This window comes from Giraffa tippelskirchi, chromosome 2 (genome assembly GCF_054371585.1).
Source record: "Giraffa tippelskirchi isolate mGirTip1 chromosome 2, T2T-mGirTip1v1.2.pri, whole genome shotgun sequence".
NCBI lineage: Eukaryota > Metazoa > Chordata > Mammalia > Artiodactyla > Giraffidae > Giraffa > Giraffa tippelskirchi.
In genome coordinates this window covers 162,147,814-162,282,271 of record NC_137276.1, presented here as the reverse complement: position 1 = coordinate 162,282,271, position 134,458 = coordinate 162,147,814, and the positions used below count along the sequence as shown (strand labels likewise).

General features: G+C 45.4%; 3 long non-coding RNA genes across 3 annotated transcripts; 2 read left to right on the top strand and 1 right to left on the bottom strand.

Moving 5' to 3' along the window:
* Window positions 1-31,135: 31,135 nt before the first annotated feature.
* Window positions 31,136-105,268, bottom strand: LOC145525087 (uncharacterized). The gene is made up of 6 exons (XR_014068030.1): window positions 105,081-105,268; window positions 74,983-75,393; window positions 38,846-38,882; window positions 36,786-36,959; window positions 32,243-33,187; window positions 31,136-31,462 (listed from the first exon to the last, which is right to left on the bottom strand). It is a non-coding gene; the product is annotated as an uncharacterized LOC145525087 (long non-coding RNA).
* Window positions 51,657-65,101, top strand: LOC145525098 (uncharacterized). The gene is made up of 6 exons (XR_014068031.1): window positions 51,657-52,083; window positions 52,433-52,809; window positions 54,189-54,320; window positions 55,775-55,824; window positions 62,159-62,239; window positions 62,531-65,101. It is a non-coding gene; the product is annotated as an uncharacterized LOC145525098 (long non-coding RNA).
* Window positions 100,065-109,909, top strand: LOC145525076 (uncharacterized). The gene is made up of 3 exons (XR_014068029.1): window positions 100,065-102,279; window positions 107,881-108,071; window positions 109,767-109,909. It is a non-coding gene; the product is annotated as an uncharacterized LOC145525076 (long non-coding RNA).
* Window positions 109,910-134,458: the final 24,549 nt, after the last annotated feature.

The following is a 134,458-nucleotide window of genomic DNA, read 5'->3' as shown; positions in this document are numbered from 1 at the left end:
TTTTCACTGCCTTCTTGTTGTTGTTTAGTCTCTAAGTCGTGTCCAACTCTTTGGGACCCCATGGACTGCATTACGCCAGGCTTCCCTGTCTTTCACCATCTCCCTGAGTTTGCTCAAACTCGTGTCCATTGAGTCAATGATGCCATCCGACCATTTCATCCTCTGTCACCCCCTTCAATTAGAAGCCCTGCCCAGAGTAGTCGCTCCTGCCAGTGAAGTCCCAGTGAGTCCAGCCAGAGATGGGGGCCCTAAGAATATCTGCCTGTTGGGTGTCAAAAAAAGCTTTGCATTTTCTAGCTAAACATGAGATGGGGGAAAAACAGCACAAGCAGGCTTGGGGATGTCACTGTGACCTTGTCTGGGGCCCATTCTACTGCCAAGATGAGTCACCTGAAGGGCAGAGTCTCGATCACTTGTGAGCTGGATGTTACATTACTCGACATATCTTGAATTCTGTAGGAGGTGTGAAGAGCTGTCACTCTCCATTCTACTTGAGTCTGGATCTGTAGAAGCATCAGGTTTCCCAGGTGGCTTAGTAGTAAAGAACCCACCTGCCAAAGTAAGAGACTCAAGAGATGTGGGTTTGATCCCTGGGTTGGGTCGAGAAGATCCCCTGGAGAAGGAAATGGCAACACATTCCATATTCTTGCTTGGGAAATCCCATGGACAAAGGAGCCTGATGGGCTACAGTCCATGGGGTCGCAAAGAGTAGGACACAACTGAGTAACCGAACACACACTCACACACACACACACACACACACACACACACACACACACACTGCAGAAGCATCAGTGGGTCCAGAAAGCTGAGTTTGGTTCTATGCACTTCTGCTTTCCAGCTTAAGAACTGAAAGGGGGTCCATGTACTGAAGAAAGGATCTAGGACTTGGGTTGGGAGACCTGTTTCTAGTCCCAGATCGGCCACCAAACTCCTTTATGTGACATTGGACAAGTCACTTCCTCCCTCTGACTACACTTTCCCATCCATAAAATGAGAGTTGGTCTAGTCCAGAAGCTCTAACTTTTGGGTTCCTAATCTACCAGAAGTTCTCTAATATAGCGTATGTCTGTAATTTTGAAAGGCTTTATGGAGATTTACTTTTCCCATAAAAGGGCTGATTTGACTAAAGAACCAAATTCCATTGCTTTTGAATAACATTGTATAGATTACATGTATTTTGATTCCTGTGATAATTAGAGACCCCTAACAGCAGTCCCAGGGACGGGGGAGCCTGGTGGGCTGCGGTCTATGGCGTCGCACAGAGTCAGACAAGACTGAGGTCACTTAGCAGCAGCAGCTACAGCAGTCACATATTTCTTTAATAAATATTAGGGAAATATATTTATGTTAACACAATATATTTTATTTAGTTTACTTAATATATAAAATCTTTCTATTTTTATTTTTATTTAAGTCTAACTGATTTATAACATTGTGCTAGTTTTAGGTGTATAACTTCAGATTCTTTCAAATATAGGTTGTGACAAGATATTGAATATAGTTCCCTGTTTTATACAGTAAATCTTTCTTATTTATCTGTGTATTTATTAATGCCATATTTTAAATTACTTTTTATAGGAGTATAGTTGCTTTACATTTTTCTGTTAGTTTCTATGTACAACAAAATGATTCAGCCATATACATACATATATCCCCTCCCTTTTGGCCTTTCTTCCCATTCAGGTCACCATTCCCTGTGCTATATAGTATGTTCTCATTAGTTATCTGTTTTATGCATAGTATCAATAGTGTATATGCGTCAATATTACCCCAGAAAAGAATGCCATAATCTTATTTTATCCCTCCTCCTCCTTTTCCCTTTTTGGCAACTACAAGTTTGTTTTTTTATGTCTGTAAGTCTGTTTCTATTTTGTAAATAAGTTGATTTGTATTATTTTTAGATTCCACACATAAGTAATATCATATAATATTTATCTTTCTCTACCTAACTTTCTTAAATATGATAATATCTAGGCCTATCCAGTGCTGGTGCAAATGGCAGTGCTTCATTTTTAATGGCTGAGTAATATTCCACTGAATATATATACCACATCTTCTTTACCCATTCCTCTGTCGATAGGCATTTAGATCGCTTCCATGTCTTGGTTACTGTAACTAGTGCCAACGTGAACATAGATGTGCATGTATCTTTGCAAATCAGAGTTTTCATCTTTTCCAGATATATGCCAAGGAGTGGGATTGCTAGACCATACTATAGTTCTATTTTTAGTTTTTTTTTAAAGAACCTTCATACTGTCTTCCTTAGTGACTGCACCAATTTAAATCCCCACTGACAGTGCAGGAGGGTTCCCTTTCCTCCACCCTCTCCAGTGTTTATTATTTACGGACATTTTGATAATGGCCATTCTGACAGGCGTGAGGTGATAACCTCACTATAGTTTACAAAGTTTTTCTAAATATGAAGCAAGGATGAAGAATACCTTTTGAAAATGTATTTGGTACCAAAGCACTCAGGCTGTGAAACCCAGAACCTCTCAGCTCTGAGATTCTAAGATGGGCTAAGGATCCCAGCTTCCTCCCACTTCCTCCTACTTCCTCCTCCTCAGTAAACAGTGCTATCTGCCTCAAGGATCAGGCTGCCCGGTCACTTCACTCACTTCAGAAAAAATCAGGGGCTCACCTGTGTGCTCAGAAAAGGGCATGCATGAGATTCTGATCCTTGTTTGCCCAGAGAATCTCTCAAAAAACACTGGAAATTCACTTTTATCATGATTGCCTTCATTTCCTATTCTACAAAATAATGTGCATTTCTATCTATCCTAGAGAAAACTTCTAACTAGTGGATACAGTATGAGGAGAAGAAGGTTGTTATTGTCCAGTTGCTAAGTCATGTCTGACTTTTTGTGACCCCATGGACTGCAGCACACCAGGTTTCCCTGTCCTTCATTATCTCCCGGAGTTTGCTCAAACTCATGTCCATTGAGTCTTTGATGCTATCCAGTCATCTTATCCTTTGTCAGAGAGGCAGGTAGTGAAACCAGAATTGCAATTACAATTGTAAATTTAATTCCAATAACAAAAGTGGACCCACTAGGTGCACATGTGTGCACACACACACATATGCACATAAACACACACATACAATCATAATCTCCTACATGTATCCCTGACCCCCCTAACCCTCTCTTTATGTCCTTTCTCTCTGGTTTGAGTAAAAGTGGCCATCAAGGGGTATCAGGAGAAGAATCAGCTGGATTTAGAGCCTGAGACCTGGGAAAGTCTTTGAGCATCATCTCACCCACCACACCTTCTTCCAGGTGACACCAGAGAGAGCCTGGCTTCAGTGTGGGTACAGATGCTCTGATTTCTAGTTACTCAAGTGGGGACATCTAGGAGATGTAGAGGACTTGGAAGGGGGAGAAGGATGCTCTGAGACATTCTACCCAAATTCTCACTCACAGAGCTAGAAATGACCCTTTGAGCCAGGATGAGAACCCAGGGATGAACGAGACAGATAAATTTAGGCCATTAAAATCAGAAATTCATCTCTTGGTGTGACATTTATAGGAGCTGTGCATAAAAAGTAGCTCAGCTACCATTGTCATCATAGCCATCATCACCATTACACTGAGAGAGAAGCATCTACTCAGTGCCCTGTAATGTTCAAAACCAGTCTTCACATCCATTATCTTTCTTAAGCTCATAATCACCCTGTGAAGTGGGCACAGTGGGGATTATTTCCTGCTCCTTCTCCCTTTTAAGGGTGAGAAAACTGCAACTCCCAGAGGAGGAGTGACTTGTTCAGGGCTTCCCAACCGGTAGTAGCAGAGACAGGGCTAGAACCCGGGCCTCCTGACTCCAGTCCAGAGTTCATCCCCTACAAGCTGCTACCTTCCCAAAAGCATCTTGGGAAATGGTGGGAGCTGGGAGGGAGCCCTCTGGGGTGGGCCAGGCCCTAGTTCATGCTGAGGACAGAGAAACAGAGTCCCTGGGCCCTGAGGGAGTCCTGCAAACCTCCTGGCTCCTTTGGGGTCGCTGGGGGCCCTCATTGCTCCAAGGGAAGCAAGTGATTTTCTGGTTGGCTTACTTTTTTGATTGCAGTTGAGTCAAATTTTCAAATTGAGTTTGTCAGAAAAATTGATGCAGATTAAAAATGAGCCTTCTGCTCTCCATGGCTGGTTGGAATTGAGAGGCCCGGGGGAAGTGGTGAGGAGGGGTCCCTGCCAGTGAGATCCAGCCCTCGTCCTCTGGCTCCCGAGGCTCTTGTTCTGTAATCCAAGGAGCATCCCTCACCACAAGCATCCTTTGCTTTCCTCAGCAAGTCCTCTCTGTGTATTTTGTCCTCTTGCTTCCTCTCTTGAGCTACTTCCTACCTCCTTTAAACCAGCCCGGCCTTGTCTCAGAAACGTCCTAAAAGCCCCTAGAAATCTAACTATGAGCACGGAGGCTCTAGCTCCAGAAAGCCAGGACTTCAGCTGACCTCTCAGACACCCCTCTCTGGTAGCCGCTCCCTGCTTCTCCAGCTGTCCACCCACAGCCTGGACAAGCTCCAACCCACAGAGGCCGAGGCCCACACCCCTCCTCCCCAGTAGGCCTGGTCCCCACCTCTCCACTTTGTACCCGGAAGCAGTTTCTTCCCATCACTGCACCTCCCACCCAGGAAAGGATTCTATCCCTTGGCTTTTAGCCAAGTCAGCTACATGCATCACATATCCTTGATTGCAAATGACCTCTTTTCTTTGCTCTTCAAAATTTTGAACAAGACTGCCCCAGCTTATCCATGTTGGCTTTTGAACGTGAATTATATGACCTACTTTTTTAACACTTTTTATCACTGATTTATTAATTTCTCAGGGTCTAGCACAGGGATTGGTCCAAATGTTCATGTTGATTGAGTTGAGGGGAATTACTCACTGAAGGATGGGGTCAGGCTTTCCAGGAGCTGCATTCTAAGCAGGGTTTTTTTTTACAACAGTGGGGCTGGGGGCAACTCCACCAGCAGAGGCCACCCAGGATACATGGAAAGAAAATCTCTCCATCAGTATCTTCAGAGATCTCTTGGGATATCAGTCATGACAGATACTTCATATTGGACTTTACGGGGTTCAGAAAAAAGGAGGAGGATGAAATGCCCCATGCCCCTCCACCCTTCCAAGTACAGGGGCCAGGGCTGCTGAACAACGGGAGGGATGGACCTGCTTCTGAGCCCCGCCTTAGTGGGAGGGGAGGCTCTTCCAGGCTGGTGGTCAGGCCAGAGCACCCTGGCTTCTCAGGAAGGAACTTAGGAGGGAGTAAACACGTAAGTCTTCCTTGATTCTCCTTCCCCATCTTCTCCTCAGACTCTCAGAGGCTGGGATTTGTACTTTTGACGTGTAGTGATTTGTTGGGATGAATCATGCTTACTTTAAGCCTTAAACAGGTAGCAAAACTGCCCTCCTCTTTCAGGTGACGTAAGGGTGTAGGATGAGGCCGAGGAAAGTTCTGGTGCTATGATGTTTTAGGAAGGAGAGAACATGCTCTCTTTTCTACACTAGCAATTCTTCCAGGTTGGTCTGATCTCAGCACGTGTTCTCACTCCGGCATGTCCCCAGGCTTAGAAACAAGCCAAACTGAGCTGTTGTCATCTGTTGGTTATTACCCTTTCAAAGTTACCACTGATTGGATTTAAGATGATGTCATGAAGACTCTTAGACCTTAATTTTTTTTTTTTTTTGCTTACTGTTTTCGTTAAAAAGATGATGAAACATCTTTATGTGGACATGTCTCTCTACGTGGTCTGTCCACATGAAATTCACTTTGAGGAAGGATTTTGTACCAATTTTAAAAAAGTGATAGAATGGAGTAGCAGTGAACATATGGAGTGAAATTAACGCTGTGATATATAATTTGGTTACAGGTTAGACTTCATTACTACAGGTTCAACCGTGGCTCAGCCTCTTTATCTCAAGAAGATTTTGAACTCCAAACATTAGCTTACTCATATGAAGCAATGAGTGATTCAGCACTATTATTAATAAAAAAAAAACAGGACCAAAAAAATATTGGGGCACTTGTTATATCAAATACATTTTGTAATGAGGTGGAGGAAGAAGAAAGGAAGGTGAGAAGGAGGGGAACAGAAGGAAGAAAGAAGGATTCTAGTGAATTCCTCACAATTCATTTGTAAAATATCTTGTCTATTAACATTTTCTAGTGTTCTCTGAAGGAATTATTATGGAAAATAAGATTAAGAAGTTCTTTACTACAATAAAGCCTCTTCAAGAGTCCTTCAGGAATTTCCCCACCATCCATTTCCCCTTTTTGCCATTGAGATGGTCTGTTACTTTGTTGAGATAGTCTATTAACTTTGTTGGCAATGTTCTCAAAGGGAAGTTTTCAGCTGAGTTACTGAGTCTCAGTCTCCTTGTTTTGAACTCATCTATATATAAAGAAGGGGTTTCCCTGGTGGCTCAAACAGTAAAGAATCTGCCTGTAATGCAGGAGACCCGGATTTGGTCCCTGGGTAGGGAAGATCCCCTGGAGAATGGAATGACAACCCACTCCAATATTCTTGCCTGGAGAATCCCATGGACAGAGCAGCCTGGCTGGCTTTACAGTCCATAGGGTCACAAAGAGTCAGACACTACTGAGCAACTAAACACAAACACGTATATTTACAGGAAAAAAAAAAACAAAAAACTGAATTGGGGGCTGACCTTGTGTTTTTCTGTCAAACCAGAAACCACACATTCTCTTCAAACCCTCGCAATCTCCATGTGTGGGCATGATTTGAGCAAGTGTGTTTATGCACAAATGCAACTCTTGCCAATGATTTCTGCACCACTGGAGAAACGTGAAAGTATTTATTCTTGCTGAGGAGCAGCCTGGGGTCAGGTCAGTATCAACATGGCTGCTCATTTCTAGTTCACCTTGAAGAGAATGTTCTTTCAAGAGCATTTAAAAGCAATAGATTTGCGGGGACAAGTGAAAACAGTGTAAGAGCTGAGGATGTTTAGTCTGAAGAAAGAAGACTTGGGAGGACCAGAGAGCTGTCCTCAAACCTCGGAAGGGCTGTTTTGGGGAAGAGGGAGATTTGCTCTGTGCAGTCCCCAGGGTGGAGTTGGGCTGAGAGGGTGGATGTGAATCTAAGGAAAATATCCCCCAGGCTCCGCTGTCCAAGGACAGGGTTGTCCTAGCACCTCAACAGTGGAGTTGTTCTACCAGCAGCCTCCCTGACCGGCATACCCCAAAAGGGACTGCAGCCTGGATAAGAGCCCTCCTCCAGCTCCACACTTCTGCAATTTACCAACATCTTGCCCAACTCTGTCTTCATAAATACAAGGAGAAGCCTCCTCAAGAGCCATATGGTGAGCCACGGGACATTGTGGCAGGACTACAAGAGGACATGGCAGGGCTACAGAGGACAGGAGACGGCTACAAGAGGACGGGAGAGTCAGCTGGGTTCTTGCATCCCAGGAAGGGAAGTTGGGAGTCAGATAGACAACAGCTTCCCTGGCTCAGAGTTCAGAGAATGGCTTCTTGGAAAGTTAACCCAAAATCCAGATGAGCCAAGTTGCGCTCCTGGCTATGCCTCCTTTTTTCCTATGCTACTCCATTTACCCAGCTTACCTCCTCTTCTTGGCCAGCCCTGGAGGTGGATGTGGGGCTGGGTGGGCTCACGTGAGGCAGAGATGAATCCATACCCACCCCTGTCCACCACGACCTGCAGTCTGGTCATGAGTAATGGAGTAGATTGCAAGTGCCAGAGCAAAAGCACAAAGGAGGCAGGGGAGTGCTTTCAGGACAGAGTGTTCTGATTGGTTGGGGATCAGACGTGCTTCATGGGGAGGTGGTGTTTGAAATGTGTGTTGAGTGATGGATAGGATTTTTGAATGGAGAAAAGGGGGGTCGATGCGAGTCTATTTAGTCTATTTACATTTTCTCTCCTGAGTCGGTAGGTAAGTAGGAATATAAGGTAGGTTTTAGTAGGTTTTGTTTCTTCCAGGTATCCAGATACCTACTTTTCGTTTTGCAAGATGTGTGTCTGAAACTGTCCCCTTTAAGTCCAGAACCAAACTCATCTGTCAGTGGACTCTGTGAACCAGGACCAGCAGAGGAGGTAATGGAGAGGAGGTGGGTGGGTAGGGCTTCAGGAGGGGTCCAGGGGCATTAGAGGAAGGAGACTGCAGGGGACTTGAATGTGACTTATTAACATGAATACTGACATCTCTGGCACAAGATTACTTGCAACAGGTACTGTGTTGGTAACAAGGTATCATAAGATGTAGAAAGACAACAGATTGTCTGCCCCTGGGAGCCCTCATGCTGATCACACACTATCTCCAACTTTTTTTTTAGTAGAAATTCCAGCTTCTTAACCTATTAACCACAGCTATTGGCTCTGCTATAGACTGAATGTTTGCAGCAGCTCCCCTACTCTGTGGCAAATTCATACGTTAAAACCTGTGACCATGATGACGTGAAGGGCCAGGTTCTTGGAAGAGTCTGGGCTATCCTGGCATGAACTAGATTCTTCCTTGTAGGCAGAAGAGGGTGACTGGTTTCAGCTGGTAATTCCAATTCTTACATCCTCAGAGGAGATGTTTGGTATGAGAGAGGCCTCTCTAGATTCAGACGGCGCTCAGAAAAGCCCAGGTCACAGGGGTTGGTACGCTTGGTGGCAAAGAGGAAGATGCTTACAGCCAGTGCCAGGGTGTCAGGTGGTGGTTGCTGCAGACACTGTGGTGTTAGAGCTATTCACAGGGATCTTCAGGTGGAAGAGTGTCCAACAAATACCACCCTGTCCACTGATGGCCTCCTGGGCTTATGAAAAGAGCCTCCACCCTGGGGAGTACCTGAGACAGTGGTGAGCGGCCAGGAAGTTTGTCAACAGGGAGGCCCAGGGACTGTTCTTTTTCATCCAAAATCAGTGGGAAGGATAGAATGAGGGCTGTCTGCTTTATTGGGAAGGCAAGGTGTTGGCTGGCCAGGAGGCAGGATGGTCTCATCATCTGGTAGGGGAAGGCAAAGTGAAAACGTAAATACATCCTGCATCTACTGAATGCTGCCTCTGAGTCAGGTCCTGGGCTGGGCGCCAAGGTGAGGAGAGGGGAGAAGAAACAACACGAGTCTTGGAAGGTCATGGTCCAGGGGCATCAAGAAGGTACAGACACATTTAGTCAAATTCCAGGAGCAGTTTGACCAGGGCCTTGGAGCTGTGCAAAGTTCCTGAAAGGGCATGAATTCACATCTAGGTTAGAGTGGAGGTGATTTATGGGACAGTGAGAGGTGGAGATGGCTTCTGAGATGGCCTTGTAGCACGTACAGGGATAGACATATTGATAAGGTGCTTGGTCTCTGGGGGGCATTTTATTCCCAGGGACATTATTGGGAAGGGTCAGAAGAGCTCCTGGGGAGGGGTCCTTGCCTCACTGTTGGCCTGTAGGCAGTGGTGCCACCTGGGAGCCACCTTCCAGCAAGGTGAATGCTGCTTCCCTTCTACCTCTCCTGGCACTCCAGCCAACAGCAGGAGACACGGTGCTCATCCTGGCACGTTCTGGCATTGAGGGAGGCCATGTCTCCTCTTGGAGGCATGGTTCCCCACTTAGACCCCAGGGGAGTTGGGATGGTCAAGGGCACCAGGCCAACAGGGCTGTCTCCATCCCTCCACCCTCTTGAGGGGAGAAGCCCTGCAACACTAAGCTCATGGATTCTGCCAGGAGGAAGGGTGCCCCATCCCTTAGATGTGTTCAGGTGTGCATGTGGCTGAGGTGTGTGGGTGAGCGTGTGTGTGTTAGGAAATTCACTGGAATGGCCCCCCTCACAGTTTAGAATTCCTTCAGACTAATACTTGCCCAGTCAATGCCCTCTCCTTCCCACACCTTCACCCCCAACCTAACCACACACCCCAGCTTGCCCCCAGTACACAGTGTGCTGGTGCCCAGGCTCTCAGGGAACTGGCCGGCCGCCAGGCTCATCTGGGCTTGCCCTGCGAACAGAACCACCGGCTGCCCTCCTTCATTAGTGAGCTCCTGCATGCCAAGGTGGAGCGTGAGTCTCGTGGAGGAATACTTAACGTGCAGTCCTAAAATGCAAATAGACTGAGACACTCCTATCCCCTCCCCCAAGCAAAACTCTGTCTCAGAAATTAACCGAAAGATCAATGTACTGCTGGTTGCAGGGGTTCACACATTTTCTCACTGGCCCATCCCAAGCCAGGACTGTTCTCTTAAAGGAATTTCTTCCTTGGATGAATGAGACAGTCTCTTTGTGACTTTGACCTCTGGTCCCAGATGTGTCTTCTGTCATGACTGAAGCCCTGCCCCCTCATTCAGTGTCCCAACTCCTGCTCTTCTGGGTTCTTCTTTGCTGTTTCCTAGAACCGGCTTCTTGGAGTCATGGGCTTCCTGGCCAGGTGCTCTCTGAAGGGTGTTTCTTGGCTGTGTTGCACTGTCTGTTTCTGCAACCTTTGAATTGTCTATGGGTGGAGGAGCCTGGTAGGCTGCAGACCCATGGGGTGGCTAGGAGTCGGACATGACTGAGCGACTTCACTTTCACTTTTCCCTTTCATGCACTGGAGAAGGAAATGGCAACCCACTCCAGTATTCTTGCCTGGAGAATCCCAAGGACGGCGGAGCCTGGTGGGCTGCCGTCTATGGGGTCGCACAGAGTCGGACACGACTGAAGCGACTTAGCAGCAGCAGACCTCCCCAGGTCAAGAGGACATCCAGTCTAGGCTGGGCACTGTAGGGTGGACAAAGAATGGGTCACACAAGGACCCAGTGTTCTAATGGCTCACTGTCCAAGAAAGAAGCTCTCATCCACCATTCCAGACAAATAATGCCTGAAAAGAGGCACAGAGAGAGCTCTAGAGATTTTAGGCAGGAATTCAGAGACACATCCAGCCTGGTAATGATTGTGCTCCTCGTCCTCCTGACAGTTATCATAGGCATCATGTCAGCCATTGTGTGTGTCAGCATTAAAGGAAAGGACGAGGCTTTTCTATTTGACACCTATTTTTTATTCTTTTTTAAAAGTAGGGTGGGGTGCAGGGAAATGGGGATGATAATTGGGAATGACATCTGGGAGAAGATGGCTTTGAATTGGGTTAAGAAAGATGTAGAGGTCAGGTAAAGATGGAGGTGATCCAGAGAACAGCAGCAGGAAGATGAAAAAGCAAGGGCAGGTACTTGAAATTGTGGAGACACCATTTTGGCAGATGTGTGCGGTACGGTGGGGGAATAAACGGAGTTGATACTCAAAGATATTAATAAGTGGGACCCTGTCTCAAGAGGCTCAAACTCTGTGTTAGAAATTTTAGACCTGGGAGCTACATATTCTGTATTTGTCTCTCCAGATCTAGTCTCCACTCCACTGTGGTAGACTAATTACAGAAACAATCATCAGTTATTCCCCTCCCTGGATCCATGCCCCCTCGCCATGTACCTTTCACTGTTTCCTGCTCTGATTCTGAGCTCAGCCAAGTGACTGGCTTGCCCAATGGGATGTCAGCAGTTGTGCACAGAGGCTTGAAAAGTGATTGCCCCTTGGAGTTTGTCCTCTCCTGCTGCTCTTGGACTCCTGCCACCATGAGGATGAGCAGGCAGGAAGACATGGGGCCCCGTGGAGGAGCACTGACCACAGAAGGACAGGTGAGCCCCAGAAGGGATCAGCAGAACTGCCCAGCTGACCACAGGCCAAACTGCCACCCAGTGGAATCATGAGCAGAGGGCTGCAGGTGGAATCTATTTCTCTGCTCCTTGAATCAGGAGGACTGTGTAACTCGTTTGGGCCAAAAGTACAGAGGCAAATGCAGCATGAGCAGAGGGCTGCAAAAGGCTTGCACTCCAGGGTTTCCCAATAGCTCATCTTTGACCCTTTGTCTCTTTGTACATGAGCTCAGGCTAGTAACCAGGAGGGTGAGAAGTCCAGGCTGACTAAGGATACCTGGATCTTTCTGACTGCCTCAGACAAGATCATGGTAAACTGGTTGGTCATGATCAAGTCACCAATTGAAAGCAGACACAATGAGTGAGTCTGGGTGAGATCAGCCAACCAGGCCAGATCAGACCAGAAGAACCACCTAGCTGAGCCCAGCTCAAACTGTAATTTACTATTCAACAGAATTGAGGGCTAAATTAGTGGTTATTACCTTAAGGCAATAACTGTCCCTGAACTGTCCCTCCTACTCTAGGCCAGGAGGCTGACATATCAGAGCTGTATCAGTAAGTCCCCAGGTTCCTTACCTTCCAGCAGCAAGAGGAGGTTGAGGTGGGGGTATTTATCCCCTAGGTTCTCACCTTGCTGGGCTATCTGGTTTGTCCGCAACCTCTATCCATGGCCCTGCCCTACAGCCACGGCTTGCTTTCAGGGTTCTGGCAATCGCTCCTTCCCAAGGCCTTCAGGCCAGGGTGGTAACTACTCCCTGATGCTGCCAACCCTGGGGCCCTTCAACCTTCCTTAGTCCTGCCCATACCTTCGTCTCTGCCCCATTACCCCATTTGAGGGTCCGCCTGTTTCCTGAAAGGACCCTGACAGACACACCTCTTCTGTGCACAAGTAGAATCTGCTGAATGTTTTGGTAAACAGACACTTCTAGTTTGGGAAGAGTGGGATGGAATTCTTGCTGTAAGTGTCCCACAAGTGTTGCTTTGGGCTTGGACATTTGGAAAGTCATGGTGGTGAAGGAGGCTGCCAAGAAGCAACTTTCCCAGACTGGCCCTTGGGAGCCATCTAGAGCACTGCTTTCTATAGGGAATAGTCATCACCCCCTTTCCTGCCAACTCCCCAAGTTAAAGAATGAAAAATGAGCCTTTCCAATGTCCCCTGGCACCTTTCCTCCTCTCAAGAGATTTTTTCTCGAGTATTTTCATCAAGCATTAGGCCACTTGTTAAGTAAATCTGAAAGTCAGTTTCCCAAGGACCTTGGTTAGTGGGAGCATGGCCTTGAGCCATCTTTTCCTAACGATCACCCATGCAGTCAAGACCCTCCAGTGAGATGCCACTCCTACCAGCTTTGGGCTCTGTGCAAGGCCTTAATAGTAATAATTGTTGTTGATGATAAATGGTAGAGCAAACAGAATCTACATCTGCCACCAGCATTGCCATGGCCTCCAATGGAGAAGCATTTGGACCTCTGTTGTCAGGTTCATATAGGAAGCTCTGTAATGTAAGTCAGAGCATGATGGCCATGGCATTAGTAGAGGTAATATTTGTTTCTCATCAAGAAGGGTGGAACTTGAAAGGATATTTATCCGCTCAGCAGTGAAAAATGTTTTATTTTAGGTACTCCAGGGAAAAACAAACCATAGCACAGGCTAGCTTGCAAGTCTTACCAACGTTTTTCTCTAGCAGGCCAGGCACAGGAGCTGAGCTGCCCCTTCCCCCTGGGGGTGCTGCCCCTCCTCTCTCAGGGGCACAGCAGTAATTGCTTGGAGACAGAAGGCTCCACACCTGAGGCTCTCATATCTGCAAGACACATAGTGGGAACTTTGGGAGACTGAGGTTTGATTCTTCCTGAAGAGACAATGATGACAGAATCCAGATAAGGAAGCAAGGGATTTGGTAACATTGGAGGGGATAGTGAGGGATTCATGCCTGCTCTCATTTCTTAGGCAGGACACTTCTTTACTGAGTGGGATTGTCCTATGTATCATAGAATGATTAGCATCCCTGACCCCTGCCCTCTAACTGCCAACAATACCTTTCCAGTCATCGTGACAATCAAAAATGCCCCCTCCCATTCCAACCATTCCTAGGGTGGGGTGAAGGGGCAACACAGCCTCTGGTTGAGAAATACCACAAGAGAGTTAGGGAAGAGAGGAGATCTTTGTGGGCAACTTCCAAAAGCCCAAGGCATATCCCCATGGGACACTCTTCTCAGTCACCAGAACTCTCCCTCTTCTCTTTGACTCTATGTGCATATGACATAGAAACAACACCTTCCCCTGAGACCAGAGAAGGCAGGGCATTGAGGTAGGTGAGGCAGGATTTGTAACAGCAGGTGAGTCTTCGGTCTTCTCTGATCAGTAGTGGCCATAACCATAATCATCCATGGTTATGCCTTCCTGGACTGTGAGGACCAGGAAGGTCGGTTGAAGGCCTGACTGGAGTGAAAATCAGGTCCATTTCCTCAAGTTCTCCTATCTCAGAAGATGTGTTCTGTGGGGCAGAGGCAAGGAACTGACGATTGGGTTAAGCATAATTAGCTCAGGCTTATCCCTGCTGTCCTCTACTAGGAATGAACTTTCCCCAGGTCTCTCATGGCTGGCTCCTCCTTTTAATTCAAGTCTTTTCTAAACTAGATCACCCCTCCTTACCCTAGCACTCACTATACCTCATCCTAATTACTTTCTTCAAAGCACTTGTCAGTATCTTATGTCAGATTATTTACTTGCTGATTGTATGAGCTTTTAAGAATGTAGGTTCTTTGGAGCAGTAACTTAGTCTCCTATAGCAGTAACTATATCTCCAGTGCCTGATACATAAATATTTGTTGGCTAAAATAAAAGATTGCTTAGATGTTGTGCTAAGTCATTTGCATTCATCTCATGTAAACCTCAAAGATTCTCTAAGGTCATTACTCTATCATTCCCATGATTTTCAGAAACCAAGTCTTGGTAAGGTTGAATAACCTGCTTGGAGAAAACTGATGGTCAGATCTTGCAAGCTGGGCTGTGTTGTGGTTAATTCTTCCCTGGAGGACCTGAAATTAAACACTTCTCACCACTAAGAGGATAATGTCCTTCCAAGCTCCACCCATCTAGATGAGAAGTACATAGTAACACTACTATACAGTCATATAGCTACTTATTAACTGGTGTAGTAAGGGTTTGATTGATTCCAGTGTCTACAGTCTTATAGGCACATAAATAGATACAAATTGCCATAGTTTAGGGGAGCAAATGCTAAGTACCCCAAGAGAGGTGTGGCTGCATGCAGGACCATGGGATTTTAGTGTCACAGGCCTTCCCAGTGAGTGGGAATGGATCAGAGGAGAAGGTTACACTAGCTGAGCCTGAAGGATGGGGAGTATTTAGATGTGTGGAAATGGAGGAGAGGAGGGAGATGTCAGCCTGGATGGAAGGGGCATATTCTGTTCCCCAGGGATTTGGTGGCTCTGGAGTGAAGGGAGATGTCAGCCTGGATGGAAGGGGCATATTCCATTCCCCAGGGATTTGGTGGCTCTGGAGTGAAGGTCCATACCAGGGATAGTGGGAGATGGCCCTGGGGCAGGAAGCTGGCAGCCGGTGCATGGAGGGCAGTGAACACCAGAGTGAGATTTCAGACCTCATCTTGGGCAGTGGGAGGGCCTTGAGGGACAGTGAAGGTGGGCAAGACACACCCACTCCCACCAAAGGCCAACAGCATTTTCTTTCAGCAGGAAATCTCCAAAGTGAGGCCCTGTGAGAAAGGGGCACTGCCAGAACTTGTGGGAGGGAGTCCCTGAAAGGAAGGCATGCCTGGGAGAGTCAGGGGCTGTTTCTTAGGCATCTGTGCCCCTGTTTCATACCATTTCCTTCGGAGTAGAGAGTAGCTTCAGGCAGGAGTTGGAGAGATTTTCTGGGCTGATTTGATCAAAATTACAAATTGAGATTAAGTCTGGTCCTGAACCATGCTTCCTGCACTGCAACAAGCTGACTTGCACCCACCACGGCCTCCCTCCCTTGTCTGCTTGGTGACCTGGTGACCACCTGCCACTCGAGGGCTCCTCATCCTGCAGCCTCCCCTCCCCACTCTGTGCTTCAGCCTGTGGGCAGATCCCTGAGAGCCCAGCACTGTTTGCCCGCCCTTCTCCCAGTGGCTCTGGCACTCCTGAGGGCATTTCTCTCTCTCTCTCTCTCACACACACACACACACACACATCCCACCCCCGCCTGTGCTCAACTCAGCATCTGGTCCTAAGAGGGTCTGGAGGTGTCAGTTGAATGAATGAAATTCTTCTCTCTGGAATGCCTTTAAAGTTGCTTTCTTTCTGTAACCAGGGACAGTGGCTGGAAAGGTTGGAATACGGCCTTGGTTTCCCTTGGTTTTATTCCTCCGAGTGCTGGCCAGACTCCCTTGTCATTTCTGGTGCCGGGGACTGCTCATATAAAATTCCCCCTGGGATATGATGTTTTCAGGGCTGATACACTCCCATCTTTCCTCTCCATCCTGACCTGATCCCCTGCCCCCTCCTCACCAGAACATTCCAGGACCATCAGGCACCAGTGAGCCAATGATGACTATTCTGATTACTCTCCCAGTAGTCATTTGGCCGAATATGAGACACATGGCAGTTCTTTTATTCCCTGAAGCCCAACTAAACAAGAAAGGTTTTCACCTTGGCACCTTCCTCCTCACGGGAGCTAAAGATCTCACAACATCACAGTGCCAGCCAGATTTCCTTGACCTTTTATCTCCCAGACATCTCACTGAGATGGGGGCTTTTGAATTATTCAACAAATATATTACAAGAGGAGGGAGTCAGCACTGAGGGGTCTTCACTAAACAGCCTTTTCAAATGATAAGTTCAATCTGGGGGCACTTAAGCCATCCACAGGCTTCCCCAGTGGCTCAGCGGTAAAGAATCTGCCTGCAATGCAGGAGACTCAGGTTTGATCCCTGTGTTGGGAAGATCCCCTGAAGGAGGGCATGGCAACCCATTCCAGTGTTATTGCCTGGTGAATCCCATGGAGAGAGGAGCCTGGGGGGCTACAATCCATAGGGTCGCAAAGAATTGGACACGACTGAATTGACTTAGCACACATGCACACAATCCAGAGAAGGCAATGGCAACCCGCGCCAGTCCATGGGGTCGCTAAGAGTCGGACATGACTGAGTGACTTCACTTTCACTTTTCCCTTTCATGCATTGGAGAAGGAAATGGCAACCCACTCCAGTGTTCTTGCCTGGAGAATCCCAGGGACGGGGCAGCCTGATGGGCTGCCGCCTATGGGGTTGCACAGAGTCGGACACGACTGAAGCGACTTAGCAGCAGCAGCAGCACACAATCCATCTACAAACTCTTGAATTTAAAGTCCATTATTTAGCATGTTCTTACAAGCACATAGGCACATTCAAATCCCATTGGCTGTCCCTCCACTGGCTGGGAATGAGGTGACATCACTGCTGGTGAGGCTGAGCCATTTGGCTGTGAGGGTTCCAGGTGTCCCCTTTGGGTCTTACTAAGGGTTCTATCCTGGGCTGGGTGCTGGGAAGATAGAGAGACTGAGGGAACCACACAACTCAGATGTGTCCTTGCTCCCTGAGGGCCCTAGCCACTGACCTCCACTCTGTCACAGACTTACTTGGGTCCTCCAGAATGAGATTTGGGGTTACCTGCCTCAGGTTCTTAACTAGAGCCCCTTTGGGGAGCCCAGGAGATGTGGACAAGACATATGTGTAGACATTCATCAACAATACTATCGTTTAAAACTATTCACTCCTCATAGAGCTCCCTCCCAGGACCTACTAGCCATGGAAAATCCTTTCCTACAGAACACCCCAGATAACTCATTCTGTCTTTGAAAACCCATCTCCTATAAAGAAGATGTGGTACATATATTCATTGGAATATTACTCAGCCATTAAAAGGAACAAATTTGACTCAATGGTAGTGAAGTAGGTGAACCTAGAGCCTGTGATACAGAGTGAAGTAAGTCAAAAAGAGAAAACAAATATCATATATTAACAAATATATATGGAATCTAGAAAGGTGGTACTGATGAACCTATTTGCAGAGAAGCAAAGAAGATGCAGACATAGAGAACGGACTTGTGGACATAGCAGAGGAAGGAGAGGGTGAGATGAACTGAGAAAACAGCACTGACATATATACACTACCATGTATATGCTAGTGGGAAGCTGCTATATAACACAGAGAGCCAAGCCTGGTGCTCTGTGATGACTCAGAGGGATGGGATGGGGGAGCTGTGGGAGGGAGGCTCAAGAGGGAAGGGATATATGTGTGTGTGTGTGTGTGTGTGTGTACGCGCGCGTGCACGCGTGTGTGTGTGTGTGTACGCGCGCGTGCACGCGTGTGTGTGTGTGTGTATAATTATAACTGATTCATGTAGTTGTACAGAAGTTGTACAACATAACATTGTAAAGCAATTTTCCTCCAATTAAATAATAAATAAATATTAAAAAAAGAAATCCTAGATTTGCTCCTGCTACAGAGAACAAGCAGAAATTTCCTAATATTCCCCAGGCCTTTCCACCCCCAGGCCTTTCCACCTCCAGGCCTTTGCTGCTCTTTTCTCTGCCAGTGTTGCTCTACCGGTAATTTATTAACATAGCAGTACTACCACAAACTTAGTGGCTTCACACATTTATTATCTCATCATTTCTGAGGTTCAGTGGGAGAAGGATCCACTTTCCAGCTTACTTAGATGGTTGTTGGTAGGATTCAGGTCCTAGTGGGTGGTTGGACCAAGAGCCTCAGTTTGTTATCGGCTGTCAGCCAAAGGCTTTCCCCATTCCTAGCTGGTTGCTGGCCAGAACCTGCCCTCAGTTCCTTGCCACACAGGCTTTCTCTAAAGGACTGCTTACTTCTCCCTAACCAGCAATCTTCTAGTAAGATGAGCAAGATGGTCTTACAATCTTATCATCAAGGAAATGACTTGTATCACCTTGACGTAGTCTGCTGGTGAGTAGCAAATCACAAGTTCCACCCACAATCGTGGCAAGGTGATTGCATGGGCATGAACATCAGGAGGAGGGCATCATGGGCCCACGTCAGCATCTGTCAGCCACACGTGCCCTTCTCTCAGACTCCCAGGCCTCTCTATGGATCTGAGCCTAAGGAGGATTTCATGAAAGCTTCCTTTAGCCATCCCAACCAGAACTCTAACTTTTATGAGCTCCCACCTGGCTTTGCTTAAATTGTTCTTTAGTATTTCATTCATTCATTCACTCATTCAGTCATTTAATAAATCCATTTGAGCATTGTTTACATGCCTGACCCTAGAGGTAGTATGGTATAATGGTAAAGGCTGTAAGTTCTCGAGTTAGAGACTCTTGGTCCAAATCCTGTGTCTGCTGCTTCCCGCTGGGCCTCAGTTTGCTCACTTGGAAATAATATTGTGTGTGTGTGTGTGTGTGTGTGTGTATGCACGCGCGTGCGCACTCGCTCAGTGGTGTCCGACGCTTTGTGACCTCATAGATTGTAGCCCGCCAGGCTCCTCTGCCGTGGAATTTCCTAGGCAATAATACTGGAGCAGGTTACCATTTCCTTCTCTAGAAGATCTTCCCAACCAAGGGATTGAACCTGAGTCTCTTTCATCTCCTGCTTTGGCAGGCATACTTTTTACACTGCACCACCTGGATTTTACTTGTAAATAATATTGACTGATGGTAAAGTTTTGAGTAAAGTTTAAATGAAATCACCATGTGAGAAGTTTAATATGTGTCTGGGCTCATAGTAAGAAACGAGAAATGATTAAATCTGGTGCTGTGGTGATTCCATAGGATATTGTTCTGCCTTACCAGACCCCACACAGCCTGACTTTGTCATGAGTGTTTCCGTGTTCGCCTTCCCTCCCAGCAGGCTGTCTGTGACTTCCCTGAGGACAGATCCCAGCCTTAGTGCTCTCGGTCAGCTCAGCGGCACTTAGCACAGGGTCTGGAACGTTCGAGGCTTCAGTGACTGGCTATGTGTGTAGATGGTCCCTAACCAACAACCATCGGCAGCATATCATTATCAACACAGCCAATCTGAGCCAGTCCTCACCTCCCCACAGTGCACCTGCAACTCCATTCTGCTGTCTTCCCCCTTTGTCACGTCTGCTGGGTTCAGATGCAAAATCATGAAACTGATGAGAAATTACAGTAGTTGGAGTGTTCAGCCTCCCTCCTCCCCTGCCTGCTGTTTGGCAAATGCAGGTGGCTGGCATGCCCTATAGATCCAGGTCTCAGCAGGAGAATGGGGAGCTGGGTCTGGGAGTGCGTGGGCTGACGGCGAAGGGCAGTGGCCAGGAGGCTAGAAGAGCCAAGCCTCTGAAACCATGCGGTGGACGTCAGCCTTTCATGTTTTGCTTGCCCAGAATCTAACATTTCCTTTCTCATTTTGGAAGCTTCATCATTCTGTGGGTCTGGGGGCAGGGAGTGGGGGCGACAGGTCTCTGTTTCACACAAAGATGTCAAAGGCCTGAGCGTGCCCTTTCCACAGTCTGGCCTTCAGGGCTGGACACTATGCAGACTTCAGCTTCTGGCTGCTGGTTTGGCTTAGTTGAGGATAACCCTGGTTATATCAGATTATCTCAGGAGTCCCACACAGATAAGAGCAACCCACCAAGCACATCTCTACCCTCATTTCAGCCTCTGAAATGTCTGTCCCTCCTGGGGCCGTGAAGGACCTGGTTCAGAGGAGAACCAAAGAGAGTGTGTCCTCTGCAGCCCGCATCTCCTCAGATCATACTTTATTTCTCAGTCGCCTCTTATTTATATGCTGGTTTTTTTTTTTTTTCTTTTTTTTTTTAGGTAAGTTGAGAGAGAGAGACTAAAACTGCAATTAGCTGCCTGCATTTACTGTCTGGGCCCACACCCAGCTCATCAGAACTGTGCTCACAGCATTCCCATGCCAAATGTGTCACCAGAGCCTAATTGCAGCCTCCGAGACAGAGAGTGGGAGAGGAAAACTGGGTCATAAGAAAGTCAGGGGAAAAAAGCAGTTTTCGAAAAAGAAGTGACTACTTATAAAAATTAGGATTCTCAAGCTGGAAAGAAGCCTGGAAACAGAATCAAAGAGTTGGGAGTCAGTTCAGGAGTTGTCTGCTCAGAAATCCCTGCTATGGCAGCCCCTGGACTTTGCCCACCCTATGACTCCCCCTTCTTCCTGGCTGATAGCACCCCAATTTTGTCCAGATACTGAGTGCCCGTGTATTTCATGAACACTTTCCAGGCACACTGATCAATTTAAGCTTATTAAGCTAATTCTTTTTGCCAAGGGCTGGAAGGAGGCACACAATGTGACCCCACCCTCACCAATAAGGTATAAAGGGAAGCCTGTGAGGGCTTCTGGGAATATTTTCTCCATTCCAAAAAGAAACTCAGTACTGACTCCTTCCTATATTGGGGTGTATTCATATGAGAAAGTGTTACACCCAACTGTGCTGCCATCTTGGACCTTGAAGAGAAACCCAAGAGAAGCCCAGAGATGCTGCCCCAGATGTCTGACTCCCTTGATATACTGTATCATCTACCCTATTATGTTAGATAACAGGACCTCTTACCAGGCTAGATAGCAAATTCTTTATTGTTCAAATGACCTTTAATCTGTGATTCTGTTAGTTGCAGGCTTAAGCCTCCTAACTGACAGGCTAGCCCATGCTCCCTTCACAGGCCTCTACTAGAACACTTCCAGGAATGGAGCCCTCACCACCTTCCTACCTCAAGCAGAGACTATTATTAAAATGTCTTCTCTGATACCAAATTGAAATCGGATCCTGGCAATTAACCCCATGATGGAGACTGATTTCTACCTTCTGGAATCAGAAGCAATAAGTCATCAACCTCTTTCCCAAGACTTCTCTGTAGGCCTTAGAGGGCAACTTCCACGTCTATCTGTGTCTTGGTTTTTGCAGTCTTTTCAGGTCACCAAGAGCCTCTACATCCAAGGCTGGAGTAAACTACTAAGTCCATCATCCTATAGATGAGAAAACCAAGACTGAGAGAGGGGACAGACCTTGCTCAAAGACACCCAGCAATCCAGAGGCAGAGCCTCTCAATAATGGTAGGCAGATGATGATAATACCATGGAAATAGTACAGGCAATGAATTATTGATCCTTTTTAACTGAGGAGAGATCAAGCAGCTTCATGAAGGGAGAGAACATTTGAGCCTGATCTTAAAGTGTAAGTAGTACTTTTTAAAAAAAGAGAAAATAAAGAGAGAGAAGAAGCCATAAGTAAATCTAAGAACGGCCTCTGCAGCAGTGTCAGCATTCCCTATCTGAAGTGATTTTCTGGCCTAGAACTGGGCACCCTGTGAGATAGCACATCCCTCCTAATTCTTAGAAAGTTGTTTCTTAAGCTGAACTGAGGCCTGCTTCTGTATCTCTCATCCTTTGGTCCTAATTCTGCCTTCCAGGCCCCTAGAGAATAGGACAACTGCCTCATCCCCACATTAAATCTTTGTTGTGGGGCAGGTCCTAGATTCCATTTCTCCAGGCTGAGTACCCCAATTCTTCTGGTCATTTTCCAAAGGACATTGCTTCACTGTTCTGGTCATTGACCTTGGGACAGGCCCCAACTTGTTAATGTCCCTTTAAGTTGGTTGCCCAGAACTGAGCAAGACCAGGATGGTCTTCCTAGTGAGAATGGAAACCATTAATACCCACACAGATGATGGTCTGTGTTATTCATTCTGCTATCTTCGTTGACACAGCTTTATGAGCCATTTTAGAAAACTCTCCATTAACTATTCTAGAAAATTCTTTCTCAGCAAGATAAAAGTTGCAAATAACTTTATTGTTCATTCCAAGAATTTCCTGAAAGACTTATCCACTCATTAATAGAAAGCATCAAATGATTGTTTACACCTTTTTGAACCCCTTGCCTCAAAATCCTTGCTTTGCTGTGACCACCAGTCCTAAATTATTATGTCATGAGCCTTACCCAATCCTAATTCAGCACTGCCTTGCCCTCCCACCCCCACCCAGTTCAAAGACTCACTCGACTTAAACCATATTTCAAAATCCCAGTAAGTATCTTGACCTTGTCCAGCTTCCTCCTGGACCCTCCTAAGACTCTGTTGAAACAGAACTCTTCCCTACTGCAGTAAGAACAACCTCAGTGTTTTCTTATTAGCACATTGCTTTTGGTGCTTCTACAGCAGCAAGTAATAGGAAAAGAAGGACCCTCGTCTTCCTGACAGAGGGAGGGTCATATGGGACCTCCTAGCTCATATGGGGCCATCACCTTTCAGTCGTCTGACCTCCCAAGTCCTCTCATCATGGACTGTGAGGAAGCTTCTCCCATGACTCCCAAAGGGCTTCCGGGGCCATCTCTTTCCAGGCTCTCCCGTCTCCTTGCAACTTGGGTGTTTTCTTTTCTTTCCCCCCCATGGAGCTTGAGAAAGGAGCCATTGAATTGCCTGACTTGCTCCACCAGTCACCCAAAACCCTACCTCCCCAATCTCTTTTCACTCAATTGGTTTCTCTCTTTCCTAATATACAGATAAAGGACTACAGAAATATCAGTAGACATGTAGACAGGAAAAGAGTGCTTTTCAGTCCCAGGGGCTTCTTTTACCATGTTCTCTTATTATTTTTTCACTCAGTTCTGAGCTTTAACAAGCCCAACCCCCAGAATGGTCACACTAAGTTTTTTTAACACAATGTTAATTTGCCTCTTTCTTCTTGAAGAAATTTCAGGTCACACTCTCTGCAGCAGTCCATGTTCCATTGGATTATCTGTGGAAAAATTACTTTTTTAAATGACTGTGTGTGGGAAATGGATTCCAAAGGCCCCTGCCTGATGTATGACCTTGAGCTGGGTGACCTTGGGCAAGTGCTTCCCCTTTGTCAAACTCGTTGCCTCCTCTGCCAAGGAGGGGACTGGGCTAGATGATCTCCAAGGGCCCTAGAGCCCCATGAAATCCTGCTGTTCTAATTCCATGCCTGAAGAAAAGGCATTTGAAGGAAAATATGTTTTTTGGTTTCAATTATAAAAACAAACATTCTCACAAAACAAAGCGTGTAAAACCTAAACTGTCAGTGTTCCTTCTCCCATTAATCCCCCCAAGAGAGTCTTTCAAAGGCTAGTATTTGTCAAGCACACTTAATGCATGCTTTTTGATGAAGTTGACCCCAGTAACTCCCAGTTTACTGGGATAACTAAGGACTGTTCTGAGAAGAATCTGTTCTTATAGTTTCTCTTTTCCCTGGAGGAAAATTGCGGAATTTTTGTGTTGTTTAAGAGGCTTTTCTGCTAGGGACCTCACCTATGTCTTTGTCAGAAAATAGGACACAGCCATTTGCAGCATGGATGGACCTAGAGATTATTATATTAAGTGCAGTAAGTCAGACAAAGACAGACAAATACCATAAGATATCATCTATATGTGGAATCTAAAAAATCATATAAATGAATTTATTTACAAAACGGAAATAGACTCACAGACATAAAATGCAAAAGTATGATTACCAGAGGGGATAGTGGAATAGTGGGGAGGGGAGGAGATAATAAAGAGTTTGAGATTAACATATACACACTACTATATATAAAAGAGATAAACAACAAGGATCTACTTATAGTACAACAGTCTATATCTAATGCCTTGTGACATCTATAATGGAAAAGAATCGGAAAAAGATCCTTTATATGCGTGTGTGTGTGTGTGTGTGTGTGTGTGTGTGTATGTAACTGAATCACTTTGCTGTACACTTGAAGCTAATACAACATTGTAAATTAACTATACTTCAATTTTTTAAGTGGTTATTGGCTAGAGGAATAAAATAGGACACAGAATCTTGGCTTAATCCAAGACTTGGATTTTCAGGGACCAAGACTCCAGGAGATGGGACTTCCCTGGTGGTCCAGTGACTGGGGCTTCAAGATCCCAACGCAGGGGGCCTGGGTTCCATCCATGGACAGTGAAGTAGATCCCACATGCCACAACTAAGATCAAAGATCTCTCATGCCACAATTAAGACCTGAAACAGCCAAATATAGTAAGAAAAAATATTTTTTAAAAAAGACTCCAGGTTGCTGACTATCCCTCAGCAACCATGGGTGGACAGCCAAGCCCAGAAACTAGGGCCTAGGATGGTCATATTGACCTCAGCCTTTTGATCTTCCCATAAAACAGGAAAACATCCATGACAGAATTTATTTCCTCGGGCTCCAAAATCACTGCACATGATGGTTGCAGCCATTAAATTAAAAGAAAACCTCTTTGGAAGAAAAGCTATGACCAACCTAGACAGTATATTAAAAAGCAGAGACATTATTTTGCCAACAAAAGTCCATCTAGTCAAAGTTATGATTTTTCCAGTAGTCATGTATGGATGTGAGAGTTGGACTATAAGGAAAGCTGAGCACCAAAGAATTGATGCTTTTGAACTGTGGTGTTGGAGAAGACTCTTGAGAGTCCCTTGAACTGCAAGGAGATCCAACCAGTCCACCCTAAAGGAAATCAGTCCTGAATATTCATTGGAAGGACTGATGCTGAAGCTGAAACTCCTATACTTTGGCCACCTGATGTGAAGAACTGACTCATTGGAAAAGACCCTGATGCTGGGAAAGATTGAAGCCAGGAGGAGAAGAGGACAGCAGAAGATGAGATGGTTGGATGGCATCACCGACTCAGTGGACATGAGTTTGAGCAAGCTCCAGGAGTTGGTGATGGACAGGGAAGCCTGGCGTACTGCAGTCCATGGGATCGCAAAGAGTCGGACACGACTGAACGGCTGAACTGAACTGATAAAACCGGAACATTACCTTCCTTGTGTGTTTCCAGATTTAAGCACTGGAGTTGGACTCTGCAGCAGAGAACTGAGATGATACAAAAGTGCTAGAGGCTAACATAGAGAAGCACTTTTGTTACCTTCCATCCATCTGGGAAGCAGCCCATCAGGGAGAGAAGGATTGGTGGCACTGACATCAGGAGCTCTCAGCCACGAGTTTATCTCCTTAGCTCACTCTGGTCTCAAAGAAGGTCAGATCTGAGAGAGAAGGAGTGACTACAACCCAGTGTGACCCCAGGAGGGGGATCTGGACAAGGCCATGCAGACATGGGTGTGAGGTGTGGCTCAGAGGTGAGGAAGGGCAGGTGCTGGGAGAGGTGTACAAGGAAGGGGGCAAACTGGACTCTTCGCAAGGCAGAGGGGGTGGGGAGGAGGGCTAAGCCACAAGACACTGTGGGAGCTTGAATAGTGAAACAGATTGAGAGTCACTTGGCTGAACTTGGCCCATGACAGAGAGCAAGCCACATCACACACCAGTCCTGGACCTCAGTCCCCTAGGGACCCAGGCAAGCTAGGGACATTGGCGAGCTCTTTGGGAGTTTCAGAAGCAGAGAGCAGAAAAGCACAGGACATTAAGATACTTGCCATAACACTGTTCATTCATTCATACATCCATTCCCTCAACAAATGTGTACTGAGCCTTTTCTATGTACCAGGCACATATAAGGAGACATCATGGTAAATAAGAGAGGGCTGTTCTTACGAGGGCTTCAGTTTAATGAAGAAGGCAGACGCTGAATTAATTTTGAGGTGAATGGTCAGGCAGAAGGGTCAGAGTAGAGGGGGTGGAGTTTGGGTGTGTACAAGTTTTGAGAGTGACCAGCATCGCAAGCCAGAGGGCAGAAGAAGCAGGTGCTTGCAAAGAACAAGACTATGTGGGGTGGAGTTGAGTCAAGTTGTTGGCATGATCCAGGGGTGACACGATGGTCCTGGGGTGGGGGCTGTGGCTTCTAGGAGAGTCTTGCAGGTACATTTAGCTGGGTCGGTACTGGACTTGACATGTGAGGAATGTATAAGGTGAGTCATGGATGACCCCAGGTTTATGGTGTGGGGGACTGAGTGAGGCTGGGGTAGGCGTGAGGAGCAGGGAAGATAACCTCACACAGTCTCTTCATCTCCAGATCACACAGTCACGTGACTTCTGATTCAGCAATGGAGATCTGAGGCTGTTTGGGATGAAAGCAGTTCTTCTTTACAGAGCTATAACACCAGGAAGAGGCTGGCAATCTCTTCGCTCTTCTTGAGGATCAATTCTTTCTCAATGTTTCCTTCTCAACAATGAGCTGAGACGACCCAAGTTAGGAATTGGAATTTGGGAGGGGAGACTCAGGAGCACATTCTTAAAAAGAAGATGATTGAAGTCGATGGAAAGTCAATGTCACCCCAGGAGTGACAGGGAGTGGGACAGTGCAAAGCATTTCCACATCCTGTGGACAAATCTATTCCCTCTATAATCTCACTTGGCAGTGGATATTCCATGTGTTTAGTTTCCTAGTCTGTCGAATGGAGGCAGGTGCCTCACAGGATTGCTGAGAGAAATAAATTAGACAAAGCATGCTAGAGCCCCACACACTGCCCTGAAGTGCAGCAGGTTCTTGGTAAATGTTAGCTTCTGTCCTACCCCCTCGGCCTCAACCAGCCCCTGAGGACTGGAGGATATTATGTACCACCCTAGCTTACCATGCAGAGTGAGGTAAGTATGTTGAAGTCCTGGATGACCTGCACAGTATTATAAAAACAGAGGTGTAATTACCATCAAGATCATGGTGACTCATGATAATAATTATACTGAAATGTGACCTGGAGGGTCAGTAGCCTTGTAAACAGGAGGGAGAGCTGGAGTCCCTTTGCAACAACTATGGATGGGAACAGTATGGCTGGGTAGGAGAGCTAGGGACATGGTCAGAAGGGCTTGAGATTGAATCTTGACTCTGGTCAAGATAAGGTCACACTTCTAGCTGTGTGACCTTATGAAACTGCTTGACCTCTCTGGGTCTTATCTCCTCACCCAAACGATATGGATAATGTCATCCAGCTCATAGGGTTGGCCCAGGTAAGCAAGCTAACATGTAGAGCTTCCCAGTATCCACCAGGAAGAAGAACACAATGTCAAGGCCAGGTAAAGGAGTAATTTAACTTCATGGTGCTTTTGGTTTCTCTTCTGTGAAATACAAATATTAATAGTACCTGCTTCCTAGGGTTTGATGACTAAATCATATGATGTGAGGAAAATACATACAATGCCTGACCTAGTCAATCTTAATTATTACCAAATTAAGTGTTCTAGACAGATGCCTCTGCCCCCACTCCAAGTCTTCTGGGACTTTATCTATGGGTCTTACCTCTAGGCAGAAGGCTTCTTTAGAGCAGAAGGGTCCTGGATTCCAGAGAGAGTTTTGCACCATCTCATGGTTCCTATAGGGAGCAGCCTGGAAGTCATTTGGGAAGGATGGTGGATTCGGAATCTTTTGATAACCTTAGCAGAATTTGTGATGCTTTTACAACTTTAAGACCTACCCTTCTCCTCTATGGAATAGAGATAGCTCCTGTATTAGTCAGGGTTTTCCAGAGAATCATAATTAATAGGATATATATACATATTTGGACTTCCCCGGTGGCTCAGCGGTAAAGAATCCGCCTGCCAAGCAGGAGACCCAGATTTGATCCCTGGGTCAGGAAGATCCAATGAAATGGCAACCCACTCCAGTATTCTTGCCTGGGAAATCCCATGGATTGGTGAGCCTAGTGGGCTACAGTCCATAGGGTCGCAAAGGGTCAGACACAACTTGGTGATTAAACTACCACCACCATATACATATTCATGTATTTATTTACTTTAAGGAATCCACCCCCTCTCCTGATTTTGGAGGCTTAGTAAATCTGCAGGTAGTTGCAGCTTGAGTCCAAAGGCATTCCACTGGTATAATTCCTATTGCTCAGAGGACGTCAGTCTTTGTTTTACTCAGGCCTTCAACTGATTGGATGAGGCCCACCCACATTATAGAGGGCCATGTGCTTTACTCAAAGTCCACCAATTTAAATATTCATTTCATCCAAAAACACCTTCACAGGAAACATCCAGAATACTGTCTGACTGAAGATCTGGGCACCATGGCCCAGCCAAGTTGACAGACACATAAAATTAACCACTGCAGCTCTTTTCTTCCACATTTTTCCTTTTGTAAATTTTCTGGGTTCAAACTAAGGCTTTAGGAGAAACAGGAACATCCTTAACTTCCCATGGGCCCAGAACAGACCCTAGGACCCTGTAAGGTTCACCCACTTCCCTTGAGATGACTTAGTATCAGCCCAGAGATCAGCATCAGCATCTGGCGATGGGGAAGTAAAGCAGAGACAGTGAGTAACTGACTCCAGGTCACAGCAGAGCCAGCCCTCTAGTCTATGGCTCCCTACCAGCTCCGTGTTCTCAGAGTGGGTGTTAACTCCACTCTCCTAACCCCCAAATGCCAAGGAGCGGAGCTCTTTTTTGTCTACAAAGGCTTCTGATTGCTCCCTGTCCTGTCTGAAAGATCAGCTGTTCCTGTAGGATATCTTCCAGTCTTTTCCTTCTAGAACACTCTTTCCTGCCCCTTCCCCCACCCCACCCCCAAATGTTTTGCCTTCTGCCGAGTTGGACTGGATTGAGATCAATGACATTAATTTGCACTTAGGAGAAGTTAGTGATTTTCCCTCTTTAGATATCAGGAGGCTTCCTGAAGCTTGTGGTCAGATAAGCTATTTTAAATCCTCTGCATAAAGTTCCTCAGGCAAATCACAGGATCTTGGAGTAGGAAGGAGTTTCTGGAAAAGTTAAATTTATCTGATTTCTTTATTTTGCAGATGAAAACACAAAAGACCCAGGGTAGGGAAGTAATATGCTACAGACACCAGGATGCACAGCTAAACAGAGGTCTTGTAGTATTCTATTCCTGTATCAGGATTTAGTCCCAGGAAGAAGGAGCCTGGTGCTGGCTGGGCAGAGATGTGGAGAGGAAGGGTCCAGTAGGAAGCTCTCCTATAGTCCAGGTGAGATGGGATAGGGGCTGGGCTCTGCAGTTGCATGGTGGTGGGGAGGATGAAGCCTAAATATTTCATCCAAAGAGAGTTCTGAAAGAGAACTGATGGGCTTAGTGACTGGTTGGATATGAGTCGGGAGAAACATGGGGTTCACGGTTCCTGTCTTGGTTGATAAATAGAGGCTACCACTCAGGTCTATGGAGCTTTTTAGAGGATGGGCCATGAGCTTTGGACAGGTTAGGGGAGGTATGTCCAGAGGACACTGCTTGGTAGGTAATGGAACGTGTGGGACTGAAGCTCAGAACATGGGATTGAGCATGAGATATAAGATCCACCAGCACGTTCTGGAAACTGAACCCATGAGAGGAGGATCTGACAAGAGAGCTCATGGCCTAGCGAAAGTAGAACCAAAGCAACTTCTGGGTCAGAGCTTGTTCCACAAAGCCATCCCAAAGGAGGACGACCAAGGTTCACTGACTCCTCCTTAAAGAGGACCTCCGTCCCGCGTTCTCAGTGATCTCTTCCTTTGACAAACATCCCACAGGTCTGTAGATAGAACACCACCCCTCCTTGCCCAAGAAGTAAATACCCCCACCATGTTCTCAGGGACAGCACGTCTGCTGCTGCTTTCTGTCTTGGTAAATAAGAGTTTCTTTGGAACGGGGAGAGCTTGGACAGGGAGGGTATGGGTGCAACTAACTTCTCAGTTTCCCCACCACCCAAGGTGCCTGAGGTCAAGAAAAGCATTTGCTGAGTTCTCTGATGTCTCGTGCTACCAGGCTGGTCCAGAGCCTCACAAAAGGGATAGAGCAGCCCCTGAGAGGTTAAGTGGCTTTCTCAGATGCTGCCCTGAGCGCAGCATTAAGAACCACTGTCAGTCATTTGTCACCTTGAGCTCTTTCCAGCTGCTTGGTAATTCATGTTAAATCCCCAAAGAGTATGTGTGCTGCTTCCTGGCAGGTTTCAAAAAATAGAAGTCAAGAGAAAATGAAAGCATTTCTGAGATCTCTTAGATCAGGTGGCTTAAACATTTTTTTTTCTTAAATTTAAAAATAACTCACTCTAGACTTAGCAGAAAATTCATTCAGAAGGGCTTTGGCACAGCAGCATGAGTTGACAACTCTTTTTCTGAATTATACATTATTTATTCAGTGTCACATATGAACCTGGCAGGTAACGAGCTAAACTACATTCCTGGTGTGCATGCACACACACACACACAGAACTCAGAAATAAGGGGGTGATTGTATTCTCATCGTGGGATGGCCCCTACAAAGAGAAGCACTAAGAATGTTGGTGGTGAGGATCTCTTCCTGCTCTAAACGGGGAAGGAAACTTGGTTGCATCTCTGTGTGTGAAGCACAGCGCTAGGAGCTGACCATGTGTGATGACATTTGTTCTCCATTACAACCCAGGAGGTGTATATCATTACTTCCCTTTTACAGATAAGTGAATGGGGACTTTGAAGGTAGTAGTAACCTACATAAAGCCTTGAACTCAAGTCTCCAATTCAAAAATCCAGAGCTCTAGAGAGTAGCATGGAAACGTACACACTACCATATGTAAAATAGATAGCCAATGGGAATACGCTCTATGACTTAGGGAACTCAAACTGGGGCTCGGTAACAACCTGGAGGGGTGGGAAACAGTGAGAGGGGGGTTCAAGAAGAGGGGACGTATATCTACCTGTGGCTAATTCATGTCGATGTATGGCAGAAATCAAACCAATAGTGTAAAGCACTTATTTTTCAATTAAAAATAAATTAAAAAACAAAATCCAGAGCTCTTTTCAATACTGCATTAGGAGAAATTGATGGTTTCTTGGTAGTTAGTCTCCAAGATGGCCCCAGTGAACAGTGGTTGGCCCATGCTGAATTCAGGCTGGCCCACGTAACCACACGAACGTGGCAGAAACGATGCTGCGTGACTTCTGAAGCTAGGTCATAAGAAGTCTTCCAGCTTCTTGATCTCTTAGAATGTTTGTTCTGGAAGAAGTCAGCTGCCATGTAAGAAGTCCGACTTCTCTGAGATTTCCACGCAGTGAGGAAGCCCAACCTAAAAACATGAGGAGGCTACATGAGGAGAGAGAGATTCTCAGCTAACTCCCAGCTGTTCAAGCCATCTCAGCTGAGGACAAAGCATGCAAGCAAAGAAGCTATTTTGAATGTTCTTAGTCAAGTCTTCAGATGACTTTAGTCCCTCAGCTGCCACCGGACTGCAACTGCATGAAGAATCTCAGATAAGATTAAACAGGTGAGACCAGGCAACATTTAGAATCATGAGAAATAATTCTTTTTGTTTTAAATGATTGTTTTTGAGTTGCACATTGATAACTGAAACAATTGGGCTTCAGGACTATTTCATCTATTATGGTCATTTTGACCAATTTTTATTAACCACTTACTATATGTCAGGCACTGCACTAAGCATTCTACATTTATTATTCCAACTGATTTTCACAAGAAGTCTATGAGACAGTGCTTATTATTATTCACTTGACCAGATTTACGTATAAGAAAGGTTCAGAGATGTTAAGTAATTAAACCCAAGGGCACACAGCTAGTGGGTAAAAAGGCCAAGATTCAAACTCTAACAATCCATCTGTAGATGTCATGCTGGCACATACTGCGCTGTTCTATGACTAGATGCAGGGTCTCCGGGGACCGACCCCTAACCGATGGGCTCAGATTTGGGGGATTTGCCTTGGAAAGTATCCCCTTGCCTAGGAAACTTGTTCTGGAAGGTTTGGAGCATCTGGGTTCATGCTGAGTCTTCCAGGGACAAGCAGCCAAGGTTTTCTGAATTCATTCACACAGAGAAACAAATGGTTCTGACCTTTTCTTTTTAAAATGTTTTTCAAGGGAAGTCAGTGCTGCCAGCAGGGTCTAGATTGATGGCTTTGGATGCTGAGAAGGAGAGCCTCCACCCTGAGTTGCTTCACTTGGTACCATGGGTCAGAACAGCCAGAGACACAGCAGGGCTTGGAAATGTCACGTCGATTACCTATTCAGAAGTCTCCTTTTCTCCCCAGCTTTATCGCTTTTCTCATCTGTGGGACCTTGAGGGCTGCCCTAGATTTCCTGTCCTCAGAGCAAAAGAGATGGGAAGAGCAGTACTCCAGCCGTATGCAAAGTGAGGTCAGAAATGAAGACAGGAAGTAGAGTAGGGGTGGAGGACCACGGCTCTGAGCCAAGGCGTGTGCATCAACACCACTGGTTCCCCTAGGCTGGGCCCCAGGAAGGCACCAGACCAGAGCCACTCAGGCCATGCTCCCCAGAGACACAGCCCTCCGTGGGTAGTTGGGAGACAGAACGCTGGGCCCCAGGGACTATGGCCCTCATGTGCAGTGGCGGCTCTTATTCCAGGCTGAAGTATTGAAAAGTGCTGATCTTCTGGGAGTGCCATTGGTTCTCTCTTTTCCCCTAGCCAGGCTTCTCCATGTTCCATGTCCCCAGCCTCCTCTCCACCCCACCTAGTGCTATCCTCAGAGCGCAGCCTGACACAGGCAGAGGGGTGAGGGATGTGGGTCCAGAATGGCACTGGGACACAATGAGAGGAACACGATCTCTTCTACGCTTGGTAAGACATGTTAGCCTGGTGGGGAAGTCCTCCACATTCCAGCCTCCTGAGAGCAAAGCATCCAGGCTGCCCTGCTGCCTCTCCATCCCCATCCAGGCTCTGCCCTTCTCGCCCAGAGCCCTCTGCTTGAGCAGCCTTCATCATGGTGGGGAAGTCTCTTCTCTTCACTCCCACTGTCATCACATTTCCCAAACATCAGTCCTGTAAGTACATGTTTATCATTTTTTCCATAGCCATATACCACTTGTACTTTTATTTACTTACTAGTTTTCTTTAAATTGGCTCTTCCATTATATTTAAATTAGTTGATTTTAAAACTAAAAATATATGATGGAAAACCATTATCACTTACTGTAAATGAAAGATGCCTGTACAAATGAATACAGAAAACCTCAAAAGAATGCCATTAAATTTGAGCTAAATATTGTTGTCTGCCAAGATCTAGGCTTGAGACTTGGCCTGTGTTTGTTCAAAGGAATGTTACTATCTGTGAAAAATGCATCAACGGAAATTTTCCTTAATGTAAATTTAAAAAATCAAAGAGAATGTAAAAGGGCAAAATCTTTGTTCTGTGACTTAGTGCTATTCAGTGTGGTGCATGGATCTCCCTAAAATCATTTCTCCTCCCACCCATAGCCTGTATTTTATGCTCTGATAGTTATTGTCCTGCTTAATCCTGCTGTGCCTTTAAAGACCAGCTCAAAGGCCTTTCTTACCACTCTTGCCTGTATCTTTCTCCTCTTTCTCTAAATATTTATAGTAACAGATATCATATGATAATGAACAGGTACAATTTATTATGACATTAATTGTAACCTGTCACCTAATTGTTCTGTTTTTACAGGGTGTCATCCTCCTAGAAGGCAATAACTGTGAACTCTTTTTTGGATGTGCATGTGTGTATATTTGTGTGAAGAGGGAGTGATGGCAATTTCACACAATATCTTTCATGTTGTTAAGCACGAAGAGGATGCTTGATTTATCCAGCTGAGTTAAATATAACTCCCTGTTACTACTAATTGTGATGCTCAAGTTGATTTTTTTACCATCATATCAAATAATATGCATAAAAAATAACAACTTTCCCAGCTCAGCATATTTATTTCACATGATGTACCAAATAACACAGTTCTGGCATAACAAAAACTTGTAAAATCACCTCTGAGTTGTCTGCAGCTGGAATTATATGTTAATAAGAGACAGCATCAGAGATTTATTAACTGACTAACTGTATCTTTTATCCTTTACCCTCTTCCTTATCCATTCAGCAAAAGTTGATAGAGCACCAACCACGTAACAAACACTAGGGGAATAAAAGTGAAGAATCAATTGTGTTTCTGATTCAGAGAAGCTAGTAATTTATAAAGAGAGATGACATGAAGACCAATCATTACAAGTCAACACAAGTGCAGTAATGCTGATATCCACCATGGGCTATGGGAACCAGGAGCAAGGTTGTGATTCTGACTAGGAGAGCTGGAAAAGGTAACACAAAAGGGATGACCTTTGAATTAAGATTTGAAAATGAGACAGACTTGTCAGAAAGAGAGCATTCCAGGCCACCAAGTGAGCAGAAGCAAGGGTCTGATGGCTTGCAATTGGGTGTTTCTGAAGTGGCTTGTGACTAGAGGTGGTGAGAGAATGAAGTGCCTGAATAAAGGGAGAAGAGATAGAAGTAGAATGAGAGGTAGGGGTCAAACTATAAAGGTCTTTACATGCCTGACAGTGAGGAGCTGTAGAAGGCCGTAAGTAGGAATGTATTGGGTTGGCCAAAAAGTTCATTTGAATTTTTCCACAGCATCTTACTGCTGCTGCTGCTGCTAAGTCGCTTCAGTCGTGTCCAACTCTGTGCGACCCCATAGACGGCAGCCCACCAGGCTCCGCCGTCCCTGGGATTCTCCAGACAAGAACACCGGAGTGGGTTGCCATTTCCTTCTCCAGTACACGAAAGGGAAAAGTGAAAGTGAAGTTGCTCAGTCATGTCCGCCTCTTAGCGACCCCATGGACTGTAGCCTACCAGGCTCCTCCGTCCATGGGATTTTCCAGGCAAGAGTACTGGAGTGGGCTGCCATTGCCTTCTCCAAAAGAGACATAAGCAGAGTGTTGTATGGAACTTCTAGGTAAGCTGCTGAAAGGGAGAAAAGTTAGCCATATGAGACTTCATTTTCCCTTCTGCATTTTGTCTTCTTTTTGTTTGCAACTTGGACATGAATAGTTGGAGTTCCAGCAATCCTTTTGGACTACAAAGTCACTTTGATGATGAAAACCCAAACTGAAAATGATGGAGTAGAAAGAGCCGCTGACCCTGTGGGTCACCTTGTCTTTTGGGTCAGAAATAAAGAAATTTTCATGTTATTAAAATTATTGCTACTTGAGGGCTTTGTAATTTTCAGCCAAACCTAATCTTAACAAATACAGGGAGTCAGGGTCTCTCTGACTTTAAGACCATGTCTGATGACTCCAGTATCTGGGTATGCTTTGGATCTGTTTATGCATGATTTTTTCTCTCAGTTTTCATCATTTGATCTTGCCTCCTGGTATCCCTGGAAATTTTTGATTGAAAACCAAACATTGTATAGGACAAGCATGGAGGGAGGAGATAGATTTGAGGGAAGTGGGCAATTTAGGAAAGTGGAGTGAACTGAAATCAGTCTCAGATTAGCTGTGGGCATGAGAGAGAGGAAGAATTCAAAGACGGCTTTCAGGTCATGGTCCTCAGACGTCTTGGGCAACATGGCCCTCAGATGTCTTGTCCTTAGATGATCTCAAGGAGTCAGCGAGAATTCCTGCTAGTGACTTTGGAGGTGGTCACATCAAGTGCGCTGTGTGAAATGCCCCATGCCAGTGACACCGGAGGTGTGCCTGTTATGTCTGGAGGTTAGCAGTAGGGCAGCAGTGCCTTCCCCAGGCTAGTTCAGTAGCATGATTTTAGTGTGAGTCTGGCTGCTTCCCTTCTTCTGCTCACCCTTCCCCTCCACCTTCTCCCTCCACCCCCCAGCTCCTCAGCCTCCTCTCCATCCTCCCTTCACCTCCCTCCCCTTCTTCTTTATTTCTTGCTTCTCAAGCCTTTGGGGCAATTCTGATACCGTTAGAATAAACTTATCTTCTATTTCTGGAGTCCATTTCTGTGCCTTGCAACTCAGAACTCCGATGGATAAAGATTTGTGCACTCATAATGTTCAATTCGTGTATGACAAAGGGTTTTCTCACCATGGATTAAATTTCTTAATATAACTTAAAAGCACACTTGCTCTGTTTTTCATATATTCTCAAAAATGATGGGGAAAGGCCAGAACATAGAGATGAAGGGTAGAACAGAATGACTATTTCAAGCAGTATTGTATAATAAATATCTATTGTTCAGTCGAAACTATGAAAATGGTTAATATTTCTCAGACATTATGTAGAGAAAGAAAGACAGCTTATAAGTTTTTAGTCTCTCCCCTTCATCGATCAAGTGAGATGCTACATTCTGGGGACACTGAGCCAATTTCAGGGATTTGGGATATATGACTTCCTCTTAGCATGCTGCCTGGCTGCTCAAACAGAGGCCAGCCCAGCACTGGCCCTTCCGCTGGGAAGCAGCAGGCTCTCTGCTGGGCCTGGGCAGAACTGGCCTGCCCTGAGTGCCAGTACTCTGCTCCTGCAGGCCCTGGAGGCTGCATGGGGAGTGGACCATTCAGTATCCCTGAGGTAGGTGGTCTAAAGCGGGACCTCAAGGGAAGATGCAGGTTGATTTGTGACAGTCTTGGCCTACCCATAGTGGTGCTATCAGCTAGGAATGCTGGGGGACACTCACCTGGGCCCAGGTCCTCCTTTCTGAACCAACATTGTGGCTGGACTGGCCCCTGTGGTTCTTATTATGATTGCAAGATGCCATTAAACATACACATCAGGAAACTTTGAAGCAGACAAGGGTTATTACTCACAGGTCCTGGAGGGTACATGGCATGCCCTGGGCCACACAGTGAGGCTGCAAGATAGGAGGGGATGGGGAAGGAAGAGAGAGAGACAGAGAAATAGAAAGAACATGCTTGTCCAGGATTCTTCTTCTACTGGGGCAGAGGTGGGGGTGGGGAGGAATCTAGAGGTTCACGAGGTCACTACTGGTGAATTTAAAACATAAGAGCAGGAATTAAAAGCACGGGGAGAAAAGGGCGGGGGAAAGTGGTCCAATGGTCACTTAACTAAATCAAACAAAGATTTTTTAAACAGAGGAACTCCAAGGGGGGCGACCTGGCTCTTTATCCATTGAGGATTACATCTTTGCAAGGGATGCCTTGGCAATCAAAGTGTAAGTCAGGCACTGGCCTTACAAAAGAGAAAACCATCTGTCAGGGTTCATGCCACACAGGGCATCACTAAGTTAGCGTGGCCCTAGAAGCCCAGCGGACCACAGGGGACCACACCTGGGCTCCTGCTGTTTGGAGATGAGCATGGGTCCAATCCTGCGACATTCTGCTGGCCACAACCAGGCACTGGGGCTCCACTTGGGGTCACTGAGGGTTAATAAGTTCAGAGATAAAATTTGCACTTTCCAAAACTGACTCCAACTGGAAATAGATTGAAGGGAAGGAACTGTATGTTACCAAATTAGTTAGAATCTGATGGCTAGTTTCCCCATGAAAGAGGATACAGATTCACACAGGAGGGTGTGGAAGGGGCGTGGGGGAGTGGGGAGAGCTGACAGACATTTCAGAGGCAGAAATGATGGAAGATCTAGGTTGACTATCAGATGTTCTTCCTTAAGGCAGGTCCCCAGGGAAAATCAGAGGATATGGAAGAAAACTAATGAGTTTTGTTTGGACATGGTGGTTTGAGGTGTCTGTGGGAACTTCAAGGCAGTGGGACAGATGGTGAGTCTGAGGACCAAGGGCAAGTTCTGGGGCAGAGATTTGGATTTCAGTCAAAGCTGGACCTGGTCAAAGCTGGCCTCTGGCAGATCACCTCTATCTCAGACTCTCTGGTGATGGCCTGGGTGTCTGCATATGAACCACCCCTGACCCCCTGAGGTTGGACTTACTTGCCACCTTTTGCTAGGACCTCCCCAGATGACCCAGAGTGCCCAGTGGGTGGCCATTTTTGTGGACTCTGTCCTCACAGTGCATCTTACCCTGCCTCTGAGGAAGTTGAGTTCTGCCAGGGGCAGGTCCAGCCAGCTCAGTCCTCACTGTCTAATGGGACTTCTACCTTCTCAGAGCTGACCGTGTGGACAGACTCACAGCCTTTGTGAGAATCACCCAGGAAGGCTACAAAAGCAGATGTAAGGGAGGCGCAATTGTCCAAGGAAGTGCAAATGTGCTGGAAGAATCTGGAGGAAAGTTACATCAACATAGACTGCGGCCATGTCCTATAACTTGGCTCTCATCAATGCTAATTCATGATTTACCCATCTCCCACTGCCAGTCTACAGAGTTTCTAAGCCTTCATGCTCTCCTGATTCTTCTTCATTCATACACCCCTTTCTCACCGGGATGAGAATCCCCCACATCTTCTTCCCAATCAGCTAGGACACAATCCTTCAGCCCATTCCACTGTCACCTCCTCTCTGAAGTCTTCTCCAAGCCAGGATCAGTCTCCCTACTCTGGGCTCCCATGATGCTCTGGGCAGCCTTGAATCTGGTACCACTTAGGACATCACCCAGAATGACATGTTTGCAGATTTGTCTCACCTGTCAAACTTTGAAGGCCCTTTTCATCTTTCTATGGTCTGGTACCTAGTCTAGGGCCTGGTAAATAGGAATCCAGTAACTATTTGTTAAATGTATGCATGAATAAAATAATTACATAAAAGGACTAGAAATAACCTCAGCTTGGTCAACAGCAGACCTGAGTCCAGTCTCTTGGTCCCTGAATTACCTTGGGTTGGTCACTATCTCCTCTTCAGCATCCTCATCTGTGAAATGAAGGAGATAGAACCAGGGGTTGTTAGGGGTTGTTAGTTCTGTAACCTATGAACCGACCTCACCCAACTGCTTGCAGTCTGCAAATAAGGGATCCCAAAGACACAAAGCTCTAATTAGAACTCAAAGGCCTGAAGACCTTAAAAGTCTTGCTAAGTCAAAACCCACTGGAGCCAGGAGAAGCTTCAGGGAAGAGGGGCTGGGAGCAGCAAAGTGGGGAGGGAGGCATTACAGGTGCAGGAAGCAAAGGTACAGAAAGGAAGCACATTCGGTGTGTACCAAGGAGCAGGCAGGGACTGGCTTTGTGGGAGCCAGGCAGTCCCCTCATCCTCCCATCATGCACAGGAATCATTGTCATGTTCTGTGTAGCCTCTCAGAAGGCAGAAGAGGGGGATCTATACGGATAAATGACCGAGTCCCCTCATCTGTCAGCTGAAGAAACAGAGGATAATGGTGCTGGCCCAGGGACCTGTGGAAGGTCTCCCGACCCTGAGTCTGGGACTTGCTCTGTCTCCCGGGCTCATCTGTGAGTCTTCAAAGGATTGACACACCTGTCTTCCACATCTCCCAGGTGCCTCAAGCAGGATTCTGTACCCAGAAGGTGCTTCATGAGTGCTCTGTGGGAACAAACAACCAGCCAAAGAACCCTGCAGGGTTCTGCTCAGTGTGCTGAGCAATAGCAACCATTGCAGGGGAGACTCGGGGAATTTTGCAGAGTTTAGAGGCCTGGCACGGCTTGTCCTGAACCTACAGGAGTAAATCTCTTGCCTCTGTGAAATGAATTAACTCTCTCCGGGCACCAAGTAGTGAGAGAAAGAAGTCATTCGCTAAATGGCCCCTTCCTGCTGCATGAGAGAACAAATGTGCTTCACGTGGGCATGGAAATCACTTCTCTCAGGAACATTTCTGAAGAGAGTCATTTCAGCAGGGCAGCTGGTGTCGTGACTGGAGCCAGCACTGTGATGCCACAGCCAGCCAACCCTCGAGAGAGGTAGCTCCCTTTTATTTTCATTAGAGGGACCTCAGGCCAAGGTGGAGAGAGACTATGCCAGTGACAATTAAATATTTTCTTTCCCCATTCAGCCATTCTCAAGACTGAGGCCCAGGGAATAGAGGGGCTACCAGGAGCCATTCCGGGGTAGAGATGAGACAAAAGGACCCCTGACCCGGGCAGGCTCTGCACTTAGCTGACCTCTCAGAGTCCTGGCCCATCCTCTCTTCAGGTCATTGTGTTAGTCACTGGACCCCACCCCCACCCACACATCTCCTTATTACCCCTTATTTTTTTCTTAACACTTTATTTTTGTTTGTTTGTTTGTTTATTGAAGTATAGTTGATTTACAATGTTGTGTTGGTTTCTGGTGTACAGCAAAGTGATTCAGTGTTTTTAATGTATACCTTTCAGATTCTTTTCTATTATAAGTTATTCCAATATATTGAATATAGTTCCCTTTTCTATACAGTAGGTTCTTGTTATTTATCAGTCTAATGCATAATAGTGTGTATCTGCTAATCCCTGGCTAATTTATCCCTCCCCACTTCTTTTACCCTTTGGTAACTGTTTGTTTTCTATGTCAGTGAGTCTATTTCTGCCTTGTAAATGAATTCATTTATATCATTTTTAATATGAAACACTTACCTGTAACACATATAAGTGAGAACAGATGATATTTGTCTTTATTGCCCCTTGCTTTTCATCATAGGTGCTTTTTCTGTGCCCACAGGGCCCAGGCGGTGAACCTGGGAGCGTAAGGAACCTTCCCTGTCCCTCCACAGGTGAAGCAAGTCTGCTCCTCTGTTTCTGAGCCATCAGAGTGCATCTTTTGTTGAAAATACTTAGAACTTATCATTCTTTGGGAATGAGAATTTTGAACAAGGAAACAAGAATATCAGACAGTAGAAAAGAGACTGGTGTGTGTCCTGAGTGGGACCCCTCTGTTCAGGCTGCCTGATTTTGTACATATAGTATTTATTTTACAATAACCCTGTTGAGGTGGACATTTAAAATATCAATTTAAAGATGAGGAATATGAGATTTAGAAATATTTTTTAAATTTCCCATGTTTATCATCTACCAGGTAAGACCTCACATTAAAAAATCCTAGAACCTCATAGCTGGAACTCTCCTTAAACTGAGTCCATCTGGTTTAATTCCTCCCCATCCTCTCATGTTTCCTTTGTGTTTCCATTTCAATCTTTTGGTCGGTTTTCTATCAGCAATAATTATGCTTTGCTCCAACCTCTTGGGCTACAAATCACCACTCTAGGGAAGCTGTGGAGAAGGAAATGGCAACCCACTCCAGTATTCTTACCTAGAGAATCCTGTGGATGGAGGAACCTGGTGGGCTCCTGTCCATAGGGTTGCACAGAGTCGGACACAACTGAAGCGACTTAGCATGCATGCATGCATTGGAGAAGGAAATGGCAACCCACTCCAGTATTCTTGCCTGGAGAATCCCAGGGACAGAGGAGCCTGGTGGGCTGCCATCTATGGGGTTGCACAGAGTCGGACACGACTGAAGAGACTTAGCAGCAGCAGCAGCAGGGAAGCTGAGTTCTGACACTCTCAAGACTCCTGTTTATTCTCCAGCAGGAGACTCTTCAGGGTCTATATGGGAGAGCATAGTTGCTCACATCACATTCTCTAATAAGAGACTTATCCATGATGCAGATGATATTTTTGTCTCCATTGGCCTTATTCCCTTGTCTTATTCTATATTGGTTCAGAGTATGGGTGAAGATGAACGGTATTATTTGAATACTCAACCTGAGCTGAGTCCATAGGATTCTCTCTCCTGGGATTTTGAGTCTTGAGACACATAGGGATCAAATTTGGTTGGAGTAGGGTTGTCCATAGGCTGCCCAGGAGAGAAAGATGGTGAACTTAGCTACCGAGGCACCAGGACCTACCATGGTTCCATCCTTCCAAGCCTGGGCACTCAGCTGTTTGTTTCTGAGAGGTACTACATTTGTTCCAGCCTTTTGGTTGGATCTTGAAGAAGAGACAAGATTTTTAGACAGTGATGGAAAGAAAGCAGGGCTGGGGTGGAGTTTCCAGGTAGAGAGGATGAGCAAAGGTAACCGGTAGAAAAGCTCAAGGAATGTTTAGAGGAGTCAAGTGTAATTGGCTGGAACATATTGCATATGTAAGTGAGTAGGAGATACATTAGGCTAGGGCCAGCTCTTGATGGACATTGAATGCACAATAGGGAATTCGGATTTTATAATACAGGAATTCAAAGACACTGAACAAAGTGAAGCACAGGGTGACATGCGCAAGGATAGACTGAAGCCAGATCAGATACTACAGAAAGGACCAGAATTACAGTCCTAGCTCTGCCACCTCATCAGCCTGTCTCCCCCACTCCAGTCCCACTCTCCTAAGGTAATCAATATTGACAGCCAATGTGTATTTTTCACACCTTTCCTTTTGCTTATGTAAACACAAACAATTATTGCACCCATCCCCCTCTTTAGAAAAGTTAACATGTTATCATATACATTACTCTATAACTTGCTTTGTTTACTTAAATTCTGCAAACATTTTCCAAGTGATTGCACACATGTCTAACTCAGTTTTGTTTTTAATGGTTGCATTTTAATCCATGTGTGGGTTTCCCATAATTAAGTCAACCAGTTAACTATGGATGGAGATTGAGATTGTTTCAAGCTTTTGCTAATACAAAGGATAGTGTAAATTTACTCTTATACACTTATTTTAACAACTTTTTAAAGAAAACATGCTCAAAAGTAGTACTCCTATGTTAAAAAGAAAGTCTGTTTAAAATTTCAGTAAGTATTTCCAGATTAATTTTTCCAAAATGTTGTAGCAGTTAATTCCCACTATTGTGTGCACTCATTTGATGGCAAAATTAAGAAGTTTGTGAAACCAAGTGTGGGCAAATTTGTGCATTAACTCTTATACTCTCCTCGTAGAAATAGAAATTGGTGTTATGTTTTAACAGGAGTTTAGCATTATCTTATAAAGTTGTGCATTCATATACCCTGTAACCCAAATGACTAGGTATATACAAAAGAAAAACACTTTCACACTTATTCCAAGAAATTCATACAACAATTATGACACAATAAGCAGAAACAACAAATATCCTTTGGCAGGATATTGAATATATAAATTGTGGCATTGCCATACAATTGGTAGTAAAAATGAATAAACTGTTACCACATGCTATAATATAGTGTATACGTATTATGTACTAAACAGACATGTGTAAAATACTGAGTGAAAAATTAAGGCCCAGAAGAATATTGTTTACCGTTGTAAGAAACAACTACACCTATAATAAAAATAAACAAAATTGTATATATAATAAAACTTTAAAAAATCAAGATAATAATAGACCGGTTGCCTTAGGTAGGGGGAGGAAGAGGGAGTGGATGGAGGAGAAACACATAGGCAGACATATATTGCTGTTGATGGTCTGATTCTTTGAAGTGGCTCGTCAGTGTTAACTATATCATAAATAGAGGGTAGTTAACTGACTAATTTAAAAAGAGGCCATTCATGAAAGTGTGTCAGGAACCAAGGCTATAATAAGAAAAAGAAGACAGAGAAAAATGAAACCAATATCAAGGAATAAGAGATGAGACTTCACTTGAGGGGACCAGGTTTTTCTGTGATGACAACGTGGGATTCTTGACTCCTGGGTTTGGATCAGGGCATTTGTGGGGGATATTGACATATTCAATACAGATTTCTCACAAGAAACCTGAGTTGCTTTGTAAAAACAAACTCCCTGGATTCCTTCTCCTTGTGTAGCAATGTCTTCAGGGTCTGTCATCCTGATGGTCTGGGAATGATTGGTTTCTTCCTATCTCATGTGTCTCACCCTTTGGAGAAAAATATTGCCTGGAAATTTTTGTCTTGCCTTGCAGTTGAGGTGATTCAGCAGTCACATGCTTTTTGTCTGTGATACAGCATGAGGCTGTCCAGAGCAGGGTGAACTGTCCCAGAGAAAAGCTCTGTTCTCTTGCTGTACAAAAGGCATTCTCATCTCCACATCCCCTATCTGCTGTCTCAGCCAGCTGGCAGCACCTCCAGGCCCAGGAAGGGCATAGATGAAAGGGTGGAGCAGACTGGAATGGGGAAGACTGCCATCTGGATGTGTTATTAGGAACCTCTCCCAGGTGGGGTCATCTTGGTCTCCTGAAGTGTTCCTGTGCGAAAATAATCCCCTTCCCTCCTAAATTGGAGTGATTGCCAACCAGCCAATAAGAAAGGGACTCAGTTGCTACTTGTTGGCCAGGTCTGGGCTAGATGGGTCAGGATGGGAGCACAAATTTTCCATCTGCCTCTGTATCCTGGGGCTTGGAATGGAGTTGTCTGGGGAACAACTATAATTGTGTAATGACAGATGAAACACTCGGTCTCTGCAGCAGGATGAGAAGATGGTGAGCTCTTATTGTTATTATTTTTGATTTACAAAAAGAGCAAGTCATAAAGCCCCAGGGCCACTTAGCTAATAGACACATAATTCACCAGGAGCTCTCAAAAGCCTCATGTTATGGCCATGATAGCCATTTTTCTGCTCTCCTCCTAGCCTTAGTCTGACTGAACAGATGGGGCCAAAACCAACACAATCAGGACTGCCCCCAAACAGTTCAGATGTTTGCACCTGGCATCAACCCCTCTTCAGACCTGTGTTGCACCACTGGGCCCTCAGAACTTCTTGCACCGGTGAATCTGAATTTGTCAATTCAAGATGATGAAACTCTGCTGCTAATCATCCCCCTGACCTATAGTCATGGCAGGGACTGCAAATACAGAGACCAGTCATGCCCACCCTGATTCTTCTCCCTGTCAATAAGTTAGACCCAGCTACATGGGTTACTTGGTCTCCATTGTTGTTTAGTCACTAAGTCGAGTACAACTCTTTGCAACCCCATGGACTGTAGCCCACCAGGCTCCTCTGTCCATAGGATTTCCCAGGGAAGAATACTGGAGTGGGCTGCCATTTCCTTCTCCAGGGGACCTTCCTGACCCAGGGATCAGACCCAGGTCTCCTGCTTCACAGTCAGATTCTTTATCACTAAGCCACAAGGGAAGCCTTACTCGAACTCTAAAGAATCCTTATATTTTGGCAAAATACTCCGTCCACAATGGCCAGATTCTCTTCCCAATTTACCATCTTGAAATTCTATTCCTTATTTAAGCACCAAGTCAACTGCTGCCTCCTGGCTGGCATTGTCTTCTTTCTTCTGGTTGGAATTAAATTCTTCTCCTTCTGCACTGGCCCTTCTCATGGCATCTAAACTGTAATCCAGGTGTGGTGGTCTCTGAAGTTTCACCTTTTCTGTTTGCTGACAAGTCCCTTGCAGGCCAGGAATGAGGTCCCGAGAGGTAAGACAGGCAGAGCATTAAGCAGAGTGTGAGTGCGGCAGGTGCTGACTAACAGGAGCTCCTGTTTCTCTGCACAGCACCTTGGAGCAGAGCAGACCTTCAGAGTTGGCTGAATGTGCATGGAACTGAGAGAAAGAACAAATGACAAACAAGCCAAAGTAACAAGAACTAGGATCAAAGTCTGGGGGACTTCTGAATTATTTGTTTTGAGTGGGAAAATACAGGGAATAAGTCCAATTTTGTGACAGTTTGGAGGGGGCCGTTTCAGATTGGGTTGCACCAAGTACAGGAAGTGAATCAGATGGTGCGGTTTGAGTTTCTCTGTTTTGAATATTTGAGATGGATTTTACCTGTTGTCCTCATCCAGCCTGTGCAGGATCTGAAAGACAGGTACTGTCACAAGGGCGGGAAATGGTGGCTGCATCCTTTATCAATACATACCCCACACGTGTGGGCTTCCTCTTTGCTTTATAAAGTGAGTGAGGGAGTCAGCATTTAGATTTGAAACATTTTGTTCTACCAAATTTTAATTATCATATTTGTAATGATAGGATATGGCCTCCAAATCTAGCAGAGCTATTAGAAGGTTTTACTGCAAGACAATCTGTTGCAATTATTTTTGTTTAGTTCTTCAAGTTGCCTCGATCTTATTGTTTATCTTCAGATGGAACAATGTAAGGGGAAATGAGTTTGAATCAGCTGGGGAAGATTAATAATAGTTGCTTCCAACCCCACTACCTCCCCCTGCATCAGCACCATTTAATGACCACCGACTCATTGGCACTGTCTCTATGCCATACACAAACCCTGCAAAAACAAGTAATGATTCCTTTGTTTTAAGATAAGGAAACTGAAGCCCCCAAAGTGTAAGTGATTTCAGCTCAAGGCTGAAGCTAGGATTCAAAATCAGACACATTAGCCTTTGACACTTGTGTTATTCCCAACACATCCCAGCCCAGACCTCCTCCTTTCATGAAGCCAGGCTGACTTTTGCCGAAGAGCACAGGCAGTGGGGAGCGGGCACCACTTGCATTAAATGCATCTGGACCATTTTGCTCCAGAGTTTATGAAGGGCTGTGGCTCCTCTTATTTGAAACTCTTCTGATCTTTCGATAGGAAGAGTTCCCTCTCCCCACCCCACCCCAAACTTCAGGACTAGAAGGCACATCAGGGCAACAAGGTCCCTTATGTTTTAGCCCTGGTTTCCTCCTGAGCTTAGGCATTGCTCTGAGATGTAGTGGAGAGCTCACACTGGCTGTGGACACAAAACTGTTTACCTTGAGCAAGTTAGTTAGTGTCTCTGAGCTTCAGTGTTCTTAAAATGAAAGACTAATAAAATTCCCTTGAAGGAAGGGATATAATGATAAAACAATTTGTTGAGTGGTAGTGCCTAGAATAATGCATGGAACATATAAGCACTCCCTAAATGAGGATATTAATTAACTGAGTAAATAAGCATAAGGATTGTCCCCTCCGAGGCTGGTATAAAAATTGAGAGATATGGTGAAAGCCAAAGGGCTCTGTCAGTGAAACGCCCCGAAGGCACATACGGGATGATTACAGTTGATCACATGAATGTGAATGCCAAGACCCTGAGCAAGAAGTAATTTGCTCAGGGTTCCTCTTGCAGTGAGGAGCGGATGTGTTACGCTTCCCCTGAACCACGCAGCCTACTCCTCAACGCCCTTGCAGGGGCAGGAGGAGCCCCACAGCCGGGAGGTGGGGAGGCTGTCCTGAGCCCAGTAGCTCCCAGGACAGAGGAGATGAGACAAAGAGAGCGCAACCTTTCACTCGAGTGGTAGACGCCCAGCACTTTCCTAACTTTAAAGGACTGAGAAAGCAAGAGGCCCGGGCTTATTTAAATAATCCACATCTTGTATCGGAGAGACAAAAAAAGTAGTTAAAACTCAGCTAACATTTGTCAGCCCCAGGAGCAGCCCTGGCGTTCACTCGGGCGACTAGGAAGGCGGTGTGTGCTGTGGGAGCGGTGACTGATGAGTGTAATATATTCCAGCAGCTCCTGGCTGAGCAGTTATCGCATTAGCTCCCACGGCTTGAAGCCGTGATGCATAGATTCAACCCACCGCACGACAGGTGGCGGAAGGGCCTGCTCAGACACCAGGGCGCCTCTCTGCAGACTCCTTTGAGGGCCGGGGGAACGGGGCCGGTGAGGCAGTGCTCAGGGTGGTGGGGGGAGGGCAGGGGATGTGGGCTGGACGGCCGCCACCCACGCTCACCCGGCGCACCTGGGCTGCAGGACCCCCAAGCAAACGGACTTTTCTGTAAAAACAGAGCATCCCTCCATGAAAAGAGTGCAGTGGTCATTGTGATAATGAAATAAGATTACAGGTATTTTTACTGTATTTTTCAGACAAATAATGCTCTTATTGTCTCTATAATTTAATCAATGAAAAGCATGGAAATGGATCATTTCTCTTAGTATATAATTTCCCAATAGATGAAGGAACCTCTGAACTCTGCAAAGGTGATATCGGTGGAGAAAAGTCAGCCTTTGGATGATTCAGAGGACTCTTGGCAATTGTGAACATGCCCACAATCTTCAGAGATACAAGTTTTTTTTTAATGTCATAAAATAAATGTTGAGCCAAAACCATTTATATATATAGCATTCCTTCACCTGATTGGCCCCATTTGTTCCATTTAAGATGCAGTGGGTGAGGCAATCAGGGGGTAAGTAATACCATAAATTTCTGAAAACTGCTCATTTTTGTTTAAAACATTTATTTTTTTTCATGCTTCTGGCTTCTTTTTCTTTGGAGTTTTGAAGTTACTAAAATCTGCTCATTTAGTATTGTCAAAACCTTCGGCTAAATCAGACAAAAGGAGCTTGGACTAGTGGAGAGAACATTTGATTAGAAACTCAGAGACTAAACTAGCTCTGTGATCTTGGGCAATTTCACTCTTTCAACAAATATTTAAAGCCCTCATTATATGCAGGGGATCCTGCCAGATGCTACAGAAGATGCCAAGATGTACAAAAACAGTCCCTGCCCCCAGGTGCATACAACCCCCTTCTGTGTCTCCCCTTCTTTATCTGAAAATGGAGACTCACAGGCTATGTCCAATTTTCCCCATCAGGTTGTGGTTAGGACCAGGCAGTGCCTGGTCCACAGAAGGCTGTCAGCACATCCAGCAATGACATTGAAAGTGACTTCGCTTCTCTCCTCTCCTTATGTATACAGTGTCTAGTCAACCAACGTGGCATCAAGATGTGACTGTTCACTTTCCATTTAAAAAAAACAAAACAAGACACTAATTATAACACTGTTTGCTTATCCAAGGATATGGACTTTAAGAACTAAGCTTTAAGCCTGAAAAAGTTGGCAACAGGGACAGAAAGGGGCAGACCGCTCCTCATTCTGCAGGTGCAGAGGCCTGCCTGCCAGCATTACTCTGCTTTCATGCCATTAAAAATATATAATGTCCAGAAAGTGAAGAAGAAATGCAGTCTCAAATTATCCTAAGGAAAATAAAAATCTAGGTCAGAGAAGGACCCCTGAGAAAAATCACTACTGCCTGCCGACCTCTTTTCATCATCTGGAAAGGAAGGGAGAGGTCAGAGGAGGCTGCTCAGTGACTGCAGTGGGTGGGCTGTGGCTCTCTGCATTTCCCCCTGATGCATCAGTGTGCAGGAACAGGTGACAGGTCCTCAGAGCCCCAGATCAAGGCACCGAGGGGTCTGAGCACAGCCAGAAAGCTGGGCCCACGCTCGGGGATCAGGGTGAAAATGGCTCTCACAGAAATGGTTTCTCAGCCAGCATTGATTGTCCACAGGGTGTGAGTGAGAATCTTAGCAGGCTCCTCCGAGAAAGAAGGGGAGTGCCCTGGATTCAGAAGCTTGGCTTGTTTGGCATCAGAGTAAAGGACAAAGCTCAGGAAATGGCTGCTTAGCCTATAAGTCACTGTTACTCTTTCATGTGCTGGGTCCTTCACGATCACTCTGTTTGACCTTTCCTGCTTAAACACCACAGGTCAGTTCAGGGGGATCCTGAGGGTCACCTAGGCACAGCCACCCAGGAGGGAAGCTTCGATCTGTCCTCACAAGAAAGAGAGCCCATGTGTTGGGGGTGGGGGGGAGGCGAGTGGTGGTCAGTGCTGCAAGAAGTCAGGAGAAGGAAGCTGTGTTCGCTGACACTTCTCTGCCTCTCCAGCCTCACAGACAGAGCCCTGAAGGCCTTGCACAGCCAGCAGAGGCTGAAGATCAAGCAATGGGTTGTTGGTCACGTGAGATAAGGCCAAAGGTGAGCTGGAGCATGTCCCCACCCGCCCCCCATTCAGATACAAACTGTTGCTTGGCTTACACTCAGGGTCACAGGAACGATGGCGTCAGAACCTATGTCTTCCTTCCAAGGTTCTTCCTTTACCAACGTGATGATGAATCCTGGGATGCAGCCTGCCTGGGCCAGCAGCACCTATGACCATGGGGACACGGGGCCAATTAGCACAGAAGTGCTAATTGCTCTAAGGTGACAAGGTGGGAGGGTCTACTTGTGCAGTGTCCTTCACAGTCAGAATAGTGGGAGGCACGGCTGTGGTATGAGTAGAATGACAATAAAATTTATCATCCAAATTGGTACACCTTTGAAAGGGAAAGGCACATTACTAATAATTATTCCAGGACAACAGGTGTAAACTGAGCCATTTGGGGCTGTAGTGGATGCTGTAGTATACCATCCAAATTCCTCCCACCTGGACCAAAACATTCATCTTCCCATTGCTGATAACTCCAACATTGCCTGCCCTCAGCTGGAAGAAGGTTATGCCATCTTCTCAAGGATAACACCTACTGAAGGCTGGATGATATAGGGACACGAAGACCTAGCCTCTTTGCCTCAATTTGGAACAAATCTGAATGGCCGCTCTAGCCCCAGAGCTCACTGTGGGATCGGCTGAGACCTTTGTTGTGACTCATTGCCCTTCAATGTCTCCTTCTGCCTAATCAGCTTCCTTCATCCCTCATGGTGTTCTTGGTGCAAGAACTCTCCATTAACCTACTCACAGCTCTTCATATCAGAGGGTATTTCCTGGGGAATCCAACCTAAAACAGTTGGTACCACAAGTTGCCTGAGGAAGTTGACTCTAAAATGAGAATGTGGGGCCAGATCCCGTGCCTGCTGGCTGACATGTGGACTTTGGGGAGCCCCTGGCATGCTCTGACAGTTCAGTTGCTAAGACTGTCACTGGTGGTGAAATGCGATAGAAGACTGGTGGAAGGGATGCGCTAGCAGGTATGGTCTCCCTGGTGTTTAAGGGGCTGAGGAAGTCAGCCCCTTAATTATGAGGACTGGGATCAAAGGGCTGTCCCAAAGAGCCATGCCTGCATTGGAGAAATACAAGGAAAGACTGAGAATGACTAATTGCCAATTTAAGGCAAAGTATGAGAGCTACAGGGCTTCTTGGCAGCATGTAAAGAATTTTCATCTCCTGCATCTACAGGGCAGAAACAGCTTAGGAACAGGCTCAGAGCTTAATCTTAAGGGCAGCTGAGCTCCAGAGAAGGTGGAATTCTTGACCTCAACAATGCTACAATGTCATAGTTGTCATGGTTAGGAAGGAATGAGACCTTTACACAGGACAGGGACATCTGGGCCGACATACCTGAGAATCATGAACTTGAACTTCCTGCACTTGCTGAACCGACCACTCCTCCCTACTTGAAGGCTACTACCCTCCTTTGCTTAAAAAATATAGGAACCTCTGCTTTGCAAGATGACAAGTCCCTGCTTCTCTTCTTTCTACCCCAGGATCTAGTCCCACTTCCCCTCCAGGTCACCAGACCAATAATGAGGGTTAATTCACAAGCACAAACACACAAACCCTGGGGGGAAGCGTGGGGCCTATTAAGAGGAGAATAGGACTATATAACAAATGAAGCACACAGCCTCACCAACATGTCCCAACAGAAGCCTAGAGAACCTGCCGTGGGACTGGATTCCAGATCAACAGGGACAGAACGTAAAGTTAGTGAAGGAAGAATTTATTGCAATGGGAGCACTCTGCAGTGACGCCAGACTTAACACCCTGGCAAGGACCCCAGGAAGTGGTGCTAATATGTTGTGTGCTTTGTCTTAAAGACTCAGAAAAAAAGTGAAGCGGAAATTTTAAAGCTACATGGAGGAAGGGTTGCAAGGGCTCAGCCATGCTAGAGAGGCCATACTATACGAGACCAGAAAGCCCACCAGTTGACTATTCTGTGAGAGGGTCTGCCAGACCCTCCACTTGCCAAGGTGATCGGAGTGGTGAAGGGCACCAACATCACTGAGAAGTTCAGTGGTCCTCTCAGGCCAGGGCTGATGGTAGGAGATGCTGGTATAGGAAGGGGCTCCCTGGTGGAAGCATGGGAACAATAGAATCCTGATGTAACAGAGACCAGCTGATGGCACTTCAGACCATCAGCAGCAAGGGAAGTGTAATTTTCTTAATGAGTGACAAAGATGGAGTGACAGTTAAGAGGCTTACCCCACAGAGCTAGGGAGCTATCATTAATTGAAAATGGCTGTTTTAAGGGGATTATATAAGCAGCAAACAAGGGCATTAATTGATCTGCACAATAACAAGAATTCCAAGATGAATGTTCAGGAGGCTGAGGGCAGCTGCCCCAGTGAAAAAAAAAAGCCATGATCCTAAGTTGGAGCCACATTAGACTGAATATGGACAATGTTTCATGGTTACAGGCCAGAATGCTACTGTGATCAACCTTGAAAATTCAGAAACAAGAGGACAGCTGATATGGGATGACTGATGGAAGGGATAAAAAGAGAGGGGATGTTGTAGTAACCTTACCAGCCACAGTAAGAAGAGAATGAATACAGGTTCAAACACTTTCGTTAAACTTAGCAGTAGAGGACTGTATCTAGTGCTGCGGGTATATTGCAGGGGACCAGTGGGGTGGCAGAGGAAGTCAGTGAGCAAATCTCCATCTGTCAAGGCAGTAAACAATGCTTAAAGTTAATGATTGAAGAATTACTCATGTAAGCAGTTCAGTGAGAGGCATGGAGGTAACTACTAGGAAACTAATTAAAAACAATATCCACCTTCCCCCACCTCAGGGGGTATATACAGTTGTCTTTGGATTGAGGAAATAAGCGGAGAGAGGTGGAAAAAAGGCTTTGCCTGTTGTTTTGCTTTTATAAGCTCATAGATACTCTTATTTTTCATCAGGTGCATGTATCATTGGGGAGCATTTTTAACTAATAGTGAAAAAGATAAAAAATGGACAATCCTCTTATTATCAAGCCATGAATGCTCAGTTCTGCAGCAACAACAAAAAAATGGGATGATCACATGGAATTTGTTACATTGTCTTCATACGAGTGAATTTGTTAATAAAGGCTGAAGAGAGAACTATGAAGCATTTAGCTTCAAATTCAAAGAGAAAGAGAAAGGGTGGTTTAGAGCTGAAGTATCAGTGCCAGCAGAATGACCGTGTGTCAGATAAGCACTGCTTCAAGTCCGTTCTTGGGATATGAAGATCAGGTAGCAGTTGTTGGGCTGGAATTGGCCCTACAGCGAATGGTCCGGTCCATAGTGGGTTCAAGGTGAATGCTTTGGGGTCCAGAGAGAACTCCCTTTATGTGATAGGGGCCTGGGAGCTGTTAAGGTTGTAAGATCTCTTTCCTCCATCTTCAGGGAGTACTTCAGTGATGGAACAGGAGCCACAAAGTCAGGTGGCCTCGGCTGGATGGGAATCCTTCTTTCTGCCCCTTGCAGGTTGTGTCACACAACGAGCCTCAGTTTCTCCATCTGTAAAACAAAGTTAACAAAACCTCCTCCCAGAGTAGCCCAGAGAATAGGAAGAACTGCACGATGCACAGCATCACACATACTAAGTGTGAGGAGTGGGTGGGAGGATGAAGAGGGCAGGCGTCTCCCATCATCCAGCTTCAAGAGGGCCCTGGAACGGAGAACACCACCAAATCTGCGAGGAAGAAAGGCTCTGAGCAGCTGGGAGAGGGCAGCAGCAGGACTGAAAGGGCAAAGTGAGAAAGAGGCCATCCAACGGTGTCTCTGAATCCAGACAGCATCCTGTCAATTACCTGGCTGGGATGCCTCACAACTTCCTATATTATCAAAGGGCACTGAATCATAGAGAATCACAGAGAATGGCTCTTTGTATTAATTTTATTTCCCAGGACAGCCCAGCTTGACTCTCCATCTGTTTTCAGCATGACCCTGATTTCTACTTAATTTCTCAGTTGGATGCTAGAGGCAGAGAGACGTTAAATGATTTGCCCACAAGACCTCAGTGTGGTTGCTTTTTACAGGGGTGATGTCTCGGTGGCTGCTTCAGGGCCTCCTCCACAGTAACCCTTCAGCGAGGTTCAGGAGAAACTGTGAGGCTTGGGGCCAGACCAACCTGGGTATTGTAGTCCCCTCTGAACAGAAAGCCCAGTTATTCATGCTCTCCAAGTCACAGTATCTCCAAGTCACTAGGGGTTAAGTGACACCTAGCCCTGAAAGACCTGAAAGGGACACTGAAAGGCCATAGCAAATGTGTAACTGTCCTCAGTAATGCCTGGAATACCAAAAAGGAACTCAACATGTGGTGTGTTATTTTTGTCATCACTATACAGACCCTTAAAATTGTCAGACTCTTTCAAATTCCTTATCTTTGTGGTTTCTTTATAGACTTGATTTCACAGACCAGTAAGATTTCCAAAAAGAAGGAATCAATATAGAGTTGACAACTTTTATTTCGCTGAGTAAGGTCATTAAAGGCAAACTACTAACCATTAGCACACTTTCATAAGAGAAGGGATATTTCAACACACACACACACACACAAACAGAAATAGCATAATATTAGAATGAAGGATAATATTTTAAAATTAGGAGTAAATTAATTAAGAATAAAGGATAGTCTTTTAAAGTTGGGAAAAAAACATTCCCTGTTATTATTTTTCTCATTTCTTCACAGGTTGGTAAAAACTTTGTCATAAACTGACTCCACACGTCTGCACTTGGGAACTGCAACCTCGGTTTCCTTTGAACTCAAAACAACAAATGAGGTAGATGAGGAAATGATTGCCCCATTGTTTCCATTTTACAGGTGAGCAAACTGACTCTAGGAGAGGGGAACTAACTTCTGATGCTTCTTGGAGCTCTAAGTATCTGTTCTATTATTACCGTCATTTTCATCATCATCAGAACCCATAATGGAGTGTTTCCTAAGTGCCAGACGCTGTCTTAAGCCCCTTATGAGCATCATCTCATCTCATCCTCATTGCAGCCTTGTGACTGGGGGTACTGTTATCCCCGCTTGGATAATGAGTACAGTGAGGTTAGAAAGGTGAAGTAGCCTGTCCAAGGTCACGCAGCTGGTACGTGGCAGAGCCAGGATTCAAGCCCAAGTTTAGACAACTCCAGAGTTGCTGGGTTTTACAGCTTATCTATTCCAAGGTCACCCCTAGGAAGAGGGAAATTTGGCTCTGGGTCCCAAGCTTTCTGACTCTTGGCCCACTGCTCTTCCCCATCATGAAAGTTCCAAGGAACCTGCAGAGAGCAGAAGTCTCTGCCTCTCCCTGCAGCTCCCATCTGTCCTGATAACACTGTCACTTGACGCCATTGCCTTTGATTACTGGGAACCTGGGACTGGGAATCAGAAGCCAAGTGAGGAATCCAGAGTAATCTTCCCTGACGTTGCCTGTCAGGTTTCGTTATCAGCAGTGAACCCAGGGCTCTCGCCTCTTCTTTCCAGGAAGCATTCAGCCAGGCAAGGCAAAGAAGCTGTTAGCTTACTACTACTCTTCACACATTGACTCTAGCAGATTTCAGGGGGTTAGAGGGGAGACAGATGGGGTGGAGCTCTCCAATGCTACTTGATGGAATCTGTTCTGTGACCCAGATGAGGGGTCAAAACTGCCTCCAGTTCTCTGGATGGATGGGCAGTTCCGGTTCAAGAGCTAAAGAATGACATACAGAGTGTGAGTTGTTCGTAATCATCTACTTAACCGAGAGTTAGTTAGGGGTAGCATCTCCCTGACAGCAGGCAGGGCAAGTCTCTTCCCTTCAACCTGCCCTAGATGCCCCCGTACAGGTCTACCAGCAGCCCCAGGGTGAGGGTCCACAACCCGAGGGGTGCCCAGAAGGAGCCCACAGGCCCCTTTTGTGACCATGCTCCAGGTACATGGGACCACAGAATTCCTGTTCACACAGCCTGGAGCCAATTCCGGGGCCTGAAATGGCCTTTACCCAACTTGAAGAGGTCAGAGTGTGGCTTAAACATGAAAAGAGGAGTGTCATTTTTTGGTTTTTTGTGTTTTTTTAACTTTTTATTTTGTACTGGGTTATAGCTGATTAACAATGTTGTGCTAGTTTCAGGTGCACAGAGAAGGGACATAAACATGTATCCATTCTCCCTCAAACTCCCCTCCCATCAAGCCTGCCACTTAACATTGAGCAGAGTTCCATGCGCTATACAGTGGTTATCCATCTTAAATATAACAGCGTGTACATGTTGATCCCACACTCCCTAACTGTCTCTTCCCCCTATCCTTCCCCCAGGCAATCATAAGATTGTTCTCTAAGTCTGTGAGTCTCCTTCTGTTTTGCAAGTAAGTTCATTCATATCATTTCTTTTTAGATTTCACATATAAGGGATATCATACAATGTTTCTTCTTCTCTGTGATTTACTTCATTCAGTATAATAATCTCTAGGTCCATCCATGTTCCTGCAAATGGCATTATTTCATTCTTTTTAATGACTGAGTAATGTTCCATTGTCTATATGTACCACTTCTTCTACTGTATGACCCTGAAATCCTATTCCTGGGCATATATCTGAAGAAAAACATGATCTGAAAGGATACAGGCACCCCAGTGTTCATTGTAACACTGTTTACAATAGCCAAGACATGGAAGCAACCCAAATCTCCAATGACAGAGGAATGGAAAAGAAGAAGGTCATTTTAAAGTCTGTCTGCAGGTTGAACATTGTGTTCCTTACCATCCCCACTCACCCAGCCCTGTTTCACCGCACAGTCAGGGGCTCACACCCTCCCACTCCCAGCCCTTCTGTACCAGTGCCAGCAGGAGAATGGATGTTTAAATACATTTAAATCTCTAAATAAATTTAACATAATGGATTTTGACCTTAGGGCCCCAAGGTTCAGTAGAGGATAGTAGGGGTGACACATGAGCTGAAAGCAAAAAGATTCAGTGAAATATATGCTATGACTTTCACCGGCCAACCATGTGCCATCCAGAAAGGAGCTAGATTCTGCCTCTCCAGAGAAGTTGAACAGATGCCAAGAACAGACCTCGAGAAACTGGCATCTGGAAGTCTGTCAATGAAGGGGCTCTGATCATCCATGTTATAGCGACATTCCCCTGGCAATAAACTAGTCTCACTGGTTATTCCCTCATTCATTATGGCCACTGATACTCCAAAATTGAGGTCCATTTTGTTATGTTGTTGTCTGGTTTTGATTGTTTTAACCGTAACCCCATGTTCAGCAGGGGCTGTTGTCTGGGAACATTCCATGTGCCTTGGTTTATGAAGAGGTCTCCAGGGTGGTTCTGTATTAACCTCTGCTAGGGCCATTGGGTTTCACTGGCTCTGATCTGGGGTGTTTTTGGGGGGGAGGGGGGTGGCGGGGTGGGGGGGTGGCCATGCCACTCGCCAGGTGGGATCCTAGTTCTTCAACCAGGGATAGAATGCTTTCTGCATTGAAAGCACGGAGTCTCAATCACTGGACCACCAGAGAAGTCTCGAGCTGTTTTTGATGTTAATTTCTTGGTCTTGGGTTTCTGCATGCCATGGACACAGGTGTATTATGGCCCAAGCTTGGTTTTCCAGTTTCTTTCACTTCACTTTCCCAGCAGAACTTCAGCTTCCTCACTCTTAACCCAGGAGGGTGAGTGCATTTTCTCCAGTCTGTTTCAGGGACAGAGGACTCTTCATTTACTTTATCCTCAATTCACATACCAGTAGAGTCCAGGAGAGATGCTTGTTCCTTTAAGATTTGACAGTAACAGGATTGACATTTAAGAGCTAGGATCATGTGCTGAAAAATTCTGAATTACACTGATTAGTTTTTTCAGAAAAAGAGTGGAAGAATAAAACCTAATATATAGATGTTACAGTAAATATAGTTTTAATTAAGCTAATTTTGTGATTTAAAAATTAATTATTTACTTTCTGATTACCATCTTTCTTCCTCCCTCTCCTTCTCTTCTTGCCCACTTTTCTTCCTCCCTTATTTTTCTTCCTTCTATTTTTCCTTCTCTTTTCTTCTTTCTCTGCCTTTTCTCTTCTTCAGGCTTAATAGCAAGATTTTCATTGATATCATCTTTCTCTCTGCTTTTCTAAAAACTTGAGAGCATATTTATAACCATATAGATCAGTTTCTCTAGTCATTTAATTTTTTCCTATTTCCTTCCTCCCTTCTTTTTATAATGCAGAACAACCCAAAAAACAAATGAACAGCAAGCCAAATAATCTATTTATTTATTTATTTTGAGATGGGAAAGAAAGCACCGACTATGACACCTCTCTGTGTCCTTCTTCACACACCTCATTAGCCAGGGTTGGGGAGGGAGCTTTTTCTCCTGGGTTTCCAGCACAGTACATACTTCGGCATTTTAAGGGCCTCAGGAGATGGAAATGCCCTGCATTTTCTTAAGGGTGAATTTCCCATAAAAGAATCAGTTTGGGAATGAAACATCTCTTCCCCTCAGTGCCTGTGTTTTGGACCACCTTAAGCTATCCTCCTCCATTTGGGATCAAAGCAAATTAAATTGCTGGGAACATAGCTACACCCCCAACTCCATGTGCTGCTTGAACAAGATTCCATTTTCTCCAACCACATGCCACCCACATCTAATTTTCTTTCTCTCCAGGAAACAATCCCTGCCTACCTCTTGGATTAGTGTGTCATGGTTTTTCCCCCAAGGATGAAGTAGACAGAGTCCTGATACTAGGAGGGAAGGGACAGAGAATTCCTGCCTTTTTGAAAGCCTTTTCTGAAAGCTTATGTGAAGACAGGATTTTCCTTGGAGAGCTGGGCTATTATGAAAACAAAGGTGGGAATTTCCCACCGAGCAGGTGTCAGCCTCCCTGGGACACATCCCTAGGTGCGTGGGAAGTGGATACTGCCACCTCCCAAGTCACACACGGAGCAGTACTATATTTAAACCAAAGATTATGGATATGAACTGCATGCCCAACTATCCCTCTTCTGGTTTTATCCTTGGGCGCGCTGACGCCCAAGAGGGAGACTGACTGCAGAGTCAGGCGGTGACTCAGCGCCACAACCTCTCCTGACACCTTGCTCCTGTTTAATTTGCATTACTCCCAGATTCCCGACCCCCAAGACCACCCAGAACATTATGTTGTTCCTCTGTATCTCACAGAATATGTGGAAACAAGATGCATTTTAATTTGCTTGGCTTGCATGTGCACCTGCATGTCTCCATTTCCTCCAAAAAGTCATTTTAGGAAGAGGTGGGAGGATGGATTACAAAATCAAACAAGCAATTATCAGGTATTACAGCTCCCCAGAGTTTGGTAATCCTGCGTTGACGTGTCCGGTGATGAAAGAGAAGAATGTAGGAAACCAAAAATGCTGTGGGTGGGGACTAGGGATGAAATCATGTTGCACTAAACATCATTTTGAGGAATGTATTTTTAAAAACTTGGTTTACATATAGATTAAATTAAGTGAAGTAGTTATTTATATTACCCGTCTGACCTAAGAATGTCTTTAAAAATTTGACATGGCCAGACATCCACTTACCAGCTAGTTACATAACCTCTGTTAGCCCCACATTCCTCATGAGTAAAATAAAGCTATTTATCTTTCTCATATGGTCAAAGTCAGGACATTGAGCTCTGACTCAGCCATGGTGAGGGTCCTGGTCACTTTGGGTGAGCTAAGGTCATCAGCCGGACAGAGGCAGGCTCCCTCATCATAGGAGGACAGCCAAGACTGTGCAGCTTTCTGAGGCTTGGGCAGTCTTGAGTTATTATTTCTGTCCAGGCAACACAAAGGAGCCCCACCGAGGAGATAGGAGGCTGGGTCAAGCTTCCACTCTCCCCCTGCAGGAATGATCACAAACGGCAGATTGACAAGGATCCCTGTGGGACACTCCTCACAAATTTTGCCTCTGCTTGAATTTCCCAGCACAAGGAACTCACCACCTCCCAAAGCAGCCCACACCATGATCCTTGCTTTCAGTGACTTGAAACATGCTACGTTCTCCCCTGCAGGGCTCTGAAGGAGTAAGCCAGCCCCTCGTCCACACATAGGATCCCCATTCAGATACTTGAAGGCAGTTCCCGTGCCTCCCCTTCATCTTCTCTGCTTCAGGATCTGTCTTTCTCCAGCTGCTTCTGATGAAACCTCATTTTAAACATGAACAAAATACGAGCTGGGTGTTCCCCCACCAGGCATGTGTTGGGAATCTGATGAAACTGCCATTATTAATAAGCGCCCATCTCGAGTGAGTGGTGGTGACATCATCTTCATGAAGAATGGGCCCCTGGTGACGCTCTGTCTACAGGTCCTGCGTCCCCAGGCAAGGGCCACAGCCATAGGATATAGTGAGTGTCAGGAGAGCCTGTGTTGTGATACATCATCCCCAGCACATCCCAGACAGGACGTCAAGTAGGAACTAGAAAGATCCTGTGTGTCTACCCCTTCCTTCCTTCTTTTCTTCCTCCTTCCTTCCCTCCCTCCACTGTAGTCACTCTGAACTCCCCCAACTCCATTCTGAGGCCTGGCCAGGCTCTCTGTCTTTATGTCCTCAGACAAGCCCTGGGCCTTCATCTTGTTTTCCTCTCCTCTTGATGACTGCCAAGCCACTGTGCCCCTGGGATTCTATTCTTCTTCTATCAGCCTAGCTCCTGTCCCCACCATTTTTATCTACCCATCTCCATGCAAACACACAGGCTCTGAGTCCTAAAGGACGTCATTGCTCAGCACATCAGGAAACCATTGATATGGAAAAAGTATAGTCAATAATTATGTACTATCTTCATATGGTGACAGGTCATAACTAGATTTAGTGCGGTGATCATTTTGAGGTCCTTTTATAGGCGATCAAGCCAGTCAATCTTAACTCTGAATACTTGTTGGAAGGACTCATGCTGAAACTGAAACTCCAGTATTTTGGTCATCTGATGTGAAGAGCTGACTCATTGGAAAAGTCCCTGATGCTGGGAAAGATTGAAGGCAGAAGGAGAAGAGGGCATCAAAGGATGAGATGGCTGGATGGCATCACCGATGCAATGGACATGAACTTGGGCAACTTCAGGAGATGGTGAAGGACAGGAAAACATGGTGTGCTGCAGTCCACGGGGCCACAAAGAGTCGGACATGACTGGGTGACTGATTAACTGTTGACAAGACTTAACAACAACATTTTGAAGTGTATAGAAATATCGAATCACTATGTTGTAAAAAAAGAAAAAGCAAGAAAAATGCCAGGAAGATCTCACAGTGCTAGGAACATCTGTTCCCAGAGGTCCTTCGGAGACAGAAACTGTTAACTGCATCAGGCTTCCATCCTCTTATTCCAAGGGGAGAATCCTCCCTGATAACTCAGACAGTCAGGGTTACAGGGAGGAAAATGGCCATCTGGGGGTCTGGGAACAAATGTTATTGCAGGGCGGCTGGCCGGTGACAGGGCTTGTATCTCTAGTCATGAAAAGAAGGGGCCAGGATGGAGTGGGGGACTCAAATGATCTCAGTAGCACCAATGCATCCTGAGCCAGTGGCCCTAACTCACTACGAAATTCAGCCTCACACTGACCTGGCTCAAGTTTACATATTTTACATGCCATTGTACAGTGTGTGTGCTGTGTGTGTGGCAGGTGGGAAGAGGGGAGAGGGTGGTGTGTGTGGGGGGGGTATATATATGTGTGGGGGTGGTTATCAAAGATGTGGCTTCTTCTCACTGTCCATTACAGACAAGAGGAACAGTATCTCTTTTCTCCACCAAAGTCCTCATGCAAGGTTAAAAAAAATCTGTTATCCCCCGATAGCATATCATCCGTGTGCTTACTATTTTTGCCTAGAGTTAAGAAGCTTTCTAGCTTAAAGAGAGCAGTTTGTACATTTGAAAAAAAAAAAAAAAAACCTTTGAATAATTTTTTTTAAATACACAGAATTTGGATTAAAAAAATTTTTTTTGCAATATGCCCTAACATTTGTTAGCTGAAACAAAAGTTAGTGTTGGAAGCTTGAAAAATATATTAGAGTGACTGCTTTGCCGGACGTTTTTTCACGACTCTTATAAACTAGGAAATAAAACTGCAAATTGAAGTCAAGTCACTGTTCCTCCCATATGCTACTTGAGCAAACTGGGAATGTGGATGAGCACTGGAAAAATGCCTCTTCCTGTTATCTTCCCAGAAGCCATTTACTGCTGAAACAAAGAGTGAGCGTCATGGAGCATAAATTCCATAATGTGATAGCAAACTTCCTTCCCTTTAACCATATGTCGGAAGCACTCACACTCCAGGTTTCAAAAATGACCTGCAATGTTTCCTAAACAACAACAGATGTACCCAGGAAATGTGAACAGGCCAGGCCCTGTGTCCACAGAAGGCTTCTTTCCAGGACCGGGGGAGTATGTCAGAGAGAGAAGCCAAGCAGAGTCCCATGGGGAGATCATGGAGAATACATGTGCCCAATGTGGGCCTATGTGCCTGCCCCACGGTGAGCAGGCACGATTAGGCATACATGTGTAACATATAGGTATAGGTAACGATGTCAGTGCTTTTTCTGTATTTATACATGTGTGCATGCATGCATTTATACAACAAAAGTGCATTAAGGACCTACCATATGTTATTACCAAACATTTTAGGCAAACTTTGAGTCCCTGCTTTCAAGCCATTCCCAGTTTACTACACAGTTGATAATTAACATTCTGGGGTCAAGGAGCGGTCTGAAGAGGCTGGGAGTCGTCTGCATCAAGGCAGCAGGAGACACAAAGAGGAACATGGGAGAGCGAGCCTGGAGGTGAGCCCGGGAGGAGGAGGGAAGCAGCAGCATCTGCCCCCCTGTCAATACACTTTGCGGGGCCAGTACAGGGAGGGGCTGGGCTCTATGGAGGCAGGTGACACCCCAGACAGGTGCATCCCTCCTCCTAGGGCTTATCCCTCCACTGGGCCCTCAGCTTCCTCCGGGACCCAACCTCTATTCACTCTCCCCTCTCATTCAGGGAGTTGTGAACTGTCCCCCTGGCCTCCTTACCCCTGGGACGGAAGACCTCACATCTTTTTGATTGTGCCTCTTCCTTCTGCTTCCCAGGTGGGCAATAGTGGTAAAGAATCTGCCTGCCAATGCAGGGGATGCAAGAGATGCAGGTAAGATCCCTGGTAGGAAAGATCCCCAGGAGTAGGAACTGGCAACCCACTCCAGTATTCTTGCCTGGAAAATTCCATGGACAGAGGAGCCTGGAGGGCTACAGTCACGGGGCTCAAAGAGTCAGACATGACTGAGCACATGATCTTTCCTTTCCTTTCTGCTTCCTTTCAGAGACACGTTTCTTAACTCAATCGCCCAACTCGGGCGGTCTCCATTCCCTGCCTCCACTCCCCCTGAGTCTGGTCCAGTCTGGCTCTGCACCTCGCTTTCCAAGTCTGCTCTGGCCCAGGTCAGCCCCTCCACACCCTCCAGCCCTCACACTGCCTGGCTTTCTGGAGCATCGGATGGCTCCTCCCGGGGCCTCCTTCCTAGTACTTGCCCTCCTTGGGCAGGTGAGACAATGCTCTCTCCTGAGGCCTCCTCCCTGGAGGCCAGGCTGACTCTGGGCTCTCTGTCCTTGTTGGCCCCCCGTGTACACCATACACCACCAGCCAGGCCATCTGCCATCCATCCAGGCCATCTCTGCTCCACCACCACACCTCCACAGCTGTGTTTCCCAAGCCTGGCTATTCATCACAAGGAGCACCGGGGACCTTTTAAAATACACTGATGCTAGGGCCCATTCTGAAGTGTCCCCCACTCCCTGAAAGGCACCAACCTGCCCCCAGTCACCCAAGCCTGACCCTTTTCTCCTGTCCCCACACATCCAATGGGTCACTAAGCCCTATGACTACTTTTTAGCCTACCTTGTAATTACTTTTAAGTGCTTCCAGAATTAGATCCTGCTTTCCACGTTTTCTGTCTCTACCTGCCTCTGCCCAGGCCCCTATCCTATCACAGCTGTTCCATTTCAACAACCTTCATCTGTCCTTCTCCTCAGACTCACTCCCCTCCAGTCCTCTACACACAGCCAGCACTGGGATGCTTCTGAAGCCCAAATGTGATTAGGCTTTCCTCTGCTGAGAACCTCTAGTGACTCCTGCTGCCCTCCTGGCAGCCCTTGTGCCTCCTCACTGACCCTGGTGCTGGTCTAGCCTCTCTGCCCTTGCCTCCTGCCCACACCCACCCTGACCTCCCTTCCCTTCCCATACACTCCCTGTTCCCCAGCGCTGCCTGCCTGGTCCAGGCTCTTCCTTCTGTCTAGATCACTCTCTATTTCCTACTCAGCCTTCAGATGCCCGCAGGAACGAGCTCCTTCCTGAAGCTTCTCATGACATCGCCCACCGCCCTGTGCCCACCATACACTGTGGACTGTGTCCTGTCACTATCACCTCCCCAAGGCAGGGATGACATTGCTTATCTCTGAGCCTAGCAAAGGGAGGTTCTGGCCTGAGTGCTCAGAAATGTTTACCAAACGAATGAATGAATGAATGCGTGAGTAAACGGTGAGCAGTCTGAATCAGGGGAGGTGGGTGTGGCCACTGTGGAGACAGAAGGACAGACGGGGATCCTCACCACTATGCACACCACGAGGGAGAGAGAAGGAAATGCTGAGTGCCTGTCCTGATCTCTGAGGTCATCCCACCTCCAGATACCCAAGGATTTGTTTTGCATGCCATAGCCTAACAGGGATGTTACAAGTGCACAAATTTTTATTCATTTTCCTAGTCCATAAAATGGGAATGATAGTACCCATTTAGCAGGAGTGCCATGAGGTAATGGATGATGACAAGGTAATGGATGTAAACATGCTTTGAAAATTATAAATGACTGTTCAAACATGAGGGATGAGCATCCGGTGTCCTCGTTTGGCAGAAGCCTGTGTGCCGGAGGTTCTGAGAATGCCCAGCATGGAAAGGTTGCACACAACTAATGTCACGGTGGCCCTGTCTGCCTAGCAGCTTCCCAGGAGAGGGGCAGTGTGGGCTTGCACGGCGAGCCATCCCATGGTCAGAGAGGAGGATGTAGGATTTTAAGTCCAGCTCCTTAACAGACCCCAGGGCCCACCTGGCTGTGATCTTGGTACCCTTTGCATGCATGTGAGGAGTTCTCTCTCCACCTGTGGTTAGCAGCCTGCAAGGCCTTAAAAATAGCGCTGGGAAGATATTTTTAGTACATCATCCTGAGGCGTGGCTGGAGCCATGGCCTCCTGTGACGCATGAAAATTGTTTTGGCTCTGTTTGCAAGTGATTCAGACAGCTGGTTTTGGACTTTGGGGGTGTAAAAATAAAAACAAGGTGGGGGAAGCTGGGTTCCAGCCACAGGGATTCCCCACCCCCACAACATCTGAATAATTACTCATGAGAAAGTTTAATCTGAGCCTTGGTTCTCTGGAGATTACACAAATCACAGTTCTGCCTAGAGGGTTTTGGCCTGGCTGGTAGGACAAAGGGCAGAATGAGTCCATTGTACAGATCAGAAGCTGAGGCTGTAAGAAGCTGCTTTACTTACCCAAAGTCTCCCTATCAATGTGTAGCAGGACCACATTCGGATCCATATCACACTGTGCGTCTTCGTATCTTGACCACCTTTCCGGATCCTTAAAGCTTACATCTCAATCCAAACACATAAAAATACAAACTAGAAATCACTTAACAAAGACTAACCTTCTTTTTGCATTCCCCTTATTATATTTCTAGGGGCTTCCTCGGTTGCTCAGACAGTAAGGAGCCTGCCTGCAATGCAGGAGACCCGAGTTTTATCCCTGGGTCAGAAAGATCCCCTGGAGAAGCGAATGGCAACCTACTCCAGTATTCTTGCCTGGAGAGGAGCCTGGCGGGCTATAGTCCGTGGGGTTGCAAAGAGTCAGACACAATTGAGCAACTAACACTTTCTATTATATTTCTATTTAATGGTAGAAAAAAGGGAAATAGTAGAGATGCAGAAGCAGCACCTCTAGCCTGTAATTTCTCAGGCAATTTCCCCAGCTCCTTCATCTTCTCACAAGAGCTCTTCATCACAAGAACTCTGGACTGTCATTGTGATTCTTACATGGTAACTAAACCGACTTGACAAAATGCTAGTCTTATTTTAGGGCCTTATCTTACCTAGATGCCACACATCTGAGCCACTCCAGTGACCAGAGGAACAGAGGAGAGACAGTCTTCTGTGCAAATTGCTATAATCCCCCAACACAAGCTGAAGACCCAGTTTCCTCACTCATTGTTTTCAGGGCACTGCAGGCAGCCTTTTCTACCCTGAGTTCACTTCCCTCACAAGGTCGTTTTTTTAGAGCCAAATGCAGTGTAAAAGCAATTCAATTTTTAAGTTGCAAAAATCTTTATGAAACACATAAATATTATTTCATTCATTATTCTGATTAGCCAGCCAGTGGTTTCTAACTTTTTCAAACAAAGGTCTGTTTTTTTAAAGTTAAAAAAAAGAAAAGATTCCCTGAATCCTGACTATTAAGCATCTAATACGCTTGGCCTTGAGCAAGGTGCTAGGAGTACAGCCACAAAACAGACTGGGATTCGCCTTTCCTGGAGCTGGCGTTCCTGTAACTGGGAGTCTTGTATACTTCTTGTAGAAGCCATTGAGTGAGGAAAGCATGAAACATCTGGCATGAATTTAGAGCTACCTTTCAAAGGAAATATTATTTTGCTGGCAGCTCTGTTGTACACTTGAAAAACTATGTATGCTTGGAAGACGTAGTACTTACTTAGTCACAAACAATGCTTAATTCATAAAGGGATTGTGGACCCCTTACAATAATTTTGAGCCTTCCACACATGGCCCTCTACTCCAGCACAGGATTCTGTGGCCCCAAGTCCTAAGCTCTGAAGGGTTCCACCAGCTTTCTAGATACTTTATGCCCATTCATGGAATCTCACACCTCTTCCAGTGCTTCTCAAGTCCTGATTGTGAGCCAAACATTCACTCCTAATCTCTGGTATTCAGCAAATAGTCCAGCTTTGCAGGCGAAAGACAGTGGAGCCTTCAGAGAGAAGCCTCAGAGTGCCAATTAGGAGGTAATGAAGGCCAGGGCCCTTCAGTCTCAGAGAGAAGCCAGCAAGAAGTGTTGACAATTGGGCTTCAAGGACTAAGTTCTGTTGTGACCAAAGCAGCCCTTGTTTCTAAGTTTGTCCTTAATGCTATTCATGGATTTTTAGGAGGGTCCTTCTGGACATGATGGACTTCTGACATCCCTGAGGGGCAGCACAGAGTTAAGTCAGAGTAATTCTTAAAGGAAACAGGTAGGAACCAGCACTGTGGGCCACGAAAGGTTGACAAGGATCTCTGAGATTTGGGTTCCAGGAGATTCCTTATATGGAGGAAAGCTGAAGTTCTGTGCTGAGAGAAGTGATTTGCCTGAGTTTGCAAGGTATTCAAGGCCCACGACTTCCTGCCTAGAATTTTTCTTACTGTGTCACCTTCTTTATCAAGATCATTCCTAACATCAAGAAGTAGGATTTATCTATCCCAGAGAATCTATTTATGAATAAGTTAATTGAACAAACACTTACTGAGTTCTTTCTATATGCTGGGTTCTTTCTATATGCTTTCTATCTCCATGGGCTGCCCATGGAGGATACAGTAATGAATAGGAAACAGTCCAGGCCTCAGGCTCTTACATTCTGGTAAGAGGAGCAGACAACTAAGCAGGCAGTTATCGTATACTATAGTAAACCTCTGGGAACAATAGCAGGGCCTTCTAGTCCAGTTGCTGGGAAAGAGGTAGTGGTGTTGGAAGGGATTGAGTGTTCTGCTCCGATACCTTTAGGTGGTATCTGAACAGGGTCTTCAAGATTAACTAGGAAATAAGGAGGGGAGGGTTGGGAGCTCCAGGCAGTAGGGCAGCATGTTCAAAGACCAGAAGCAAGCACAAGCGTAGGGTCTGAGTAGTTGGAGCATTAGTACAAAGGAACAAGTGTTAAGGAATAAGGATGTAACTAGATGTCAACAGGTGTCAAAATGGGAGGATTCTATGGACCAGGTTAAAGTGGCTTGGATTTAATCTAGAGGTCTAGGGAAGCCATAAGGGGAAAACAGTGATTCAGTCTGATCTGTGGTTTAAAAATGGTTCTGGGTGCTGTATGGAGAATGAATCAAAGGAGAACCAGAGGGGAGTCAAGAAGGCTGGTTGGGGAGACATACAGTATCCAGACAGCAGGTGACAGTGGTAGAGGGTGGAGAGAAGTAGATGTAACTAAGAAATATTTAGAAGGAAGAGTCAAAATGCCATGATGAGTTATTGAAAATCCATGTTCACAAGAGAAGCCCCATAATTCCTTGCGGGTGACATTTAAAACCCATCAATTAGTAAGACAGGTTTATAGGTTCTCTTAGAAGTCTAACACAGAAAAAAGGGCAAGCCATCTCATGGTGAGTTCTGGCCACAGACCTGGTCTCACTTCCTTGAGGCCTTGGGCCCTGGGGGCTCTGCTGCTCTGTGCTGTGCTTAATCACTCTGTGGTGTGTCTGACTCTTTGGGACCCCATGGACTGTAGCCCACCAGGCTCCTCTGTCCACGGAGATTCTCCAGGCAAGAATACTGGCATGGATTGCCATCCCCTCCTCCAGGGGATCTCCCCAACCTAGGGATCGAACTCAGGTCTCCTGCACTGCAGGCGGATTCTTTACCATCTGAGCCACCAGGGAAGCCTGGGGGCTCTGCATGCCTGAAAATCTACATGATTAATTTCAGTTCAGGTTTCTATTAGGTTAACCTCAGCTCTGTCAAGTTCTAATTTTAGTTCGGGTTTCAATTTCATGATTAATTCCCAACTCCCGGAGTCTACTCAAATTCACGTCCATTGAGTCGGTGATGCCATCCAACAATCTCATTCTCTGTCGTCCCCTTTTCTTCCTGCCTTCAATCTTTCCCAGCATCAGGGTCTTTTCAAATGAGTCAGTTCTTCACGTCAGATAGCCAAAGTATTGGAGTTTCAGCTTCAGCATCAGTCCTTCCAATGAATATTCAGGACTGATCTCCTTTAGGATGAACTGGTTGGATCTCCTTGCAGTCCAAGGGACTCTCAAGAGTCTTCTCCAACACCACAGTTCAAAAGCATCAATTCTTCAGGGCTCAGCTTCCTTTATAGTCCAATTCTCACATCCATACACGACTACTGGAAAAACTACAGCTTAGACTAGATGCACCTTTGTTGGCAAATAATGTCTCTGCTTTTTAATATGCTGTCTAGGTTGGTCATAACTTTTCCTCCAAGGAGCAAGCATCTTTTAATTTCATGGCTGCAGTCACCATCTGCAGTGATTTTGGAGCTCAAAAAACTAAAATCTGCCACTGTTTCCATTGTTTCGCTGTCTATTTGCCATGAAGCGTTGTTTCCCCATCTATTTGCCATAATTAATTTCACTCCCAGACTAATCGTCAGGAGGTCTTCTATGGAGATGACAAGTAATGAAATTGCAATGAGATGGGGGAGAACTCTCAGATATACATAGAGAGAATCATTGTTTTTCTTTGGTCACTAAGTCTTGTCCAACTCTTTTGTGACCCTATGGACTGTATATACATAATATATATATAACGTATCTATGCATATAAATTTTCCCTTAGGAATTTATATGTAAGACCCCTTTCAAAGGAAAACTCCTAAAATGAGTTGTAACAATTGTCGGTTTCCCATCCTGAAAAACTTCTGTAGCGGCCAAAGGACAAGCCTGAGGCTAAATCCACATTTCAACCCTTCATCAGAAGAGGGGTGGAGATGGAGGAGAAGGGACCTGGCAGGCAGTTCCAGTTAAGTCAGAAAAAACAAATAATGTAACAAGATATCTATAAATCAGGGCAGGGTATTTTTGAGAGAGGTGAACACATTGTAAACAGATGATAAGAACTTGACAGAGCTGAGGTTAAGGATCCCTAAGGGCACCCACCTGATAGGCTATTTAAGAAAGAAAGGGCTGTTCTTAGAAACAGGAAATTCCTGGGCAGCACAGCACTAGCAACCTACTCTGAGGGTGGAGACGGGAGGACACTAGGCCCCTGACATCTGTACTCCCACCATATTGACTGTCTGGCACACAGTCACACTAAATATGAATGAATGAATAAAGAATAATAACCTAATAGAGAAAATACTCCATATGTGCAGGTTTGATAAGGTCAAATACTGACTTTGACCTAATGACACTTGTGGAAAAAGGGTCCTTGGAGGGGCAGGTCTGAACTCTCTTGACAAGGCAGGACAGTCCCTCGGTGCTGAAGGGATTCATCTCTGAGCTAGTGAGATGTCTTCTAAGCTTCTGGAGGTCCAGGCTTCTGGACAAGCAACCCAAGAAGAGCTGAAGGAATCCTAAGCTTCCTGTATTTCTGGGTCTTAAAAGGAAGACTTCCTGAAATCTGGACCCCTTTGGGCATTCAGTGCTCCTAGCAGGACACCAAGGAAAGAGCAGTGCATGCCCCTCACTGGAGGGAGGTACATTGTATCTGACGGTGCCTGTAAGTGAGTGAGAGAAAGCAGGGGTGTGTGTGTGTGTGTGTGCATGCGCGCGCGCACACGCATGATTGAGACTGTGATTTATGAATGTATCAAAGGAAGAATTCTATGTTTATCTGAGTTTTGACTTAAATTTCCTCTCTTGGGATTATCTGTAGGAAAAGCTAGCCATCATTTACTGGTGTTCAGCAGTACCATTTCCCACCAACAAAAGAGATCCATCTGATTAGTCCTAGGTTTGAAGAGCAGATCTTTGTGCCTATTGGAAGTGTGGGAAGATATTAAAATGTATCCCAATGTCAGGTTTCTTGCAGAGGATGTCTAGCTTCTTTCTGGCATCTCAACTGAGTTGTAAGTAGAAAGGGGTGTGAGATGATGTTTATTAAATAAACAAGATGTTACTGTGATGGGAAATTAGTGCAGACACAAAGAGAATACTCAACAAATGAGTACAAATGGAGGGAGTTAGATTAGGGAAGCAGGGAGGGGGACCAAATATATTATTTAAAAGGCATACCACCTTGCTTAGGAGGGTACAGTGGAAAGGATTCAAGGACACCTCATTCATTCACGCATTCATTCATCCTTTCTTAAAAAACTTCATTTAATGGACTTAGTGTCTGCCATGTGTCAGGTCCTGGGCTGGGAGATGGTTGGACAGTAGTGGATAAAGCATGTATGGTCCTTGCCCTCATGGATCCTATAGTCTAGTGGAGAGGAGAGGCAAAAGACAAAGAAAAAACCATGTGCCCTGAAGAAAAAGGACTGTAGACATGAGAGAATAACAGGGAAGGCCCACTGTGGATTGGACATCCTCTTGGAGAAGGTGCCATTTAAGCTGATACCTAAAAGATAAGGATTCAGTCAGGCGAAACCCTTGGGGAAGGGCATTCTGGGCAGAAGGAACAGCTCTGCAATGGCCTAAGGCCAGGAAGGACTTGGCATTGAAGAAATTGAAAGGAGAAGACAGTGTGCCTAAGGCTGAAGGGAACAGAGACAAGAAATGAAGAGGGAGAGAGGGGAGGGCCCAGATTCCACAGGGCCTGGGAGACCCCAGGATGGAGCTCGGATTACATTCAGAGGGCAGTGGAAGTTAGGGTACAGGCATCATGGAGTTTAGGTTTTTGAACAGTCTGGCTGTTCTGTGAGAAATAGATTGGAAGAGGCAGGAGTGGAGGGAGTAAGAACAGAGTGACTATTGCAGTGGTCCAGAGAGGGGAAGATGGAGGCAGTGGAACAGGATGCAAGGAGACTATACAGGTATTTTGTTGATTGTTTAAATTTTATTTTTAAATTAAATTTAATATATTAAACTAGAGCTGGTTTACAATATTGTATTAATTTCAGGTATATGGCTTCATACTATTTTCCATTATAGGTTGTCACAAGATATTGAATACAGCTCCCTGTGCAATACAGTAAATCCTTTCTGTTTGTTTTATATATAGTAGTGTGTATCTATTAATCCCATAATCCTAATTTATCCCTCCCCATCCTCATTCCCCTGTGGTAACCATAAGTTTTTTTCCTATGTCTGTGAGTCTGTTTCTGTTTTGAAAATAAGTTGCCTTGTATTATTTTTAAAAATATTTTTGTATATATTGTATTGTTCAAATAGAAGTGACATCATATATTTATTTTTTTCTGCCTGACTTACTTTACTTAGTATGATAATCTCTAGGTCCATCCATGTTGCTGCAAATGACATTATTTCATTCTTTTTATGGCTGAGTAATATTCCATTATGTATATATGCCACATCTTCTTTATCCATTCATCTGTCTATGGATATTTAGGTTACTTCCTTGTCTTGGCTATTGTGAATAGTACTGCTATAAACATTGGAGTAGATGCATCTTTTCAAATTAGAGTTTTCATTGTTTCTGGATATATGCCAAGGAGCGGGATTGCTCTATTATATGTTAGCCCTATTTTTAGGCTTTTGAAAAATCTCCATACTGTTTTCCGTACTGGTTGCAATAATTTACATTCCCACCAACAGTATAGGAGGGTTCTTTTTTCTCCATACCCTCTCCAGCATTTATTATTTATAGGCTTTTTAATGATAGCTATTCTGACTGGTGTGAGGTGACACCTTATTGTAGTTTAGACGGGTATTTTGAAGATAGAATGGACAGGAATGGGGTTGATTATACAGGAGCATTAGGAAGAGGGCAAGATCAAAACTGATTCCTGTACTTCTTTGGGGCAACAGTTTCTTTATTTGTTTAAATCAGGAAGAAAATTGACATGACAAAAAACTGGGGTACAATGAGGAATAGGATGATTTCAACAAGTATTAATTGAGTAATGCTTACCCTGTACCAAACACTGCAGCAGATAAGAAAAAGTCTCCCAAGGCCTGAGTTTTTCCTATCCATTCCAGGTTGCTGAGATTACTGCACTGCTTTTCTGGTTATTGGGCTGATAAAGTAAATAAAGCTGAGCAGATGCTCATACCTCAGGAAAATAAGTCATGTCCTAAACAGATAATGGTTAAATTAAAAATATGATGGGTTTTTATTAAACTAGGATTTTCCTGCCTATCAGAAATCTTGGGGAAATGATTGCCACATGATGCATTTTAGACACTCAAGTAATGGAAGAAAATAAAATTAGCCAGGTGAAGAACATTAATTTCCACAATGGGAGTCTCAGGCAAACTCTGAAGAAAATATAACAGGAGAGGAAAGTAGAACAAAGATCTCAAAGACAAAAAGCGTTCCCAAGACTTGAATATGTAAGAGGAAGAGACCATCAGCAGGAGAACCTGAGCTAAGGAAAACCTCATCAGCTTAATCCAGAAAGAAAAGAGAAATCAGGTGACAAGCCGTTATAGTAGGCTAATAGAAAAGAGAATGAAAGTACAGCAGGCACACAGGCAGAAGGTGTCCAAGGTGACCATGAGTTCACAAGTGATCTTGCTGCCTTGCTCTGCCCCAAGGGAGGGAGCCCCTTATCACTACGGTCCCTAAAGAAGCTGAAGAACTCCTGTGCTGCCTGTACTGCCCACCTCAGCCTCATCCTTTCCTTCTGCCCTACAGAGCTAGCCCCCAGCCAGAGGGTGTGACTACAGGCAAACTACTCTCCTCTCAGGACTTCAATGTCTGCATTTGTGAGATGGATTGTCCAAGGCCCCTTCCAGCTCTTACATATGCTGATCCTGAGAATGAGGGGAAGGATTATGCAGAGGCCTATGTCTACATATGTGCCAGGCACTCTCCTAACTGCCTTTAATACACATTTAAATTCATTTATTTTTCATGACAGTGCTATGAGGTAAGGACTTGCTATGGTCTAACAGTTTGAGTTCCCCATGCCACACCTAGAATTCATATGCTGAAATCCTAACCTCCAAGGTAATGCTATTAGGAGCTAGGGCCTTTGGGAGGTGATTAGGCCAGGAGGGTGGAGCCCTCATGATTGGGATTCATGCCCTTATAAGACAGAGAGCTCTCCAGCCCCTCTACCATCTGAAGACACAGCAAGAAGACAGCTATCTATGCATCAGGAAGTGGGTTTTCACCAGACACTGACTCTGGCAGCACTGTGATCTTAGATTTCCCAGCCTCCAGAAAATGTGAGAAATAAACTTCTGCTGTTTACAAGCTACCAAGTTTATGGAATTTGGTTATAATGGCCCAAGCTAAGACAGTACAGTTATCACCCCATTATGAGGATAAGAAAAGGAGGCACAGAGAGGTAAATCAGGAGGGCAGGATTCCAACCCAGGCAGTCTGGCTTCTGAGCTCAGGTCATACATGTGGGCTCTCCCTGTGACATAGCAGCACAGTGCTGCCTAGAGAAGTCAGGCTTCTGGCCTAGAAGCCGCCAGAAGACCTCTTCACAAGTGCTTGAGAACCATGTTTGAATGCCAACACCTCAGTGTTTTTCCTTACAGTGGAAAAAAGGCAGGATAGTGCACGTGGTGCTGCTTGAACAGCTGTGGGGCATCACATTGTGAGATGGTATGAGCCTACAGACAAGCAATCGTAGGGTCACCCTGGAAATGTCACACCCATCCCACCGAAACTGTCAAAGTGAGCTGATCCAGCATGAAGCAGTGTCCACTCCCCATCCATTACAAGGCCTGCTTTCAGCCACTGGAGTCGTTTGTTTCCAAACACAGGAATTCTTAGAACTTTAGTTAAAGAAAGCAATGCCTCTCTGGAGGATCCCTACCACCCTGATGGATAAAAGAATGGTCCTGTTTGGCATGTCATTGGCCCCCAGTCCTAGAGCATCTCCCAGTATATCAATATGCTTTGCTGTGTTTGTAAGGAAACCATACCAGACTGGCCAAGGAAACTGAGAAAGGTATGGTGTGTGTGTTGCTAAGATACAATGCATCTCTTTTGGGATTGACCAGACCACCTGCACTTCCATGAGTACCACAATCTGAGGAACATCGCACAGGGGAAGGAGCACAGGCTCTTGGATAGAGAGCCTGGGACTGTGACCTTGGAGCCCTGAGTTCAATCTTGCCCTCCACTTACTAATGTGATCTAGACAAGTCAGGTATCTATCCTGGGACTCATCTGTAAAATGGAGGGAAAACTCTAGGGCTCACCTGTCTCATAGGGTTGTCATAGGAATCAGTTGAAATAATGTACAATGAAGAGTGTATTTGTCTACAGAGGAAGGTGGATGTCTATGAGAGGTCACAGCCCAGCCACTCGGAATCTTTACCAAACCAAGGTCACTTGCTGGTTCTAGAATAATAACTGAAAATTCTTGGACCCCTCCCAGCTGCTAAGGCTACCCATGAGGTCACCTGAATAACAGACTATGACTTAGAGTCTTTCTGCCAACCTCACTCAAAACATTATCAATAGACCTAAGGGACACTAAGAGATGTGCAAAGGGATATGGAGCCACTTTTATCGGGTTGCCTAATGGACTCACGTGTAGCTCTGCTGGAACCCTGAGTAATCTTTCCACTACTTCCAACTCAACTTATCTAGTTGACTTCTAACTTCATTTCTCCCCCTCAAAGTCTCTGAATCCATGAAGCTGATTCACTCCACTACTGTTGCCAATTCAATTTACCTCTGTAAATGCCGTTTCCCATCTGCAAAAACCAAATTGCTTTTCCTTCCTGCCAGCTGCAGGGTGCTGCTGTGCAGTTTAATTAGACAGTCGCTCTAAACCCAATGATCTCCTTGGAGGACGCCTGCCTCACTCAATCACTCAGTTGTAATGAGATTATTGCTGGAACTAGCAGCTTACACAGCCTTGGAATTCAAGCAAAGCACACCAGACTTGACACAAAAACTTCTTAAGGCTCAGGTGCCCCGGGGGCACCTGCTGTCCAGCCGATGTCAACTTTCCCACCAGCAGCCTCCCCTAAATGCGTCACTCACAGCTAGGCTTGCCAGCATCTCATGAAGTTCTCCCCCACAGAGTTCTCATGGGCTCTCTGCTGCTCTTCCTTAAAAGTCAAGTCTTTATGGACAGAGCCTGGAGAAGAAAAGAAGGAAGATTGCAATTCATGCCACTCCTGGTCTTGCCAGTCTTTAACCTATAGGAAAGGGGAATCGTTGAGAGTTGATGAGTTAGTATTGCAATTCTCGAAGTGTGTTCTAGGGGTCTCTGATGTTTCCAATACCCTTTGAGGGGTTCCATGAGGTCAAAACAATTTTCATCGCAGTACAAAGAAGTTATTTGCCTTTCCTTCCTGTGCTGACATTTGCAGAGATGGCACAAAAGCAACAGTGAGTAAAACTACTGCTCCTTTAGCACAATCATGATAGAAACACTATACCATGTGGAGAATCATTGTATCCTTCATATCATACACTCATGGTAAAATAAATAAATAAATGTTTTAAAAGTCAGTTTCACTTATGATGGTTCTTGATGAAACAGTAAAATTACTAACTTCATTAAATCTCAACCCCTGAGTAACATGTTGTTTTAACATTCTGCATATAAACACTTCTACCTTACACGGAAGAACAATGCTTATCTCAAGGAAAATCACTTAGTGACTGAATAGTGAGCTGTACTAGTTACTTCTTCAGAAAACATGTTTTAACTTGAAAGGAACAGCTGACAAACTATGGTTATTCCGACTTGAGTTTTGGTAGATATTTTCTCAAAAATGAATCTGGTGAGTCTGTTACTGCAAAGAAAATAACCAACAGTATTTGTTGCCAGTGACAAAATCTGAGCTTTCAAGTGAGAATTCGAATTTTGAAAACACTGTGTCTGTCTGCCACTGCAAGCTTGATGACTTCCCAATACATTATAACTTTTCTAATGATATTCTAATAGTTATATTAATGAATGTGGTTTTTAAACAGTGGATAATGAAATGTGTCAACATTTAGAAAATGTATGTAACTCAGTGAGCCAATATGTTTCAAATGACCAAAGCCTGGTGTTAGAAAAAGACACATCCAAAAAACAAAGGAATGGGATTTAATATAAGAGTGCAAAATGTTCATGATAATAGTTTCAGATTTCACATTGCAAGGACATTTAAGAAACTACCACTTCTTGAGTTTAAAAAAAGAATATCCATCATTATCTAAGAAGACCATGAAAATACTCCTCCTTTTTCAACTACATATATGCATAAGCCCAGATTTTCCTAATTTACCTCATAGCACAACATAGCACAAAACGACATAGCATAACAGACTCTAGCTTAAACTGCTAAGCCAAATATTAAAGCAACTTGCAAAACTATAACAATGTCATTATTCTCAGTTCAGTTCAGTTCAGTTCAGTCGCTCAGTCGTGTCCGACTCTTTGCGACCCCATGAATTGTAGCACACCAGGCCTCTCTGTCCATCACCAACTTCCGGAGTCTACCCAAACCCATGTCCATCGAGTCGGTGATGCCATCCAACCATCTCATCCTCTGTCGTCCCCTTCTCCTCCTGTCCCCAATCCTACCCAGCATTAGGGTCTTTTCCAATGAGTCAACTCTTCTCATGAGGTGGCCAAAGTATTTGAGTTTCAGTTTCAACATCAGTCCTTCCAGTAGACACCCAGGACTGATCTCCTTTAGGATGGACTGGTTGGATCTCCTTGCAGTCCAAGGGACTCTCAAAAGTCTTCTCCAACACCACAGTTCAAAAGCATCAATTCTGCAGCACTCAGCCTTCTTCACCGTCCAACTCTCACATCCATACATGACCACTGGAAAAAACATACATAGCCTTGACTAGACGGACTTTTGCTGGCAAAGTAATGTCTCTGCTTTTAAATATGCTATCTAGGTTGGCCATAACCTTCCTTCCAAGGAGTAAGCGTCTTTTGATTTCATGGCTGCAATAACCATCAGCAGTGATTTTGGAGCCCCCCAAAATAAAGTCTAACACTGTTTCCACTGTTTCCCCATCTATTTCCCATGAAGTGATGGGACCAGATGCCATGATCTTAGTTTTCTGAACGTTGAGCTTTAAGCCAACATTTTCACTCTCCTCTTTCACTTTCATCAAGAGGCTCTTTAGTTCTTCTTCACCTTCTGCCATAAGGGTGGTGTCATCTGCATAACTGAGGTTATTGGTATTTCTCCCGGCAATCTTGATTCCAGCTTGTGTTTCTTCCAGCCCAGCGTTTCTCATGATGTACTCTGCATATCAAGGTCACTGTATCTTATTTTGGTTTGGTGGCAGTGCTGAAGTCTATGGGACCATAGCTCTGAGGAGACCTGGCCCCCTCTGAAGGGAGTGGTCATTTCCAACACCAGTCATCTGAGAAAGAGATGAATGCCCTGACAAGAAGCAGAAATGGAGCACATACATAGGAGCAGAACCTTGCTCTGGCTACCTGAGTAGAGACTTGAAGAGTCAAGGGAAATGGGTACATTCTCTGCTTATGGCTAGGGCTGAGATAACGCCCATCATACGGACACAGAAGGGGAGCCAGGATGAGGCAGGATCTATAGGCTTCCTAGAGAAATTCCACCTTGAATACCAGGGTACCTTGTGTTATTTTATGCCCTGTGTTTACTTCCTTCTTGATATGGCTGAGTCTTAGGTGAAACCAATCTTGTCAAAGAGTCCAGTTTTGTCTCTGCTGGAGCAAAGTAAAGGAAGAAGCATGTGTTCATGCAGGGAGAATAACAAGTGACCTTACCCAGGTCACTGTGGTTGGAGCAATGGTTAGAAATTCTCAAGGGGAATCTTGTGAATCAGAGAAATGGCTTCTCTATCCAGTGACAGTTAGATTTTGTTTACAAAAGGCAGGATTTTCCGTACAGGAAGTGATAGACCTGAGATATATTTTGGAAGAAAGAAAGGAGCGAGTTGGAGGCAGCTGCTAAGTGACTCCCACAATTCTTCCACTTCTTCCAGTATGAAATGCCCATTATACATAACAGATGCAGATACCCCAGAAGGCAGAAGGCTGCAAAGTGTCAATTTGAGAATCATCCACCTATATAGTCAGTGGTTCCCAGACTTTGGAGTGATTCAGAATCACCTATAGTGAACGTGAAAGTGTTAGTTGCTCAGTCATGTCCGACTCTTTGTGGGCTCATGGACTGTAGCCCACCAGGTTCCTCTGTCCGTGGGATTCTCCAGGCAAGAATACTGGAGTGGGTAGCCATTCCCTCCTCCAGGGGATCTTTCCAACCCAGGGATTGAACCCAGGTCTCCTGCATTGCAGGCAGATTCTTTACCATCTGAGCCATCGGAGTCATTTATGGGGGATTTCAAAAAGGAAAATGCCCCAGAGTCATGTATGGGGGCTTTCAAAAAGGAAAATGCCTGGCCTCAGTTCAGTTCAGTCTCTCAGTCATGTCCGACTCTTTGTGACCCCATGGACTGCAGCACACCAGGCCTCCCTGTCCATCACCAACTCCCAGAGTTTACTCAAATTCATGTCCATTGAGTCGGTGATGCCATCCAACCATCTCATCCTCTGTCATCCCCTTCTCCTGCCTTCAATCTTTCCCAGCATCAGGGTCTTTTCAAATGAGTCAGTTCTTCACATCAGGTGGCCAAAGTATTGGAGTTTCAGCTTCAATATCAGTCCTTCCAATGAATATTCAGGACTGATTTCCTTTAGGATGGATTGATTGGATCTCCGCGCAGATGCCTGGCCTAGATGAACTCAATCAGAATCTCTAGGGGTGATTCTGACACTCACCATGGAAAGCTCATGAAAGTGAGGAGATATTGAGATCTCCAAGGAAGAAGAGAAAGAGTGCCTTTACAATGTACCCCAAACCCAAAAGAATCTTGCTACTGAGCACCAGAAGTCTGCACTTCCTGTCAATAAAAAATGTGCTTAATCATGCATGCATACATTGGAGAAGGAAATGGCAACCCACTCCAGCATGCTGCTAAGTCGCTTCAGTCGTGTCCGACTCTGTGCGACCCCAGAGACAGCAGCCCACCAGGCTCCTCTGTCCCTGGGATTCTCCAGGCAAGAACACTGGAGTGGGTTGCCGTTTCCCTCTCCAAGGCATGAAAGTGAAAAGTGAAAGTGAAGTCGCTCAGTCATGTCCGACTCCTAGCGACCCCATGGACTGCAGCCTACCAGGCTCCTCCATCCATGGGATTTTCCAAGCAAGAGGACTGGAGCAGCAGCCATAAACTTTAATGAGCTTTCGACTCCTGGTCCACTCCAGCAAGTGGAATATACATGAATCACTCATCTTTAGGCAGTACAAGAGTCCTATACTAACGCTTGAGTCTTAAATGCAGCCACTTAAGTTTCCTATATATCAGGTAAAATTAGGGCTCCTGGAAGATACACATGGGCCTGGCCCATGTGAACAGGAGAAAAGCTGGAGGGCAGCAGGGGCCAACCCTCAGCACTCCCTAGATGCAGCTGTGGGAAGTGGACACTTTCTCCTACAAGCAATCTGTTTTTCCTGCAGCCCTGGGCTGACTGAAATTAACATCCCTGAAACACGTCCAGGGAACAGACTGTTCTCTGGGAGGCTACAGTTGTCACTTGTGGCAAGAGAGGGGAAAAGGTGAGTAAACCTTTTACATTTTTTAAACAACCTTCTCTTGGTAACATACAAGGAGCTAGATATCCAGAGCAAGGTTTCAAACCTCTTTTAAATGTCACTATTTCATTTCTGCCCCCATCCTTTTTTTTTTTTTGCTTAGTCACTCAGTTGTGTCCCACTCTTTGCTACCCCATGGACTATAGCCCACCAGGCTCCTTTTGTCCATGGGGATTCTTGAGGAAAGAATGCTGGAGTGGGTTGCCATGCCCTCCTCCAGGGGATCTTCCTGACCCAGGGATCGAACCCAGGTCTCCCACATTGCAAGAGGATTCTTTACTGTCTGAGCCACTAGGAAAACCCACGAATACTGGAGAGGGAAGCCTATCCCTTCTCCAACAGATCTTCCCAACCCAGGAATCAAACCAAGTTATCCTGCATTGCAGGTGTATTCTTTACCAGCTGAGTTTCCCTCACAGAGCATGTGTTTTGAACAATAGTGCCTGCTTGAGTGCATTAATTAGTAATTCATCTGCCCGTATACTAATGAATGAAAAATAAACATGCAAATTTCTTGTCAGCCCGGTCTAATACAATAAGTGTTTACTGCAACGCATTCAACCCAATGTCACCATACTAAGTAGATCTGTTTCCACCAAAAGCAAAGAAAATGGATATTTTCATTAATTCCACAGCCTTATTACTTTGCCAACAAAAGTCCGTCTAGTCAAGGCTATGGTTTTTCCAGTGGTCATGTATGGTTGTGGGAGTTGGACGGTGAAGAAAGCTGAGCGCCGAAGAATTGATGCTTTTGAACTGTGGTGCTGGAGAAGACTCTTGAGAGTCCCTTGGACTGCAAGGAGATCCAATTAATCCATCCTAAAAGAGATCAATCCTGGGTGTTCATTGTAAGGTCTGATGTTGAAGCTGAAACTCCAATACTTTGGCCACCTCATGCGAAGGGTTGACTCATTGGAAAAGACCCTAATGCTGGGTAGGATTGGGGGCAGGAGGAGAAGGGGACGACAGAGGATGAGATGGTTGGATGGCATCACCGACTCGATGGACATGGGTTTGGGTGGACTCCGGAAGTTGGTGATGGACAGAGAGGCCTGGCGTGCTGCAATTCATGGGGTCGCAAAGAGTCGGACACGACTGAGCAACTGAACTGAACTCGATTGATTACAATTAAGAGTTTTTGGAAAGAGTTTAGGGATATTTGTAGTATCTTGGAGCGCTGGGGTTCCAGGTGACCCATAGCAGAAAGGACTTATATATATTTTGGGTCCCCCAAATTGAGCATTGTTAAGACATGAACGCCTTTCCATAGGGACTTGCAGAAATGCTTTGCGGGACTTCTCAATTGTACCTGAGAGAGGGGGGGAACACCTTAGTGACAGTAGTAGAGATGCCTCAGTTGAATTTCTGGACCAGAGATAAGATGGCAATGGTCCAAGGACATATTCTGGACCCTGTGTAGCTGTGTAGTTATATTTGGCTATAGCCAAGTCAGATTAACCTGTCAGCTGAGTGATCCACAAATATGGTCCATGCACTACATGCATCAGAATCACTTGGAGGAAATTGTTAAAGTGCTTATTCCTAGGCATCACCCCAGACTTGAAACAGACTCTCAGAGAAGGGCTCTGCAACTTGCATTTTAAACAAGTTTCCAGGTGATTCTGTTGCATCTTCCACTTGAGAGCCACTGGCAAGTACTCTGCACTGCCAGGCATCCAGGAGCAGGTTGGTTTGGAAGTGAAGATGGTCACGTCTCAGCAAACAGCTGAGTCAGCCCCAAAGCCCCTCTCTTGTATGATGCCCTGCCGTAGTGTTCACTGCATGCCCTTAGCCAGAGTCTTATTCTGCCCTCATAAGCTCAGGGAGGAAGCAGAGGGTAACAGAGCCAGGGTGGGTCTCAGACCTTCCATCACCTGACCTTCCTCCCTTTTAGGAATTCCTCCCCACAGCTTGCCCTCCTCCCCCACACGCCAGCCAAATGGACTGCGTGAAAAGGTTTTACCCTGTGTCTTCCCCACTCTTGCCAGGGAATACCTTCCCACCCTCATCAATGGCATCAACAGCCACGACCCATGTATTGGAGGAGCTCTGATGGGGGCTCCAGAGAATATAAACCTTATCCAGAGATAGTGAAACAGTTGGGGCTACTGCAAAATTGTGCCCCCTGGACAGGGTGCAATGCCAAGACACTACTCAAGCGAGCGTTCAAAATCCCAAACTCTGTCCTCTTCCCTGGCTCTGGAGGGAGAGGCACACCCTTTCCCAACACCCAACCCTGAGCTTTGGCTGCAGGTGAGCCCATGAGCCCAGCTCACCTACCTTCTCCCTCCTGCCAGCCTCTGTGGAGCTTCACAGACAACATCTGACCTTCTACTGAGCTCTCCTAACTCGGGGCCACCAGGCCTGCATCCTCTCCTGGGAAGCTGCTGAGGTTCCAAGGAAGGATCGAAAGCATGGGACGCAGGCGTTAAGGCAGACGGAAATACCAAGGACCTTTGGTGGACTTTCTGCCCCTTGCTGGCACCACTGCCCCTGGCAAAGCCACCCCTGGTGGATCAGATGAGCAGGCTATTACCTTCTAGATTGAGGCTGTGTAGTGGTGCCAGTGTGGAGTATTCTGTCTGACTCCTGTCACCCATGATCCTCCCCCACCCCACCTAACCACCACCACCACCCCCCCACCGAGCTGATGCCACTCACTTCCTACCTATGAGCTCAAAGACACAGCCCCAGGCCAAGTCACCCAGACCCCAGGCAGCCTCTCTGTTGGGATCCCTGCATCTCCTCTTCCTCTGCTTTAGCTGAAGAAAAGGGGGTCAAGAACCTCAGGCTCCCCTTGGCTGTCTCAAGTGGGAAGCCTTCTACCCTACTAAGATACCTCAAAAAGTGCCTAACAATTACCCTGCGTCCCTCCTTGATCAGTTTTGCACTGCGGCTCTGAGGGGCAGGACACAGTGACAGTGGGGGCTCTGTCACCCAAACCAGGAGCTCAGCTCCTTTGCTGGTCCCCAGTCACAGGTAGGAAGAGTCCCTTCACCTCCCTGCCCAGCATCCTCGTTTGTAAAGAGTCATTCTTAACTCTGGGGGTTGCTGTGAGATCTGATAATAGCCATTGAAGAAAATTCTTAGAAGAAGATAGATCAGGTTAGGTGTTTAAATGTTTTTCTTTCATTATTGATGCTTAATGATATAAGGATTTTTTTCCTGCTTCTAAAAGTCATGCATATCTATTGCAAAAATTTTGGAAAGTACAGAAAAGAATAAGGAAAAAATTACTCATAAGCTCACCCTCTGAGCAACCCAAGTCACTTTTGGTTTATTCCTTCTTTTAAAGAAAAAATTTATACTCAGCATAACATAAACATTTCCCCATGCTATCAAAAAAGGTCTGCGTAGACATAATATGTGATGGCAATGGACATTTTTTAGCATAAAGCATTTTTTATACATTTTCAGTTGCTTTTACAGGTTAAGTGCCTGGAATCAGATCACTGGGTTAAAGGGTATAAATATTTTAAGACTCTTGATGCAAATGTTGTAGCTATTGTTATCCTTTTTTCCTGGGGTTAGAAACTGAACCTCAAAAATTGAAATCACATATCCTAATTCATACAGCTCATCTGAGGCAAGGCCAGGACAAAAGCACAGGGCAGGATAGTCCATGCTCTATGACCCGTGCTCAACCAGTCAGCACAGGAGAGAAGGCTGTGGCTATCCTACAAAGCATATGGTCATCACACTGATGAGGACACACACCCTGGGAGTGATCAAATACAGAGCAAAGGCTGGTGCGTAGAAAAATCAGTCCAGGGGTTGGGACACCTGGGTTCTACTGGAGGCTCTTGTGCTAATTCTATCATCCTGAGCAAGTCCTTGTGGCCTCAGCTTCCGCCCTGCAAGAAGAAAAGGAGCTTGGGCTGCATCTAACACACTGCCCCTCTGCCCAGATGCATTGCTCCAAAAACAAACTCAGAAACATTGTGGTTTTGTTTTTGCATAAAAAGACCAAGGATAATCCATTTGCTCCAGCTCAGTGTGACTATTTGCTCTGTTGATCATAAAACCTATCCAGCTGGATGCCAAAGCTACCAGTTTGGGGTTAATAAGACAGCCAGCTCCAGGAAACACGCCCCAAGCCAGAATCTACCAGCAAGTGGCCGGAAAACGCAGTCCTTTCAAGATCAAGTCAGATGGTCGGAAACACAGCCCAGCACCAGATCTCAGCACCAGGCTCTGCTGTGAAGAGATCCCATCGGCTCCAACCCTTAGGGCGGAGGACATCAGCACCTGCGGTCCAGGGCACCAGGCTACTGCCTGTCCCTGTGAGTGCGCAAGTGAGCTGATCAGCAGCTGCCCCGGGTGCTCAGGGCGTGCAGAATGGTGCTCTGGGGCTGTTGTGAATCTGATAATAGATGTAGTGACCGGGAACTTGGGACGCCACATCAGCAGTTGTGAAACCAGGGCCAACAGGACAAGGTGGGCAGGGCAGCAGTTTGTCAGGTGCTAACACACAGACCGCAGCCTCCTAGGACTCTGAATCCAGTGCCTCTGTCCTGAGTGGAGGTCGAGTCCAGCGATATGTGGCAAACAGGGTGCTCCTCCACCAGCCTCTCTGTTGGAATCCCAGTACAGGGCTAATGGATGGGAGGACAGGTACACACCCCACAACATTTCTGGGCCTGGAGGCTGACCTGTCTCATGTCTCTCAGAAAGGGGAATGGTGAGTTCAGGGAAGAAACCCGGGAACAGGCTGGTTGGCCTGTGTGAAAATGCATGTGTGGAGTGTCAGGAAGACAAGTCGCTGATATAGAATAAGCCATGTTAACATGTGGACTTACACAAGTGAAAGCACATATATGCAAAAGAATGCATCTTTTGCTAGAACATATTCAAGTAGAAAGATAAATGTAAGTTCATTAAAATGGTGGTCTCAAAAACAAACAAAATTTTTTTTAGAAAAAGAAGACAAAACAATAAATAAAATAAAACAAAAATTGTGCTCTCTGGGTAAAGAAAGAGAATGGAGAGGGACCCGAAGATAATTTCCTTTCCTCCAAATAGGAACACACCAGGAACTGAGAAATAGCATTAACTCAGCCCTCTGGACTTCAGGTGCAAAATTTTTCAAAAGAAAAGGAATAAAAAGAGACCAAAGTAAGCCAAACCCAGGAGATGCCAGTAAGAGTGGTTTTGGAAGAGCCACGAGTTTGTTTCTAGGAAAGGAGGAGGTCATTTGAATCCACATGGGACAGAGTTCCAGCCACCTTTAGTTCTCAGCTCTGGATGCACCTTTGAGCAACCAGGGGAGCTTTTAGAAGACACTGGACATTGGCCTTAGTTGGCTCGAGGTGAGCCCAGCTTAACATGGAAAAAGATCTGGGTAGAGCAGCCAGTGAGGATAGCACTGAAGTACCCCTAAAGTGCCTCTGGGCTCTGGTATTCAGGATGCACAGGAAGGAAAGACTTGCTGAGAGCCAGAGGAAGAAGCATTTGAGGAGAGGAAGGGTCAGCTGTGGCCTGAGAAGAGGGGTGACTCACAATGAGGCTCTGTTTTGGAGGAGGGAGTAGAGGAGACACCAGAGTGGGGAGGGGTGTCCAGTGGAAGCCTGGGGGTAGGGGAGGGAAGTGGCAGGCTCAGAGGCAGGGGGAGGGAGCAGGGCCAGGCTGACCCCTGTGGCTGACCCCTCACGTTACGGAGAGCAAAGACTGTGAAAAGAAAGCGAATTATCCTAAGATGCGGCCCCCACACAGGTTCCCCCCTTCTCCGCTCTTGCCAGAGCTCTTTCCACTGTCCCTGAAGCCACTGGCTGCTGCAGTCGAGTCCCCCGCTCCCATCCCCTGGGCTGACCATTGACCATCACAGAAGCTGGGAAGAAGCACCATGCCCCACAGTGAGCTGGCAAGTGATTTGAGCTTCTTGAGAAAAAAATAAATAAATTAGAGTTTAGTAAGGAATCTGACTAGTTGTTACAGTTTTCCTTCATCGCCCTCTGAATTCAGGCCCTTTCTTCTGAATTCAGACCCTTTCTTCTTACTTCCTTCATTCTGGAAGCTCACTTGTTTTTAGTGCTTTTAATGTTGCCAGCCAGGCTTGGCGACTGTCCTAACAATTCTTGATTTCCCAAAGATCTGCTGTTTGGCTGCCCTCCTGAGAAAGGGAAATATGTGGAATGAGGGTCTGAGGGGGAGGGGTGAGAACATTTGGTTTCAACCAGAATACATGGCGTGCCACATGCCCACCAGCCAAAATGTTTTCACATTTGCTCAATGTTTACAGATAAGAAAAATAAGCCAAAGAGAAGTTACAAAAATTTCCAAGTTATTGAGACTTCTATGGCAGTCCAGTGGTTAAAATTCTGCCTGCCAATGCAGGGGACATGGGTTTGATCCCTGGTCTGGGAAGATTCCACATGCCACAGGGCAACTAAGCCCATGTGCCGAAACTACTGAAGCCCTCGCACCCAGAGCCCATGCTTGGCAAGAAGAGAAGGCACTGTGACGTGCACCACAGCAAAAAGTGACCCCCCATCTCTGCAGCTAGAGGAAGCTTGCACACAGCACAACCAAAAATAAATCTAAAAAATGTCTTCAAGTTATGTGTAAGCTCCTGTAGGGAGACTGGTTCTTACTCCTTTGTGCCCTGCTGCTACCTGGAAGCAAACAGTAGTAGGTAGATGCTCATCAAATGTTCACTGAAGCGAATGGTCTGGCTGAGATTTGCCCTAGGCCTTCTGGCTTGTATGCAGATCAGCACTGGAACCACAAGCAGAGACTCACCCGGCTTCTGCAGGTCGTCCCGGGCACACTTGGCCCTGGCCAGGTCTGCTGCATATAGCCCTGACTTAGCCCTGTGCTGGGCACACAACTTTCTGTCAGGATGCATTGACAGAGAGCCTGCTATTGGGTAGGTCATGTGAAACATTCCAGAAGAATTCGGGACTAAGAAGTCATCTAGTTTGAATGCCCACTTCCCTCCCTCTCTCTTCACCTCCAAACCTACTCACCTGCCCTGCTCCTCTCCCCTTAGACATACTTACATTCTCACACTGGTTGGTTGGAACTGCAGGTGTGTTTCTGGTTCATAAATATTTATTTGTTATTGCTAATGAGGAGAGATGACATGTAAAGACCATGTGTAGGTGTTCTAGCAAGAGGCCAGCTAAATACCCAGGGGACAGCACTAATCTCTGGACAAGTAAGCAAAGATACTGCCATGTAATATATAGTAGGTCCCCTATAAATAAACTTTCAAGCTGTGAACTTTCAAAGATGCAAACGTGCATTCTATCAACGTCAGGCATCAGTGAAATTGCAGCTTGCCCTCTGTCTCCTCTTGCTGACAATCCTTCAGCTCAACCATCTCCCACTGACTCTCCTCCAGTCAGTGGCTCTTCTCACCTGTTCACTCACTGCTAGCTCCTGGATGCCAGCTGTTGTACTATACTACTGTACTTTTCAAGGTACTGTACTGATGATTAAAAATTTTTATTTTTTGTGTTTGTTATATATTATTTGTATGCAAAATATTATAAACCTATTACAGTACAATACCATATACTGATCGTATTAGGCTCACTTGGTTGGACTTACGAACAAATTGGACTTATGAACATGCTCTTGGAATGGAACTCATTCATATGTAGGGAATGTACTCCAATAGATATAGGAACAAAGCTCAACTGGAGCTCAAGAAGAGGGTGATGAGCTACTCATGGTGGGGACATCAGGGAAGGCTTTATTGAGGGGGTGGCAGGTGGGATGGGACTTCAAGAATGTCTAGACTCTGGTCTTGCCCACCACAAGTATAATGAGGAGTTAGTCTAGACGAACTATGTCATGATCACCATCATGGTGGGCCTAAGACACCAGGCTAACTGTAGTCAACAGAGAAGTTCATGTCCCTGGAAGTCCTCAGGGTTCCCAGCAGGATGAATTCTGAGTCACTGGGTGTTGTTCTTAAGCTCCAGGGACCTTGAACAAGGCATCAGGACTCTGGCCAGCTTCCTCGTCTACAGGGGAGGGCAGGAGACGGCGAAGGGCTGAGGTGAATACAGCAGGAGGGTTTAGATGCTGCTTTGCTGGGTGTGGGGCCTACTGGCTTGATCTGCCACTTACTCACTGTAGATCCTTGAGGTGGTGAGTCTCTGAGTATCGGTTTCCTTACCTGTAAAGAGAGATGGCATTCTCCGTACCACCTGCCTGCGTTTATCCATGAAAACAGAGATGACCTCAGTGACGATACCTGGGACTCCCTGAGCATGTCTCTCTATTTCATCCTTTCATGGCTTCTCACTGAAATGTGGGTTTGTTCCAGTAACTCTGCTGTACAACAAACCACCCCCTGAGACCATCTGGGCGATGGCATGAAATAACCATTATATTACATAGAGTGAGAGTTAGGAATTTCAGGGCTTCCCTGGTGGCTCAGTGGTAAAGAATCCACCTTCAATGCAGGAGTTGCAGAAGATGCGTGTTCAATCCCTGGGTTGGGAAGATCCCCTGGAGGAGGACATGGCTACCCACTCCAGTATTCTTTCCTTTAGAATCCCATGGCAGACGAGCCTGGCAGGCTGTAGTCCATAGGGTCACAAGGAGTCGGACATGACTGAAGCAACTTAGCACACACACACTCATGTAGGAATTTCAACAAGGATTGGCCAGAGTAGTTTATCTCTGTTCCAGAGTATCTGAGGCCTTATCTGAGAAGACATGAAGATGGGAGTGGGGGGTGTTACTCAGCAGTTGGAAGTATCCAGAGTCATCTTCACCAATATATCTAGTGATGGATGCTGGCCATCAGTGAGCTCTTCAGCTGGGTGGTTGCCAGAACACCTGTGCATGGCCTCTCCTTGTGAGTTTGGGCCTCTGAAGAGCATAGTGATGGGGTTTTGAGAGAAAGTGCCCCAAGAGAGAAAAATGGAGGTGATTGGAACTTTTGTGACATAGCCTCGACATTCACATGACATCCCTTCTGCCACACTCTAGGGGTTAAGGCAGGCTTTTCCAGGCTCAAGAGGAGAGGATACATGGGGCTGAGGTCACATTTCAAAAGAGCATGCAGGCTGGACAAGTGGCAGCAATCCTTGAAAAATACAATGTACCACAACATTCCTCGAGTTGGCACTCAGTGTGTCTGCCATATCCTCCCAACAGCATCTCCCGTTTCCTCTCAGGAGGCCAACATCCTTGCAGTACCCAGAAAATGCCATACTCATCTCAGCCTGTGAGGATCGAGCCTGGCCTGCGCACACCTCACTCCCTCCTTATGATTCTTCAGGTTCTGTCTCCCCAAGGATTCGGTATCCTGGTGTATTAGAACAACAGTTAAAATGAAGAAAGAAGACCCTTAGCAAACATAATTCCTGGAGTCTTCTTTACTGCTCTAGAGTGAAGCTACTTCTTTCTTAGCATTAGTAAAAATTCTACCATTCTGAGAATGACTGGTTCTGAAAAACACCCACCAAGTACAGGCATGAGTCCTCTTCAATTGTGATCATGCACATATACCTTCAAAAGGCAGATTCTGTATCTGTCTCAGACAGAAATAATGACCCTAACAAATTAAAATCAGCTTGTTTTAAACCAACAAATGGTGTATATGACAATAGAAGTGTAAATATGGCTATTGTTAATGGATTTTATTTAGACTTGCTCCATTTCAGCTCATTAGACTTCTGACTAATAGACTTGGCCAGCAATGCTCACTAATTGTCTCCAATTAAATCAGAGATCAGGCCCCACCTCCTGTGCAGACCCCAGTCCCCGGGAGTTCTGGGCATCTAATGGTGTCCAGGAAACTCTCCCTGGCTGCTCGATTAAAAAACAGAAACACACAAGGCAGCCAAACCATGCAGCTCCTCTACATCCCATCTGGAGATGCGTGTCCCCACTGAGCACCTCAGCCACATCTACCAGTGGGCAGGGCTTTACACCACTAGAAGCTCTTGCATCCTCCCCTCACAGTCTGGTGAGGCACAGAGTGAATGTATCGTCATTTTCAATTTTCTGATGAGGAAGCTGCCACTCACATAGGTGAAGGGGCTTTTGCAGAATCGATGGCTCCTATGAAAAGGGCAAGGCCTTCACGCTGAGTGTTTCCTTTCCCTGGTCCTGATTCTTTTCCGCTACACTGCCTCCCGTTCAGCTGGCCCATTCATTCATTCACATCCACTCATCAATTGATTTGTCAAATGCTTATTTAGCACATACTGTACATGAAGCGTGGTGTCGGCCCTAGGGAAACAGTGGCAGGCCAGGCAACGTCCCTGCTTTCACCGAGTGTGTAGTCCAGAGGGAGAGATGGCAATAAGTGCTAAAAATGATTATATAAATAAGAGAATTTGACAGAATGGCAAGTGCTATCAAGAAAACACAACAGAGTGAGGGGATAGAGAATGGCCAGGAATGCTGGGTCAGGGAGATAAAGAGCGGGCCCTTTAGCTGGGATTGTCGGGGAAGGCTTCCCCGAAAAGCTGATGCTAGAGCTGGGACCATAATGACGACAAGGAGCCAGTCATTTAGAGATCTGAGGAGTAAAGAGTTCCAGGAAGCAGTTACAGCAGGTGCCAAGGTCCTGAGTCAGGACTGCAACAGTCTGGTTATATTAGAGTTACAGAAATGCCAACTGAGCCGGAGCATCTTGAGCAATGGGAAAAATGGAAATTACCCAAAGGTACAGGGTCTTATGTGCCAAAATAAGGGCTGTGCCAGGCACTATACCAGATACTGTGGTGCAGTGGTGAAAAAATGGGAATAACCCTTCCAGGAACAGCCAGCCCAAGCCTCCATGAACCTCTAATGCTTGATATCAATATGCCCCTGCCCTCTGCATCAGAACAACTGTGGAACCACTCTAATCCTTTCACTGACAGGGTTGTCTGAGCAATGTGTCTTGCGTGGAAAGAATTAGTTAATCAAGGTAAATTGGGGGTTCCCAGGAATTCCGATGGGTTCAATCTAGCCTTCACTCTTAGATCCTAGAACTGGAAGAGGAAATGCCTGGAATCCCATGACTGCTCCCCATGATTCCCCCACCCTCTCTTACCACATCCAGCCTGTAGGCAGGGCCATCCTGGCCAGCCTGAAAGAAGGATTTGAGAAGCAAAACAGAACCTCATGTTGCCCAAGTCCCTGTGCAGCATCAGATGTACAGACACACTGATGTGGGATAAATAAACCCTCTGGACTGTACATGAATGTAGTTGTTTCCCCAAATAAAAACCAAATTCTCCTGAAATACAGGGAGCACAGACAGGAGCCAACCCTATTAAAGTAAGAACAACAGCTTACTCTGCAAGCTCTTCCATTAGAAGAGCTTTACTCGGAAACCAGTCCCAGGTTATCTCTAAGTCATGGTGAGGATGGCTAGGTAAGAGGGAAGGAAGATAGTCTTCCCTAACCATGCTCTTTCCCTCTTCCACCCTCCTCTCTGGCCCAGTCACCCTCTCTCTCACACATACACATACACACTTTCCCAGTTTCATACCCCTCCCCCAATCCTGTCCCCACATCAAATCAAAGGCCATGTTTACCCACAGGCAACTTTCAGGAAAACAGACATCCTGGATTTGCTTCATAAACTTCCTCTTATGCATAAAGAACACATTGTCTTTGCAAGGCCAGGAGAGACCTAATATTTGTCCCGTGTGTCGCCACATTACATGGTTACTGTGAACATGGACAGCCAGCAAGCAGCCTTGCAGGTCCCTCGGGATCTGAAGTCACAGCCACTTCTGCTCTGGCTGGACACAGCCCACTGAGCTCACAAGTTTCTTGTTGACTGATGAGCTTGTGGTAACCCTGTGAAGACACCAGCATGCCCAACAGCATCTCTCATCCACCCGTGGGGGACAGAGAAGCAGAATGTAGTGAGTGGGCTTCATGCAGTGCTATGCCCAGAGGCACACGTGGAGGGATGGATGGATCTTAAAACCATAGTGCCAAATAAAACATCAGAAGTGGAGTGAGACAGGGAAAATCCAACTCATTTACATATGTTAGAATAATGTGTTTTTTACGCAACTCAACAAGCATGCACCATATACAAGAACATGTACAAACAGAACAAAAGATGTGAAGCATATTAGAGCAAATGGCTTATGGATGGGAAAATGGAACTAAATCATTGAAACAGAGAGGGAATTTGTAGGGACCAATGATGACCATGTGTCATGAACTAGAGAGCATGATTAACTCAATCCTCTCCCCTCAAAGTCAAAAAACATCAAAAGGAAGGACACAGAAATACCTGAGCTGGCCCAGGCTGAGATTCCCAGCCACGGCTGCCACTTCCCACTCAAGTCAAAGGGGAGGACCAGTCCATACATAGCACTGCTGCCTCCTCGCCTTAATGATGCTGCCCTCCCCACAGCCAGCTCCACCCTACCCTTCCAGGTCCAGCCCCCGCCACCTCCTCTGGAGATTCCCACCTCTGAACAGCCACGCCCTTCCCCTACACCACACCACAGCCATGATCAGTGTGCCTGGGAGCTGGTTCTTATTAGTAGGCAGACGTGGTCCCAGTGGAGCCCCAAAGATTGCTCTTTTCAGGGGGGGCACTGCAACAGTGGCATGCTGTGCCTTTGGCAGCTGCACACCTGGATTGCAAAGCCATGCCTTCAAAGGACTTCCTGGAAAGAACTGACGCAGGAGGAGCCTTTTCTCTCCACAGAGATGCACTTTCCTATGGAATTCATCACAAAGAGGAGGAATGCTCATGTTTGGTGAATGGCTAAATGACAAGATTGCTTCCACCAGCCCTTTGCTTCTACAGCCTTAGGCCCTCTTCCCATGTCCAAAGGGCTCTCTGAGGTCTCCTTTCCCTCCTTGCTATAAGCCCAAGGCTTGGCCAGCTTACCCCTCCCCTTTGAAACTATCTCCTTTCCTTTTTCCTCTGCTGCTGCTAAGTCGCTTCAGTCGCGTCCGACTCTGTGCGACCCCATAGACGGCAGCCCACCAGGCTCCACCGTCCCCGGGATTCTCCAGGCAAGAACACTGGAGTGGGTTGCCATTTCCTTCTCCAGTGCATGAAAGGGAAAAGTGAAAGTGAAGTCGCTCAGTCGTGTCCCGCTCTTAGCAACCCCACGGACTGTAGCCTACCAGGCTCCTCCGTCCATGGGATTTTCCAGGCGAGAGTACTGGAGTGGAGTGCCATTGCTTTCTCCGCCTTTACCCTCTGGGCAACCTCTAAACTTGAGCCTGAGTGGGGAAGCTGTTACCTTGTTATTCTTGGTGCTCCACTCCCACCCCAGCCACCAGACTCTTAAAACCAGAACCCACCAGGAGTCCTACAAACATAAAAATGTTGGAGTTGGAAATGTTAGGGAGTAGTGAAAACTCCTTCCTTGGCTTTGGCATGTAGGTAGCAGTAAACAAATACTTTTAAGTACCTGTTATCTACTCAGTACTGGTTTTAGCCCTGAGGATTGACAAAGATTGTCTCCTTACCTTCCTTGTTTGTCTCTGCATTGTCTAATTTTAGCAAGAATCCTGCTAAGTCAGTTTATCTAGAGTCCCTCATCCTTCATTGGTGCCTCAGACAGTTAAGAATCTGCCTGCAACTCAGGAGACCCAGGTTCAATCCCTGGGTTGGGAAGATCCCCTGGAGAAGGGAATGGCTACCCACACCAGTATTCTTGCCTGGAGAATTCCATGGACAGAGGAGCCTGGAGGGCTACAGTCCATGTGGTCACAAAGAGTCAGACATGACTGGGTGAATGACATTTTCACTCATCCTTCATGTCTGATCATTCTAGATGTCTAATCAGGGTCCTCATTGTGATATGATGACTTACAATTAGAAATATATATTTTGTCTTGCTCACTATTTCTGGCACAGAGCACATAAAACCCTTGGAACTTCCAAAATGATGAGATATAAGGGTATCGTAATATTCATAACAAACCCCTTTCAACCATACCTAAGTTGATGCTAATGTGTTGACTTTTTGAATCACCTAAGGATGGGGGCTGATTGCTAGGGGAACAGATCATGTGAGAACCAGGGGAGAGGGGCTGGACATTGAATCAATCACCAGTGACCACTGGTGAAATCAATCATGCCTATGAAGTCTCCCTAAAAATCCCAAAGGCCGGGGTTCAGAAAGCTTCCAGTTTGGTGAATACACAGAGGTGCTGGGGTGGGGGGTGCCTGGAGAGAATGTGGAAGCTCTGCTCCCTTTCCCCACACCCTGCTTATGTACCTCTGCCATCTGGCACTCCCTGAATTACATCCGTTCATAATAAACCAGTAATGCAGTAATATGTTTCTCTGAGTTCTGTGAGCCACTCTAGGGAAGGAGGGGTGGCGGAACCTCTGATTTACAGCCAGCCATTCACAAGCCCAGGTGATTGACATCTGAAGTCAAGGTCAGTCTTGTGGGACTGAGCCCTTAACCTGTGGAATCTGATGCTCTCTCTAGGGAGATGGTATCAGAACTGAGCTGAATTGTAGGACACCCAGTTGCTGTCAGAGAATTGCTTGGGGTGGAGGGGGGAGGACACCACCCATTAGAATTGGTGATCAGAATTGTATTTATCCTCCACCACCTCCCAGCTGATATCTGATGAGCCTGGTCTGCCTTTAGCAAGAATCCTGTTGAGGCAGTTTGGCCAGAACCCCACTTATCCCCAATATTTCCTATTAATAATTCTATATATTGATCCCCACCCCGTTCGTCAGTTATAAACTCTCCCTCACCCATGCTGTATTTAGAATTGAGCCCAATCTCTCTCCCCTATTGCAAAATTATTCTTTTGAATAGTACTTCTGCCTATCATGTTGGTCTCCCTGAGGAAAGTCTGCCTGATTATTCTCTAACAAGTATCACTGAATCATTTTCTCTTTTACAGGATATAATGATTGGTAAAAGCAGACTAGGCCTGCCCTCATGGGGCTGATGGATAATTTATTACTTCCCATATGTGGGGGCCACTCCTACTCATTCTCAAAAGGCAAGGTGTGAATTTTGCCAAATTCCATTTCCATTCTCCTGGGGCCCATGCAGCACTGGCAGTGGAAGGGAGCTACTGGCTGGAGACCAGCTGCCTAGCGAGGCCCTGCCAGGACCGGTACAGAAGGGCCAGCATTCCTATTCCGAGAGACTGGCTCCCAACCAGAATGACATCTGCTCAGAGTTCGGAGCCCAGCACACTCTTAATTGTCCTGTGGCCTTGTGGCACTTTCAACCTCTCACATGAATCTTTCTTGAAAAGCTACTCCTGTGCTTATTGATTTTATGCCCTGAATTGGAGTCACTAGAATTTTCCTTAAGGATAGGAGGTCTCGTAGAACCAGATCTGGATGTGTCTCCCATGCCAGGACCTGAGTGAGAGGGGCTGGTGACGTACTGAAGGAAAGCTGACCTGATGCCAACCACTACCACTCACCACCCTGCTGCTTTTCTGAATGACACCCACCTCTTCCCAGCTCTTGGACAAGATTCTGGGGCCCTCACCCCAGTTAGATGTCACTACCTTGCTATGTGACCATGGCCAAATCCCTTCTCTCTCTGGGCTGCTATTCTCTCTACATGTTTCTTAAACAAGTGAAATCCTGGATACAAAAGGACTTTTAAACTTTTGTTAAAATGTAAGGCCCTGTCTGTAAGAACTCTCTGTACTTCCCACTCAATTTTGCTATGAACCTTAAACTTATCTGGGCTTCCCCGATGGCTCAGTGGTAAAGAATCTGCCTGCAATGCAGAAGACTCAGGAGACATGGGGCTTGATCCTGGGTCAGGAAGGGCATGGCAACCCACTCCAATATTCTTGCCTGGAAGATCCCATGGACAGAGGAGCCTGGAGGGCTACAGTCCACAGGGTCACAAAGAGTCAGACACAACTGAGCACAAGCATGTTAAACTTATCCAAAAAGTAAAGTCTATTTAAAAACAAATAAGCAGGGGCTTCCCTGGTGGCTCAGTGGTAAAGAATCTGTGTGTCAAAGCCGGATACACAGGTTCCATCCCTGATCGGGAAAGATCCTGTAGAGCCACAGAGCAGCTAAGCCCATGTGCCACAACTGCTGAGCCTGTGCTTTAAAGCCTGGGAGCCACCAACTCCTGAGCCCATGTGCCACAACTACTGAAACCCGCATTCCCTAAAGCCCATGCTCTGAAGCAAGAGAAGCCACCGCAATAAGAAGCTAGTGCACCACAACCAGAGAATAGCCCCACTCACCGCAACTAGAGAAAGCCTCCTCAACAACAAAGACCTGCAGAGCCAAAAATAATAATTTTTTAAAAATAAATCAAACAAGCAAGCAAAAATGTTAGGCCCTATGGTAAACCCTGGTGGAGAGTGGAGCCTTAAGTTCCAATCAAAGCTCTGTGACTTTCTATGTGGCTTGGGGAAGTATGGAAACTTTCTGAGCCTTGGTTCCCCTGTTTTACTCATTGTGAGTACTATGACCATCAAACAAACTAATGAGTTTTTAAATATCGAGTTAATTATAGAGCACTGTCTCTTTGTGAGAACTTCTTGTTAATATTTGTCACTTACTAAAGAGACTGTGGGGCCTCCCCAGTGGTCCAACTGTAAAGAATCTGCCTGCAATGCAGGAGACACAGGAGACGAGGGTTCAATCCCTGGGTCAGGAAGACCCACTGGAGAAGGGCATGGCAACCCACTTCAGTATTTTTGCCTGGAGAATCCAATGGACAGAGGAGCATGGTGGGCTACAGTCCATAGGGTTGCAAAGAGTCGGACACTACTGAAGCGACTTAGCATGCACATACAAAGAAACTGTACTGGAGGCTGACCAGCCAGTTCTAAGTCTGCAAGAAATTTGGAGCTCTTAGAGAGCACTGGGAAACTCTAAAGAAAGAATGTCTTACAGGCACCATACACTTGGCACATTCAAAACTGCACAGGAGGAGAATATGTAAGGGAAGAAGGAGTTAGAGAAGGAGGAGGCACAGGAGGAAGAGATGGAATGAAGGAAGTGGAGGAGGAGCTGGAGGAGCAGGGAGAGGGAGGAAAAGAAGGAACAGGAAGGGGAGGAAGAGCAGAAAAAGATAAGCAGAAAAAGCAGAAGCAGCAGAAGAGGAAGAAGGAGAAAGAGGAAGAGAAGGAGAAGCAGCAGTAGAACAAGAAGCAGCAGCAATTGTAGGGAAAAAAGCAGAAGCGGTTGCCAACACAGAAGTAGAAGAAATAGGAGTAGATGCTTAAGAAGCAGAAGAAGTAGAAGCAGAAGTGAAAGAAGCAGAGAAAGAGACAGAAGATGAGGGAGAGAGGAGGAGAGAAGGAGGAGAGAGAAGGAGTAGAAGTCTCCAGAGTAGAAGCAGCAGTAGGAGAAGGAACAGAAGTGGGAAGAGCCTAAGTCCCGAAAGTAGAAGCTAAAGCCAAAGCCACAGCTGCTGAAAAAGTTGACAAAAGAAAAAGAAGGAAAGCATAAGAAGCAGGAGCCGCCCAAGCAGAAAAAGAGCAGAAGAGGAAGTGAGATAAACAGGAAGAGGAAGAAAAGAAAAGAGGAGGAAATGGAGAAGGAGAAAGGGAGGAAGGAGAGGTAGTGGAAGGAAGACAGCGTAACAGCAAAAGCAGGAAAGGCAGAAAGCAAAGCAGAGAAAGCAGAAACTGGAGCTAGAGCAGCAGAACCAGAAACCAGAGCCCAAAGAGCAGCAGCGCCGGGCAGAGGTGGGGCATCCACCCAGGGTCAAGGACAGGAGGATGCAGGACTGCCTGGGCACCGGCTGCTCCACGAAGCCCAGTTTCTTTCCAGAGCCAACGAGGCAGGTGAACCAGTGAGAGGCTCTTGCAATTCTAATTGTTCGGGCCCTAAAAACGAGGCTTGGGACCAACCAGAAAATGTTCCCCAAACACAAACAAGAATGAAGAAATTTGATAAAGCGCCTTCTGAGAGCCGAGCAGAGACCAAGGACACAGCCCCTGCTTCCCATCAGCTCCAAGTCCAGGGCAGGGTGGTTCTTGTGGTCAGTGGAGGGATAGCAATCTTCCAGATCTCTAGATCCCCAAAATTTGGGAAATGAGGCTTTATAAAGAGGTGGGATTTGAGTTTTGAGTGAAAAGGTGGAGGTGGAATTTAATACATGGAATTGTGGTGAGGAAGAAGGGCTCCCTTCCCAAGAAAGGGGTGTACCCAAGCCTCACACCTTCAGCCAGGCTGGTGGCCTGGATCAAATACCAGCCTTTCACACCCAGAGCTGAGCAGAGCAAGCATCAGAGTGGTGGATCCTGACAAGCCCCTGCCCAGGAAATGACTCCTGATCCCCCCCAAGAGGTCTTTGATGTGGAGGTCAGGCCTGTAATGAGACAGTCTTCCTGCTTAGGGAGAGACGGCCACTGGACTCATCCCACCTCACTGACCAGAAGTGTCTAGGAGGGGCCCAGTGGGACCTCAGTGCTGAAGTGCAGACACTTCCAGATCCTGGAGGATGAGCTTGAGGGGAGAGAGAGAGAGCAGGGCTCGTCAGTAACCCTCTAGGGTCCCCCATCCTCTGCAGGGGTCACTCCTTCCAGGAAGCCCATCCGGCCTACCTCCAGATCTAGTGAGGAGATCCAGCCTATCCCCAGAGCAGACCCCTGCCCAATTCCTCCCAGGAGCCAGAACCCACAGAGCCACCCCAGCCGATGAACAAGGAATGACCCAGAGTAAGCGAGAGGTCGGGCCTGAGCAGAGAGTCTCAGGCTCTGGGAAGATCCAGCAGAGGGTGGGGCCTGGTCAGGCCTCCCTCATTCACCCCAAGGACGCCAGCATTCATTTCCTGAGTCCTGCCCCAACCAGAGCCTATGGAGATGTCCCCTCCTGAAAATCCACGGCAACATAACAATGCAGTCAACACTATGGGGCCATCACCTGGGGAGACAGCATCTGTGTGGAATCTGCACACCCTTCTCCCTCCCCTCAGCCCCCCCACAACTTGGTCACTAGGGTGAGACAGAGGAGGGATCTCTGCTGTGTGTACGTGGAGGAAAGAGGGAGTGGGGAAAGAGGTAGAGTCAGAAGGGGAAAGCTGGCATCTGTCACAAGGTGAAATTTCAAGTAACAGCAAGCAAGAGCTGGGATAAAATGGGAAAATCAGAGGGAAAAAGGAAAGGACAGTAAGGAAACTCTTCAGCCTCATCAATGCAAGGAAGCTTCCTAGGTTGGGTGAATATTATTTGGAAAATACCTGGTGATGCCTTTCTCTCCACAGCATCCAATGACGTACCAAGCACTATGGTGCTTGGAGCCTCTGCTAAGCAACCAGCCTGCCTCTCTGAGCTTCAGTTTTCCTGTCAATAAGACGATACCTCCCTCCCTTCAGAGTTACTGTATGTAAATGGCTTAGAGCAGTACCTGGCAGAGAATAAATGCTCAATAACTCTTAGTTACTACATTATTAGAGGAAGCATATAATAAATGACTAGGGATTCCCTGGTCACACTAGTGGTAAAGAATCCACCTAGGAGGCGGTCCTAAGATGGCAGAGGAATAGGACGGGGAGACGACTTTCTCTCCCACAAATTCACCAAAAGAACATTTAGACGCCAATGTAGAAAACATAAGAGACACGGGTTTGATCCCTGGGTGGGGAAGATCCCCTGGAGGAGAGTATGGCAACCCACTCCTGTATTCTTGCCTGGAGACTCCCATGCAGTCGCAAAGAGTCAGACACGACTGCAGCAATTTAGCACAGCATGTGCTAAGTGTGCTAAGTTGCTTCAGTCGTGTCCGACTCTTGTGACCCCATGGACTCCACCAGGCTCCTCTGTTCATGGGATTCTCCAGGCAAGAATGCAGGAGTGGGTTGCCATGCTCTCCTCCAGGGAATCTTTCCCACCCAGGGATCGAACCAACACCTCTTAAGTCTCCTGCATTCGCAGACAGGTTCTTTACCACTAGTGCCACCTGGGAAGCCCTTAATGCATCTAGCTCAGTGCAGAACACTCCTTCCATCCAAAGTCCCATATTTTGGAGGAAAGGAGAGGAATGTAAATCAGCAGAATATAATCCAAGGACTCTTGGTGTGTTTGTATTCAGGGCATCTCAGTGTGGCCTCCTCTGCATTTGACTTTGAAGTGCTTAACCAAGAGGAGCAGTTCAGGGCCATAAGCCTCAGACACAAGCCAGACACTTCTTGCTCAGAGTGCCCTACCACAAGATGGGTTCTGACAGCCGGGACACACAGAAGTGTTCTTCGGGATTCCTCAGTTCTAGAACTCAGGGCTGAGCTCACAAAGACGGAGTGTGACCAGGCTGGGAGGCAGCCGACTCGGGGCACATCAACATCTCAGCCAGGAGCCTGCTCAGACGCGGGGGAAGCTGGAGGAGCTTCCACGGACCTTCTTGGTCATTTCTGTCCTCCTCGTGCTTTCCAGAGGAGACAAACTTTGGAAGGACTCAGTGGGGGTGTAGTTCAGAATCTATTCCAAGAACACACTTTTTATACTTGGCAGATGGCAGCCACAGTCTCTCCCTGGGATGTGCCCAGACTTGGTCTTGATGGGTCCATTGGTCAGGAGAACAACAATTTAGGGAAAAGTGAATTGTCCAGTCTAGGCTTAGATGTATCAAATTGCATCAAATTTAGTAAAATGTGTCACCTGGCCTGGAGTGACTATAATTAATTGCAATTATTTTGGATTACACTTACCATCTACAGGATGATTTCTCATGATTGGCTGGCATCTACCACGTGGCAGCCAGGGTTCTCCATCCACTAGTAGCACACTTCTACCTTTTGATAAAATATGCTGTTTACCTCCAGCTCAGCCTCCTCTCTGGTCCTCTCCATGCCTGGGCCCTCAATCCTCTGCATCCTCTCCTTGGGGCTCACGGTGAGCAGCAAGACTGGGTCGGGTTTGAGCAGGGAGGGCAGGTGTTGGAGGCCCCCACTCACCTTGGTGGCTATGGCATAGGTGGCTGTGCTGTGCCACTACCTGTCTACAATCACAGGTGATTTGGCAGATTCTTTAGCTGTTTCAGAAGCCACAACATAATTGCCCAAAAAATAAAAAACTCTTCTAATGATAGCTGGTTCATCATCAAATATTTTCCTCCACTGGCTGATGCAAGAGGATGGTGACTTCAAGAGAACAGCTTTGAGTGAATCTGAAATTGACCAGGTCACAGTGGTTTTTCCTGTGGTATCTAGGCCTTTAATGACAATAATGGGGAACTTCCCTTTCAACTTCTGCTTTATTGACTATGCCAAAGCCTTTGACTGTGTGGATCACAACAGACTGTGGAAAATTCTTCAAGAGGTGGGAATACCAGGCCACCTGACCTGTCTCTTGAGAAATCTGTATGCAGGTCAGGAAACAGCAGTTAGAACTGGACATGGAACAACAGACTGGTTCCAAATCAGGAAAAGAGTATGTCAAGGCTGTATATTGTCACCCTGCTTATTTAACTTATATGCAGAGTACATCATGAGAAATGCTGGGCTGGATGAAGCACAAGCTGAAATCAAGATTGCCAGGAGAAATATCAGTAACTTCAGATATGCAGGCGACACCACCCTCATGGCCGAAAGCAAAGACGAAATAAAGAGACTCTTGATGCAAGTGAAAGAGGAGAATGAAAAAGTTGGCTTAAAACTCAACATTCAGAAAACTAAGATCATGGCATCTGGTCCCATCACTTCATGGCAAATAGATTGGGAAAAGGTGGAAACAGTGACAGACTTTATTTTTTTGGGCTCCAAAATCACTGCAGATGGTGACTGCAGCCATGAAATTAATAGATGCTTGCTCCTTGGAAGAAAAATTATGACCACCCTAGACAGCATATTAAAAAGCAGAGACATTACTTTGTCAACAAAGGTCTGTCTAGTCAAAGCTGTGGTTTTTCCGGTAGTCATGTATGGATGTGAGAGTTGGACTGTAAAGAAAGCTGAGCGCCGAAGAATTGATGCTTTTGAACTGTGGTGTTGGAGAAGACTCTTGAGAGTCCCTTGGACTGCAAGGAGATCCAACCAGTCCATCCTAAAGGAAATCAGTCCTGAATATTCATTGGAAGGACTGATGCTGAATCTGAAACTCCAGTACTTTGGCCACCTGATGCAAAGAATTGACTCATTTGAAAAGACCCTGATGCTGGGAAAGATTTAAGGCAGGAGGAGAGGGAGATGAGACAGGATGAGATGGTTGGGTGGCATCACCGAGTCAATGGACATGCGTTTGAGTAAACTGCAAGATTTGGGGATGGACAGAGAGGCCTGGTGTGCTGCAGTCCATAGGGTTGCAAAGAGTCGGACACGACTGAGCTACTGAACTCCCTTTCTAGACCTGCTCCAGGCACTGGTCAACCAGGTCAAACATGGCTCCGGCTTCAGGGATGAAGGATGTACACTGGACACTGGACTTTCCAGGCGGGCCCCGCAGACCTGGCAGCAGCTCTGGACCCAGCGCTGTTCTCTGATCGCCTTCCCCACCTGTGCCCCAGCCCAGACTCCACAGCACACAGCGTAAGTGCCTAATAGTTGATTAGAAAAATTATATTAAAACCGGAATGGGCAGCAAAATTTCTCAGTCCGAGCAGGTCAAAGTTGGAAGTATTTCAGGAACAAGGGGGCTATTGTCCTTTAACATGTTGGCAATAGGAAGAATTAGGACCATCTTCTCAAACCAGTGTTTTCTTTGAATACTCTTCACTTTGGGTGAAACTACCACCACCAGTAACCTTGTATGCACCTGGATTGCCTCCAAGTTTGCAATTACAGTAAAATCAGTGACCCTTCAAGACACTTAATAGGAGGCCAAGCTGTCTGTCCCACCCTGCCCATGCTGGAGCATTTTTGCAAAATGCTTTAAGAGCTACAGATAAAAGAAATGGTTATGGTGTGAGAGGAACAAGGCTCTGGCGCTTTCCTGAGTAAAGACGGAAGGAGGCCTCCGTGCATTGTGCAGCCATGGTTCACTAGATCCCTCAACTCAACTTCCTAGGCCAGCTTTCTAATTCAACTGTTTCTTCATATGTTGAAACATCAATTGACCATGATGGTCAGCAAAGGGGACATCTTCTCTCAAACCTGTCCATCCCTCTCCATGTCCACTGGTATCACTCTGGCTGAAGCTACTCTTACAGCTCTTCTAGAGCCCAGTGTCCTTGATGGTCTCAGATCTGCAGCCACCAGACAGATCTTATTTTTTTTTAATTGTTTTATCCAGGTATAGTTAATTGACAGCATTGCATTAGTTTCAAGTGTACAACATAATTCAATATTTTTCTAAGTTATACTCCATTTAAAGTTATTGTAAAATATTGGCTAAATTCCCTTGCTGTACAGTATATCCTTGTAGCTTATTTATCTATGTGTGCACACTAAGTCCCTTCACTCACGTTCAACTCTTTGCAACCTTATGGACTGTCCATGGGATTCCACAAGCAAAAATGCTGGAGTGGGTAGCCATGCCCTCCTCCAGGGTACCTTCCCAACCGGATGGAACCCACGTCTCTCTTCTCTCCTGTATTGGCAGGTGGGTTCTTTACCACTAGCACCACCTGGAAGTATTTTTCTATACATAGCAGTTTTTCTTAATCCTCGATCACTATATTGCCCTTCTCCCCTTTCCCCACTGGTAACTACTTGCTTGATCTCTAAATCTGTGAGTCTATTTCTGCTTTGTTTTATTTTTTAGATTCCACATATACGTGTTAACGTACAGTGTTTATCTTTCTCTATCTGACTTCACTAACCATAGGTCCATTCATGTTGTTGCAAATGGCAGAATTTCATTCTTTTTTATGGCTGAGTATTATTCCATGGTGTATGTGTGCATCACATCTTCTTTATCCATTCATTTGTTGATAAATATTTAAATTGAAATTACCTCCATATCATGACTATTGTAAATAATGCTGCTCTGAATATTGGGGTGCATGTATCTTTTCAAATTAATGTTTCTGTTTTCTTTGGACATATGGTATAGTCACTATGGAAAGGGATTCCCTGGTTGCTCAGCGGGAAAAGAATCCATCTGTCAATGTAGAAGACATAAGAGATGTAGTTTCAATCCCTGGGTAGGGAAGATCCCGTGGAGAAGGACATGGCAACCCATTCCAGTATTCCTACCTGGGAAGTGTCATGGACAGAGAAGCCTGGTGGGCTATAACCCATGGGGTCGCAAAGAATCAGACACAACTTAGTGACTGAACACCACTACCACCACCACCAAAAACATTATGAGGTGCCTCAAAAAACTAAAAATAGAACTGCAATATGATTCAGCAATTCCACTCCTGGGTATATCCAGAGAGAGGTTTTTGGGGGTTTTTTTGATGCAAATATGATGGTATTTTAACCCTCTCCCTTCCAATCTATACTATGAGCTTAGGCAAATCCTTTCCTGTCTTGGGACTCAGAATCCTTAGAATGATACTGATGAATTTGGGCTGTTTGGTTCCCAGGGTCCTCTGGACTTGGTCTGTGATTTTTTGTTGCTGAATGTAACTGATTTCAGACCCCTCTGGCCCCAGACATTCTTTGGAACTAACAGTGACATGGTAGATATGGAGGTGAGAATAAATTTCCCTAAAGAAACAAAATCTCATGCTCCCTCTGTTGTCAGAACATTTGTGCTTGAAAGTGGCCTTCACAACCAGAGCCAAGGGAATATTTTGTCATGTGCAGTTTAGTTCTGGGTTCCATTACTTAAACCAGTGACGTAAACTTTCCATTTCCTCTCGAGACGGCCAGGACGTGGGCATGAAGCGCCACAGCATGTCTGAAAGGCATGATGTGCAGTGTGTAGGTTAACCATTTAACACAGGCAAGTCTTTAAAATAGATCATATACAACTGTTGATGTTCTATTAAAGAATAAATAAGGATATCTTGGGCACCTTAGTTTTGGGGCTTCCTTTTCTGCCCTAGGATGTATTTCTTCTCTATTTAATTTTCATTTCTTTTAATTTCAGTCCTTTAGATCTCTAGAATTAGAATATCTATGTAACTTTCTTTCACTCGGAACACAAGGTAATCATTATTCCCACTCTGTTTCCACAGCAGCAGCCTGTGTCTCATATTTGCACAGTTTATTCCCAAACATCATTTAAATGCAGCAGAGAGAAAATCCAGTAATTCAAAAGGATCAGATAGGAACCTGATTCCAGTCACTCCCTGAACAAGACATTTTTCCCCAGCAATTCAGAGGCTCTTGAAATTTGTAATTTGTACTTCCTGTACAACACATTTCAGGCGCCAGTGAAACAGATTCTTTGTAGGGAATTCATCACATGGGCGTTCACTCCTGCTGAATTTACTTACCTTCCAAGCAGTCTGGCAGACTGCCAGGGACCCCAGCCTCTGGGGCTGACACTTGAGGTCAAGGACTTCCTAGTGACTCAGAGCCTGAGGACTTGAAGTTCACAGCTGTGTTCCTGCTTGGAAGTTCTCTTTGCTGTGAGCATTACATGAGAAGCCATTGCAAGTTCCCTGTGGGTGATGGCTCTTCCAGTGAAGTCACCCCACTGTCACCGCAAGGGCACATTGCATTGTGTGCTGTGTGCTCAGTCATGTCCAACTCTTTGTGACCTCCCATGGGCTGTAGCCCATCAGGCTCCTCTGTCCATGGAGTTTTCCAGGAAAGAATTCTAGAGTGGGTTGCCATTTCCTACTCCAGGAGGTCTTCCCGACCCAGGGACGGAATCTGCGTCTCCTGCACTGGCAGGCGGATTCTTTACCGCTGCACCACCTGGCATTAGTGCACATCAAATCAGCTTAAGAGTAAGACTGTAGCCTCTTGGCCAGGTCCTAGATTGTCAGCATCCTTTAGGGCACGAATTGAATACAGCACCTGTCCTGTAATAATCTGCACTTCAGAGGATCAGGGTCCTATCTAAATACTTCCCAGGCATTTTAAGGTGAGTTCCATCTTATCTGGCTCAAAAAGCTTTTCTAAATTAACGTGTTCTAAGCAACTTGTATAAAAACCACGAACACAAAGGAAAATTAAAACAGCCCCAAAGTGGTGGAGTTCTCCATATTGTCATGAAAGTGATAGCCATTTAGATTTTATTTTATTTTTTTTTAAATAAATTTATTTATTTTAGTTGGGGGCTAATTACTTTACGATATTGTAGTAGTTTTTGCCATACATTGACATGAATCAGCCATGGGTTTACATGTGTTCCCCTTCCTGGACCCCCTTCCCACCTCCCTCCCCATCCCATCCCTCTGGGTCATCCCATTGCCCCAGTCCTAAGCATTTGTCTCATGCATCGAACATGGAATGGTGTTCTGTTTCACGTATGATAATATACATGTTTCAGTGCTATTCTCCCAGAATGTCATTTAGATTTTAATCAGAGGAGTAAGTGAATTTCTTAACATCTGCACTGCACACTAGGGAAAACTGAGAACAGCTTCTCATCCAAACAGGTTGGAAATCTCTGCTGCAAAATTTCACCGTGGGGATGGCAGCAAATCTGTGATAGCGTCATACCTAGTCTCCTCCCAACACACACCAAACACTGCCTATCTCCATCTCTCAAGTCTGAATCGTTCCTGACAGCGTACAATAGCTTTGCCACGTGTGGAGTCTTGTACAGGTGATGCAGTTCACTTGTGCGCTGGCTTTTAGCTGCCTCCTGAAATGACTCCATCACCACCTTGATTCATGTCCCCAGTGGTAAATTGAGATTTTTAGAAGGAAAAGAAGCATAGGGTAATTTTTTTTACAAAGAAAGAAAAACGTTCAAGTGTTTGTTCCCAGGGTTATCTCTTGGAATGTGGCTTTGGGAAATGGTTTAGTCAGCATTTTTCCACCCGAAGGATTTTTTTTTCCCCTACTTCTACCATTTTAGGCATTGGCAGAATGGGAGGCAGTTTTAACAGACTGAAAGTTCTTGGCTCTGTGTTATAGCCCACCTTGGAACAGAAGCCCCAGAATATACAGTCTCTCCTGCCCCTTCCTCTTCCTCCTCCTCCTTTCCCTCCTCTCCTTCTGATTCCTCTTTCTCCCCTCTCCGTCCCCCTCCTTCCCTTCCCTCCCCCTCCCTCTCCTTCCTCTTCCTCCCTCTCCCCTCCTCTCTCTTCTTCTTCCTTCCTCTCTTCTCTTTCTCCATCTCTCCCTCCTCCGCCTACACACTCACTCAAGATCATTCAGTCAGGTGGAGGGAGTTTGGAAGAAGAGAGATAAACAGCAGACTTTAGGTGCCTTCTGCATTCCCCTTTCAGTGAACTTAAGTAAAACAGCAGTCTTCCTCGGCATGTGGCCCAGAGAGTCACCTGCTGATTCTGCAGATCTAGCAGGGCCTTTTTAGTCAATGCAAAGTGCAGAGAAGCTAGAACGAGCAGGAAATCTGTATTCCCACAGAGATGGATCACTTGCTGATACACTGAGTTTCCATCTGTAAAACAGAGGAGGTGAACACGTAAAACCTGAAGTGTTCTTTTCATAAAATTTGTTCTATTTCTAAAATAATAACAAAACAAAAAATTAAGACCTATACCCTAACAGCACCAGTTAATTTCAAAATAGTGCCAATCCTCTCAATGTTTTTCAAAAATTGTCAAAATAATAGCGCACAAAGACACTTACCCCACCCACCTGCTACCATGAAACTCTATTAATAGAGGAGAAGATGCTGAAGGAGGGTCAGTCAAAGAAGAGACAGGGATCAGTTAGAAGTTAAACCAAACTCCATGGCTGCATGGTACCACCCACACTGCCATCTCCAATCTCCTCAACACCTAGATACTCTGGAACTGCTCTCCCTGCACCGCCCCCCCCCCCATCTCTTTCTTAACTAAGTAGATTATTTAAGCTGATCTCAGTAAGAAAAAAAATCCTCTCCCTTTCCAAGGTGGAGGGTAGGGGAGAATTGTTCTCACAAATACAGGATTCACTTTGTCAGCTTGTGGTGGTTATGATAAGACTATGAACATTCCCAGATAAATGACTGAAAAAAACAAGAAATAATAACAAAAATCTTAATCAAAGGGAGCTATCAATTAGTAAGCGAACATTTTTTGTGTGCATCAATTCAGCCAACAAGAACAGAACACCACTGCTGTGCAGGCCTGCAGTGAAGCCCCAGCTCATTCACTTAATGTATCCCCTTAGGTATCTGTCTGCCAATGCAGGAGTCAAGGGTTCGATCCCTGGATGGGGAAGTTCCCCTGGAGAAAGAAATTGCAACCCACTCTGGTATTCTTGCCTGGGAAATCCCATGGACAGAGGAGCCTGGCAGGCTACAGTCCATGGTGTTGCAAAAGAGTTGGACACAACTTAGCGACTAAATAACAACAACTTAGGTAAGTGACTTCATCTTTCTAAGCATCTATCTCCTCATCTGTAAACTGGGGATAAAAAAGTTCTTACCTCAAAGTGTCATTGGGAGGACTAAATGAAATCATTCATGTAAGAGCAATCAGTCAGTAATGTAATGCACAATGTAAGTACCTAATTCATGTTAATAATTATCATGTACCTTTTTATTATCTTTTTTGCAATATCCTATTACATAAAGGACAGGAACAGGGAGTGGATATCTATAAAGATTCTTGGAATAATGAGGCCCATTTTCCAGCTCCTCTGAACTGGATTCAGTTAGTCTCTGAACATCAAGCTTCCCTCTTCTAGAGGCTTCTGGGGAGAGCAGGCAGAGCAAGGGCTCCGACTCTGTAAATTTTAAATAAAGATATTTATCCTCACAATGGCTGTCAGCAGTCCCTTACAGGGAAAGCTGAACATACATTAAGTGCATGCCTGTTGAGCTACCTTCTTTGAGCCACATGATATGTGATAGAAAACTAGACTATCTATACTCAGGAAGAGACTTATTCCTGAGGGAAAGAAAGTGTAACCCTGTATCCAAGCAGCAATATCTTCATTAGAAGGCATTTAGTCCTCTGTCTCCGGAGGAGTTATAAGCAGACCTCAAACCTCACCTCTGCCATGTCCTGTGGAAACCTGAGTGAGTTGTCCATCCCCTCTAAGCTCGTCTTGAAGGATTGTTGTAAGGATTAGAGATCATATATAATATAAACACTTGGCACACATAAACATATGACACAGTGTGCACAGAGTCTGACAGATATTTAATGAACAAGAGTTTTGTTAGACATATTGCAATAGTATGTGATCATTCCTGGGTCAGAGAGGAGAGTTCCCTCATGTGAATACTAAGAGGTAGTTGACCAACCTGAGTCATGATTCACACTGGCCAGGAAATGAGGAGACCTGGACAAGTCACGCTTATAGCCTTAGTCTCAGGCTTCTTGTGTGAAAAAGAAGGGGCTGGACCAACCATCTCAGAGGCCAGAAGACTGTGGAAACTAGGACTGTGTGGCTCCAGGGTCTAGAACTCTGCTTCCGGGCTTGTTGAACATATATTGCAAATATAACAATTGAATATATGACCCAGTCATCCCATTCTCAGGTGTATATCCCACAGGGAAGTGTACACATGTTCAACAATGTGTGCAAGAACATTCTTTGCAAGGCTACTTGTAAAATTCAGAAATACCCCAAAATGTCCAGCATCAGTAGACTAGGAAATGGGTCAATAATTGGGATGTATTCACACAATGGAACACTACATAGCAATGACAACTACTGCTATACACACACAGTGTATTGTCCACAGAAATAAAATGTTGAGTAAAAGAAGTCAGAAATACAATAGTACATGCGATTTGATTCCATATGTATAAAGTTCAAAAGCAGGCAAAACAAATCCATGGTATAATGTTAGAAGTCAAGATAGTGGTTATCTTTGCATAAAGAGAATGTGTGAAGGAAGTTTCTGGAGTGCTGGTAAGGCTCTGTTTATTGATGAAGATAGGGATGCTTTGAAAACACATAGAGCTAAACAGTTATCATTTGTGTGTATGTGTGTATATATTTATGTACGTGTTACAGTTCAATGAAAAGTTTACATTAAAAGTATGCATAGAACACTTTTCAGTCTCCAGGATCTCCAAATGTTATTTCCTCCTCTGTGCCAGGCATGCCCTAGGGGAGAGATGGGTAGAGGTGACTTTATACAGAGATAAATAAGAAGAGAAAGCATTCACCGTCAAGATCATGGCTTTGAGAGAAGAAAGATGCGTGAACATAAAACTACAGTGTAATAAAGAACTATGATGCAGATTTGAGCTGATAAATATGGGAACCCAGAAGGACAGAGGTAATGTTTGAACTGGGTCTTGAAGAGCAGTCCAAGCAGAAACAACCACCATGTGTCATTGCAGACTGGAGAGGGGGATTAAAAAGGGTCAAGAGTGGCTGAGGAGGGAGATACAACCTGCATCCCAGGCAGAGCTTAATGGACTCTGTGATGTCAGGCACAATCAGGTCTTTAAGCCACTGAGACCTTGCAAAAATATCTTCTGTCACATCAACCCTTCTCTTCTTGTCTTGTAGATAAACTGTCCTCTCCAGGCAAAGATCAGCTTCTCCACACTTACACATAACCCCTTCCCTTCTCACCTACTCGAGAACATGGCACCAGCCTTGCCACCTTTCTCTCCTGCATCACCAACCTGTTCTCTCTATGGGCCTTTGACACTAGCACATAGATGTGCAGTCATTTCTCCCATCCCCCCAAAAATGATGCTCTTGACCTTCATTTCCCTCTCCAGCAAACACTTCACTTCCTCCTCTATTTGGCACAACTCCGAAAAACATTGTTAATGCTTGCAGCTTCCACTTTCTATCCTTCCAGAACTCCATCACAACAGGGACCTCCACACTGCTATACTCAATGGTCAGTTATCCAGTCTTTGCCTTACATGGCTTATCAATAGCATGTGACCTAGTTAATGACTCCTCCTGCTCGAAGCACTTTCTTTCCTTGGCTACCAGGGCACTTTGCTGGCTTTACATCCCACTCTTTCTCAGTCTTTGTCAGTTCCTCCTCATCTCTGGACCTCTTTATCTTGAAGTTACCCCAAAGCTCAGTCTTTTCGACCACCTTCCCTATCTGAACTCATTACTCTGGTGATCTCCTTCAGCTCCAAGTTCTTAAATTTCACTCCCAGATTGGTATCTGTGGTCCATATTTCCCCCTCTGGATTTCTAGACACTACTATCCAACTGCTCACTTGGATATTTAATAGGCATATCAAATTTTGCATATCTAAAACTGAACTCATGATCTGTTCCCTAAAAACCTGTTCGATGCATGAAGCAGGGCACTCAAAGCTAGTGCTCTGGGACAACTCAGAGGGATGGGGTGGAGAGGGAGATGGGAGGGGGCTTCAGGATAGGGCGATGCATGTGCACCCATGGCTGATTCATGCCGATGTGTGGCAGGGGCCACACATTGTGTTGTGAAGTGTTGTGAAGTGATTGTCCTACAATTAAAATAAATAAATAAATAAATAAATAAAAACCCTGATCCTCCCACAGTCATCCTTATCTCGGGAATGGCAGCTTCATCCTTTCAGTTGCTCAGATCAAAATGGTCATCCTGACTCTTCTCTCATACAATGCATCCAAACTGTCAGCATGGTGATGCTGAATGATGAGAAATAACAGGAGAAGGAGCAGAAATGTCATGTGGCTTTCTAAAAGACTGCTGAGTACAAGCCTGCACATCAAGATTGGACATTGAGCATTGTTCTTTGAAACAGAGTGGGCCCTCTTGCACTATGTTTATTCTTAAACACCTCACAAACAGCAAAGTTCTTTATCATGAATGAATAAAAATAGAATAATTGTTGGTAGAGAGCTAGTGTGTAGCCTTAAATGGAAAGGGTTGTACAGATCTTAGTTGGTCTCATACTAAATGCTTCACCTTATTAGGGAACTTCTCAACTAGGATTCTTTGCCAAAGGTCACCCCGCTTTATACCACACACTGAATTTCCAACATGGACATATAGTTGCTTAGAAAATAAGAACTTTCTGTGACTAGTATAAGGCCTATTGACTCTTGTCTTTCAAAAAAGTGTCTAAGATGATCGTAGTAAATGCTTGGCATTTGTGCATCTGTTCCCTCCTCTTGAGTGCGCCAAGACTTTGCTAATCTAGCTTGGTACTCTTTGCCTCTGAATGTGGATTTGGGTTCAGAACTGTTTTAACCCAGTAACCCAAGCAGTCACTACCAATGGATCTATCTGTTTTGGCAAATAAGTTTATTGATCTCCCTTGCTAAGTATGATGTTTGCTAAGAATAATATTATAATAAGTACAATACTTGTATATTTACATAGTAGTAGTAGTAGTGTTAGTCTCTCAGTCTTGTCCGATTCTTTGAAACCTCATGTAACCCACCAGGATCCTCTGTTTATGGGATTCTCCAGGCAAGAATACTGGATTGGATTACCATATACATGCTCAAAACCAAAAGGAGATGATGGCAGTGATGCTATGTCATGAAAGTTAGACTCAAACCCATCCACCTCCAGGGAGTTAAGTAATTTTTATTTTATTTTATTTATTTATTTTTGGCTGTGCTGGGTCTTTGTTGCTGTACAGGCTTTTCTCTAGTTGTGGCAAGTGAGGGCTCCTGTCTAATTGCAGTGCCCAGGCTTCTCATTGTGGTAGCATCTCTTGTTGCAGAGCATGGGCTTTAGAGCACAGCCTCAGTAGTTGTGGTGCACGGGCTTAGTTGCTCTACCACATGTGGGATCTTCCTGGACCACAGATCAAACTCGTGTCTCCTACAATGACTAGTGAAATCTCCACCACTGAGCAACCAGGGAAGCCCCAGAGAGTTGAATATTTCCACCCCACAATCATCCCTCCCTTAAGCTGTCTGCTTAGCATCTACTAGTTCATGTGATGATGGGCAATTCCCAATCTTTTACCGAGATATATTTCTGAAAGTCATACTATAAGCGGATTATGGGACTTGCCTGGTGGTCCAATGGTTAAGACTCTGTACTTCCGCCACGGGGGGCACATGTTTGATCCTTGGTTGGGGAACTAAGATCCCACATACAGCAGGGCCAAAAATAATAAGTGGATTATATTTTGTTATAAATACAGAATAATTGGAGGTTGTGTTTCTAATTAAGATCTTGGCAGCAGATAAATCACAAAGATGATCAACAACATGTCATACAAAGTTATCCAGCAATAATCTCCTATGATTAATTCAAGTGTGAAACTTTAAAGTCCCTTAAAATGGTCCTAAGTATGTAGATAGATTAGTCAGTGTTTATAAAGTGCTCACATACCACGTAAGAATACCTAATCAGTTCAACCAATCTAACATGAATATAGGAACTTCAATAAATGGTAATTAACTTTTTAATTAAAAGAACTGGGTTTGCTTTCTTAGAAATTAAGAAGGCTTTGGGGAATAATTTGGATAATCCAGATTTCTTTGGAGAAGGAAAGAAGCTGCCAAGGGAAATCTGAACCATGGCTTTCTCTTGTTCTTAAAGAGATGATACTGGCCAATGTTTCTTGAAGCCTTCTCTGTGCCAGGCATTGTGCTGAGAGTTCCAACAAACAAAATGATTCAAACTCACCACACTGACCTCAGAGCTGCACTTGTGGGATCATTCTTTACAAAGTAGCTGTTGTGTTGCTTAAATATTTGAGGACCTAACTAAAGAGTCTGATTTCATCCTAGATGTGGCCTTTTTGTTTATCTTATTCTCTTTCTTTAATATATAGATTAATGTTTTTACTAATTTTCTTTAATTTACTGTAATCGTTGGGCAGTGTCACCTCAATGACCAGAATCCACAGTTACTTCTGCTGGTACTTCTCCACCCTAACTGCACTTCGGAATCACCCAACAGAGTTTTAAAAAGTCCTAATGCCCAACGCCACCTGAGACTGGTTAAATCAGAATCTCTGGAGGGAGACACAGGCATCAGGATTTTTTTAAGTTTCTGGGTGCTTCCAGTATGCCCAGGTCAAACACCCATGTCAGACTCTCTTCTCTAAATGGGTGTTCACAGGTATCCCTCCTTGCCACTCAATAAATCCGTGCCCATGCCTGAAGCAGACCTCCCAATACTATTGGCTTTAGTCAGCTCAGTTTTCTAGGAAGGACATGGGATCTGTAAAATAAAAGTGGATTCTGGTCTCCAGTTATCAGTTGATACGGTGCGTGCTAAGTCACTTTAGTCATATGACTCTTGTGACCCTATGGACTGTAGCCCACCAGGCTCCTCTGTCCATAGGATTCTCCAGGCAGGAATACTGGAGTGGGTTCCATGCGCTCCTCCAGGGGATCTTCCCGACCCAGGGATTGACCCACATCTCAGGTTGTTTACCACTAGCGCCACCTAGGTGCCTCGATCAGTTGATATGGGAATCAAGTATTGATAGCTAGAGAAAAGCCTTCCTAAATGTTGTCTGTTTCCTGTTCTTGACTTCCAGAAACTGTCATACACTGGGTTCCTTCTTCTCACCACTTGATGAAATGGGAGACCATCTGGAGAACACTTTATCCACATCAGGACGTTAATCTAAGGGTATCTGAGCAAGAAAGCTTAGAATGAATGTCAGTCCAAATTCCACCTCAAATTCCCTTATTTATTACTTCTGTAGGGCTGTTGTAACAAAGTACCATAAAGTAGGTAGTGTAAACCAACAGAAGTGTATTCTCTCACAGTCGTGGAGGTTAGCAATACAAAATCAAGCGATCAGCAGGGACAGGCTTTCCATGAAGGCACAAGGGAAAGATTCCTTCCTTGCCTCTTTCTAGCTTCTGGGTGCTGGCAATCCTTGGCATTCCTTGGGTCACCTCTGCATCTCCTCAGACTCTGCCTCTTTCATCACATGGGCTTCCTCCCTGTGTTTCTGTGTGTCTCTCACCTTCTAAGGACACTGGTCATGGGATGTAAGGCCCACCCTCATCTGCTGTGACCTCAGTGTAACTTGATTACATCTGCAAAGGTCGTATTTCCAAGAAAGATCACATTCACAGGTTCTAGAAAAACATGAATGGGGGACACTACTGAACCAAGTACAGCTCGTATACTATTTGTGGCTGTTCTTGTTCTTCATTTATAGGATGCAGGTGGAAGAAATATATCGCAGTCTACCTGTAAGTCTAGCTATAGACGTACTCCTTCCCTAGAGTAGTAGAAAGAAACCATCTGTCCATAGTTAAAGGAACACAGTTTGGCTATTTAGGTTGGCCTTTAATTGTTTTCAACACGTAGATGAAAAAGGCAGGAATTATGCTTGTGTTTTTTTGTTCAGATTTTATCCACGTTTTTCGCCATTTTTCTGGTTCCATACCTATTCAGAAATAGGAAATATGTCATATTTAAAGTGTAATCAACTCATTTTTTTCCTAACGAACCTTGACAGACTGTATAACAAGTGAACACACAAACAGGAACTGACCTGCAAACTCCTTTTATTGTTCCAATTTAATGTCGTAGCTATTCATTTAGGTGGCCCAGGAAGCTCAAAGGGGAATCCAGGATGACCAGTTCAGTTCAGTTGCTTAGTCATGTCCGACTCTTTGCAACCCCATGGACTACAGCACACCAGGTTTCCCTGTCCATCACCAACTCCCAGAGATTGCTCAAACTCATGTCCATTGAGTCAGTGATGCCATCCAACTATCTCATCCTCTGTCGTCCCCTTCTCCTCCCGCTTTCAATCTTTCCCAGCATCAGGGTCTTTTCCAATGAGTCAGTTCTTTGCATCATGTGGCCAAAATACTGGAATTTCAGCTTCAGCATCAGTCCTTCCAATGAATATTCAGTACTGATTTCCTTTAGGATGGACTGGTTTGATCTCCTTGCAGTCCAAGGGACTCTCAAGAGTCTTCTCCAACACCACAGTTCAAAAGCATCAATTCTTTGGTACTCAGCTTTCTTTGTAGTCCAACTCTCACATCCATCCATGACTACTGGAAAAGCCATAGCTTTGACTAGACGGATCTTTGTTGGCAAAGTAATGTCTTTGCTTTTTAATATGTTATCTAGGTTGGTCATAGCTTTTCTTCCGAGGAGCAAGTGTCTTTTAATTTCATGGCTGCAGTCACCATCTGCAGTGATTTTGGAGCCCCCCAAAATACAGTCTGTCACTGTTTCCATTGTTTCCCCGTCTATTTGGCATGAAGTGATGGGACCAGATGCCATGATCTTAGTTTTCTGAATGTTGACTTTTAAGCCAACTTTTTCACTCTCCTCTTTCACTTGCATCAAGAGGCTCTTTAGTTCTTCTTCACTTTCTGCCATAAGGGTGGTGTCATCTGCATATCTGAGGTTATTGATACTTCTCCTGGCAATCTTGATTCCAGCTTGTGCTTCATCCAGCCTGGCATTTCTCATGATGTACTCTGCATATAAGCTAAATAAGCAGAGTGACAATATACAGCTTTGACATACTCCTTTCCTGATTTGGAACCAGTCTGTTGTTCCATGTCCAGTTCTAACTGTTGCTTCTTGACCTGCATACAGATTTCTCAGGAGGCAGATCAGGTGGTCTGGTATTTCCATCTCTAAGAATTTTCCAGTTTGTTGTGATCCACACAGTCAAAGGCTTTTGCATAGTCAATAAAGCAGGAGTAGATGTTTTTCTGGAACTCTCTTGCTTTTTCGGTGATCCAACAGATGTTGGCAATTTGATCTCTGGTTCCTCTGCCTTTTCTAAATCCAGCTTGAACATCTGTAAATCCTCAGTTCATGTACTGTTGAAACCTAGCTTGGAGAATTTTGAGCTTTACTTTGCTAGCATGTGAGATGAGTGCAATTGTGTGGTAGTTTGAGCATTCTTTCGCATTGCCTTTCTTTGGGATTGGAATGAAAACTGACCTCTTCCAGTCCTGTGGCCACTGCTGAGTTTTCCAAATTTGAGTGCAGCACTTTTACAGCATCATCTTTTAGGATTTGAAATAGCTCATCTGGAATTCTATCACCTCCACTAGCTTTGTTCATAGTGATGCTTCCTAAGGCCCACTTGACTTCACATTCCAGGATGACTGGCTCTAGGTGGGTAGTCACACCATTGTGATTATCTGGGTCATAAAGATCAAAAAAGATCTTCTGTGTATTCTTGCCACCTCTTCTTAATATCTTAATATCTTCTGTTTCTGTTAGGTCCATACCATTTCTGTCCTTTATTGTGCCCATCTTTGCATGAAATGTTTCCTTGGTATCTCTAATTTTCTTGAAGAGCTCTCTTGTCTTTCCTATTCTATTGTTTTCCTCTATTTCTTTGCACTGATCACTGAGGAAGGCTTTCTTATCTCTCCTTGCTATTCTTTGGAACTCTGCATTCAAATGAGTATATCTTTCCTTTTCTCCTTTGCCTTTAGTTTCTCTTCTTTTCACAGCTATTTGTAAGGCCTCCTCAGACAACCATTTTGCCTTTTTGCATTTCTTTTTCTTGGGGATGGTCTTGATCACTGCCTCCTGTACAATGTCACAAACCTCTGTCCATAGTTTTTCAGGCACTCTGTCTATCAGATCTAATCCCTTGAATCTATGTCACTTCCACTATATAATCGTAAGGGATTTGATTTAGGTCATACCTGAATGGTCTAGTGGTTTTCCCTACTTTCTTCAACTTAAGTCTGAATTTGGCAATAAGCAGTTCATGATCTGAGCCACAGTCAGCTCCTGGTCTTGTTTTTGCTGACTGTATAGAGTGTCTCCATCTTCAGCTTCAACAAATATAATCAGTCTGATTTTGGTATTGACCATCTGGTGATGTCCATATGTAGAGTCTTCTCTTGTGCTGTTGGAAGAGGGTGTTTGCTATGACCACTGCAGTCTCTTGGCAGAACTCTATTAGCCTTTGCCCTGCTTCATTCTGTACTCCAAGGCCAGTTTTGCTTATTACTTCAGGTATTTCTTGACTTCCTACTTTTGCATTCCAGAAGCCCAGGCTGATAGTGAGACTTTATAGGAATTCCTATGAAATAATCATTTAACCCTGGTATCGCTAGTAGTAAAGAACCCACCTGCCAATGCAGGAGACTCAGCTTCAGTCCCTGAGTCAGGAAGATCCTCTGGAGGAGGGCATGGCAACCCACTCCAGTATTGTTGCCTGGAGAATCCTATGGACAGAGGAGCCAGGTGGGATATAGTTCATAGGGTCTCAAAGAGTCGGATGCGATTGAAGCAACTTAGCACACAGCACAATCACTTATAACCAGTTGCTTCTATTTCATCAGCAACTTCTTTTATAAAATCCGAGGCAAGTTTCAGCCAGATCTAATGTTTGTACTGCTCTTCAGCCCCACGCCCCAGAAGTATTTGCAAAACTAAACTGTATTAGGCTTTGAGGAATGAGAAAAGTCATTTAGAAAACCCCCAAAGTCCTCGAGGTTCCTAGGCTAACCTAGAGGTCTGGGTTTGGGAATTCACTCTTCCTTTTCCCATTTCTTCCTGTTATTTGAGCTGTCACCTTGGAGATGTCACAGCCGACATGTGCTTCCTTCTGTGAAATGAGGCTCATGATCATTGGCTATGAAACATCAGGGGAGCTGGCAGAGCAGCCAGCAGATGCTAACTTATTCTCACCTACAAGTTGCCACTACCAGCTCTGTACCCAGAAAGGCAGTTTGGGGTTGGAAAACAGAGAATAGTAAAAAGAACAAGGATGTAAGCTCTGGAATTGGACTAGCTAGGTTCAAATCTTAGAACAATGGGGGAGGAGTGGCAAGACACTTAACTTCAAGCAAGCCTCCTTGCTCATCTGTAAAAAGAAGATAATGACACATCCTGCTTCCTGGAATTGTACAGAAGTAATATGATAGTGTATGGAGCTTGGTGCCCATTACATAGTAAGTGCTTAGCAAATTCTAGCTCTTATTAACTTGAGTACCAATTCTACTGAATGTTCATGGATGCCTGGATCAGAGTCCTGAGAGGTCATGATCAGACTTAATGGGAAGGAATGACTGATAGATTAGTGATGTCTGTCCCGGATATAGAAAGGAAAGTGAGCCTACTGGAGCCTCCCATCTGCCATTCCTGTAGAAACATATTGAATTCATCCCTGTCTTCCCATGAACCCTTTCCAGGACGCACCACATGAAAGGTACTCAGCAAATGTGCAGAGAAATAATTATTTGGCTGGTGCTTCTTGCCATAGTGGTGTAAAGCTGGAGGGGTAAGCATGGGAAGTAAAGTGGGTTCAGAACTTGAGATAAAACCTCTCTCTCCAACATAGTTTTTGATACCTCCCAGTCGTGAGCCAGGAGATCACCTGGATAAAATAGAGTCTTACCAGCAGGTAAATCCTTGCTTTGAAATGGACTGGGCTTGTATGCAATGGTGAATTAGAAACCTAGAAAACTGATGGGCTAATGGTGAAAAATCAGAGAAAGAATACTGTAGGGAAAGGAGCCATGGCCAGTCCTAACTCCTTCGACAATCCAGCCCACACGCAGGCCCTCTTTGGTCCTCGGACTACAAGAATGGTGATCTCAACCAGGGGTGTTGTGAGGCTGAAGTGGTATAAGCTATGTTCTACAAAAAGTTGTTTTACAGGTATAGGTCAGTAAAGTATGAAATTCCACCTACCCATTGAGAGACTGACCAAATATTAAAAAATATATAGTTATATTCAACCTGTAGGTATTGTCTTCAAATTTCAGTCAATCGTCCTTGGTACTCCTCTTTCTCTGTTTATCCCCATCCTGCTATGAGTGTTAAAGTATAAGTGAGACTCCTCCTCACCTCCCACAGCAAGTTCTAAGCCAAGGCCTGTGAAACCTCCCAGGGCATCACCATCTCATTTTGTTGGAAGATAGACTTTAGCCATGCTGCTCATTCAAAGCTAAATGCTGCTGTTATAAGTTTGTGGCTCCCGATGCAATGCCCCAGCACCAGCCTCTCGACACATAGGAAGCAAAGCCAAGAATTCCAAGCACTGGCCCAACAACCACACCATTTTCAATTGCTGTGGCCACAGCCATGACCTTGGTTAAGTCACTTCCACTCTCCAGGCTTTGGGTCCTCCTTTAGCCTGAGGTCTGAGCTTAGAGTTGGAGAAGCAGGCTCAGAGACAATGAAACCTTCCAGTCTTACTATGTCATACACATCTGGGAAGTCCAGTGAGCTAGGAGGAGCCATAGAGGGAAGGTGGAAGATTCCAGAAGGACCCTCAAACCCACAATGTCTGAAAGGGCCAAGAGCACCAGGGCTGCTCAAAGGTACCAGCCATAGTGGAGCATCAGTGTCTTAGGAATAGATGAACCAAAAATAAACAGGAAATGTCACTTGAGTTCAGAGTCTTCACAGTGGGCTTGAATAAGCTGGATTCCATGTTGGCGGTTTATTCCAGATATCTGTGGCAAAGGCAATGTGAGCTGTGTGCAAACTGGTAGCTGGGTCGCAAGGCAAGCAGAACAGAAGTACCTGTTAGCTCTGGGAGGAAAACCCAGTTCACCCTTCAGGGCAGTCTGGGGGTTATTTCTGCTCTGTCCACTGTACAATCTATTCAAGGTCAAAGTTAAGAGAAAACTTCATAAAGAACCTGCAAATTATTGAATGTTTAAAAGAAAGTTTGGGAAATGGAAAAAGTGAAGACTTGGTAGACTTCCCCATTGTTATGATAATGGGGAGCATCCCAGGTGGAGGGGACCCAGGAGGAAGTTGTAGTGCTTGCAGGCATCAGAATCCTCAAATGCACCTAAGGATCACCTGCCCAGTGGGCGTGGGGGTAGGAAGGAGAAGAAAATACAATGCCTGTCTCCTGTCCCTGCCCCGGGCCAAGTGAATCATGTTCTCTAGGCGGTGGGGCTGGGGATTGAACGGGAGATTGTTATTGTACTGTTCTGGTGTTTGGGGCTTTTAGCTCCTTAGGGGGCCTAAGGTTCTGCAAGGTTGAGAATCACTGTTGGAAAGTCTTATCCAGAGCTGGAGGCTGGGGTGCAGGCCGTGCTGTAGGAGCCTGAGCACGAAGAGGTAACCTGGGAAAAGGGAGTTGGGAGAGGAGATAGCAGAGGAAGGAAGAAGAGGAAGTAGTTTGGCGGGAAGAAAGAAATGATCAGAACCTGAAAGGCATGCCAACATTAATTGTTTGATTTGACCCTAGGAAAAGTTAAATGAATGTGTTGTGTCTTGTGCAGATGCTATACTTGGAGCCTTGACAAAGTGAGACATTATGCAATCATGACATCATGACAACCTGGTGAGGCAAGCATCCATGCTCCATTTCCCCGAGGAAGAAAGGGAGGTTCAGAGAGATAACACACTTTGCCTAAAGTCATCCAGCTGCTTGCTGGCAGAGCTGGGATTCCAGAGCAAGTAGGTCTTCATATTCCAAGACCAGATGAGGAGGTCCAGACTGGATTTTCCTGGAATGTTGACACTGACCTGGACTGAACCCATTTTTATGAAGAATAAAAAAGATGAGACAGACAGATTAATAAGTGCCTGAAACCAGGAAGTTGGAGACCCATGCACTGTCTGAGCACCTGGGAGAGCCTGCGGGAAATCAAACAACCAGAATCCCAGGCCTCCAAGACTCCCCTGTCGCTTAGCAGGAGATGGGTATGAACTTGTGCTGTTCTTGCACAAGCCCCAGGAGTATAAAGGCTGGAGCCACCCAAGGAGGTGCACACGGGCAGGCAGTCCATCAGCACAAAGGCAGTCAGGGGCTGAACCTAGGTGCTAAGGCGTGTAATTTCCAGCAGACAGCAGATCAGAGAGGCGCTGCCAGAGCAGACAGGAAAACCTGAAGGGGAAAGAGCACTATGCTTGTTGATGGGCAGGGCTGATACACCACCATGCAGGGCGGCATCCATGGCCCTCCCCTCTGAGCCTGGTGTTACCACGTCTAGACTTGCATCCTGAGCACAGGCCCTCTCTCCCTGGTTGCTTCCACCTATCTAATGCTCAAAACATCTTGGGTTAGTATCCTTCTTTCTATTTGTTACTTTCTTTTCTTTTTTATGAAATAGTTCCAAAAGGCAGAAGAGTATAGACAATGATTTAACTTGAGCACATCATCAGGCTTTGTCAAATCCTAACATTCTTCTCCATATTTGCTTCAGATATACATTTTTAAAGGTAAAACTATATGTAAACAGATATAAACTGATATCTTTGAAGCCTCCATATGCCACTCCGTGATTTCTTTTTCCTTTTTCTATTCCCAGGGGAAACCACTTTCTGGAATTTGATGTTTATTATTCTCATGCAAGACTTTACTCTCACTACATGTGAACATCCATAAATAATGGTATTTTCACATGCTTTAATTTAGTGGGATGATAAATGTAAATAATATAATCAGTATAGTATTAATAAATTATATTAATAATATATTTATATAATAAGTAATATATGAAATGTAATATCAATATAGATGGGATCAAACTGCTATGTGCTTTGTTTTTGGCTGACATTCTTGATCAGGTTTTCACCTATGTTAATGCTAATTCATTTATTTTGACTCTGAATAATAAAGTATTCATTATATGAAAATATTATAATTTATATATCCATTCTTCTTTGGGTGGAAAGCAATCTGTCCACTTTATCCCCGATGTTCCAATTTTTTAGTGTTACAAACAATGGCATAATAGGTTTTTGTACAAATGCATGGGTTTGTCCAGGCTGTGTACCCAGGAGTGGTGTTGTTGGGGTGGGGAATGCATACCCTTCCTCTCATGACTCAATCTCTTTTGAGCCTCTTTGCCCATACCTTGCTATCGTGGGTATTTCCCCAGAAAGAGGCACTCCTGGCACTGAGGATAAGATCAGGAGATGCTACCCATGGAAACACGAACTGCTGGACATCAGCTCTCAGTTCAGACGTGAGAGCCTCCTCTGTCTGAGCTGGGCTGTGTGCGCTTGGCAGGGCCTCTGGTCCAGGTGTTCTCTAGGAACCAAGAAAATCAAACTGTTCAACTGAGACCTGAAGCCTCCAGTGACCCCACGAGCAATGTTTCGGGGCCCAACCTCAAACATACAGCTACCTTCTCTTTTTCCTTTTTAAGTAGTTAACTTCATTTTTCCCAGACTATCAAAGTAATATGTAATCTTAATGTAAATTTTTTTTTAATTTTAGAAAAATATGTTTTATGCTGATTACTCAAAATATCACTCCTCAGAGACAGTCATTATTTGCATTTTAACCTATTTCTCTTCAGTCTTTTTTCTTAGCATTTTCCCTTTACATATATATTCTATCGGTGTCTCAGTTAGTAAAGAATCTGTCTGCAATGCAGAAGACCGCCTGCAACATAGGAGACCAGGTTTGATCCATAGGTTGGGAAGATCCCCTGGAGAAGGGAATGACTACCCACTCCAGTATTCTTGCCTGGGAAATGTTATGGACAGAGGAGCCTGGCGGCTTACAGTCCGTGGGGTCTCAAAGAGTCAGACATGACTGAGCTACTAAACCACCATTATGATTTTTAACGAAATATATACACAATTTTCCATACTGTAAGAAACTCTATATACAATTTTAATGACTTCAGATTATTTTTGCACTAGTTTTCTATTATCTACTTGATTAGATACTCAGTTATCTACTTAGACCCCCTTGGTATCTGAGAGAGATTTGTTCCAGGAGCCCCCACATGTACCAAAATCCTGGCATGCCCAAGTCCCTTATATGAAATGGTGGATGGCAATGAGTGCATATGGCCCTCCATACCTGCAGATGTAAAGCCCACAAATAAGGATATCCAACAGCATATTTATTGGAAAAAAAAATCTTGTGTAAGTGGGGCCTGTGTTCAAACCTGTTTTGTTCAAAGGTCAACTATATATTGGATATTCTGGTTATTCTTAATTTCTATGTTTACAATCAAAACACAATGGCCATTTTGGGCATAAGTCTTTAATGACTTTTCAGATCCTTAAGAAAGGATCTTAGAAGTGTAATTCTCAGAAGGGCAAAGGGCACTTTTAAAGCTTTATATATTATAAAACTGTTCTAGTAAGACACCCATGTTACAAGACCACTGAAAAAGTGTTCAGAATGCTCAGCTGGCCTTCCTTCACCCACGGTAATTGTGAGATTTTGTTCCACTGGGACTCAGAAGTGGAAGGAAAGAGAATCTTTAAGTGCTAGCGTGCCCAGCCACAGACTATCAGGTTTGGTGGAGTAGAATGTTTGGCGCCCTCCCAAGCAGGATGTACTAAGCTGCTTTCTTTCTATGAGAACTAACAAGACAGCAAAATGGATGAATCATACCATGGGAAAGTCAAACTCCAGAACCAGGTCTCATATAGAGTAGACACTTGAAGTAGGCCACTGGGACAGGAGAAGATGTATTATTTAAATTTCCTTAGGTTGAAAGCAACAACAATAAAAAAAACTCTGGCTAATTTAAGTAAAACAGAAAAGGAATTTGTTGGAAGGATACTGGGATCAAAGGGCTGTGTCAGCTGCTGGGCTGGTTGTGCAATGTATAACCCAGGCAGGGTGGAATCATTCACATTGCCATCTATACAAAGGGTACTTCCCAGAGTTGTGCAGTGTACTACCTACACAACTGTATGTAGCAGTCCTGCTGGAATACCTTGTAGGACAGTGTTTCTCAAACCATCTGGGCTGAAGAGTCAGGTTTTTTACTATTGCTATTAAAATCCATTATAGATCAACACTTTAGTAACTAAGGAAATAAAATGCCACTTGCTATCTCAGCAATTACTATAAAAGTTACTAAACACTCAGTTTCTGAATTTACCTCACCATGGACTGGTAATACACAGTTTGGGAACCAGCACTGGTCCACAACCACACCTGAGTACACTTTGAGTGGAACTGACAGATTATCCAAACCACACAAAAGTGGGAATGGAATGAGTAGTTCAGAACCAGAACCAAGGAATCAAATTCATCTGGGCTCTCCATCTCCCATACTTTTCTCTCTTCCCATTAGTACGTTTAAACCCCACCACAGAATAGCTGTCTGTATTTCTATAATTGAAAACACAGCTAACAGCTCTTTACAGTTTATGTCTTATAGCCTCAGTCACCTGGGAAAGGATTATTGGTCCCAAATCCAAAGATTTCAGAAAAGGGACTGAGTGGCCCAGCCCAGGTCTAGTGCTCACTCCTATGGCTAGGAGATGTGTCACTTCTGGTCAAGAAAACACCCATCCCCTGGGGACCAAATGAATGGGACTGCGAGCAGTTCTCAAGACAGGGGTATGATGTTACCAGAAATAATTGAATATGGATGTACCACACAGATAAAACAGTAGGCTTGCAATTATTAGGTCTATGTTTTCCTATATCTATAATCCACTTAATACTTTTTCTGAAATATATCCCCCCGAAAAGGATTTATGATCAAATAAATACGGGAAAATCTTATGATTATATCACTCTCATAAAGATTCATAAGGCATCTTAGCTATTAATGGCTCTGAGAAGTCGTGTAAAAAGGAAACATTCAACTATGTTTACTGACCTCATCTGATCATTGTAACCTTTCCTAATATAACATCCAGTAATACCCCATGGGATTACTATTCCAAGAACACATTTTGGGAAAACCTTCCAGGTGATAGATGTTCTCCAGAAAGATCCTCAAATCCTTTAAAAAAGAAAACGAACAAAAAAAATATATTTTAAACAAACCAAACAGCTGGGTATTTACAGAAACTGGTAAATTATTTGCAGTCATTTTGTAACATAAGCTGTATCAACATCAAAACTACCAGTTTCTAGGCTCAGAGTTTTGTAAATTCAATCTTGTTAAGATGGGATACATCTCTGGAACTCTAAACTTGCCTGCTCTAGATCATTCCTTCCCCAGGGCACCTTCACAGGTTGTCTGGAACCCTTTTCATGTGATGTCTGGCACCCTGCCCTCCTTGAAGTAAGGTGTATCTTTACATCATTTTGTGGTTGGCCACTGCAGTCTGCAAAACCAACTTAACAGCACAAGGTATCTTGCTCTGTCCTGTGTGCTCATGTAATGATGAGGCCCACTAGCGTGAGCAACACACTGGAGAGCAGTGTTAACAGCGCCCCACATCTGGGGAAGCTTAGAGGTGGGGTCAATATTAACAAGTATAATGATAGCCTTCTCCCCTCTAATGAGAGATTAGAATCTTAAACCAGATCTGCCAACTGGATCACAGGCACAACTAAAGGACAGAGTATACTGCCTAGACAATTAGGATTAGAGGGTATAATATAGGTTGGCCACTAAGTCGGGCAACACAGGCACATATATAATAAATGGTTTATGGATATCACATTATAATAATGCATGATAAAATAATAGCTACGTTTCCAGACTTTTTGGCCACTCTGGAGCTAAAGCTAGGTTTACATCAAGCAGTCACTAAATTGTCAGGGGGCATTGTTCTAAATGTTTCACCTCGATTAGCTAATTTAATTATCACAAGTTTCCTTTGAAGCAGGTACTGTCATCATTTCCACAGAAATAGGTATGGAGGCTGTGGCACAAAGGAATTGAGTATCTGGCTCCAGGTCACACTGTTGGTGAGAGGAGGAGTTGAGCTGTGAGCCCAGGAAGCCTCACCCCAGAGCCCATCCTTGTACCCACCAAACTGCAGCTCCCTTCCCTGGAGGCCTAAACCCCTAGGCTTTGTTGAATAGCCAGCATGGATGCAAGCAAGGATGGATCCGTAGCAAGGATGTAGGGTTCTCCTCCCTTGCTTTTTGTTTTTTAACAAACGTGGTTTAGGAATAATCACCAGAACTAACATCTGTACTGTTCTTTGCAGTTTGGTCCTCATCACAGCCCATTAAAGCAAGCAAAGAAGGATCAATAGTCCCTCTTTTTAGATAAAGGAGGTTGACTCTTTAATGGGATCTCTACCTTTCAGATGGCAGAACCATGTCCTCTGACTTCAAGAGTCTCCTGGCTTTAACTCATTTCCTGTGTTGGCTTCTGTGGTAACCAACAGCCAAGCTGGTCCCTGATGAGTCCTGCCTCTTGTGTTAGCCCCTCCCACACTGAAGAAAACTCACATCACCACAAGGATACTGTGGCAATGATGACAATGACTTCTGAAGCTAAGTCATAAAAGACATTGGAGTTTCTGCCTTGATCTCTCTGGATTGCTCACTCGGGAGGAATCAGGTGCTGTGCTGCGTTGGATGCTCCAGCTGACGCACAAAGAGGCCCTGATGAGGAACTGCAGCCTCCTGCCCACACCAGCATGAAAGTGCCCACCGTGTGAGTGAGCTGCCATGCCAGCAGATCCTCCAGCCCCCATCAGCAGCTGCAGCCCCAGCTGACATCTCTACTGTAATTTAATGAGAGACCTCCATGAGGTTTACACCTTCCCAGGTAGCTCAGTGGTAAAGAATCCACCTGGCAATGCAGGAGACGCAGGAGAAGTGGGTTCAATCCCTGGGCAGGGATGATCTCCTGGAGGAGGAAAGGGCAACCCACTCCAGTATTCTTGTCTGGGAAATCCCATGGACAGAGGAACTACAGTCCATGGGGTTGCAAGAGTCAGACATGACAGAACACACATGCGTGCCCATAATGGTTAATTTCCTGTGGCAATTTGACTGGCCATGGGGCATCCAGATGAAACATGATTTCTGGGTGTGTCTGTGTAGATGTTTCCGGATGAGATTAGCATTTGATCTGTGGACTCGGTATGGTTGAAGGCCGTCCCCAGTGTGGGTGGGCCTCATCCAGTCCACTGAGGGCTTGAATAGGATGAATGAGAGAAGGAGGAATTCATCCCTCTTCTTCCTGCCTCGCTGCTTGAGCTGCAATATCTTATCTCAGATTCTCCTGTTCTCAGACTTGGATTTACACCATTGGCTCCCCTGACTCTCAGGCCTTTGAACTCAGACTGAATTACATCACCAGCTTTCCTGGACGCCAGGATGTAGACAGATTATGGGGCTTCTTAGCATCCTTAGCATGTGAGCCAATTTCTCATAATAAATTATACATATTAACATATTTTTATGTATATGTTATATACATACTTATATAATTTATATAATTTATATATAATACATTAGTTTCTATAATGTATATTATAGAGACTATAAAATATATATACTATACATTAATATAGTATATAATATATAAACTATATAATATATATACAATATATACTATATAATATATATACAATGTATATAAAATTATCATTCTATTTCTCTGAAAGACCTTGACTAACCCAGACCCCAAGCAAAATCCCCACAGCAAAATCACTCTTGAATTCCTGACTCAGAAAAACTCTGCAATAATAAATGTTTATTGTTGTTTTGAGCCAGTTTAACTGCTTTTTTAAAAGATGGGAGTGCTCTGCATCTATAGGTAACTAACACAATTTCCGTCTCTAAAGGGCTGATCCTGGTGAAGGTCACTAACTAGCTATGATCTTGAGAAAGTCTTTAGAACACTCTCTCGTGTTCCCCTGATAAAAATAATGCAGGAAAATTTCTGAGCCATTCTTAAGGTAATTCAAGAACCATTACCCCTGGATTCAGGGAGTGCTCTGTGTGTAGAGGAACTCTTGGCACAGATAGGCCAGTTCATGGTAAGTGTGCACCACGGATATGTAAATACTTAAGAAACATTTTAGTGGTGCCTCTTCTCTATCAATTCATAAAGATCTCCTTGAAGACTCTGCTAGCAGTAGCCCGCAGAAGGCCACCAAGCATTTCTTAAGTTCCCAGCTCTGTGCTGAGACACTCCAGAGGAAGGGGAGAAGGGGATTTGCTCACACTGAGTGTTCACAGAAAGTATGTTCCCTCACACCCTACCAACCAGAAAAATCCCCTGCCCAAGGCTCATCTCAAATGCCCCTGAAACCTTCTGAGGCCACTTCTCTGACCCCGCCCTCCACATCACCCACAGCAGGAGAAGCTCAGCAGCGGTGCAAATGTTCATAAACAACTGGCTCTCTGAGGAGAAAGGTCTTGGTTCACAGACTTTTCTGATTTCTGTGGTCTTAATGCTTCTCCCGCAGTTGACTTTAATCTCCCAATAGGACGTTCCTGAGGTAGAGTTGGGAAAAGATGTGCACATGGTCCCCTGAGCCGGTGCCAGCCAGCTTCCCTGCAGTCTGGACACCTCACTCTCCCTTATTCTTATCCTCCTGATTATTTTGAAATGTTCCTGTGACCTGTTCCCCTCCCCCATGCTCAGCATCTCCCCCTCAGCCCAGGTCTTTGCCATCTCCTGCCTGGACTATTTCGAGAGCTTCTTCCCCGTTCCTGATGTGAAGAGCCAACTCATTGGGAAAAAAAAACCTGGGAAAGATTGAGGGCCTGAGGAGAAGGGGATGACAGAGGATGAGATGGTTGGATGGCATCACCGACTCAGTGGATATGAATCTGAGCAAATTCCAGGAGATAATGAAGCACAGGGAAGCCTGTGTGCTGCAGTCCATGGGGTCACAAAGAGTTGGACACGACTTAGCAACTAAACAACTTCCCTGTCCCCTCCCTCCTCACTCCTGCCCCTCCTCCCTGCCACCTCCTACACATCTGCTCTCAGCACCATGCTTCCCATCCTTCAAATCCTTCAAACTCATAGTCTTCCATGGAAAGGTCAGAGTTGTTGGATGTACAGGCTCTTTATGACCTGACCTCTGTCCACTGATCCATCTTCTCTCTCTCACAGACACACACACACACTGAATCCCAAGGCACTTCTCTGATGAACAACCGTACTCTTCATGTCTCGCCTTGATATTCCTACACCCTAAAATGCCCTGCTCCCAGTCACAGTCCCACTCCTCCCTCTGGGCTCATCAGCACTGTCCTCTTCCTCCAGCCCCCTCTTGTATCCACATGGTGTTTTAGGGAGAACTCAGTAGGGGAACTTACGGGGAGTCACGGCTTGTTCTGTGTACCTCTGCCTTTCTCTCCCCTCACCAAATCCAAAAGCTCCTTGAGGGCAGGATCCTAGAGTGAGTCTCCTCCTCTTCAGTGCCTGGCGCTGTGTCCTGTGTGATGGGAGTGTCTGTCTGGGTCTGGAGGAGGGAGAGTGGTGCTAGGAGGTCAATGGGGTGAGGCAGTAGGAATGTGCTGAGCTAAGGATTTCTCCTATCCCAAAGCCTAGCAAGGCTCCTGGCATACAGGGGCACAGGTTGCTGAGGGAGGTGGGGTGTATAGAGGGAGGGGAGTGAGGACCAAGAGCCCTTCCAGAACTTTCTATAGTGGCTGAAGCTCCCAAGACTCTGCCTCCATCTGTTTTCTCTATCCCTCTTCTAGGACCAAATAGGCCACTCCGCATAGTTAAAACCCCATCTCTTAGGTTCTGTGTCTGTTGTTTTAAATTGAACAGTTATGGGTTCAAAGCAACCACTGGGCCACACGTTAACAGCTCTGGTCCAGGCCCTGACCCCAAGGCTAGAGGGCAGCCGCTCCCCTTTCCCCAAACACCTTCAAGCTTAAGTCCCAAATCAATGGACAATGTCTTAGATTTCAGGTAGTTTTCTTAAAATAATTGCAAGAAAACAACTTTGGCAAGTTAGCTCTGCTCCAATTACTAAGAGATTCAGCAAGTCTCTTCCCTCCAGCTGGTTTTTTCATCTGAAAAAAGAAAATCAGTGACCAGCTGATCACTAATATCTCTGACACTATGATTCTAAGCCAGTTCCCTCTCTCTGTGCCTTAATCTCCTCCTCTGTGTGTGTGTGTGTGTGTGTCTCTGTGTGTGTACATGCTCCGTCGTGTCCAGCTCTTTGAGATCCCATGGATTGTAGCTGCCAGGCTCCTCTGTCCATGGAATTTTCCAGGCAAGAATACTGGAGTGGGTTGCCTACTCCAGGGATCTTCCCGACCTAGGGGTCGAACCCACATCTCCTGCATTGGCAGGTGGATTCTTTACCACTGAGCCACCTGGGAAGACCCCATCTATAAAAAGATCATAATATCTACCCATGTCAGAGGCCTAGTGAAGATCAAATGAGATAATGGATATAAAAATATTTATGCTATAATTATAAAATATTAGTTATTATTTGTGAAATTTAATGTGTGCCAAATGTCTTTTATAAACATTCCTGGATGACTTAAATAAATTTTTAACATGATGGTAGTCATCCTGTGAATGTGAATTTAGGAGAACAGGGAGAGTTACATTCAAGGCAAGATCTCCTAAATGGAGACTCATCACATAGTTGGGCAAACTCATAAGTCAGACATCCCCTAGGTGAGCTGTGGACAGTTAGAGGCCAGGCCTGTATTCATCATTTTCATTATGGCTTTTTTATTTTGCAAGATCTACACAAAGGACTGGCCATTACAATCTGGGCAAGCTTGCTTATTCTAAGGCTTGCCCTGAATGTTCAGTCAGTCTTTTAACAGATGTGCTGAAGAGAATTAAAGTAACTCATGCCTGTTTGCCTTTCCCAGATGGAACATAACTAGGTCACTATAGTATTTCAAAACATTTTCCATCTTTTTTATTATCATTATTATTATTATTCAGCCCTTGAAAACCAAGGTCAAGTTTCAGAAGTAAGCCACGTCTTTCTTTGATCTTCCAGATCATGGGCATACTCTGCCTAGCAGTCTACATCCCTATGTCTCCAAGCACAGTAAATGTCTAATTAGGAAATCTTTATGGTGTCCTTTAGAATTGGGACTCCTGGAGGGATTGAAGCCGGGGACGGCAAAAGGGGTCCATGCCGCTCCACAGTTTTTGCCTGAAAATGATGGCTGACCACTTTTCCAAGCCACCAACCAAAGAATGATCCTCTTCCTTTGCTCGACAGATTAGCCAAGAAGTGCTTGTTGATAAACACCTGTGGGCGTGAATAGCAACTGACCCAGCCTTCCTGCTGTCCTCCTGCTTGTGTCTCCCTCTCCCCCTGGCCCTCCCTCTGTACCCCCCACCTCACATGTGATATTGGGAGTGCAGTTTCTGTTCAGTGATTCAAAATGATGCTCAGAAAAAAAGGTTGACTCTAAGCAACCCACTTTTTCGTCAGTAGACAGTTACCCAGTCTACAAAGATGGATAGACACAAGTGGCCTATCCACAGATGACTATCTGTCTTGCAACAATGTTAAAACCCTGTTGATTGAAGACACTGAGGAAGAAAGAAAAACTTACTCTCCCCAGTGCCCAAAAAGCAAGTGTTAGCAAGGCTCCCAGTCCACTGACCAGCCAAACATAAACGTCCTCTTGGTATCTGGAAGGCAGCCCATTAGAAAACAGGCATGAAAGCAAAGTCCAGGGACTTGACTGGTGGTTGAGTGGCTAGGACTCCGCACTCCTGGTGTGGAGGGTCCAGACTCGCTCATGGGTAGGGCAGCTAGATCCCATGTGCCACAGCTGGGAGATCCCACATGCCCCAGCAAGGATCAAAGATCCCACACGCCTCAACTGAGACCCAGCACAGCCAATAAACAAACAAATACAATTATTTTTTTAAAAAAAGAAAGCAAAGTCCAATGGTGCTATTGTGAAAGGATTAAATATAATTATTTGTAGTAAAATATTCTTATTATAAAATCTTTGATACTTATTAATTTATAGATTAAAAAAGTACATAGGTGCTCAGTCACTAAGTCGTGACTGACTCTTTGCAACCCCATGGACTGTAGCCCACTGGGCTCCTCTGTCCATGGGATTCTCTAGGCAAGAATACGGGGTGGGTAGCCATTCCCTTCTCCAGGGGATCTTCCTGACCCAGGGACCGAACCCACATCTCCTACACTGGCATGCAGATTCTTCACCACTGCACTACCTGATTAAAAAAAAGTACATTTCTCATAACTGATATTCTGCTGGCTACAGACGTATGAGCAGTAAAACACTGAATTATTTCTCTATTAGTAGAAAACCATTGATCCAAGCCTCTTTGTAGTAGTACTTCTTGGGTCACCCTGACCCTGGGCTCTTTGACTGAACCCGCTCCCCCTCTACACACAGACACCTGTCCAAGACCCAGCCATCAGGGAGTTAGCACCTGGCCAAACAGAAACCCCTAAGACCCACACCAGGCCAATGCTACAGCCAGTATCTGTTCAGAAGGGTGGGTGAACATGGTGAGCCGGATGTTGGCTATTTTAATACCTCTCTGCCTATCTGCACTGAGGACTTCAGGATGGAACAACCTGAAGTTTCCAGCACTCTGCACCCCACGCTCTGCTCTCTGGCTCTATGGCAGCCCCATTGTGGGAACATAAGTCAGGTGACTTCCGAAAGCCACAGGGCAAATGCCGTGCGCCTGAGCAGGCCCTTCCTGAACTGTGAGGGAGGAGTGGGAAACATCCTCAGTGACTAGCACGTATGTGGCTTCTTCCCTTCGGCTGCACCCCAGAACCCCAGAACCCCAGGTTGAGTGCCTCTTAAAAACCAGAAATAATAACATATAACAGCCACATGGGCAAGTCCCCAACCTGCCATCTGCATCAATTTCCCTCTGTTCAATCCAATGGAGAGAGATAATAACCTATCTTAGGCTTAATTAACATCTGGGCCCTGCTGCTGGGAGAGTCCCAAACCCCTGTCTCCCTGTAATTGCAAACCTTTATTTATTGGGCACTTTGATGACAGCCACATAATGGAAACTATGGCCTGGACCCCACCCATAGCTTCATGCTTGCCAGTTGCCAACCTCCCCTCTTCACCCCCACCGGCCCCTCCCTATTACTCTCCCGCCTGTCTACCCTGCCATCCTCCAGTATCCTTTGCTCATAATCCCCCTGCCCCATGTCATTCTGTGCATGTAGAGCACTTAGAGTCTGGAGACCTGGACCGTAGTCTCAGATCTGCCTGTTCAAGTAACATGAGAGGCACGCACCTTAATGTGCCCAGTTCTTTGCCTTGCATACAGTAGGTGCTAAACACTTGTGGTGCCCTTCCTTTCTACTCCATTCCACTCTTCCAGTCCCTCCCTAGGTCTCTTACCTGAAAACTGAGTTATTGATGCTGCCCTGCCTGCCTCTCTTGAGGGGTTATGAGCATCAGAAGGGCATCGTTTGTAAGCTATAAGGTACCACCTCCCAGAAGGGTGACCACCTCAGAAGGGTGGAGGGTTGGAGTGCTGAGGGGTCACTGACCAGATGAGTCTTCCAGGGGGACAGCCCCTTGGACAGACCCCAATGTAAGGTCTAGCCTTTAGCAATGCAGGTCCTGAGGAAATAGATCTCCATCTTCAAGAAGTCTGGGGGGACACAGAATTTCTAGGAAGCAACTAGAGAATGATAGAGCAGGCTTGGCCACTGAGTGGCCAGACTCTGCCTCAGGCACATTTCCCAACCTGCCTGAGACCCAGCTGTCCAGAAAGTCAGCAAGGAAAACTTCTCGCCATTTGTATCATGCTTTTTCATAAGAAGTGTCCTATATTCGCAATTTCCTTTGAATTGCACAATGTCATAAGGAAGCATAATTACCCTTATTTATAAATTTATCAGACCTTGGAAAATTGCACCTCTTTGTGCAATGTCACACAGAGAACCTCGTAGAATAAGGTGCAAACCCAGGCCTCTGAGTTGGGATCCTGTGCTTCTCCCTAGGTGGTGGTTATCCCCGGAAGACACATAGCTTATTGCCTTTGTTTACTTTTTTTCCCTCCCTCCCTTCCTTTCTCTTCTTTTTTTCTTGATAATGAAACATTTATTTCAACTATTTGCTAGTTTATTCCTAAACTTATTAAATAATAATAAATAATAAAGTAATGCCATATTCCATTAACACCCATACCAGTAAATTTCCCAGATAATCCTGTCAGGTACCCTAAGCCTTTTAAAAAATACTACTTTGAGGGACTTCTCTGGTGGTCCAGTGGTTAAGACTCTGTGCTTCCACTGCAGGGGCATGGATTCAATCTCTGGTAGGGAAACTAAGATTCCACATGCCATGTGACCAAAAAGGAAATAAAT